The sequence below is a fragment of the Cupressus sempervirens genome, chromosome 5 (genome assembly GCF_028749045.1).
Source record: "Cupressus sempervirens isolate cs-2001-9-10 chromosome 5, ASM2874904v1, whole genome shotgun sequence".
Lineage (NCBI taxonomy): Eukaryota > Viridiplantae > Streptophyta > Pinopsida > Cupressales > Cupressaceae > Cupressus > Cupressus sempervirens.
Window position 1 is genome coordinate 986,236,324 of NC_143122.1, and position 144,179 is coordinate 986,380,502.

Genomic DNA, 144,179 nt, shown 5'->3' on the forward strand with positions numbered 1-144,179 from the left:
GTAGAAGAGCAAGAGTGCATCAGTCTAGTGTAACAAAGCACCATTATTGTCTGGCATGAATGTTGATGCTTCCTATATGGGGGAGTATCTGTGATGAACAGAGTCATCTAGGACTCTTGTTGGATTTCATTTTGAATAGTGTCTTTGGACACTTGAGCTAAGTAAGAATCAGTTGTTGTAGAGTTTAATGTAGTAAAGTTGGTTGTTGAAACATTTGGCATTGATGTCAATGGGGGAGAAGTTTAGCATGAAAAACATGTTAGGAATAAGTACTGCATTATGAGAAGATCATGAGGAAGAACATCACAGGGGAGAAGCAAGCAAGTACAAGTACAACAAGTACAACTTTTTCAAGAAAAGAAAATAGTTGAGGAGAATGATTGATAAAGAGGATTTAGAAAAAAAATGAACAGTCTTTTGTTGGTATTTTTGGAACTAGATATTTTTCATCTATGTTTCCATCAATGCCAAAGGGGGAGATTGTTGCGATATTGTTGGAAGCATCAATGTTGATGATATTCCTATGGGGGAGTATTGTAGATATGTTACTATGATGATATGTTACATTCATGACTAAGTTTGTCATTGATGTCAACATAGCAGTTTTCTATGGTATCTGACAAAAGAATAGCAGAAAGATCAAGTTGGTACGAATGGCTAGTTGAGTATTATAACCATCTGAGGTTATGGGAGATACTTTTGAGTATTTTGTATATTCATTTAATGTTGGAAGAAGAAATGATAAGTCAGGAAGAAGTTATGTAAGTTTTGGTGATATCTGTTATGAGATAGAGTTTACAAAGGTATGTTCTAGTAAACTTGTTATATTTCTTATCTGAGTTGATATTATGAGAATTGACGTTGAGGACATGAAGAAGATATGTTGGAGATGACATGGCTAAGTTTGTTTGTCATAATATCATGTGTACAGAAAGTTATTCAAGTTGTAAGGCAGAAGATTAATGTTACCGCTAAGTGTAACGTGTTCTTAATATGGTCTTATAATAATTAATTAACAAGGTCTAACATCCGACTCAGGGAATTGTTTTATGGACTCAGTATAAAGGAAGGACACTTTCCTTTATCATGATATGGATGTAGATGTTATTTGTAAGTAGCAGTAATAGCGAAATGCAATGTTGATCAAAGTTGTGCGGAAGTCAAGGAAGCTTCATTGCTAAGGTTTTTTGAGTGATATGAGGTTTGATATTTGGATCTAAGGTTCATGACCTAGTTTACAAGGTCTAATAGTGATTGGTTTGGTTGACAAAATAAAGGAAAGAAGAATATAATAGTAAATTACTTGTTTGAGCAGTGAGCTCTTCTTGTAGTTAAAATTGCATGTTTGGGTAGTGGGCTCATCTTGCATACATTATACTACAACTCCTAATAGGGTTGGAATCTCCTAACAGGGATTCAAAGTCTCCTAACAGGGACTCTATGTACTAAATGTTGTAATAGACTCCTAATAGGGTCCATCCTCTAACAAGGAATATTTATATTAGTACATCAGCTTGTGGGCATCATTCCCATCGGGGTTTTTCCCTCTAATCAAGGGTTTCCCTAGTCAACATATATGGTTTAATTGTCTATGTGCATCTTGTTATGGTTTTTGTTTACTTTAGTTGAATGGTTAAGTTTATTTAGAAAAGATAAATGTTTTAATTATTAGATAACTAATTCAGCCTCCCCCCCCCCCTCTCTCAGTTACCTTGGTGGACTATTGTTTCTAACAAATAGAAATGACCTTTTTAATATATATAAATCTTGGCCCCTTTTGCTTTTGTACTCCTGCATCATATTTTTGACCTCTAACTACTCATCATTGACAATTTCAACCATAACCATGATATTTAAATGTTTTTCATCTTCCTAGGATAGTTAAACTAACCTATACCATTCAACTTTGTATTTGCAACATTTGCAACTTTTGTAAAGTTGCAAAGTTGCATTTTTGTAACTTTTGACAATATTTCACCTTTTCATACAAAATGGCCTCAACCTTTTCTTGAACCCTTCAAATACATCTAAATGGAAATTTTATGACATTATAGATCATGGTTACCCTTCTATGACTCATTTACACAATTTTGACTTCTTTGACCATGTCAAGACCTTGTGTACAACTTTGGACAACTTTTTGCAAATACATTATATATGGATCCCATAGGAATTACTAACATCATAAATGATCTCAAGAACATCAATAATGACTAAATAAAATTAAATTGGTCATTTTGTGGCTTTTGACCTCATGGTGTTTATCTTCTCCTACACCATACTCCCCTCTTTGAAAAAAATCAAGTCCTGTGGAAATGGGGTACAATAACTTGCAACCATAAAACTACTAGAAAGAACACAACAAAATCTTCCTAAGCTGCGTCTTGGTGTAAATTATCACTAACCATGTATTTAGGATAAAATAAAAGCCTTTTATTGATGTATTTAGGCTAAAATAAAAGCCTTTTAGTTTGTAGGAAGGTCTCAAGAGCCATAAATTGAAAATTTGCAATTTTGAATTTAAAATGTAACATCTAGTTAAGCTTAGGTGGTTAGTTTGGAAGTTTTAACAATTTTTGTTGGTTAAGAGTGGGTTTTTAAATTGGAATAAGTTTGGATAATACTCAATTGACCATATAAGGTCATAGAAGATGTGACTATGAGCAAGAGGAAGTTGTATTACATCATGTCCAAATAATAAACTTCATATTTTCCTACAATTTTTATTTTTAATAGTTTTTTTTTTTATCATTGATTATGTTTTCTTTCTTTCATTCTTTGGTATGAAGTGTATATTATTCTGAAAGGAGTTTAAAATATTTTTCTAACTATCTAAAAAAAATTACACTTCATTATTTTGTTCGTACACAAATCTAATCTGAAAAAATGTGGTGTAAATATAGCAATTTTGAGGCTCAAATATGTGAAAATTATCCATTCCATGAAGTGTATTATAATGTTTTCTAACCTAAATAATGTAGGATTGTAGGTCCTAGATAATGGTTATCACCATTTGAGGGTATTTTTTTCTTATGAAAGGTACATGGATTGATTGTGCAAGTATTGGATTGGGAGATATATCCACATTACGACATGTTTTTATGTTAAAATAAGTTTGAAAAAGCTTAATGCATGTTTAATCAACTTGGGTTGAGATTTGAAAGTGCTTAGAGATGAAATTTTGAGAAGGCCCTGGTTTTTTAAGCTATTTGCTAAGGATTTGTGAGTTAACCCCTTAAATTTGTATGATGACCAAAATAGTGGAAGATTTTTTTTATTGGAGTAAAAATAGGATACTACTAAAAAATTCAATCTTGTCTGAAATTTGCTTTTGTACTTGCTTTGTAAAAGTGGCCTAATTAGGGCTAGTTTTGAGGAAAAAGTCATTGTTCTACACAATTATTCTGAAGGCATGGTATGAAACTTTTGGATATGTTGTGTAACTCTTAAAGGGATATCTTAATGTGTGATTTTTTCCCAAGTGTTTTGGGAAGTTTGGGAGTTGAGTCAAAAAATCAGGTTTTTGAGGCCTAATTGGAAAAATAGTCATTGTTGGTGCCTAGTTTGGGAATTTTTTTGCATAAGCAAGTCATTTGAGAGTTTAAAGTGTGTTTAGTCACATTTATTAAGATATACAAAGACCCTAGGAAGCAACATACCAAGTTGGGAAGGTTGAAACCAAGTTGTGGTATTTTGGAAGTGTCTTGTGTTGAAGGGTAAGTTGGTAATCTCATGGGTTGATGACAAGATTGTTGAAGACCATGACACTCTACATCAATTTCTTAGTTATATTCCAAATTTTATTTGTATACCTCATAAATAAAATCAATTTATACAATAATCAATATGTTATTCTTATTGGAAAAACATTTTTAAAAATATTATTTTAAAACAATTTCAAATTCAAATATCTCAGGCCATACTTGATGAAATAAAGCACCACAAAAACCAAAAGATTTTTAATTCAATGCCCTAACACAAATAAAATGGTTTATCAAAATATCAATGCCTAATACAAATGATAATGTTGATCACATTCAAAATGATTATAAAAAACTCATGAAATATTCATAAAATACAACTTTTTGTCAATCTCACTGTTATCACAACAACCACATTGTCTCCTTTATGGGATTTCAAGCCTTTATAACATTACTACAACCATCTAAAATTGACAAAGACCTTCCTAAACCAACTATAAATTTCCTTGAGCTGACAAAACACAAAATGACACATGTATCATCATTTCATAACAATGGGTTTAAGCAACTTGCAAAATAGAGAAGCTTTCACTATTTCACAAGGCTACCAAATTGCAACTTCTAAAACAATGAATCTTTCATTATTTCACAAGTCTACCAAATTACAAATTTTGAAAAATTGAAGCATTCATCGATTTGCAATTCTACCAAATTATAGCTTCTGAAACAATGAAAAGTTGAAATATATTTTAAAAAATCTATAGTTATCATCAGAATTTTGACAAACCTTCATCAACATTTCAATGAACCCCTTCATAGTACCGATGAGAGTGTTGAACCTAAAAAAAATGCCATAGGCACAATACTCTCATTGGTGCCTATGGTAGGGGTGTTCATCATAATTCTATGAAACACCACCAAGGTTTTGTTGTTTGTTTGATGAAATAAAACCCCCATTGCAACGATCATTTCTGACATGGGTTTCATTAGAATTTTGATGAATAAATGTTTTCTGGTCCATCCAACAAAAAAATAGTGACAAATATATTTTTTGAAGTTTTTAAGAATTTTGATATATTCCTATTGTAATTTTAATGAATACTCATCGAAAAACTATGACAAATGTGTTAATGGCTTAGTGAACCTTGGGAATATTTAGGTCTAACATGCATCAGAACATTCTCGATGCTACACAAGTGAAACAATGTCTTCAGTATCATTTACCCAACCTACCAAAGCTAAAGAAGCTAATGGTTTGTTCATAGAATGAATGGTTTGAAAGATGCACCATTCAACAACTTTCAATTGAGAAACATTGCAAATTTTTGGTAGAAATGGAGAATACTGAGAGGAGGAGTGAATCATTATTCTAAGACTCTTTTTCCAATTATGGGTTTCAGCAATAAGCCATAAACATGCACAAATAAATAAAATGAATAGCGCTAAAGAACATCACATAAAGAAACTCATAACATTATATTTTGTTAACTAAGGAAACCAACCTATCTTCATTATCATACAAGGTTCTTTGTTAGTCTATGTTGAATGAATAACTTCCTGAATTATGATGATACCATCTAGAATTGATCTCTTCAGAACAAAACTTGTTTGTTCTTCTAAAATAAGTTTGGGTAAAAGATTCGTAAGTCTATTTGCTATAGATTTTTATAAGATCTTATATATTGTATTGCAGAGTGCTACAGGTCTAAAGTCTCTTGGCTTGGTAATATTTTATATACTATATTACAAAGTGTTATCAATCTAAAGTCTCTTGGCTCCTCATGGTTGATTTTCTTTGGAATAAGTGCCAAGAAAGTGCTATTGATTTCAGCTAATAATGATCCAAAGTTTCTAGATGCCTTAATAGCTTTCCACAGTTCATGTCCTAACATGTCCCAAATTTTTTAGAAGAAAAAGGTTTGGTAGTCATCTGAACCTAGTGACTTGTCTGTGTTTAATTGAAAGAGAGCCTTTTTAATCTCTTTTTTAGAGATTTTTTTGTTTAGTATTTTATTCTCTTTCTCTGTTATGATTCTTGGTATGTTACCTAACATCTTATTTTGAGCTATTAAGTTTGAAGATTCATAATTATTATAAATGTCATCGAAAAAGTTAACCAACACTTCTACACTTTTATTAGGGTCTTCTATTAAAATCCCATTGGTATCCTTATTTTTTGATATTCTATTAATGTTTCTATTATTTAATGTGTTGTGAAATAATTTAGTATTTATATCTCCTTCCATTAGCCAAGTTTCCCAGGATTTTTGCCTACAAAAAACTTCTTCTTTAGTAAGTATGTCTTCTTGGATTGCTAACAATTCTTTTTCTTTTTGGTATTTGTCATTGTCCATTCTTGCTCAGATTACTTCCTCATTAAGAGAGTTAAGTTCTTGTTTATTTTCTATCTTAGCTTTGAATATATTATTAAAGTGTTATCCATTTCACTGCAAAATATTATCTTATAGTGCTTTTAGTTTTGACATAAAACAAAACATTTTTGAACCTTTCACTTCTTCTTCTAGCAATCATTTCTCTATGTTTTTCAGGAAATCTTCATCTAAGAGCCATATTTTTTCACACTTAAATGGATTCCTAGAAGGTTTTGTTGCTTCTACCATGTCTAATCTTACTAGAAATTAATTGTTAGGATTAAACCTAAGACAAAAATAACAATTACATGCAAATATAAACAATGTCAGAAAATAATAGATCACACAGAAAAGAACACAAGACACTGAGATTTAATGTGCTTCACCCAAACCCTAGGCTACGTCCACCAAACAACAAGTCCGATATTATTATGATCCATGTAGCTCAATACCACCGCAAGAACCAATTTTTGCATCACTCACCTTGAAACAATCCCTAACCCTAAGCCCTTTTATACAAGTATTTTTTTCCACTTTAGGGTTACAACATGTCGGCCATAAATTGGCGAATACTAGCCCAAACTTTAGTGGTGAATCAGCGAATAGTACAAAAAATATTTAAAGAATTTATGAAGTATGTACAATACTTCCCTGATTAGTCACCACAAATTAACAATCTCCTAGTTGGGGATTGATTAGACTCTACACGAGTCAACAATAATTTGGTCCTGAATGGGGTAGAATAGATGTGCTAAAAGTAAAGTTGAAAGAGGTTAGATCTCCTTTGAATATAAATTTGGCCTATCTTTCAGCTATGTTGTAAAAACCTTTTCTCCTATTGTTCCATTTAAATATCTCATTGCTTGTTGGGATATCTGTTAAGCTTCTTTCTCTAAACCAGTCATTGAAGTCTATCATAGCTTGTGAAATTATTGTTATCGCTCTTGTTTTTTCTTATAGATTTAATAAAGCATTAAAATCTCCTCCTAGAAAGAATTTCTGATTCGGATTTGCTTCCAAAAAATTACTGATCTCCTATCATAATAATTTCTTATCTAAATTTGGTATAGGACCATATACATTGATTAGGCTAAAACTGAATTCACTTTTGAAATTACTTATGTTTCCTCCCATCCAATTATTATAGGATTTTTGTAGTTCAAAGTTGACTTTTCTAGGGTCCCATTAAATTCCTAGGCCTCCCGAGGCACCATCAGATTCGTGTAGTTCTATTTTCCATAATCCTACCAACCTTCTAAATTTATCTCCTTTCTATTTCTTTAATTTAGTTTCTTGAATAAAATTATCTCTTATTCAAAAAATTTCATATTACGCTTTAGCAAGCATTTTTTGTTTGGAGCATTCAAGTTGCTAACATTCCATGTAATTATCCTCATGGCTCCTTGTGAAGGAACTTCCCCTTCCCCACATTAAGTAAATCATCGATCTTCTTTTTGTTTCCTGCCTCACCAATTTTGATTATTAGTTTAGCTAATGATTTCCTACTTCTTTTTTCGTTTACCACATCTAGTATTATTAATACCTTCAATATCTGCTATTATACCTAGTTTTTTAATGTTTTTTGCTTGCACTTTGAGTGCATCCTAAGATAGTTTCATCTTCTTGACCTCTTTTGTTAATTCTTGCATTATTCTATCACTAAGATCATCCTCTAAGTTTTCAATCTCCTCTTCCAATCCTTGTTGTACTATATTTTCTTCAAACTCATTAAGGTATGTTTCTTCATTTTTTGTTTCCTCCTACACTCCAAATTCCTCCTAGAATTTTTTAATGTTTGTTTTATTTCCCTTTATTTTTTCTAGCATTGAATTCAGAGTTGTACTATCCTTCCCATTTATTCCTCATGTATTAATAAACGTTTATACCTCCAAAGGGATTTGATTGTTTATAAAGCTTTATTTTTTGTCTATGGCTTGTTGAGCTTGTAATATTATATCTTCCTCAAGTGGATTTTTCCCATTTAATGGGGTTTGCCAAAATTTAGAAAGCTTTTTCATCTTTTTCCTAATATGTTGATTGTTCCCTTTGGTGTCACTGTCCACATACTATCTCTTTCTAAGCTTGGGTTTCAAGCTAGCTAATATGTTACTATTGAGCCTTCTATGATATTTCTGTCATTTTTATGAGTGAGGGTAGATGGTTGAACTACCATTATATTTTCATTTTGATAAGTATTATCTTCCATTGTTTGATTCAACTTGTTCTCAAGTGAAAGATCTTTATTGCTATTTCTAGTTGTCTCTATTTCTTTATCTATTTCATTTTCTTCATTTTCTATTATAGTATTATTGTTCTTCATCTACTCTTATGTTGATCTTCTATCTCCTCTTTTTGTTCTTTGTCTACTTCCAAGGGAATTGTATTGGGATTACTAATATTGACCACATATTGTCCCTTATTTTCCAGATGTGTCTGAGGGGGCTTTTCATGTGCTTTCAAATCTTCTAATGCCATTCGTTTACTTAATATATTGTCCAGGTGTTCTTTGTGAGTTTCCTCCCATAGAGTGAGTTGATCTCTAGTACCATTGTGAATTAGTAGGAATTCATTCTATGAGCTAATAATATATCTTCAAATTTCCTCTCATGTCTTCTATGAAAATGTTTTTCTTTATATATTGCTCCAAATTTCTAATTTCTCCTCATTATTTTTTCTACTTTCCATTATACCTTCTTCCAAATTTTGTGTCAAAGTTCTAGTCTAAGTTTCTTCCTTATTACATTCTCCCCCTTTGTTTTTTAAAGATTTCTCATCAATGTTATTTTTGTTGTCTGGCTGCACTCTTATCTTCTCTTCAATAAATTTTTCCTCCTCTATTTCATTTCTATCATCTATTATATTATGTTGACTGAAATTTTGATTCTCTAATAAAGTTGGGTTATCTTGTTTTTCCTCTCCATGCTTGTCTAAGCCCCTCTTCATCATGCTAGGAAGCATTTTATTAAGGTTGAAGTATCTATGTGCTTTCTTGAAACTTAAGTTATTTAGTCCCAAGTTGTTTTCCTTATCTAATAAATAAATATTCTTAAGATATCCTACAAATTTTGAGAATTTTAGTACATAATATGATTTTTTTGTTATATTTTTTATCTTATTATTAGCCATGATTTTTGGTTTCAATTTTATTAATAGTTTGATTTTCTTTTTATTTCTATGTTCAATGTCCAGTCCTAAGAATTCACCTAGAGTTGACCCAATCCTTTCTAAAATGTGAGAGACAAGAACTTCTATGGGGATGGATTTTATTACTATTCATGTTGGAGATCTTTGTATGCTAGTTCTTTTCTCATCCATGTTTGGTCTCCATTTGAAATAATTAACAAGGCAACCTTTGTAAAAATATGAAGAAATTGATCCAAGGGAAACCCAGGGCTGGTTGGGTGTGGGGGAGTGATAAGAAACCATTATGGTGGAAACCCTAAGGTTACCAATATTTTTCCAGAAGAAACAGAATGATGGGTCCTTGAGCCTGGATGGTAGAAATTACATCATCAATGATGAGCTCATCTCTATTGTCACTGGTATACTGATGGATGGGAGGAAGTTCTACAAAGACCATAAGTTTTCTAACGTGGCTATTGACAATTTCCCAAGGAACTTGGTGAAAGAGAGGATCTTGTGAAAGAAGAAGGCAAGACCTACTTTCAGCCAAAATGTATCAAGAAACTTTTAGGTTTGTCCTGTAAGCTATTATATATTATGTTACTTTGGGTACCAAATTTTCTAAAATTTACTCACATCACTTTGTCTTGTTGAATCATTCCAGACATAATATCAAGGTGTCTATTTCTTTTTATTTGTTATCTTCTTTAAATGCTAGTATAAAGGGCATTAGGGAGAAAATTTTCACAAATCCTCCCTTATATGAGGGCCTTATGTTGCTCATTTATGAGCATATTAAAGCCCACTCAATAGGGAAATTTCTTGACTTGAAGGGAAAGGAGGAAATTTTGGATAGTGATACTGAGGATTCTCGAGGTTTTTCTAATACCAAAAGATAGTGAAGGGCTACATTCTGATGATGGGGATTTAGAGTTGAATTCCAAAGGCAAGGGTAAGCATTCCACTTGGAATACTCTTGGTAAATTACCAAGGAAAAGTGGACAAGCCTCCAAGAAATATAAGAAAAAGGCAGAGTCAAAAGAGGAGCTATATGAGGAAGACTCAACAAAGTAGGAGGAAGATGTAGAGATGATACAATGAAAGGAGACTCCCAAGAAGAGAAAGCCTTCCCAGAATGTCAAACCCCATAAGCCAAAAAAACATGCTAAGGTAGTCATTTCCTCTGATGATTATGAGGAGGATGGGGATGATATGGATACTGATGACCAGGAGGATGTGTCTTGTAAGGTAGTGCTAAGGAAGAAAACTACTAGGAATGAAGACATAAAAGATGACAAGGGTGGTAACTCCCCCTAGATCTCATTAGGAACTAGTATGGTGGCTCTCTATTTCTAGAGGATAAATATAACTCCCCCCAATCTGTTGAAAAAATCAGCAAAGATAAGCCTCAATCATAAGGAAAATGAAGAAAAATTACCTAGAAAAGCATGTCCTTAGATTTTGTAAAGTTGGGGATTGCAAGATAAATAATAAACTTAAAGGTTAGATAAAAAAATATGAGTAAGGTGGACCTTCGAACTCTAATTGACCCTTCACTAGTCATTCTTAGTGACAACAGTAAAGTGAAAGACATGGACCTCTTGAATAGAGGAAAAAAATGAATGAATAGGATGTGATATGAGGGGGGAATATAGGACCTATCCTTAACCCAAATTCCCAAAAGTAAAGATTCAAATTGATCAATCACAAAGAACATACACAAATGAATTAATCAATGGAGAATGTGAAGAAATGAGGAAATCCTATAATCTACTATAGAAAGTATGTGCTTGAAATCTTGAATGAATAGAAGACAAATACTAACCTCAAAGTAGGGAAAATATGGAAAATGCCGATTTTTGATGTCTGTGTTCAGTTTCGAGGAAATCTGCAACTTTACCCGGACTGGAAATGTCGAGACAGAGAAAACCCAAAAAAAAATTGTCCTTTTGAAGGAAGGTCTACCTTGACCTAGATAGTGGGGCACAATCTTATCCTGGGGCACAATTGTACCCCAAAAATTTGACCTTGACCTATATTGCTTTGACAAAATTTCTATTCATGAATCCTGCAAGTTCGATTAAAATGATATCCAAATCTGTGCTTCAATTCGTTGTTACACACCTATACCTACAAGAAAAATGGTTTTGTTGTTTGGATGGGGATTTTGCCTTGGTCAAACCCCAATTTGGAATCAACCTTGAAATGTAATTGAAATTGTAATATGTATAAACAAAGTAAATGGAACTATTCACCTTGCTTATATTGAAATCCTTGTAGAGGATTCAAATCCTTGAATCCACAAGTACAGATGCTCCAAATGTATGTAGGATGTCTCAAATCAATGGCATTAGATCTTCAACACCAATCTTGAATGGATCTTTTCATAGGAGGAGGCTTGGATGAATATGGATGGAGAAATCTTCAACAAGAGGGCTCCATAGAGATTGAATCCTTTAATAGCTAACAATGAATCTCCTTGATGAATTTGATCTTGACTGCTTGAATGCTTGAATGCTTGATAATAGATTGTCTGATATCTTCTTATGAAAAATAGGTAGTTGCTCCTAATAAGTGGATGTCAAAATGAGGGAAGAAGGCTTCCTAATATAGAGATCTAGGGCACAAACTTCTAAAGAAGGCTGACATGGGAGAATTAAATCCCAATTAACCTTAACCCCTAGAAATGAACCTAGATTGAATGCAATTTAAGAGTCTGCCATTCTGAAACTTGAAACAACTGACCCAAAAGCAGGAAAATGAAACTTTTTGAAGCTTGGTATCCTGAAACTCCTAGAACTTGAAAATTGGACCTGGGGTCAAGGACAAGGTTGACCCTATCCTAAGTGAGGGTTGAGGTCATCCTTGACCTAGGTCAGGGTCGAGGTCATCCTTAACCTAGGTCAGGGTCAAGGTTGACCTTGACTTAAAAAGTCAAAGTCCTTAGTTTCATAGAGAAAATTGTCAGAAAGAGGCTGTAAATAAAGAGAGAGAGAGAGAGAGAGAGAGAGAGAGAGAGAGAGAGAGAGAGAGAGAGAGAGAGAGAGAGAGAGAGAGAGAGAGAGAGAGAGAAGCAAAATAGGGGAAAAAAACCAAATCCATGCAAAGAACTATTCAAGGTGCTTGACATGACCCCAAACCACTTACTTAGAGGGCTAAACACTCTTAACATAGAAGTGTTTCTATTTTAAGATGATACACCTCCTAAACAATGCTAGGAAAAACCTGCTTGATAACTTTAGATCAATAAAATATTTGTTTCATCGGATTTTGGGTTTGAAGATTGGATGTCCATGGTTGAGGAGAAGGTTTGTGACAACAAGGTGCAAGATGGAAACAACAATGAAAATCCCCCCACTAGGTCCCTGATTGACTTGGCCACATGCTACAAGCTGGAAGCCTAGGTGATGGAGCTGGAAAACAAAGGCAATGGCATTGATAGATAGTACCCTTCAGAGTATAGCTGAATAGAGCTATAATATTCTTAAAGCCTCAAATGAACACATCAAGATTATGATTAATAAGATGGAGGGAAGCCTAGGGGAGAAAGCCATTATTGTTGTGACTGAAGATATTGGATCGACTACTGACAACAAGGAATGAATGAGTTGAAGGACTAGGGCTACTACTAAGAAGATGATGATTGTGGCTTCCTTTGAGATCAAACAAATAAATGTCATTGTTGAGAAGATGGATCTGTTGTAGGAACAAGCAATGGAAATGATGAAAATAATGGGTTAATGTCGTACTGTCCCCTGTCTCTTTCTGCGACTTTTTGGTTTGTTGGTTTTTTTGTGTCATTTTTTGTTTGTTGACCTTTCATTGCGAGCTCTATTGTTTGTGGGTCGTAATTTTTTGGGTTGTAATGTTTAATCTCTAGACCTTTTTCATATAGGGTTTCAAGACCCCTTCAAATGTTGTTTTCTTAATAAAAAACATGAAGAAATTGATAAAATTTCATTTCTAACATTTTCATTTTTGCAATGTAAATAAACTAAACAATTAGATAGTGAGAGAATACTTACTCATTCCATCTTAAATGCTTCCATCCATTCCCCTAGTTTGGGATTTCTAGATTTGGGCTTGTTCCAATATGCATAGATGCTGTAGATTTGATATTCATGTCATCGTTCTTCACTAATTTCATTACTTATAATGATAACATTCCCATGTTCGGTCTTTGTGTCTTGTCCATGATTCATATTCTTCTTTTTATCGCCCCCTTTGGATTCTTTTTCCTCAACTTCATTTTTTTTTTGATGTCCTTCTTTTCAAGTGTCTCCATAAGAGGTGATTTGATAATTCAATTTAGCTTTCCAATTCATAGAATGGGAATGGGGAGTTTGTTCTGAGATGGGTTTTTTGTGCTTCACTATTTTGTGTGGTGGAATACATGGCCTTACCATTTTAACGCTTTTCCTTTTACTATCTTTTAAATGTTTTTATAGTGATCCAATCCTTTATGTTTCCCTTTTTCGGATCTTTTGATGCTAAGGGTTGAATTCCTAGATCTTTACCCTTCCATGCGTATTTAGGCAGAGCAAATAAATTTTCTTATTGTGATAGCAATTTGTTTTTGAGAATGTTGCCAAAGGTATTATTGTGTCCTACAGCCTGAGATCTTTCCTGCATCTCCTTGTTGGTTTCCAGGAGATTTGTTAGGGCTTCGAATTTGTTTGTTGTCTAAAGGTTGAAGGTGTTTGCGTATTTTGTTTTAGAAAAAAAGTTGTTTGCCTGTTTTTTCGTGGACAAGTTTGTAAATTGTAGAGCCATTTTAAAAAGAATATACAAATAATAATAACCTTCTTGAAATGTTAAACACTTTCCAAAATTACAAATGAATTATGGCTATTCACCACGAAAAAACTTGGCGTTGTTGTGTCAAGTTTGTAGTAAATATAAATAGCTCGATGCATATGACAAGTGTTTGATAAGAAGACCAATGTTTGATTTGATAGGGTTCGGATCAAAAAAATTAATCTTTAGGGTTTTAATTTGAAGATCAACAATGGCAACGAGGTCAAGCTCTAGATTGGCGTATCCCCAATTATTTCAAGTTTTATGAGTTGTTCCTTGACCAAATTGTTATTGTCGTATCTAGTTATTTTTAGTTCCTGCCTACAGCATGAATACTTATGCTTTCATTCAAGTGCATAAAATCAATTATTCTAGTCTACAGTTAGGAATGACGTTATTTTAATGACGCATTTATGGAACTTGACATAATTTTGCAAAATTGTTGGATACTTTTAAAAAAAATCGATTAGTTTTCTCGTTGAAACCCTAAGATGATGACATATGCAGATGAATAAAAACATCAAAGATTGTCTTTTCAAAATCATGTTAATAGGCGACTTTGTCGTTGGAAAGTCGAATCCACTAGCAAGATATACACGGAATGAGTTTTATCCCAAGTCAAAATCGACAATCAACGTGGAGTTTCCGATGCAGACCATGGAAATCGACGACAAAGAGATCAAAGGCAGATCTAGGAAAATTTTGGTCTGGTAAATTATAATCTCCCTTCCTGAGTATTTATATTCATATATTAGCATTATAGATTCTTGTTATAATGATAAATCATATTTTAATATTAAATTTTATTTTTTGATTTTGGAAAGGGTATATCACATATTATGACTTTATGTTTTTTATTTTACTAAATATAAATATTTCACCATATATCAACTTTATTGTTTAATGATTGTGGAAAAATAGTAATGTAAGTGAATTTTTTTGAAAATATCTATGCATAAGGCATTGATGTTCTCTTTCTAACAAAAATAAAATAAAATAATTTTTTTTGATACATATAGAGCAAGTTATAGATTACAAATGATTCTATGTCCAAATTATAGCTAGCTTCATAATGAAATGAGACCAATTAAAATCACTAGATATTGGTAGTGCACATCTAAATTAAAATAAAATAAAATTTGCCTCTTTGAAAAAAAGAGTTACGAAGTACAAAGTGAATGTTATTTGTTAAAAATAATGATTTCTATTAAAAATTAGCTCTTCAAGGATATACAAAACTAGATGCAAATCAATTTCATAAATAAATTTTATATATATATATATATATATATATATATATATATATATATATATATATATATATATATATATATATATATATATATATATATATATATATATATATATATATATAATTTGAACACAAAATGCTACAATTCACTTTTTTACATCACTTTAATGGTTTTGTAGCAATAGATGTATGAATGCAATTTTTTTAGAATATCATTTGAGTGTCAAAGTTTGCAAAAAGGTGCAACCCACTATTGTGGAACCACTCACTACTTAGGAGGTCATCTATCCTAGTACTACCCTGCCTCAAACACACTGAACCATGAAGTCTCCACCATGATCAAATCCACTTAGCTTGCTTCTTTGTTTACAAAATCTTTAGCAAGTGTCATGCCTTGTGAATTATTCTTTAAAGAGTCATTTAGATTAATTTACATTAACAACTTTGAGATATTTTTAACACTATGACAATTTTACGTTTTTTTTTTTTTTTCAAATTAATCATACCATTTTTAGTTTGACTAAATGATTTAGTTGACTAATAGCTTTGAGCTTATCTCATATAGGTTATAAAGTTGATTACTTCCTTGGAATCTACTTGGTTGTAGGCTTATTTAGACCTAATCTACAACTTAAAAAATTTACAAGAAAAAAAGATATATCATTGTTAAATTGAATTTATTTATCTACTTTATAAAAGATCTCTACACCCTCATTTTTCATATAGCATAATTCATATTTATTGTAGTTTGTGGTGAACAACTTATACTCTGAAGCATTGATTGTCCATGGACTAACACCCTCTCACTGTTACTTTTATCAAAAACTTATACTCCTAAACAAAAAGTCAAAAAATACAAATCTTAAAAAATAAATTGCTTCATTTATAAGACCCAAATATATATACACACATTAAACTTTAAAAAGTTCCTTTCCTCTTAAATTTTTTTTATTTAGATGACACCCATCTAAAATATTATGTCCAAGGTCTCCTACTACAAAGCTTACCATAGATCATAGATCAATCTTATTTTACTCTCTAATGAAATGAAATGAAAGGTTTTAATAACATCCATGAAATCATCGATCTAAGGGACCAAAAGGAAAGCTAAGCAATGTGCCGATCTTTCTCCAAGTTGTTCCTTTTGTTGTGGATTTGTATTAGATAATTAGTTGTCTTATGTAACCTTGCCTTCTCAAAAAGTTCCTTCATGCTACTCACCTTTAAGCCGTCCTTGTACTTGCTACAAATATCTTCGTAAGAAACACACTCCTTGACAAAGTGTCTTTCCGTTTCCACCACTCTCTTGCTGCAAAAGGTATAGATTCTTTCTTCTCAACCCTCTTCAGGCACCTTCCATCTACCAGTTTCACATCGTAAATGATGAGAGTTGGTCCTTAAGTGAGCAATTAAAATTTTGGCCTTGCCTTTAATTATGGATCCTAGATAGTCCGTGTCTCCATGTTCCCACGTGTGATTATATTCTTTTGTGTAATAGGCTTTTTTCCTACCTAACATATTAGTCCAAATTTCTCTAACACCTATTTCTTTATCTTTGTATTGGTGTTTGGATGCTCCTAAGGGTTAATGTTCCATTTGTTCAAACACTTGTTTTGTTTCCTCCACATTTTTCTATATGTTCTAGCTCCTCCTCAACCACCAATTTAGGCCAGCGATGATTATCCATATTTCCCACTTTGTTCAAATAGCTAAGCAATCAGATAATTGTTGAGGCCTCAACCGGGAACATGTCTGCCTCCACCAAAAAGGATCTTATAAGGCACAGTTGACTTGACGTTGAGATTAAAAGTAATGAGACATTTTTGGATTCTTTCTATTTGCCGTTATTTATGATTTGATGCATTGCTCCCCCAAACTTCACACCCATAAAGAATAACCAAAACCACCAAAAGACCAAAGAGGGTCTTCCTAGTTTTCCAATCCCATAGTTCCGCTTTTCGACATCTAATTTGAAGGAGGGAAGAGGCCTTTCACCCCCCTATATTCTTTTAGTTATGCATGTCTCCCAACTTAGTCTATAATGGAAGTCAATTCCCAAATATTTGTACTCCTCCACAATTTCTAATGTGCTTCCCTTGAATATGAATGTGTGTTGCTATTTTTTCTTTTTCAAAGAAAAGATCATGACTTTAGTCTTAGCATTATTGACTTCCATTCTAACCTCTAAGGAAAAGGTATCCAGATTTTTCATATGCTCTCTAAAATCTTGTGCAAATTTTGCTATAAGGATAAGGTCATCAACATAAAAGAGCAATTTTATCATATAACTTCCCAGTTGCATGCCTTCTCCATTAGTCTTGTTAGTCACTCTTCCAACTTATCAATGTATAGGCTAAATAATGTAAGGGACAAATGACACCCTTGCTTGACCCCAATGTTGCTCCCAAAACATTCAGCGATACTCTCTTTAGTTCTGATTTTTGCTAGATCTCATTCATGCAAGTTATAAACTAATTCTTCCAATCTATGCCAAATCTTATCCCTAAGAACAATGCCAATTTTTTTATAAAATCCACAAAGGAACAAAAAGCCTCCACCCCTTCTTTTTCCCACACTCTCAATGAAACCTTAGAATGATGTAATATTTAATGGTGGAGTATTTCGAGCTAAAACCAACCCGACCCTTTGCTCTTTTCTCCTCTTGTGTCCAATCATGATTCTACGCTCCAACGTACTCCTAAAAGTTTGCCTAAAAGAAGGTTCATCATTATAATACCGTTATTAAAGGAGCTGTTGATGAAGGTTCACCATTATAATACCGTTATTAGTGGAGCTGTTGATGTGCCCGCTCTTGCGTAGTGGAGTAACCACACTAGTGACCCACTCAATAGGGAAGCAGCCCTGAGTAGCCCTGAAGGTTTATTTATTCGTAGTTTGGAGTTTCTAGCTCGTTCGACTTCTTTCCCGCCTGGTGCTTATGATTTGCTGGTTAAGGTTTGCGTGAAGGGGGCTTCGAGTTGCTTGTCAGGTATGGTTCCCTCTTGCATTGCGCCTTGTCTTTCAATTTTGTGTTTTTTCTGTACAAACGCACTGCTGGGCTTGAAATAAACTCAACATATTTTATATTATATATGTGATTACGATTCAAGCTGGTGCAGTGGATTGTTGAGGACGAGTATTGAAGATGGCGGGGCTACTGTCGGGATTAGCAAGAGGCATGCGAAAGAAGCGTAGTTCAGCTTTACAAATTCTCACTTCCAAGAAAGGCCCCATTGGCTACTACAAAGGAAAGAATTGTAAATCAACAGGCTTCCATACGAGGAAAGGTGAATATTATCTAATCTTATAAGCCCAGTTTTCTTTGTTTCAAACGGAGTTTGTGTATGTTTCACGACTTTTCCTTTCTTAAGCCTCCTAACATTAGAGACATTCTACATCAATGTCTTTTGAACGGGAAATCTTGGGTAATCTCTTGTAAAGGTAGGGATGGGTATATGCATATTCCCCAATATTATCGAGGTTTACTGACATGCATATATGTAGCATATGGTCTTTGGTTGTATACTTAATACAAGTTTTAAATGTCTAGGTTCTGGGGACAAAAATGGTATTTTTTGGTAACCATGTCGTAGGTGGATTGAGGCCTGGTTTGTCTACAAGTTCGGTCATGAATTCGAACTCCGAGGGGGATAAGAATTCATTTTGTAGATTGGTAGGAGTGCGTTAATCCCCCCGCTGTGGTAAGATAAAAACTTAATATTTTTTGGGGTATAAATTCCAATAATTAAAAAGGTGAAGTGAGAGGCTGCCTGGTTACCAACTTTTTATAATGATGTTCATACTGCGGAGGTGTGCTAGCCAGACTGGAGCCTAAATTCATGATCCAAAATTAGATTCGGCTTCTTTGAGATTCCATGGCAAAATGACTACAGCTGGCGCTTGTGTTGTATGCCCTAAAACATGTCTTTGTGGCACCATAGTCTGAATGTTATTTTAAGTTTGAATTTATTACAATAATAGATAATTGTCTATTATTGGTTAATGGTAATCTATTGTAAATATCTAGTTAGCTTTAGTTAGCGTTCACTTTTTTAGCGTTATCTATTAGAATAGAATATTTTTATTCTTTTTGATAGTTACCTAAGGAAACATCGCTTTATTTTTTTGTATATATAGACCTTTCGGCCTCTGTTAATAACAAGCAAGTATTTACCAATTACTTCAGTAATATGGTATCAGAGCAAGGGTTTTAAATTTTTTTCGAAAATAATAATTTCCTTTCTGAAATTATCATAAGCTATTTTCGAAATTATTTGTCTGGAATATTAGCTTCGAACTAGGGTTTGTTTGGTTTTGTTTTCGAAGAACAAATCACACCTATACAAAGCAAAGGCTGCCGTTTTTCTATGTCGTGCTCTGAAGCAAACTCCTGCTTTTTTTAAGATGTTTTTAACAGCCACGTTTTTCTAAAAAAAAGTGCCTGAAACACCATTTTTTGGTGTCTATTTCTTCATAATCTGTGACGTTTTGGCAGGAAACCAATCTTTATAGAAGAAATCAACCATTTTTTGCTTGCAAACATTTTTTCCTGCCATTTTTTTGCCTCGATTGCTGTTGATTAGGGTTTTTTTGAAACCCTAATTTTTGAGCTCGTAAAAATATTTTGGTTTCAAATTCTTGGTGGGTTTTTTGAGAGCCCAACTAGGTTGTCGTCCGTTTTTTTGGGTACCTTGATTTTCGTGCCAGTGGATTCAAAAAATGGTAGCATATTCTTTTTGGATTTTTTGAGTTCTCTTTTGGGTCACTCTGTTTTTTTGGGTCTTACATTTTTTTCTCGAAGAATGTGCCTTCGTAGATTTTCATTGAAAAACGTGCCATGGCATCTCTGACAAACATTCTGCTCAAGCACAACTCCAAATTCAATGGTTGAAATTATGACACTTGGAAGCAGTGGATCATCGCAATTTTTGAATATCGAAACACTAATCAACTTGTTTTGTGTCTTACAAAACGTCCGACTACTCCTGGTTCTAATTAAGATACATGGGATCTGAATAATCGAGAGGCGGTGATGCTTCTCAAATTATTCGTGGCTGATGATCAGCTTTCTCAAATTCCATTCGATAAGATAGCTGTCGAGATCCAGACACATCTTAAAGGTTTTTATGAGACTTTTGACAAAAGCAGAGCCTACTTTTTGAAAAACACTCTGTTTTCTATTGTCATGGATGAGCGCACCTCGCTCTAGGCACACCTGAATCGAATTTAGGAAATTCGTGATCAATTACTTGCCATTGATCGCAAGATGGAGGAAGAGGATATTGTGGTTAGCACTCTTTGGAGTTTACCAAAGTCCTATAAGCATTTTATCGAGACTCTCAACATCACATCTTTTGGTGTTGATTTGAAGTTCACTGATTTCTGCACACTGCTGCTTCAACAAGATCGGTGGAAATAATAGTTGGGTAGTAGCTCCAGTTCCACCTCCACAGAGCAAGTCTTTGCTGTGAAATCCTTTCAGAAGGATAAAGGCAAGTTTCAAACAACCATCTCAGCAGAAGTCTTCTGCTCCAGCATCAGATGGTTTCCTAAAGAAGAACATTCAATGCAACTACTGCCACAAGTTTGGACACATGAAGGTTGAATGTCGGAAACGCTTAGTTACACAGTCTAAGCAATTAGGTTCGTAGCCCAAAGCAAACAGTGCAGAGCACATTGAGCAGGCATAACTTGCCTTTTACGCCTTCATGGCTAAAAGACCTGCAGATCATGTCAAGTCATTTGCTTGGTACATTGATTCGGGTGCCTCTCATTATTTCACTCATCGCAGAGATTGGTTTACTGACTACCAACCTTATTCAGACTTTGTTATTTTTGGTGGCAGAGAAGAGTACGCGGTTGTTGGCCAAGGCAACATTCAGATTGAGTTTGTTGGGAAGAATCTCATATTCCTTGATGTGTACTACGTTCGAGGGATGAAACCAAATTTACTCTTAGTCAGTCAGTTGTTGCGACATTCTCCAGTCACCTTCAATTTACATTAGTGCATCATCACTGATCGGACGACTAAGTCTACTGTTGCAGTGGGTCTTGAGGATCATGGTCTTTTCAGACTTATTGATTCTGGTGATTCTCAGGACTTAGCTATGGTTGCTCGGCGGTCTTCTGTCAACACACTTTAGCATTAGCGATATGGGCACTTAAATGTGCATTCTCTCATAGCTTGCTTGGGATGAGCTTGGTCTTGGATTGCTAGAGATTCAAACTCAACAGATTGGAGTTTGTGATGCATGCCAAGTTGGGAAGCAACATCGCACACCTTTCACCAATGGCAACTCATGGCGAGCTTCTCAGGTACTTCAACTTGTACATGTCGATATTTGCGACCCTATGGCCGCTCCTGTTCTTGAGTCCAGGTATTTTCTATTGTTTGTTGATGATTTTAGTAGAAAAATGTGGGTGTATTTCCTTAACAAGAAATCAGATGCATTTCCTGTATTTCAGAAGTTTAAACCTTTAGTTGAAAAAGAGTCTGGGAAATTTATTATTACTCTTAGATCAGACAATGGGGGGGAATTTTGTTCTAATGTTTTCTCCAACTTCTTGGATACACATGGCATCAAACGCCAGTCAACCACACCCCACACGCCACAATAGAACAATGTAGTTGAACGTTGGAACAGGACAATCATCGAGATGGCTCGATCTATGCTCGAACACAGACATGTTTCGAAGCAGTTTTGAGCAAAAGCAGTTAATAGTGCAGTTTATTTCTTGAACTAGTCACCCACAGTGGCGATCAAAGGTAAAACTTTGGAAGAGGCTTGGTCAGGTCGCAAGCCTAGAATTAGTCACCTGAAGGTTTTTGGCTCCCTTGCTTTTGTTTGGATCCTTGATGCTTCACACACCAAGTTGGATGCCAAGAGTTAGAAACTCATGCTTGTTGGATATAGCAGTCTTCCCAAAGCCTACCGCCTGATCGATGTTGAGACATCTCGTCTCATCTACAGTCGTGATGTAGTCTTTGATGAGCAGCGAGGACCTTTCATGCTTGTTTCTCCTGTTCCTGATCCAATAGACCAACCTATGCAATCTCATGATTTGGGAGTTTTGCTTCCATTAGGTCCACCTAATGAGAGGGCTCTAGTAGCTCTTGCAGCTCCAGTTATACCAGTGATACTTGTACAGACACCTCTGACTTCTCCTGTAGGATCACCTCGCTTTGTAGATGCTTCACCTGAGTTTGATCCTGATTCTTTTGATGAGGAACCTGATCATCATGCATCTCTTGATAATCATGTTGGTCATTCTCCTATCCGGCCTAAGTGGTGGGCTAAGACACTTGCTGATCTTCGTGATGATGAGCTCATTAATGGAAGAACTGCTCGGAAAAAGAATAAAACTACAGATTTTGTTAACTTCGCTCTCATGGCCAACATTCATAGTGTGTTTGAACCTCAAACATATTCCGAGGCTAAAGGAATTCCAGAGTGGGAACAGGCCATGCAATCTAAACACCAAAGCTTGCTGAAGAACAACACTTGGGTCCTTTTTAATCTTCCACCAAGGAAGAAACCCATTAGCTGCAAATGGGTTTACAAAATCAAATACAAATCGGATGGTACTTTGGACAAGTACAAAGTTCGCTTAGTGGCGAAGGGCTTTTCTCAGCGTCAGGGCATTGATTATGAGGAGACCTTTGTTCCTATTGCAAAGATGAGCACATTAGATTAGTCCTAGCCATGGCAGCACAATTTGGCTAGAAGGTTCATTAGATGGACGTAAAGAGTGCTTTCCTGAATGGTGATTTCCATGAAGAGGTCTATATGATGCTGCCTCCTGGTTTCAAGGTTGCTGGTAAAGACCATCAAGTTCTCAGATTGGTAAATGCTCTCTATGGCTTGAAGCAGGCCCTTTGGGCATGGTACATAAAAATTGATAAGTACCTCTGTGATCAAGGCTTCAAGAGCTCTTTAGACTCAAATCTATACATCAAGATTATTGATAGTGACATCATTCTTCTGGTTATTTATGTGGATGATTTGATCATCTCTAGTAGTTCGACATCTTTGATTCAGGGAATCAAACATAATTTATGCCAGTCTTTTGATATGACTGACTTTTGGGCTCATGCATTATTGCCTAGGTGTTGAAGTTTGGCAACAGTCTTCTGGTATATTCATCTCTCAGTCCAAATATGCCAGGGCCCTGTTAGACAAATTTTGTATGCAGGATTGAAAGCCTGCATCTACACCTATGGAGAAAGGTCTCAAGTTATCAGCAAAGTTTGATTCTCCTTTCGTTGATGATACTACATACAGGCAACTAGTAGGCAACCTCATCTACCTCTCTGCTACTAGGCCTGATATTAGCTTCGCAGTCAACTATATTTCACGCTTTATGACAACTCCTAAGGTTGATCATTGGATGGTAGCAAAGCGTGTGCTTCGTTATGTAAAGGGCACTTCAGATTATGGACTTCTATACTCTCAAAGTTCTAATCCTAAAGTCAGTGGGTTCACAAATTTAGATTGGGTAGGCTCTGTTGATGATAAAAAGTCAACTTCTGGATATGTGTTCAGTTTGGGATCCCGTGTAGTCACATGGACTAGTAAGAAGCAGCAGGCAATTTCTCTCTCCTCTATAGAGGCCGGATATAGAGGGACTGTTACGGTAGGATGTGAAGCTGTTTGGCTTCGTCAGATGCTTGGGGATATGCAGATGTTACCAGTAGAACCGACTATTCTATTTGTTGATAATGAAGGCGTTATCAAGTTAGCACGAAATCCAGTCTTCTATGAATGAACCAAGCATGTATGTTCACTGTCATTACATACGACAATTGGTTGAAGACAGGACTATAGATTTGGAATATGTTCCTACCATAGATCAGACTTCAGACATTCTCACCAAGCCTCTTGGTCCTGATAAGTTTGTCAAATTTAGAGGACAGCTTGGTTGTCTAGATAGATTAATCATTAAGGGAGGGTATTACAATAATAGATAATTGTCTATTATTAGTTAATGGTAATCTATTGTAAACATCTAGTTAGCTTTAGTTAGCTTTCGCTTTTTTAGCTTCATTGGTTAGAATAGAATATTTCTATTCTTTTTGATAGTTTCCTAAGGAAACATCGGTTTATTCTTTTGTATATATAGACCTCTCAGTCTTTGTTAACAACAAGCAAGTATTTACTGATTACTTCCTTAATAGAATTCCTTTCGAACATTTATGCACTTTCAACATAAACAATACCTCATTTCATGTTCGTATGCAGAAATAATGGCTTTGACATATTGTTATTTAATTCTCAAGATTAGATACAGTTTAGGAAACTTTTCATGGAAATTTATTTCAACTGAAGGAATAGAATTTTTTAATCATAACTGGAATGCCAACATACTCATGATCCAATAATGTCATTGCATTAATCACATATTGGCAATCCAATGTTTTGGTACAGAAACCTTATAAATCAGATTATCTGAGAATAGCAGTTTATATGTAATCTGATTATAAATGATCAAGACTTCGAAAACAACACTGCATATACACACCAACTCGCACTGTGTGGACAACACTAAGTAATGAGCCATTGTCTGGTGTTGCTTTGCTCTACCTCATTCGCTATAAATAACCTGTTTCACTGTGTTGATAGACAACATCAATGTAGGATCCTAGGCTCTGATCAGATTGTGGGTGATCAATCCTCTGTCCATGCACAAGCTAACTCCAGTTTGGATGCTGGCTATTTCCAGCAGATATGATTGTCCAGCGAATGAATTTAACCATGTGCGCAGACTGCACAGTGTATCTTATGAGGAATGCAATCTCATTATGCACTCTTTGATCTTCTACTTAATGTGAACTCCCTGAAGCCTTCTTTAAATGGTAAATGCCATGGACCTGTACAATAGGGAGGAATCAGGAACATCAAAAGGCACATGTACAAGTATAAACAATATAGTGCTTAGCTGGATGACCGGCAAGAGCTATGTCCTACCGAGTCTGAGCCCCTTGGGATTGCATCCAAGCAGGACTGCATTTTTAAATGCATACACAGCAGAAGCCCTTGGATACCTCAGCCATGCCTCAGTCCTCTTACAAATATTTAACTTACACAAGTTAGTCTCAAGTGCAAACTGACCCAGGGGTTGTTAGAGAAGGTCAGCCCATGAACAAGACAAAAATTATTTAATAATTTCATTTATGCATAACTTATATTATTAATTAATTAATAATCTATATAATTAATTTATTTTGAAAGTATAGCAAAAAGGACAGGCTGGTTGGCCAGCCTTAGATTTGGTTCACCACAGTCCTTCTGTCCAACAGTTACTTGTCCTCAAATAATTTCAGACTTGGGTTTTCAAAAATCTCAACCCCTTCCCGTGTTGTATCTTGGAGGGGAGGTCCCTTTCATGTCACCAAATACTCTTCAGTAACCTTGACGGGTACAATTGTTTGTAGCACCTACCAAACTATGTTCTTCTCTGACTCTGATCATAATGACTTACAATTCCTGCATCACTTTTTGTACCAATACTCTGGCTTCTCAGAGTCATTCCCTCTTCATACGAGGGTTGAGTTCACCCTCTTCTTCATTAGTGCTCTTGTGATTGCCAAAATTGCCTCCTTTTGTTCTTTCATGTCCAACATATTAATGCCCTTTTTTACTTGGCTGTTGTTGTCCTCATGGTCGCTTGGTCCAACCATTTGCAAAACAGTCGTACGTTGTCTTTATTATTTTGGTTGTCTCTTGCAATGTGTCCCAATTCGCTACATCGTTGATACTATATGATAGGACATTTTTTGAGTCATACTATATTTGATTTCGCCCTCCTTGTTGATGTCCATAATCGCTTGGCTATACATTTTTTCACTTCGATGCAGTGGACTCTTCCTGTGTAAAGAGTACTTGTATACTTCTAATCTTCCAAGTTATTTGGAGACTCCTTTATTGAATGACCCATCACATGGAAAATCTCGCAAAACATCTGTCTAGGATAATTCCCTTTTGTGTGCCCCTCAATTTTGCACTCAATACTCTATAACTTATTAGTTTCTTATTGGTTCCTTTCTTTGCCTTCAATTCTTTAATCATTCTCATCATGTCCCACCATAGGGCTTGGACTCTTTAGTGCTCTCATCATCATCAATCCCTCTCTTCCCTCAAGAGGATGTTTTATTTTCATTCTTGATGTCCATCTCCCGATTGTAAGTGCCAGGTATGAGGACATAGGCACCACTCCCATCTTGTTCCACGACGAGGGGATCAACCCTTCAATGGACCATCGTTATTTCAACCTATTGGTTGTTCAATTCTCCAACTTGATCAACAATTCCTTCAGCCTATGATTGCAAGTTCGTACATTTCTCATATTTCACTTATTTGGTGTTGTAAATTTTGGTGATAATCTCATTGCCTTCCCATAGCAACTTCAAGTCAGTCTCTAACACCTTTGTCAAATTGCCCCAAGCGACTATGGATGAAGCATCTAGTTTTGTGAGCCAATCAAAAGCTACACCTTGTTGTGTTGTTGAGAACATTCTTAGCCACTAGTCCTTGTCCTCCTGATCGCTTGGTATCTTGATTGTCTCGAATGTCTTCTAGTGTCTTATAGGATCTTCTAACTCTTTTGTTGTGAACTTCAACAATTTCAATCAATCAACATTTGGACTTGCTGGAGGAGTCACTATTATTCTCACTTGCTTGCTCCCTTGTGTGTTGGACCTAGGTGGACTATTCCGACCACTACTATCTGGTGCTTTTCTTGCACTCTTGTCCATGTGTGCGTTCTGTAATGTCCCCTTTTTCTAGGATATTATAATTCTATGTTGCTGGCTCACTTCGCCTAGGTTTCGGGGGCAAAAAGGTTCTTTATGGGGTTCAGTTCGAGGTTTGACCTAGAAATTTCCAGTTTCAGACCCATCAGAGCAGTTTTGGCAGATTGTCCAGATGCTTACTATTTTTAGTAAGTAATTAGAACACAATATTCTTGGTACCTTAGTGTTGGTTTGAAAGCGTCTTGCCAAGAGCTTTCCAACGAGCAATTGCACGTGCTTGTATGAGTTCATTTGGTCAGCTATTTTAATGCCTGATGATTATATGGTTTACTGACTAAGTGACTATTGAAGTTCATTTAACTTGTCACTTTATTTTAAAAAAGGTACTATGCTCACTTAAGTGACTAAAGGACAAAAAATGTGCTTTATCCCACATTGCTTAAAAGAGCATGCATCACATTGGGAAAAGTGATAAAGGTACAGCAGGCTCCGCATGGGAGGATATGAAGAGGATGATATTTATCAACAAATATTAATCTGGGAGCTGAAAATAGTGATTGGTTATCTCTTCGAGGATGCAAACCCTTGAAGAAGGTTTTGGAGGTTGAACGCAAACCTAGCCTTCTTACAAGTTTAATTTATATTTCCAATCTAACTGTTATTTAATTTTATAAGATTGGATTTTCTGGATTGTTGCATGTTATTGTATTGCTGTTGTATAATACAGTAACATTACTTGGCAACTATTTGTGTTAATTGCTGGTTTAAATATGTACTTCTGAATATTGGAGGAAATAAATACAGTTTTCTGGGTTTTCTCGTATGCATATCTGCTGGTTATAAACAATTAATGTTCTGGAATTTAGATCAAATATTGGTTTACTGTTTGGATTTAAATCTGCACTTAAATATTACGGGTTTTTGGGAAAATATCCGTAAAGGGATATTACAGTGGTATCAGAGCCAAGAATCCTGCCATCTTGTGGAATCATGCAATACACAAGAAGTTATGAAAATAATGCACTTCATTTTCTAGTTGCTTTAATGTGATTGTTTGAAAAACTCTGAGGACGAAACCCCTCAAGTTTAGTTTCTGAGAGATTTGGACGTCACCCCAAGTTTCTCTCTTTAAGATCTATAGCATTGGTAGAAATCGACAAGAATGGGTAATAAGTGCAGTTGGAGGTAAAAAGTCGAAATTCCTAGCAACATTAATAGGAGTTCATTATCTTATTTAATTCTGAGTAATAGACGTCTAGGCAGATGATAGTGGTGTGAATGGTAAAACCAAGAAGGTTGGGCTGTAAGTTCCATATTTGTAGATTGAAGACGTTGGAAAAGTGGATGGCATTCCAAACACTATTGTCCATGTAGTGACTCCCTCAGCATTCAATGTTTGGTCGACGTTATTGAGAAAATCGAAGGAACCATACTTCTTGGCTAACAACAGTTTATAAGTTTGAACGTTGCGGGTTACAAGAGGTCGTGGAAGGAAAATACCCTCCAGTTGGAATGTCTGAAACATTCACCAAGCAGGAAGATACGCAAGTGGAACACGAGTTTACTAGTAGGAAGACACCGTTTCAGCTCACTGACAGAGCCTTCTACGTTGACCACATCTACGCACAGCACATACCTCATCGGCATTGGAAGGTAGCAGGAGAGTTTCTTCATGGGCCGGGTGTTAGTGCAAACACTCACCAATTGTGGAAGGGTGCAGGTTCACACAAGCAACAGTGAGTGCCTTGGGTGTGCTGCAGCAGCCTTAGTAAGCTTGGGTTCCTTGTCCATTAGCAGGGGTCGACACCATTTTGAAGGGTATTCGACAGTCTCAGAAGACACGGGTTCTACCTACAACAGCAATACGTGATCTCAGACACATTCAGAATAGGATTATGGCAAAGTGATCTCCACCCACATCCAATAAGGAGCTTACATTGTGGAAGTTGGAGGAGCCGATAACAGTCTTGCCGCCCTCCCCATACCAGTTCACGGGCCGACCATTCTAGGCAATACGTCATTACTCAAATAGCTGGTAGGAGTTCCCCACATCAAGTCAGTTTCATATAGGGTCTTCACATAATTTCCAACCTACATGTTCGAGTGACAGATTGGCAGCAAGGTAACGTCGGTATTGTAAGTTCTACAACAGGAAGTTTGGAGTTCAATTTGGGCTGAACAAAATGTCAACGCTTTGAAGTTGTCCACGGGAAAGAGTAACTAGTAACAACTGCCGACAATATCCAAGGTCACAACAGGCGTCAGACTCATTTAGCATTGGAAGTTCGTCACTGTTGGTAGTTGGATTGAGCATTGGAATTACTAGGAATTGAGGAGTTGCAGATAGAGTAAACAGATTTTGAGCGTTGTCCATCTGAGACGGAACTCAGTCGGTTTTGGTAATCAGCGTGGGTCATTAGGGTATCTTCAAGATGAAATCACAGTAGATATGGGCAGTTTATAGCAGTTGGGTTTGGCATTAGATTTAACGCCCTATGTGAGTAAGCACACAGACATTGTAAGGCGGGATACTAACAGGGCTATTCCATAAAGGAAGTCGGGTCTGCAAACAAAGGTGTGATGCTGGTGGTAATACTGGTAGTAGTGGTGTTGAGGTGCAGTCGTTCTTGGAATCAGGACAGGAGTATTGGAAGAAGTGAGGAGGAACCAGTCTGCCTTTAAGACACACTTCAGCCTTGACTTTACAGTTTCAGAATGCAGTGGTCCCTTCACTACAACAGTATGCGTGCTAATTGTTTGATATAATACCCTGGAAGAATCTTAGCAGTAAATAGTCAGATTCAGCTTTTAAAATGGTTGCAGACGGCATTTGGGAGAAGATGTGAATGTTGGAAGTGCTGTTGAGACGAGGACAAAACTCTAGTTGCTTGAAAACTTTACAGCGAATGCTAATTTCAGGTTTCCAAAGTGATGCAAGAAGGTTCAAGAAGTTTTGCCTGTTAAAGAAGTCTGTCCTTCATTGTTGCAGGCAATTCAATCATTATTTCAGTATCATTCTGCTTTTTAGCATGGTCATGAGACTTTATGTGCCTCTGCAGATAGGTCATGCTTGAAATTGGTGAAGGTTTTGGTTTCAGTGCAGTGTGTACATTCATATCTCAGTGCAAGTTATCCACAGGTGACAGTTCAGTAGTGATTTCATACAAGCAGTAGTATAATGCAGATCTTGATTAGTCTTTCAATACAAATATAGAAAGATAGGAAGTTGTTGAAGTTACAAAATATGGCTACAACAGACCTCCAAAGAAATAAGAATTCAAGGTACACTTGTGATGGGCAAGTCAAAGATCCTTATGAATATAAAACCAAAGTAAGGAGACTGTACGATGATTATAACAAATTCCCATCAAAGCTTCAAAAAGAATTTCCTTTCATTAATTATGTGGACTTTTAGCTAGAGCTGCAAAACAAGACGGTTATGATAAGAAACAAATGCTTTGATTTGGCTTGAGATCTCCTTGTAGAGGACAGATTCAGAAATTTGCATAGGGAAGATATCAATCAACTGGATAGTAGTACTAAAAAAGAAGAACAACCTTTGCATGATAATATGCAAAATACTAATAATGGCACAAGTTTACCAATAGGTAATTGGGAGGCAGAAGTATGTTATGGAGCTATGTACACTAGTTTTTTTGATGAATATATTGATGGCCCAAGTAGAAGAGTTGACCAAACCGCCAACGTTGGCAACTCTCCATCTTATTTAGACATGGAAAACACCGACATCTTATTTAGTGACATGGAAATTAACTTGGATGAATTTTATGGTGATACCAGGCTAGAAATTATGTCAAATATTGAGGAGAAGCAAATGGATCGCAATGTTGGCAGGATAGATGATCTAGCACACGTTGAGTTAGAGGACATATCTGAAAATGTTGTTCCCCTAGGTGATCAAAAATCAGAAAATTCTATGGAGAACAGCCCACTTGTGTTCGAAGGAGATGATTAAAAACCATTATCACTCCTTGATTTATACGATATGCTTATGGTCAAAGAGGACAAGATTGTCGAAGTGTTGACGAGGATGGATGATTCTTCCAATTTGATTGAGGATCTTATACGAAAGATTGTGATAGAAGAGAGGTATGAGAATGTATGTGTTGATGCGAGTTTTGTATCACTTACATAACATATTAGTAATTGAATATTCGATATGGAGTATCAAACATACAATTCCTCTCTTGAAAAGTTATTGCTCATGGGATATGAGAATAACTCCAATGTTCCTTACACTTGTGGATACTCGCTCAGTTTTATCGATGTGATTTGTTGGTAATCATGTAGGCGGCCTTACGCAAATTGTTGAGGATGACTTGGACTTTGGTGGGATGATGGAGATGGTGGTTCGGTGTGAATGCTAGATGATGTTGATGGGAAAGTGATGGTGGTGGAGGGTAAATGGTTCTTACGACTGATTTTTTCTAACTCTCTTCTCCTAAGTTCTAAGTCCTAAATTACTTGCCATCCTACTCCTACTTCTATGGATGGAAGACTGGCAAATGGATTGGGATTGAACCTAATGAAAGTTAACCAACGGCCTCACTTCCACAGGTGCAATGATTTGAAGGAAAAGTAAACTAGTTTTCCACACAAGGCTTTCCAACAAGCCGCTAGGATGCTAGTGGTCTAGTATTGATCCCAATCAAACATCTACCACTGCTACCATACAACTATCTATCTACTTTACTCTTACTTAGCAACTTGAAATGAAATTTGCTTCAACAACTTGAAAAGAAATTTACTCTAACTTTTTGGAAGTAGAAACCATGCAATAATACCAAAGGCCCTTAATCACCATGCAAGTCACAACAATGAGAAAGAATAGTGAATTTTGGTATTATCTTATGCAACAATTTTCTCCGACCCTTACAAATGAGAGCAAATGGTCTTTTATAGATGCCAAAATTACAACCGACGATAGAGATCAAAGGCAAAACCGATGATCCAGATTGAATCCTAGAAACTCTAATTAGGGTTGCCACCCCATCGGCCAATGAGAAGATGCCACCTCGTCAATGGACCAATGAAAAAAGTGTAAAAGTGGCAACCAATGAGAAGGCACCAAAATGGTGGCCAATCAGAAATAGACACTTGTCCTATCCTAGAAGAAAGAGAAATTGCCACTTGGGCTTACATTAAATGATCTTCTAATATAACTCTCCATTTTTCTTTCATTCTTTTAGCTAAGGCAATGAACTTAGCTAGCCTTTCGTTAACTTTTTCCATAGGAGGACAAGGTGTGTGCTTCGTCTTGAGTTCCGCTGATTTCACCACACTGTTTGCTGCTTGTAGTATCTTTTCATGATCCTTCTCATACTCTTTTGCAAATCCAATGAAAGCGCTTAGGGAGGAAAGGGTGTTCAAATGTTTCTTCTTGATGACAACCCTTCCTAACTCATCCAATCTCGATCTGAGTCTTGGCTCATTGATATCTTCTTCTCTGATGCCTTCAAAATCAAGTGCCATCCCAATGTCGCTCATCATGGTTGAAATGGAGGTGTTGACGCTTGGGTTGTGCTGTGCAACCGCCTTCTATATCACTTCGAGTATTCCCAATCTGGTAGTTAAGGCGACAAACCAAGATTCGACTGTACCCAATCCTCTCTCATCAACCAACTTGGCCCTTTGCAAATATGCCTCCGGTAGCCCAATGAATGCCCGTAGCCTAGGAATAGCTAAATCTTTGATGGGAAGGAAATCCTTCCACTCTTCTTCAAATAATCTAAACTTGTCTCTAACAGTCACTAATGACCAAAATGTCGAGATGAAGGTAAGAAATTTTGCCCATCTTGGATTGTATCATGGATCCAATCCCTAACTTCATGTAGTTGAGCTGATATCTCTTCCAGGTTGCTCCTGCTATCTTGAGGAAGGGCTGCCTGGTGCAACTGTTAGATAGGCTGGCAATCTCTCCAATATTTGTTCTCGGCCTCCAACTTCATAATCCTTTCATTGGCCTTCCTCAACCTTTCTTTGATTGAAGCTATACCCTCCTGAATCTCCTCACATTCCATATCATCCATGTTTCTTCCCAAGTTGTGCTCCACTATTTCATATTCCTGGGCCGCAATTTCATCCATTGCCTTATCGACTGTTGGTATAGCAAATTTGAACCTTTCGATGATCGTCATTGTCGCTCCTAATTACCTTTGCCACCGTCTTTGCCATTTGTTTCTGGTTCTCGCTATCACCCTTTTCTATTAATCCGCGGATGTCTTCCACCGTTCGGACAGTTACTAGCTTGCCTCTTGGCATAAGTATTTGCCTTAACCATAGTGGTGCGGTGCATCTCCCCAAGTCTGGATTTGGTTCGACTAACAAAGAACCACCAACGGCCTCGAGTGCCTGACTTATTGCCTCAATGTCAATTGGCCCATCTTCTTCTCCACTAGTTACTGCCATATCATCTCCTTGTTGGTTTTCTCTGAGAGGGGAATACTCAGTACTCTCATTGTAACCACTTGATCCCGAATTAGAGCTTACTTCCATCGCGACCTCTTTATCACTTGAATTGACCTCTTGGATTCTAGCCTCAACTATGCTTTCTCTTGATGGAACTGTATGTTGTTTCTTTGCTGGAGGTTCTGAATGTTCTTTGCTTTTCTCAACCTCCAAAGCTCTCTTCTTGTCTTTGGCTGCCTCCTATTGCCCGCTACTTCCTTCATTCCTTTGTCTGACTGATTCTGTTTGTCTCTCTTTTGGCTTCATCATCTCATAGGTAAGGGGAATCCTTTGTCTTTGTAGCTTCCTTAGTTTCTCATTATACTACGACTCAGTATGTAAATCTATTGCCCTTGTGATTGCCTCCAAGGAAGGATCCTGATGGTCATCCCAATCCACTGGATTCAGTTCTATTCCTTCTATTGTATCATAATGTTCTCTCAACATATTTCCAACATCCTCCAGTTGATTGGGAATATCAAGGCCTCTCCATTTGATATCTCTCATCATGTTCACCGACAATCTTGAGAAAGCTAGCTTTCTCATGTGAAAGTCATCTTTGGCGTTGGCCCAAAAGTCCTCTATAGTGGGAACATGCTTAAATTCATTTCCATGAGAAACCTTGATAAGACCATTAGGATCAAACTCTTGCCTTGCTCTATACCATCCTAGATGATACCATTCCAATTCCTTCTCCGCAGCTGCAAAGGTGGCTTGATTGGGGCAACTATCATTGCCAATTGCGAGTGAGAAGGTAATGCCTATTTTACCTTCATTCCTCATTATTCTATCATAGTGCTCAAGTTGCCTAGCGAATTCCATCAAAACTACCTTGTCGGGTGGGTATCTTGGAAGCCTTTTGGGACAAACTGTACTCCTTGCTACTCTAATGTAGGTGAATTGTGGAAATTGGATGAACCAACTTCCAAACTTCTTTATCTTTGCCTCTGCTTTTGACGAAAGTCTCTTAGCAGGTATCCCTTGTAGTACCCTTACTGTCTTCATTGCAAAGGCATCACAGAATATCTTGTAATCCTTGTTGTTGTGCAAATGGAGCTGTGGATAGCATTCATGCACCAAATATTGCCCTGGCCCCTTGCCAATTTCTCCTTAAGCCTTAAGTCTTGGACTGTGGTACAATCTAGCAATTAGGTAAAATAGATAGGATCTCATGTAGATTTGCCTTTGGTTTTGGACAGTTCTAAGTTGCAACTCTAGGTTCTCGCTTATGATCCTAGCCCAATCAAATCTTCTTTTTCCCTTTTCAATTTCATCAATGAAGAAATACATCCAGTTTTCAAATTGCATACCTTGAGCTAGGCCCATGATCCGGCTGGGAAGAACAATGAGATCTCTGTATTCTGATTTGAAGTCTGACACTGTAAGCTTTGATGATCTGTTGACTCCCTTCTTTCCCTCGTGTAGCCAACTCTGCTTTAGATGTGTGAAATAGGCCTTCTGGGTATCCTGAAATGATGTAGCTGCTTGATCCATCATCACTACTATCATGCTCTTGTATTGGGGAATGTCAAATGCTTCTTCAATTGCTTGTCTGCCAATGGTTGCCAACACTCTCTTCCCTTCATAAAAAAATGGATCGACTGGTTAGATCAAACCTGGATGCGCATTCCAAAACCAATTCCGGACAAGGCAATGTAGGAGGAAAAGCCATTGCGTGCACAATTCCACTTCTGTATATCTTCGTTGTCAAGGGGGATTGTCCTTCTTTTAGTCTGTCCTTTACTCGTATCATGTCTACGGAACCGATATTGGTGTCGATTATTTGCTTCATTTTCGAGAAAAAAGGTGTTTTGGGCATCATGTCCTCTTTGTCTTTCTTAGTGTTTGTCCCCTTAGGATTCTTGCTTGTACTAACATCCTCCATCTCGTCGCCCTATTGTGGGATGGTAAAGTGGTGGACAATTAGACTAGTAGAACCAAGGTAGGCAATCCTTAGACTAGAACGAAAAAAGGAAGTCAGCTTAAGGACCCCTTTCAACTCTAAATGATTAAAAGTCACCTCTACCAATAGCCAGACCTTGACTCTCTTGGAATTTAGGATTAGATTTTGAGAATTTCAAATCCCTTGAAAATTAGAATTTTACTCCTTTGGAATTGTCCATCTTTGGCTTCAAAAATCAGACTTTCACCATGTATCTCCTCTCCAAACCAAAATTGCCTAGGTCTGATATAAAAAAGTACAGTCCCAAATGGAGAAAATCAGACTTCCATCCAAATTGCCTATGGCACAAAAAATCAGGTCTGCTCTCAAAAATTGCTAAGAGTGGAAAGTTCTACCTTCAAACAAATCTGCCCAAGCATGGAAAGTCTCCAATTTGCCCTCAAAATCACCTAGGGCATAGATCACAGCTCTAATAGAAGGAGAAAAAAATCACCAAATAATGCAAAAATCTGCCTCCAAGAGAAATCGCCGAGGTCTGAAATGGTTGATTGCAAACAAAATTGCCCCAAAATGCAAGAAAATCTGCCTCCCAAGAGAAATTGCCTAGGAGGAGAAAAGCTGCTCCAAGCCCAAATTCGCCCAAAATGGAGAGAGGACTGCTCTTGCTAAAATCGCCAACCTTGAGGAGGAAAAATGAGAAGTGAGGAGAAAATGGGAGAGAGGCCTCCTCTTATACCCATCTTTCCAATTTCCTCCTAGCTAGCCGACTTGGATCCTGGGAGCAAGAAAAACAATAATTAATGCCAAATTATGGCTCACAATTAAATACTTAGCTAAATATTAATTTTGCCAAAATGAAAATTGTTTTTAAAATTGCCAATTAGTTCCAAATTGCAAAAGAAAATAAATGATGCCTTGAAGATGTTAAATATTTTCATTTAATGAGGATTTAGTAATTAATACGTCATTAAAATTGGATTTTGGCTAACCAAAAGCCATTTTTCAATATTAAATTACCAATTTCATTAAAAGCAAAAAGTTTTCAAGGCAATTTTAATCTATTAAAGACAATTCTTTGCAATTTCTATCCAAATCGATTTTGTTATGCCAAATTTTTTTTTGACAAAAATAAAATTACTTCTAGAGTCTAAAATCCATTTTGCAATTTAGCTTCATCTCCACAAAATTAATTTTTTCACCAAAGAAAAACTTAAGATTTTCCAAAACTCAAGTCTAACAAAATTTTCCTTTTGAAAATTATTCAAATTTACACATTTACATCCAGATTTTCAAAAGAAAACGTCTAAGTACAAATTGACAATTTTAAAATCAAGCGAAAATGGGTGAAAATAAGCTAAATCTCTCCCACTGGCCTGAAGGTGTCCAAGGCTCAAAATTCTCGAAAAATCAAAAAATTGTTGGACAATCCAAAAAATTTGCCAAGGTGATTAAAAAAAGGAGGGTCCCCAAAAATTTTGGGGCGATGGTGTGAGAACCTCACAACAATATGTAGTGTCACAAGTCCTCTTTTACATACTATTTTTGAAACTTTGAAAATGATAAAGTATGAGTACTTGCAACTATTAATGGATAGAGATCTAGCAATAAAATTTGGAAAGGACAAGGAGAGTGAGGTAGATGAGCAATGTCTGCAATTGAGCTTAACACATTACTCCATCCACAAAGCTGAAAATCAAACGAGTGTGGCAGCCACTTATGAAGAAGATAACCGTGGTTCAAAGGCACAAAAAATCACGCAAACCATTGAAGAAATTCATAAAGTGGGTAAATGTGAAGGCAAACAATATAATTCAATCATGTGTTCCCCATCTGAGACTTTCTATGATGAGAAAAATTCTATAGATCAGCAAGTTGATGAGTCTGGAAATTCTGATTTTTATGACAGCAGCTGTACATCATCACATAAGCACGTGGTTAGTGATACAACAAGTGAGGATAATTCAAAGATTTCAATCAATGGTGAACCATCCTTTTATGAAGATTTTGACATAAGCGAGAGTACTTATGGTAGAGTAGGAAGTTCAGATTTACCCTTAGCATGCTCTGAGGGATTGTTCAGCTTACTCAAAGATTTATCACCCAACTCTTACGAGATGGCCACAACCTACTTGCTGATTGGTGATTTTACTTGTAGTGAGTTATTTGGAGATGAGTAGGGAGAACACACATTATTCTATGTTCCACATAAGGTGTGTACATTTTTATTTCAGCGGTATCTTGAGGACAGTGTTAGCTTTCATGATGTTGGTAATTCACCAACCACTCTTTCCTTTATCCAGGATCATGTTGATTGGGTGATCAAGAATCCATATGTTAATAGTATCTTACATCTGGTGGATTATGCGGTGTTGTTACACAGTCATAGGATTATGATCTGTGTGTTTCAGCCTTATGACACATCAGAGTTCCAAAGATTAGGATTACTTCGTCTTCACCAGGGAGATATAGTGGTAGAGTCAGATTGGTTGGATCTGTCATCATCATCGGTACAGATATTGCAAGAGTGGTACAATGGCATAGTGGAACAAGTATTATAGGAGCTGGTCAGTGGTACCTCAGACAGCGCACGAGTCCTCACTGGGATCCAAGGGGAGCATCCCTGTGTATTGCCTTTTATCAGGGAGCTAGGAGGAGAGTTTGGTTGTTATCATCTTGGGGTGGATATTGGTATATTGCCGAGCTCCCATCATCACTTGACAGTAGAGACTCGCAAGGTCACTCATGGAGTGGGGCATTCATTCTGATTGAGGGTATTGGTACATAGGGCAACAACACATGGCAATTGGTGTCCCTTAATGGTGAGCCTTGAGATATTGGCATTTAGTTATTTGGCACATTGATTCCTATTGTACTGTTTCACCATTCCGGATTTGGGAAAATGCATGCCAAGTTACATCGGTTGAGGAGTAGAATCTCATTCTCAAGGCAAGTATGAGATATTGGCATTTGGTTTTTGCAGGTATGAGCGGATTGCTTAAGGGCAAGCAATCTTTGAGAAGGGAGGCTTTGTAATGTCCCCTTTTTCTAGGACATTATAATTTTGTGTTGCCGACTCACTTCGCCTAGGTTTTGGGGGCGAAAAAGTTCTTTACGGAGTTTAGTTCGAGGTTTGACCTAGATATTTCCAGTTTCAAACCCATCAGAGTAGTTTTGGCAGATTGTTCGGATGCTTACTATTTTTAGTAAGTAAATAGAACATAGTATTCTTGGTACCTCAGTGTTGGTTTAGAAGCATCTCGCCAAGAGCTTTCCAACGAGCTATTGCGCATGTTTATCTAAGTTCATTTGGTTAGCTATTTTAAGGCTTGATGATTATATGGTTTACTGACTAAGTGACTATTGAAGTTCATTTAACTTGTCACTTTATTTTAAAAAAGGTACTATGCTCACTTAAGTGACTAAAGGACAAAAAAGGTGCTTTATCCCACATTGCTTAAAAGAGCATGCATCACATTGGGAAAAGTGATAAAGGTACAACAGGCTCCACATGGGAGGATATGAAGAGGATAATATTTATAAACAAATATTAATTTGGGAGCTGGAAACAGTGATTGGTTATCTCTTCGAGGACGCAAACCCTTGAAGAAGTTTTTGGAGGTTGGATGCAAACCTTACCTTCTTACAAGTTTAATTTATATTTCCAATCTGACTTTTATTTATGTTTATAAGATTGGATTTTCTGGATTGTTGCATGTTAGTGTATTGCTGTTGTATAATATAGTAACATTACTTGGCAACTATTTGTATTAATTGCTGGTTTAAATATGTACTTCTGAATATTGGAGGAAATAAATACACTTTTTTGGGTTTTCTCATATGCATATCTGCTGGTTATAAACGATTAATGTTCTGAAATTTAGATCAAATATTGGTTTATTGTTCGGATTTAAATCTGCACTTAAATATCAAGGGTTTTTGGGAAAATATCCGTAAGGGATATTACATGTTCTTTTCTATGCTCACTTCTAATATTTCAAACACTCAAGGTAGTTTCAGGCTCTTACTTGTGCTTGTACTTGTTCTGTTCAGGTATCTTTAGTTTGGATCCTCCACTTCTGGGTGATGAATAAATTCTCAATCCAGTTCAATATGTGTACCAGTTAGGATTTCCTTCTTTGTAGTCCTTGTCAGATGTTGACTATACAAACAGGTTGTTTGCTTGGTCAGCAAGGTTGGGATATGTTTCGTCTGGGAGTGGTAAGTGTTTGCAATCTCCTACCACTCACTTCATGTCCACTTCGGCTTTTACTCGCTCTTGGGAAGGGCTCCAACTTGGGAATCGTTTGATTGTATTTTCCTCAAACGTTTCTTGTAATCTTCTTCTCTGTTCTCTTTGTTCTACAATCCTTAAAGGTCACTTGATTGCTTGGTCTTGGCCACCTTGTGGCCTCTTCTTGGCTTTATTGGGATCTAAGGACATGAGTCATGCAATCCTCACCTGATTTCTTCTAAGGCAACGATGCCAAAAGTTAACTGCTATATCTGATAAATTAAATACACAAGTAATAATAAAGATGACAGTGGGTACCAGATACAAGAGTAAAACATGTGTTTATTTGCTCATGAATTAGTACAGAGAAGAAGGCCAGAGATGGTCATCTAGGGGTTACAGTTTGTCTGACTATACCATTACTACCTTTCTTGACGATAAACAACATATTTAAAGGATCTGATAGTTAACAAAAGAAACACAACCTTCAACTGACACTTACAACAACCTGAGAGTGACAAATTTTTTAATTTGGATAATTGATACATTGCTGGATAACCAATATTATCAAACATAAAAATAGACATAATATGCTGACTACAGGTATGCAATTTTTGCCAATACAAATGCCATTGATATCATCTTTGAAGCCTGAAAATGTAAATGCTCAGAATATCATAATTTCTTATAGCTGAATCACAACAATTGCAGGAAGAATTGACATAGAGCTGAAGAGCTTTGTGAGTATTTGGATGAGGTTTTTCAGTTCTGGAAACTGCATATTACCAGTAATTACTTCCATAACACATTTCGTAAACAAAATTACAAACACAGATTCTCTGTTTAAACCTGTGCTAGTTCTGTATATTCCAAATCACGTGGAATTTTACTTTTCGTGACAGTCACAATGCTGCATCTGAATGATAACAAGAAATTTTTGTACTTTTTGTTATTTTTTTCTTTGTTTTGACTGTTTCTATTGCTTGTGTGCTAATATTATATAAAGATCAGTCCCACCTTGATCATTAACTTGTTTTCTGGATTCTGGATTCCATCATTAAGTAGTTTCATTAAAATCCTTTCTGGGTTCAAATATTGAACCTATGGTGAATGCTAGATATATAATTATATTTTATGATATAATCTCAATTAGACTATGAATTCAGAGGTAACCAATGGAAAACAGAACTTTACGTGGCATGCCATAAAGGATTGAAACTTAAACTTCATTGTTAGTCTAACTTAAAACTATAGAGCTCTTAAAATGTATGGCATATTGAGCATGAACTATTTTCTAAGAAACTTCAACTTTTTATTTCAGAATGATAGTGTAGACCTTTGTAAATATTGCATTGAATTGTTTCAGTATGGTTTGGATTACATTCATTTCCTAGGAGCATTCGTTGATATTGATTGTATCTTTGGCCACAGGTGGTTATGTGTTGATGGAAGAAAAATTACCCCATTATATTGTTCCTGATTTAACAGGATTCAAGGTATGTGTGCTATTGATTTCTTCCTTATTTTGTTGTGATAATAACATCTTCTATTGGTTTCTTCCTTTAATTATTGAGTTAATTGCCAAGGTGTTGATGGAGTTTGTTAAATAATTCTATTAGTTTCAATTGTAGTTGCGAAGTTGGAATGGTTGGTTCTTGGAAGTAAATGGTTGGAAGTTGATGGGGAGAGATTGCTATCAAGTGCTTAAGTTCAAATGCTTCTTTTTCAAACCAGGTTCACCTATCACCTTCCTACCCTTGATCAAGTCTTTAACAGATCCAAAATCCCTTTTGTGGATCACTAAGGGTCCCTTGAACAACTAGCGATCCCTTCCCAAGAAGATTCACACCCTTACTCCTTAGGATTAGTGCACCAGAACATGGAAAACTGTTGTTTAGAGGGTGGAGTGGATGTTCATAGCTTCCTCCTACTCCTTACAATCTTTCTGATTCACTTTCACCTTTTGTTTTAGGCTAGCCGCTAGAACACCATAACCCTTAAGAGACCTAGTTGGTAGACCTAATTCGAATTAGGTCAACCTAATAAATAGGTTTTTCTGCCTTTACTCCAAAACTTACAAACAATCTCCTGAAAAAGTTAGGGTTTCAATAACCTTTTGGGCCAATTTTGAGATTCCAGAGTTTCAAACCCTAACTCCCTTTGCAAGTGCCCTAACCCTCTTTTAGGTCTATAAGGTTAAATAGGCCTAATTAGACCAGGTTACAAAGCAAGTCTTTCAAATTTAATATGCCCAAATTTCTCAGGCATTAGATCATTGTCATACCACCCTATATATTCTAAATCCACACTTGGATCTTAAGAGTCCACTCCACCATACCCTTATACTGTAAGTTTATGTACTGAGATAAGGTGGCCAACTAGTTATTCTTGGCCAGGGCTTGACTTTTCTCTCTAATGCTACTAATTCCCTGCAAAATACCTACAACATTTTGAAGTACATACCCTCTCCTTCCTTTTCTCCAAGGACTGTGAAATTCCCACTGTGGAAAATCAAAGGAGAGGCATTTTTGTCTTTAAAACCTAGTAGACAACAGTTGCAAAAACATTGAGTGAAATTAATTTGTTGAATGCAACAAACTTCACACCAACTACCCCAATCGATTGCATAAGATTGTTAAAACATATCACCAAGTGATCCAACCAATTTGAGTGTCTTCCCAAGTAATCAACACATGGAACAACACAAAAAATACGAAAATAACAGGAAAATTTCTGCAAATAGGTATTACTGCAAACCTCCAAATACACCATACACCATTCTGTCATCCTCTTTGTGCCAAGAGGTATAAATAGGCATCAAACAACTGTTCCAACCGATCCCAATGATAATTTGAATTGGGTAATCGTTGGATTACAAAATTAGACTTTTTACCCAAAAGTTGCGGAAGTTGCATTGACAACTTTTAGCAATTTTGAGCAACTTTTAACAACTTAACCTCGAAACCTCTCTACCACTTGGAATGTGTCACATTTGGTCATAATAGTAACAGATGATCATAATGTGTTATTACTACTCAAAACAAACCTTTTAAAATAGTTATTTTGTTTTAGGCATATTGGTCCCAAATGGCCCCAAAGGACATTTTGGTCCCAAATTGGACCTTGTCTTATTGCAAGCCATTACAACTAGTCAAATTTGACCCATAGGGTCCTACAACTCTTTGCCTACCTCTTTCTAATTTGCCTCTGTGTGAAATGGTGGTGCTCTTGCACCATACTCTCAGGCCAAAAAAAACTTAAGTCCCTTGAGAAATCAACTGATGCCGATCAAATCCTTGCTTCTTGATGTCTTCTTCCAGCATCCAAATGGCTTCTGAATTGGGTAGCCCCTTCAACTTGACCAAGTGTTCAAATATGTCTTGTTTCTAATCATGTTGGCTTCTCTAGTGCCTAGGATGCACTCCATGGTGGGTGGTTGTTGCACTGGCTTCTGAATTGGGTAGCCCCTTCAACTTGACCAAGTGTTTAAAAATGTCTTGTTTCTGATCATGTTGGCTTCTCTAGTGCCTAGGATGCACTCCATGGTGGGTGGTTGTTGCACTGGCATATTAGCGACCCAATCTCCTTGTTCATAACCCATTCCATTGCCATCACCTTTTTTGTCAGGAGGGCCTTTGTAAGGAATCAAATCTGCTACATTGAACATTGGAGGCAGTGCAACATCTCAGGGTAGCTTCATCTTGTAGGCATTCGCCCCATACTTCTCCAAAATCTGATAGGGCCTATTCTCTTCATCATTAGTTTAGTATAACTCCCTTTGGGTAATTTGTCTTTGTTGAGTTGTATCATCATATCTCCAACTTGGAATTGCACATCCCTTTCCCTCTGATCCACTTTTTCCTTGGTCTTTTGGGCACTCTGCTATAGATTTTCTTTGACCAGTTCATGCACTTTCTTCATAGCCTCTGCAAATTCTTCAGCCTGACCACTACTATTCTCTGTCTGTGTCAAATATCTTAGCTCAAAAACACCCTTGGATGTTTGCCATAGACAATTTCAAAAGAACTTTGCCTAGTGTTCCTATTTGTAGAATCATTGTAAGCAAATTCAGCTTGAGGGAGCACCATATCCCAACTCTTTCCTCGTTCCTTTGTTAGGCATCTTAATAGGTTGCCAAGAGACCTATTAACCACCTCAGTTTGGCCATCTGTCCGAGGGTGGTAAGCCGAGCTGAATGAAAGGTTTGTTCCTAACTTTCTCCATAAAGTTCTCCAGAAGTGCCCAATGAATTTTGAGTCTTTGTACACTTAAAGGTAGACGATGAATTTTGACTATCTCCTCAAAGAACATCCCTGCAATCTTGGATGCATCGTGTGTAGTCTTACATGGGATGAAATGGGCCATTTTGGTAAGCCTATCTACAACTACAAACACACTATCATGTCTTCCTTTGGTTCTAGGCAAGCCCAACACAAAATCCATGCTGATGCTTTCCCATGGTTTGTTAGGGATGGGCAGAGGTTGATATAATCCTACATTTGTTCCTTAAGTAGTGTAAGATTCTATATATTTCCTTACATCCTTCTGCATTTTAGGCCAGTAGTAGAATCTCTTCAACAGGTCTAATGTCTTGTTCAATCCCAAATGTTCTCCATGGTTCCCACTGTGTTTTTCTTGTATCAGGTTCTCCCTCATGGATCCCTTAGGCACACATAGCTGCCCACCTTTGAACAACAATCCATTCTGCACAGCATAGTCAGAATATTCACTGTGAAAAGAATTTTTAAATTCCTTACATACCTTTTTGTAGGCTTCTTGAAAGTCTCCATCTTCTTTATATAGATCTTTGAAGGCTTAAATCCCAATGCTCTGCAATTGTATCTTTTGCGCTGTCAACACCCTTTTACTAAGTGCATTTGCTACCTTGTTTGCTTGGCCCTTTCAATGCTTGATGGTGAAGGTATAGGCCTACAATTGCTCTATCCACTTCATGTGCCTATGACTGAGTTTGTCTAGTGAATTCAAGAAACTTAAAGCATGATTGTCAGTAAACACAATAAACTCTTTAGGGAGAAGATAGTGCCTCCACTTCTTTAGCGCTTGTACCATGGCATATAGTTCCAAACCATAGGAGGAGCATTCTCTTTTTGCTTTATTCAGTTGTTCACTAAAGAAAGCCACCGGCCTTCCTTCTTGGCTTAAGACAACACCAATTGCAACATTACTAGCATCACACTGAATGGTGAGCAGCTTGTTAAAATCAAGAAATGTCGTTGGTAGATTTTGTATTCTACAGCTGACTGGGTTATGCTGTCGGAGATTTTGTATTTGGTAGCCGACGGGTAGACTAGGATTGTTTTGTAGCCGACGGACCCCTTCGGGAAGATTCGGCAGAAAGTAGGATTTTGTATTTGGTAGATCATTGTAAATCATCTTATGCTCTGTATGTAATCTGTTGTCATATGCGAATAAAGGAGTACTGTTGTTGCTGTTCGTATTCATTGTTTGTGTGCATTACTTAATTAATCTATGCGTTAAACGTTTGGTGCCGTTGCCCTATGAACTTGGAAGGACGGAAGAATGAAGCTTAATGCCAAATCAGCCTAACAAAGATTGAAATAAGATAAAGGGGAAAGATGGCATACGTACTGCACAAGAAAATTTAATTTTGGCATAGCAAGCCGAATGTAGAAGGGGTTCCAGAAGATTGCCGACAGACATAGAAGCGTGAAAGAATTGTTGGAGGAGACTCGACAGTGGGTGGAATTGGAGGAAGCATTTTTAAATTTGTATTCGCCAAGTGAAGAGAGTCCAGATGGAAGAGAATCGACTCGCACGGCTCGGAGTGCCGAGGGAGCCAGAGCGTGGAGTGAACTCTTCGTTCGGGATACACTTCCGGAAGGGACAATTTCAGAAGATCCTTCTTCACCACCATTCGTAGTTGTTGAGACCGTCGGTGTGGGAGAATAGTTCACTGGTGAGGGAGTGCAGACTGCCGGTGTGGGAGAACAGTTCACTGGTGTGGGAGTACAGTCTGCCGGTGTGGGAGAGCAGTCTGCTGGTGCGAGTAGATCGCCGATGTGGGAGTGAATAGCGCTAGTGTTGCAAGATCGAGCAACGCCCATTCACAAAATCCAGTAGTGATGGCAGGACCAAAAGAAAAAACTGCTGAAGTTTGATGGCGATGGTACGGTCGACTCCATTCGACATTGCAAGACATGTAAAACAATTTGGAGGGCAAATGTCATAACCGATACAAACGAATGGGTTCGGTAGTTTTCGGCCACCCTACGGGGTGTTGCAATCGACTGGTTTGCCGATGCAGATCCCCAGAACTTAACCACTTGTGATAACTTTAAGGAGTTTACGGCGGAATTTCAACTACATCATGACGACAACGAAATTGTAGCAGAAATATACAATACAAGACAAGGAAAAAATGAAACAGTCCGAGTCTATGCTAGGATGTTGAAGGATTTGATCAACAAAATGGAGAATAAGCCAGCTGATGGATTACAGAAAAGGTGGTTCATTGAAGGCCTACACTCGAAATTGCGAAAGAAAATGAAGAGTGTGCCGCCGTCGTCATACACTGAAGCATGCAACTGGGCACTGAACTTGGAGAGTGAGCAAAAGATGAAAAAGAAGAAGGGTAGCTCGTCTAAGTTAGACGACGATGCATCCTCGGAAGAAGAAAGTAGCGATGAGGAAAATAGCAGCAAGAAGTTTCGAGCCCTCCAAAAAGACATGATCCGGATGATGAAAGAATTCAAGAATATTCATAAAGAAACAAAGGGAAGCGAATTATGGTGCACGGAATGTAAGGCAGAAGGTCACACAAAGGGCTCCTGTCCAAAAAACCAGCTCTGCGATATTTGTCAGATCATGGGACATTCCACAAAAGAATGCCCCTTCAACATGAAAACCAGAGGCCCTCAATAGGTGTTCTTGGCATAGGAGGCTTCCGTGTCTGGAGGGAGCGGGAATACAACCGCGGAGGGTGCCACGTCTGGAGGATACAGGAATAATAGACGCGGGCAAAACAACAACAATAACAATAATAATGGCGGGAGGAGTCGAATTCAATGATGCAAAGAACGACCGATTGTTCAATGTAGAGCCTATAATTTGTGGGGTCACTTTGCCTAGGAGTGCACAACAACCACACCAAAATTGTTATGCAGATGGTGCGGACCCGGTGACCATGAAGATGCCAAGTGCCCAAACTCCAGAGTAAACTTGATCACTGTTAGGACAGATGAAGAAGAGCTTCTGGCAATTACGTGGAGGCAAGCAAAAGAGTACCCAGACCCCCGGTAGAAGAAAAGAGGAAATTTGGGGATGCACGGGCAGAGATTGAAAAGGCATCGCAGGCGGAGACCTCGTAGCTGAAAGACACCACCGACACCTTGGCAAGGAACGCCGCAGAACAAAACATTGTACGACAGATTGTACAAACGGAGGTACTGGTCAGGATAAATGATTTGCTTCTTACAATGCCTCAGCTCAGATCGACAGTCACAAATATTGCGCCAGCGATAGGAAAACCAGGAAGAGCGAAGGAAATTACCGCAGGTAGAGAAGATCCAATGTTGTTGGCACTTGCATCCGTACGACATCTAGCGGTCGTCGAGATGGGGATTCTTGGAAGTGTGCTGATGGACACAATTGTCGACAGCGGGTCTGGCGTGAACGTCTTACCCGAGGATACCTGGAGGAAGTTGGGACAAACGACGCTGTGGCCACCTACATTTCAGTTGCTGACAGCAGACCACATGGCATAAAACCTCTCGGCATTCTGATAGCGCAACTGGTAACAATTGGCACACAGCCTTTCCTGCTTGACTTTGTAGTCATCCCGTTGAAGAGAAAAGGATACAATGCCATTTTGGGCCGTGGATGGCTTATTCAGGCCAGAGTTAAACACGACTAGAAGAGAAACACTTTATCACTGGAAAGCAAAGGGAGAAAGTTCGTCATTGATTTGCACACTCATATGGTGGGAGAAGAAGCTTTGTCATCGGATTCCGAAGAGGAAGATGAAGGGAGGCAGCGTATGGAACCGGATCAGGAGGGAGTCCTGCAGTTGGAAGGTGGATCAATAGATGATGATTTGGATTTGGTCAACGGTCTCTACCACTGGCAAATAGAAGACTACGAACTGTTCCAGAGCTGCAATGTACTGACAATTGAGGAAGGATCGAGGGAAGATGAATTTCCAAGAGAATTCACTGAGATAAAGGAGGGGGATGCCCCATTGGATGTCACACCTGCCCATACATTCAGTGAGTGGGAAACAATCAAGTATAATGAAGCCACACTACAAACTATGAATTTGGGAGACGAAGTTGAACCAAGAAACATATTGGTGGGAGATAACTAGGATCCAGTATTGAAAGCAGCAGCATTCAAGATATTCCTGGAATATAAGGATGTGTTTGCATGGACATACAAGGATCTGAAAGGAATACCTCCGGAGTTGTGTGTGCATCGCATCCCACTGGTTGAAGGAGCAATGCCGATATGGAAGCAACCCTACCGAATGAATAAGAACTGTGGCACGAGCTACGGAGGAAATCAACTAGATGCTGGAAGTCAGAATTATTTTCAAGGTGCAGACAAGTGAAGGGTGTCCCTTATAGTTATCTCACTGAAGAAGGACACCTCCCAGATCCGAATTTGTGTCAATTTTAGATGTCTTAATGCAATTACGATCAAGGACCCCTTTCCGATTCCATTTACAGACAGCATCCTGGAGGAGGTCGCCAGACATGAAATTTACTCCTTTATGGACAGGTTCTTCGGATACAACCAGATCTCTATAGCGGACGAAGACAAGTTGAAGACAATGTTTGTCGTCGAAGATGGGGTGTATGCATACAATCGGATGCCATTCGACTTGTGCAACGCACCTGCCACCTTTCAACGGATCATACTGCACATCTTTGACAAGATGTCCGTCGGCAACTTCAAAGTGTTCCTTGACGATTGGTTTGTATTCAAGGCGGAGGACAGGCATCTGGCAACACTCGGAAAATGTATGGAGAGATGTCGAAGGGCGCGGCTAGCTTTGAACCCCAAGAAGTGCAAATTCATGGTTCCGTAGGGAAGACTGCTCGGACACATCGTCTGTAAAGAAGGATTGAAGACCGACCCGGACAAAGTGAGTCATCTTGGAAATGCAGCCATCCACTAATGTGACGGAGGTAAAGTCTTTCCTCGGACATATAGGCTATTACAGAAGGTTTATCAATTTTTTTGCCAAGGTGTCATATCCGCTCAATAGGTTAACTTGCAAAGGAGAATCATTCAGATGGGAGAAGGAACATGATGAGGCATTTGAAGTGTTGAAGGTACGATTGGCTACGACACCCATCTTGGCGTATCCAGATTGGGATAAGGAATTCCATGTTCATGTCGATGCATCCAACTATGCGATTGGAGCAAGCATGGTGCAGATAGGCAACCACGGCTTGGATCATCCGATATACTTTGCTCGCTGGCTATTGTCTAAGGCAGAACAGAACTATAGCACCACGAAATGGGAAGCATTGGGCATGGTGTACAAAGTACAAAAGTTCCAACACTACTTGTTGGCGACACCATTTGTGTTCTATGTGGACCATCAAGCTTTGTTATACCTCGTCAATAAACCTGTCATTCAACAAAGAATCAGTAGATGGTTGCTTCTGTTGCAAGAGTTTACCTTCAAAATCATTGTACGGCCGGGGAAGAAGCATGTTAGCGCCGACCAATTGTCGAGAATCAAAACAGGGGAACCTGCGAACGGGGTGCATGACGACTTTCTTGATGCACAGTTGTTTCAAATTGCAGTACTGTCGGAATGGTACAGGAGCATTGGAGAATACTTGTCGACAAGACAGTTTCCCAGTGAAGTGCTAGCAAATGAAAGGTGCAAGTTGATAATTAGGAGTTGTACCTTCCAGTTGATCAACGGATTGCTCTACAAGATGGGGCCGAATCATATTCTTAGACGGTGTGTATTAGAGGAAGAAATACCGAAAGTACTGAAGGAAGCACATTAGGGACCAGCAAGTGGACATATGGGACCTGACACCATGGCGAGGAAGATACTACTGGTAGGATTGTGGTGGTCGACGGTGTACAACGACGCGCGGGAATGGGTCGTCAGTTGTGACACTTGCCAACGGGTCGGGAAGCTGCTGAAGCAAGACTTTATGTTGCTCAATCCCTCACATGCGCAGGAACTCTCTAAGCGGTGGGGATTGGATTTCATTGGACCCTTGAAGGTGAGCAGGACTAGATGGTGCCGGTACATTATTGTCGCAATGGAGTACCTGAACAAGTGGGCGGAGGCATGCGCACTACTAGATAACTCGGTCGTCAGCACAACAAAGTTTATTTATGAGTAGAACGTTACTAGGCATGGAATTCCATTACAGTTAACAAGTGATAGGGGTGGACATTTTGTTAATCATGTCATCCGACTGCTCACCACCGAATTCAAGATTTGTCATTCATTGTCATGTTTGTACTACCCGCGAGCAAACGGACAGGCCGAGGCTACAAATAAAATTCTGGTATCGATTATTTACAAATCTTGCTCGGTTGAAGGAGAAGATTGGGAGGACAACCTACCCTCCGCTCTTTGGGCTTATCGCACAGCCTACAAGGTGACGACAGGGCACACACCATTCCAATTAATGTTCGGACAGGAGGCAGTGGTACTAGCGAAATTCATGATTCCGAGCCTGCGAATAGCACTAGAAAATAAGCTAGGTGACATGGAAAGCTTAAGGGAGTGGTTGCATAAATTGAATAAGCTCGAGGAGAAGCAATTGCTGGCGCAGTGGGCAACGGAGGTGACACAACAAATGTAAGGCGTGGCATGACAAGCATCAAAAACTCAATAGGTTTCAAGCGGGGCAGTTGGTACTGAAGTATGACGGGTGGAATGAGATTAAGCCAAGAAAGTTTAACGTTAGATGGGTCGGACCATACCAGATTTGGGAGGTCGGCGACAAGGGAGCAATAAAACTATGGACCTTGGATAGGCAAGAGGTACCTCACGCAGTGAACGGGTCAAAATTAAAGATATATCATGCCAGAAACATGCCTCCGGTGTCATAGAATAGCGAAGGCGAAATTCCCTTGTTGTCGCAGGTTGGCAAAGTTGGGGCGAAAAGCTAAGTTGTAATCTTTCTCAGTCGTAGTTGAGTTGTATTTTTTTCGAAGTTTGAGTTGTATTTTTGTTATTAAAAAAAAAAAGAAAAAAAAGTTGTATTTTTGTTCCAAAAAAAATAAAAATAAAAATAAAATAAGAATGTTCCCGCAGGCAATCTCGCGGACTGATGCTCTGCGGGCAGGTTGTCCTACAGACACTTGTCTCGCGGGCGTTGTTTCGCATGTGGTCTTGCGGGTGGTTGATGTTACCCACAGACTCTATCCCCGCGGTCTTCCCTTGTTTTTCCAAGGACGGAGTTCTTTCATTATCTGCGAACTCTTTTCTTTCCACAGATTGTTTGTTCCCCGTGTCAAAACTTCTCTTTCGTTAGTTGCATTCCGTGATGCTCCCCTCTCCCGCGGGTATATTCTTCCGCCAAGCGCGTTCCGTGTTCCGTGGATAAATTTCTTTTCCAAAGCCGTGGACTCCTGTTCATGACTTTCCGTGGGTGCCTTCTCAATCCTTCCACGGCCTAGTATTTCTTCTCACCGGCGGTCGTGATTGAGTTCTGCTTTCTCCACGACTTGGTACCCCTCCTCTCCCTCGGGCTCCCTCTATTCCATGGTCGCTTTCTCACGCAAGTTACTGATTGTGCCTTGTTCATTAGCGGATTGCACATACCGGCGAATGCATTCTTCAACCATGGCTTTCTTTTCCAGCACTCATATAGCCTCCGAGACATGAAGAAGTAATCACCTAGCAGTAGGTAGAATCTGTGGCAGATAGGTGGTGTTGCCTGCGGACTCCATTTCTTGCACAGATGTTATTGTTCTGCGTCTAAATGTGTTATCCGAGGGATGCTGTAAACGTATAGCTATGGCTGGTTGGTTGAAGGAGAACCGACAGGAAAGGGAAGTGGCATTGGAAGGGGAAAGTTTTGAGGCATATTCTCTGCGGGAAGGAACCCTATATTATATAAGGAGGAAAGAAGTCGTTATTGCATGGAATCAGCAAGAAAACGGAAGCAGTGGAAGAACTAGCTGAAGACAACTATGGAGAAGAATGCAAGGGTTTTAGCTTTGGGAATCCGGGTTGCAGGGCCATGCGCTTCCAGCAGCAAGAAACAAAAAGTTAGGGAGGAACTCACTCATCTCACCGTCCAGTTTGAGGGTCTCAATGGTAGCGAATGCTGGAAGTGGTGGCAAGAAACTCTGGACACCGACCTCGTTAAGCAAATTTTGATACGGGCACAGGTGCATTAGGCCATTTAGCTTCCAGTTTTTTCTATCCGATTATTTGAATCAGTTTTGCATACCATGATAGAAGCATATAATCGGCACAACAGAACAAGCACATTTTTGTGCAAAAAGCATTGGATGACAGTTTCTTTTAAACCTAGGGATTTCATGAGGGTTTTTGGCATTCCTGGTCCTGGAGGTAGAAAGGTGGAAATCGAGAATCACAAGCTCTCTCAATAACAGAAGGAACATTGGATTCGATTAGTGGGCCGCAATCTTACACCCGACGAGATGGAGTCAGTTATCAAGGGGTCAAAATGTAGAGGACTTCGGCGGCATCTCATTCGGGAAGGCCATTAGAGGTGTATTATGGACGTTATCAAAAGCAAGCTGACAGGAGCAACTCGAGCTTCAGATATAGCATTGCCGCAGAGAGTATTCATGAATGGCATCATGAACGACATGGTGTATGATTGGGCTACAATTCTTGCTGATAGGATGGAGGAGTTCATGACACTCCAGCATCGCACATTCTTTACGCCACATCATGCAATTGGCCTATTTCTAGAGGCAGCCGTTAATCAGATACCCATTGATGATTTTGAGGCGCCACCTCGAGGGAAGTTGGCACAGGGAGAGCCTCCGATATTTTATTGGAGACATTTGGACACGGGTGGGACAGCAGCGGGACAGAAGAAGGTATTTCGAGGATTGTAGGTTGCTCACGGGGACACTGATAGCTGACGAGAGGAGACTTCGGAGAGCAGCAGGGCGGAGTATGAGGAAGAGGGTACTTTTGCGGAGGTTGGCAGTGAACCAACAGATAGTGAGCCCACATTTTTCACCTCGTCGTAGTTGTCAACTTAGGCGCACTTGTCCGCTCCCCCGTCACACATTCCTCCTTTTGGTTAGCATCATGCACCGGTCGTGATGACCCCACCGGCAGTAGTAGATGTCCCACGGGCAGTGGCAGAGGGTGTCCCACCAATGACAGCTGTTGTTACACCGACAACCACTCCAGGTGTTTCTCCACGGCCGTGGCAAATGTTGTTCTAGTTGCACTAGTGGAGCCAGTCTCGCAGAGGGTAGAGTTGCCAGCGTCGAAACTTGAGCCCTAGGTTCGCTTGGATGTGATTGACTGTGATGCAGTCGTCACTATTCCGTCTTCCTTGTTAACAACCACCGAGCTAGTACAGACAGTCTAGCCAGCTCAACCAGCACACCAAGAGGAGAGCATGGAGCTCGTACAGTCAGAGCAGTCGGAGGTGATGGATAGAGCCAGTGCTTTCTTGAGACAGCAGTTTTGACTCATCCTTGCCGAGGTTGGTCCTGTCCATCCAGTCCCTCGGGCACCTAGGAGTATTAGCTATAGTACCAGAGCCTCAAGAGGTGCGGGTGCCACAGGCCGAGGTTGCATCGAGAGCAGAGGAGGCTGCACCGGATGTGGGCATGGTCCTCGCAGATGAGGAAGAGAATAGTGATGTCGAGTGGACGATGGAGGGTTTTGCAAAGGAGGATTATGGGTCGGATGAGAACAGGTGCATGGACTACCTCAGGGCTATGAAGGTTGCACCAAAGAAGGGACACGATGTGGCATTGTAGGCTATGACTTGGTAGAGGGAGTGGCATTTTGTTCGAGCTTACATTAGGGGGATTTGTCTGCAGCGGTTTTGTTCATGTTTTGAGGAGAGAGGTTGGCCAACAGGTTGAGACATCGAAGATGTTGGCAGATTGGGCCAGTGAGCTAGAGTTGGGGTCGCACAACACTCCACTGGAGAAGCTGGTGCATGAGATTGTGGGACTGTATAAGGAGGTTTATTATGCTCACATGCACGTGGAGGCAGATAGGGTAGCGGACAAGATTGTAGCCGAGAGATCTCTGGCGGTTGAGAGGGAGGCTAGAGAGAAGTTAGCAGCGAACTTGGCTAGTCAGCAGGCAGCATGGGCAGCTGAGAGGGCAGCTTTGTTGAGGGATAAGGAAGCGACTATGCGGGATAAGGATGCAGCAGAACAGGAGTTGTAGTTAGCCAGGACACAGGCTGTGGATGCGGCGCTTCTCCTGAAGGAGGCTATCGAGGTTAATTCACGGATACAGAAGGATTTGAGCATTCAGACGGAGCAGGTCTATGAGTTGCGTCGGCAGCAGCATTCCTCAGGGGCACCACCTTCTCTCTAGTATTTTTGTTTTGTTGTATGTGGGTTGTCTCCTATTTTGTTAGTCGTCAGGAGACGACTTTTCTTTTTTGGGGGGGGATGATGTTGTCGGTAGATTTTGTATTCTGTAGCCGATTGGGTTATGCCGTCAGAGATTTTGTATTTGGTAGCCGACGGGTAGATTAGGATTGTTTTGTAGCCGACGGACCCCTTCAGGAAGGTTCAGCGGAAAGTATTTATACCCCATCTGGGATCATTGTAAATCATCTTATGCTCTGTATGTAATTTGTTGGCATATGCGAATAAAGGAGAACTGTTGTTGCTGTTCGTATTCATTGTCTGTGTGCATTACTTAATTAATCTATGCGGTAAACAAGAAACACTAGGATAGGTTGATTGGCCACTATTTTCAAATGTTGGAATCCCCTATTAGCATCCTTAGTCCAATGAAATTTTGTCTTACCTCCACCTTCAATGGTCTCTAAAACTAGAGTACAAATGCCACTGAAGTTTTTTATGACTTTCTTGTAGAATGTTGCCAATCCATGAAAACTCTTTACCTCACCAATAGTCATAGTTGTGAGCCAGTTTAGAATAGCCTCTACCTTGGAGGGATCCATCCTCAAATTTCCCTGTGAAATCACAAAGCCAAGATAGACAAGTTCTTGTTTCATAAAATCACATTTTCCAAGATTAATTTGTAACTTTTCTTCATGAAGCTTTCCAAGGACAATTTATAGATGCTTGAGATGCTCCGCTTTAGTCTTACTGAATATTAGCATATCATCAAGATACACTACTACAAACTTGCCAATATAATCTTTCAACACCTCATTCATTAGTCTCATAAAAGTGATAGGGGCATTAGATAGTCCAAAAGGCATTACAAGCCACTCATAAAGTCTCTCATTCGTTTTGAAAGCTGTTTTCCACTCATCCCCCTCTCTAATCTTGATCTGGTTGTATCCACTCTTGAGATTTTTTTTTGTTGCCCCTCCTAGACAATCCATCAGATCCTCCATCCTAGGTATGGGAAACCTATGCCTTATCGTGGTTCTGTTAATTGCCCTAAAATCTATAAATAACTTTCATTTTCCTCCTTTCTTGGGTGCCAAATTGTGGGTACTGCACAAGGGTTAAGGCTCTCCCTAACCAATCCACCATCCAATAATTCCTGCACTTGTCTGGCTATTTCCTCATTCTGTTGTGGGGTCATCTTATAAGCTGCCTTGTTAGGGAGGGAGGCTCTTGGTACCAAATCAATTTGATGGCTTATGCTCCTTTTGGGGGGGTAATGAACTTGGTGTCCCATCACTAACTATGTCACTTCATTTGTTCAATAATTCTTGTGCTTCCATAGGGATTTCCTTCTCTTTGCTACCCTCTTCCTCAACCTTGGGTTTTAGTAGTAAGGCATACCCCATGGCCCCTTATTCCTTTATATGATTTAAAAATTCCGTCTCCCCAACCATCACTACATTAGGGCCTATTGGTTTGTATCCTCTGTAAGTGATTGGATTCTATATACTTTTCCATCCTTTTGAAATGAGTATGAGCTCTTTTCTCCATCATGATGAGCTTTCCTATCAAATTGCCATGGTTTGCCTAGGAGAATGTGGCAAGCATTCATCAGGAGGATATTATGCAATATTCTGTCCTTATACTTTGCTCATTGACTAGCATATGTTGCCCCTTCTTTAACCAACTAGCCTTATAGGGACTAGTATGGGGGATTCTATCTAATTTCAATTTGTTTGTAGCCTTTAAGGAAATTATGTTATCAATGAAACCTTAATCACTTTTAACTTACACAACTTACCTTGCACCTTGCAATTTATTCGTAAAAGGGCTCTTCTTTGGGATGGTTACTTCTTGACTGGTTCCTTCAACAAAGTTCTTTTGATCATTAGGCACTCCCCTCTTACCTCTGAAGCCAATCTCACCTTTGGTGAATTCACACTTACAATGTCTTCTTGGGCATAATTGACTCTTAATTCATTGCTTTGAGAAGTGGAGCCCTTCTTTGGACAACTGTAGGTTGGATGTCCCATTTGATTGTAGTAGCAACATCTCATGTTGGAGAAGTTGGATCCTCTACTTGATCCACCCAACCTTCCCATTCCAATTAATTTCCTTCCTTTGTAGCCACCTCTGCTACTTGAGTTCCCTACTTGCTTTGACTGGCAAGAATCTCCTTGAGATCTTTGGCCTATGCTTCATCCTCCATAGCTTCCTCTGCCTTTGAAATTTCTTCCACCTCTTCCTTTGCTATTCTGCTCACTTTCCTCTTCAACTTTTCCTCCACTCCAATGGCCAAGTGAAAACATTTGCCCACTGTCTCAAGTGCCAAAATATTGACTTCTTCCTGGATATTTATTCTTAGGCCATTGAGATACTTGGTCACTTTCTCTGGTTCCTCCTCTTTCCTTTTTGCCCTAAAGCTCAACTTGTGAAACTCTTTTGTGTATGCACTGACATCCAAGTCTCTTTGTTTGAGACTTCACAATCTTTTGTACATCTGCACTTCATATCTTATTGGTAGGAATTGTGCCTCAATTCTAGAGTTCATCGTCCCAAGAATTAATCATGTTCCTCCCTTAGTTCACTCTCTTTCCTTATACATAATTCTACCAAGAGAGGGCATATCCTCTCAATTTTTCCTTTATCAACTTGACTCTTTTGTCCTCAAGGACCTCCTTGAGTTCTAATTGTTTTTTTAGGGCTTCAATCCACTTTATTATTTCTTTCGCATCCATTCTTCCACCTTACATGGGTAATCTATCAGTGGCTTTTCCATTCATTGATCTAAAGGCATCTACAAATGCATTCTAGTCTGCAACCAATTCTACTGGTTGAGCAGGGGCTTCTTCTTCTTCTTTAGATCTTGCTCCTCTTCGCTATCTTTATCCTTTCCCATGAACTTCTCGAATTCCCCAAGTTTCTCCTTAAGCAACTCCTCAACCATCATCTTGATAAGTTCATGAGACATCCTAGGAGGCCTTGTGTTAGCCTCTATTCCATCCCCTTTTGACATAAATTGGGGTCACACCACCTATTGGATCTCAAACTCTTGCTCTGATACCAATATGATGGAGAGAGATTGCTATCCAGTGCTTAAGTTCAAATGCTTCCTTTCAAGCCAAGTTCACCTATCACCTTCCTACCCTTGGTCGAGTCTTCAACAGATCGAAAACCCCTTTTGTGGATCACTAAGGGTCCCTCGAACAACTAGAAATCCATTTCCAAGAAGATTCATGCCCATACTCCTTGCACATCTCTCCTAAATCACCCTTCTTAGGATTACTGCACCAAAACGTGGAAGACAATTGTTTAGAGGGTGGACTAGGTGTTCATAGCTTCTTCCTACTCCTTACAATCCTTTTATTCAGTTTCACCTTCTTTTTTGCACTAGACCACCAAAACCCTTAAGAGACCTAATAGGTTTTTTTGCCTGCACTCCAAAAACTTACAAACAATCTCCTGAACAATTTAGGGATTCAAATACTCTTTCGGCTAATTTTGAGATTCCAGAGATTCAAACCCTAACTCCCTTTGCAAGTGCCCTAACCCTCTTATAGGTCTATAAGGTCAAATAGGCCTAATTAGACTAGGTTATAAAGCAATTCTTTCAAATTGAATATGGCCAACTTTCTTAGACATCAAATCATCATCATACCACCCTATACATTCTAAATCCACCCTTGGATCTCAAGAATCCACTCCACCATATTACAATAATGGATAAGACGTCTATTATTAGTTAATGGTTATCTATTGTAAATATTTAGTTAGCTTTCGTTTTTTTAGTTTTATTTGTTAGAATAGAATATTTCTATTCTTTTCGCTTTATTCTTTTGTATAAATTGACCTCTTGGTCTCTGTTAATATCAAGCAAGTATTTACCAATTACCTCGTAATATGGTATCAGAGCTATTACTTAAATTTTTTCGAAAAAAATTTATAATTTCTTCGTGAAATTATTTGTTTAAATTTTTTAAAAATTTTTTCTGTTGAATTTCTCTAAAACCCGCTTAGGGTTTTCGGCCTAGAGAAATTCTCGAACTCGGGTCTGCCTGTGTTTGTTCAGCACACTCTAGCCCTATTCGTCCATGCACATCGATTCTTGAAGAAAAATCTGCCATTTTTTATCAAGAAATCTGAAGTTTTTTCAAGCTTTTTTCAGCTAGGGCCTTTTTTTTGAAACCCTAATTTTTGGGGTCGAAAAAATATTTTGTTTGCAGATTTTTGGTGGGTTTTTCGAGAACTCATCTGGGTTGTCGTCTGTTTTTTTGGGTACCTCGATTTTCGAGCCAGCGGATCCAAAAAACGATAGTAGATTCCTTTTGGGTTTTTCGAGCTCTCTTCTGGGTCATTCTCTGATTCTTTTGGGTCTTTCGTATTTTTTCCTTGAAGAACGTGCCTTCACAAATTTTCACAGTTTTTCATTGAAAAACGTGCCATGGCATCTCTGACAAATATTTTACTTGAGCATAATTCCAAATTCAATTGTTGCAATTATGGAACCTGGAAGCAACGCATCATCTCAATCTTCGAATATCGAAACACTGATCAACATGTTCTGGATGTTACGCAGCGTCCGACTTCTCCGAGTTTTGATTAAGATACATGGGATCTGAATAATCGAGAGGTAGTAATGCTTCTCAAACTATCCGTAGTTGATGACCAGCTTTCTCAAATTCCATCCGGCAAGACAGCTGCCGAAATCTAGACACATCTAAAAGGTCTTCATGAGACTTCTGACAAGAGCAAAGCCTTCTTTCTAAAAAACACTCTGTTTTCTATTGTCATGGATGAGCGCACCTCGCTCCAGGCACACCTGAATCGGATTCAGGAAATCCGTGATCAATTGCTTGCCATCGGTCGCAAGATGGAGGAAGAGGATATTGTGGTAATCACTCTTCGGAGTTTACCAAAATACTATGAGCATTTTATTGAGACTCTCAACATCACATCTATTGGTGTTGATCTAAAGTTCACTGATCTCTGCACCCTGCTGCTTCAGCAAGATCGGTGGAAGCAACAGTTTGGTAGCAGCTTCAGTTCCACCTCCACTGAGCAAGCTTTTGCTGCGAAATCCTTTCAGAAGGATAAGGGCAAGTTTCAGCAACCATCTCAGCAGAAGTCTTCTGCTCCAGCATCTGATGGTACCAAAAAGAAGAACATTCAATGCAACTACTGTCACAAGTTTGGTCATATGAAGGTTGAATGTCGGAAACGCTTAGCTGCCCAGTCTAAGCAATCAGGTTCGCAACTCAAAGCGAACAGTGTAGAGCACACTAAGTAGGTAGAATTTGCCTTTTACGCCTTCATGGCTAAAAGATCCGCAGATCATGTGAAGTCATTTGCCTGGTACATTGATTCAGGTGCCTCTCGACATTTCACTAACCGCAGAGACTGGTTTACTAACTACCAGCCTTATTCAGATTCTGTTATTTTTGGTGGTGGAGAAGAGTACATGGTTGTTGGTAAAGGCAACATTCAAATTCAGTCTATTGGGAGGAATCTCATATTCCTTGATGTGTACTACATTCCAAGGATGGAACTAAATCTACTCTCGGTCAGTCAGTTGCTGCGACATTCTCCACACTTGGCAGTCACCTTCAGTTCACATCAGTGCACCATCACTGATCGGGCGACTAAGTCTACTGTTGCAGTTGTTCTTGAGGATCATGGTCTTTTCAGACTTACTGATTCTGGTGATTCTCAGGACTTAGCTATGGCTGCTCGGCGATCTTCCATCAGCACACTTTGGCATCAGCGATATGGGTACTTAAATGTGCATTATCTCTCACAACTTGCTCGGAATGAGCTTGTTCTTGGTTTGCCAGAGATTCAAACTCAACACCTTGGAGTTTGTGACGCATGTCAGGCTGGGAAGCAACATTGCACACCTTTCCCCAGTGGCGATTCTTGGCGAGCTTCTCAAGTACTTCAGCTTGTTCATGCTGATATCTGCGGCCCTATGGCCACTCCTCGTGTTCTTGGGTATAGGTATTTTCTGTTGTTTGTAGATGATTTCAGTAGAAAAATGTGGGTGTATTTCCTTAAAAAGAAATCCAATGCATTTACTGTATTTCAGAAGTTTAAACCCTTAGTTGAAAAAGAGTCTGGGAAATCTATTATTACTCTTAGATCAAACAATGGGGGGGAATTTTGTTCTAATGTTTTCTCCAGCTTCTTGGATACACATGGCATCCAACGCCAGTTCACCACACCCCACACGCCACAACAGAACAGTGTAGTTGAACGTCGGAACAGGACAATCACCGAGATGGCTTGTTCCATGCTCGAACACAGACATGTTCCGAAGCAGTTTTGGGCAGAAGCAGTTAACACTGCAGTTTATCTGTTGAACTGGTCACCCACAGTGGCGGTCAAAGGTAAAACTCCGGAAGAGGCCTGGTCAGGTTGCAAGCCCAGAATCAGTCACCTGAAGGTTTTTGGCTCTCTTGCTTTTGTTTGAATCCCTGATGCTTCACGCACCAAGTTGGATGCCAAGAGTCAGAAACTGATGCTTGCTGGATATAGCAGTCTTCACAAAGCCTACCGCCTTATTGATGTTGAGACATCTTGTCTCATTAACAGCCGCTATGTAGTCTTTGATGAGCAGCGAGGACCATTCATGCCTGTTTCTCCTGTTCCTGATCCAGCAGACCAGCCTATGCAGGTTATGATTTGGGAGTTAGGCTTCCATTAGGTTCACCTGATGGGAGGGCTCCAGTAGCTCCAACAGCTCCAGTCATGCCAGTGATACCTGTAAAGACACCTCCGGCTTCTCCTGCAGGATCACCTCGTTTTGAAGATGCTTCACCTGAGTTTGATCCAGATTCTTCTGATGAGGATCCTGCTGATCAAGCATCTCCTAGTACTACTGTTGGTCATTCTCCTCTTCGGCCTAAGTGGTGGGCTAAGACACTTGCTGATCTTCATGATGATGAGCTCATTGATGGGAGAACTGCTCGAAAAAAGAGCAAAACTACAGATTCTGTTAACTTTGCTCTTATGGCCAACATTCATAGTGTGTTTGAACCTCAAACATATTCCGAGGCTAAAAGAATTCCAGAGTGGGAACAGGCCATGACATTTGAACACCAGAGCCTGTTGAAGAACAACACTTGGGTCCTTTTTGATCTTCCCCCAGGGAAGAAACCCATTGGCTGCAAATGGGTCTACAAAATCAAATACAAATCAGATGGTACTTTGGATAATTACAAAGCTCGTTTAGTGGCAAAGGGCTTTTCTCAGCGTCAGGGCATTGATTATGAGGAAACCTTTGCTCCTACTGCAAAGATGAGCACCATCAGATTAGTCCTAGCCATGGCAGCACAGTTTGGCTGGAAGGTCCATCAGATGGACGTAAAGAGTGCTTTCCTGAATGGTGATCTCCATGAAGAGGTCTACATGACGTAGCCTCCTGGTTTCAAGGTTGCTGGTAAAGACCATCAGGTTTTCAGATTGGTAAAAGCTCTCTATGGTTTGAAGCAGGCCCATCGAGCATGGTACATCAAGATTGATACGTACCTCTGTGATCAAGGCTTCAAGAGAGTTCTTCAGACTCAAATCTGTACATCAAGACTACTGACAGTGACATCATCCTTCTGGTTATCTATGTGGATGATCTGATCATCATTGGCAGTTTGGCATCTTTGATTCAGGGAATCAAACAACACTTATGCCAGTCTTTTGATATGACTGACCTTGGGCTCATGCATTATTGCTTAGGTGTTGAAGTTTGGCAACAGTCTTCTGGTATATTCATCTCTCAGTCCAAATATGCCAGGGCCCTGTTAGACAAATTTCGAATGCAGGATTGCAAACCTGCATCTACACCTATGGAGAAAGGTCTCAAGTTATCAGCCAAGTCTGATTCTCCTTCCGTTGATGATACTACGTATAGGCAACTAGTAGGCAGCCTCATCTACCTATCTGCTACTAGGCCTGATATCAGCTTCGCAGTCAGCTATATTTCATGCTTTATGACAGCTCCTAAGTCTGATCATTGGATGGCAGCAAAGCATGTGCTTCGTTATGTGAAGGACACTTCTGATTATGGACTTCTGTATTCTCGGAGTTCTAATCTTAAACTCAGTGGGTTCACAGATTTAGATTGGGCAGGCTCTATTGATGATAAAAAGTCAACATTTGGATATGTGTTCAGTTTGGGATCCGGTGCAATCACATGGACCAGCAAGAAGCAGCAGACAGTTTCTCTCTCTTCTACAGAGGGACTGTTAAGGCAGGATGTGAAGCTGTCTGGATTTGTCGGATGCTCGGGGATATGTAGATGTAACAGGACCGACTACTCTGTTTGTTGATAACGAAGGCATTATCAAGTTAGCATGGAATCCAGTCTTCCATGAACGAACCAAGCATGTGGATGTTCATTGTCATTACATACGACAGCTGGTTGAAGAAGGGACTATAGATCTGTAGTATGTTCCTACCACAGATCAGACTGCAGACATTCTCACCAAGCCTCTTGGTCCTGATAAGTTTGTCAAATTCAGAGGACAGCTTGGTGTGTTAGATAGATTAACCATTAATGGAGGTTATTACAATAATAGATAAGACGTCTATTATTAGTTAATGGTTATCTACTGTAAATATTTAGTTAGCTTTCGTTTTTTTAGTTTTATTTGTTAGAATAGAATATCTCTATTCTTTCCGCTTTATTCTTTTGTATAAATTGACCGCTTGGTCTCTGTTAATATCAAGCAAGTATTTACCAATTACCTCGTAATACACCATACCCTTATGTTGCAAGTTTATCTACTAATATAAGTCAACCAGTGTTGTCGGTAAATTATATATTGTAGCCGATGGGTAGAAGTGTATCCAGAAGGGTGCGTGACAGTTGAATCACCCATTCGGGAAAGTTTATGTACACTGTATTGGTTCCCAAAACCGCAGATTGGAAGCCTGCCACTTCTCCGATAGGACTTCTCAATCAGTTTTGGCCAACGAACGGAAATCACTTAGATTCCCTTGCACTTCGGTCTCCGCTACACCCAGGCGGGTAAACCTTCACCTTGAACACTGACTACCTAATTCAAGGGTTTTCTATAGCGAATTTAAACTTTAGGAGTTCCTCGGCTGGCAAGGTCCTTGAACTCGATCAAAATGAAACTGAAATGCTGAATAATGGTTAAATGTTTTGAATAATTGATCAATAATAAATTTGATGCTTGCAGGAGGAATATATTGATTTTCTGACTTCAACAAAAAGACCAGTGCCTTTGCTCATCCGGGCAATAGAGTCAACTTCAGAGAATTTTTACATACAACTTCATAATGTTCAATGCACTTGAACTGCCAACAATTTTGATAATCTAGATGCGACAGACCGATTATGATGCAATCTTAAATTAGTCCAGATTGAATTTTAACTCTACTGAGACAAACTGGACATAGCTGTGGAAATAATTAAATATTTCACAACAACTATGATGATCAAATTTAAAATGCTAATTGACCATGTCCACTTATCTGATAACAAAATCATATACAAAACTCTAAAATATAATTATGAAAGACGATTCACCTGTGGTTTTAAATCTCCGTGCCATTAATGATAAACAAAGAACATTTTTATTTTATTATTAAAATAAAATAATTTTATAATAATAAAATAATGGAATTTTATTATAAAATCATATTGAACCCTTATTCCTCCTTACAATATAAAATGCTTCCTCTCAATATGAATGTTCGGATATTACAATGGTGAATATTTTTCAATGTCTTCTTACTCCTTATATATCTTTATATACAAAAAGACATTACGTTTCATAATGAAAAGTCATATCCCTTTATTAAATAATTAGCATTACTTTGAATGAGATTTCTTCTAATTATTATTTCTTCAATATTAATCGATGATAATTCTGTCCGCATAATCTCCCTTAGTCTTTAATAGTTTGAAACTTTAATAAATGTTGATTATTGAAGATGAACACTGTTGACCCGTGCCATATAGATGGAATTTCTGCAATATATACAACTCAAGTGATATGCACATCTTCTCTCCGCAGCGGTAGTGGCATTAATCCTTCTCTTCTAATGGAGTCTCATTGTGCAGATTGTATTGCCATCTCAAACAAGCCATCTCTCCTCCATTGCTGTTTGTGTATGAACATTTTAAATGTTGCCATGGATTGCTACTGTGCAAATTTTTGGCATGTCGGGTTCTGTAAGTGATCATTTATTGTATTGCAAGACCAGGCTGGGCATCATGCCTGTGGATAGTATGCTTTTCCCTAGACTTGTGGCTTCTTTACTTCGCTTTCTTGCCTTTATTTGGTGCGTAATCCTTCTCATCATCAAAACACGACCATTGAATCACAGTGGAGGAACGTATAACTATCGTCTTTGTCTTTGATGCCTTTGACTACGCCTTAAGTAATGATGATTCGCTCTCCTGTTAAAGATAAATCATATGCCCGACATGCTTGTATCCTTTCTAGCAAACGCACATAGATATCATGAAACTAGCACTGTGTAATATCATAATCGAATTGCTCGTACAAAACGATGAGATAATATCTGATGCTGCTATTCTTGATATTGATTCAACGCTGGACACTGATCACTGCCTTCCTTGATGTCCACGTTCTTCCTCCTGGCATTATTTTCCTGGCATCATGTCTGGTTGTTGCGCTTGTCTTCAATATTGTTTATGTACAACCTTACGCTGCTTATTTTCAATATTTTGGACTGTATCTGAAGATTCTCAGCACCTGTACATCTACAGCAGTTTGATTTGCCCTGTATATGGTGTGATGACAGGCAGAGTTGATAGTTAGGGAAAATAAGACTGGGCACGCACACCTCCAGATTTCATTTGTGAATTCCTGAATTGCGGTGACCTCAATTCATGTTATGAACTTAATTTAACATTATCATCTGGAATTATTCATTCTTTCATTTATATTTTATCGGGTTGTAATGATACTACATAATCCTGATGACTTCTCCTTCCAGTTGTGACAGGTTTAAACTATCTTTCTTTTGTGACAGGTTTAAACTATCTTTCTTTTGGTCTGTTGAATGAGAACTTTAGATACTTGCAGATATTACTCATTTACAGGTGAGGGTGAATTCTAAGAGTGAAGTCATTGAATAGCTATAAGATGGATTAATTTGAGGGCAGTGAATTTTTCATGTTGACTCACTTAGTCTGGCCTGTTGACAACACTATTTGAATCTACTATCAACATGTTTCTTGTTTGCACAGATTTAGTCGCTTGTGATACTTTTGGACCTCTAAAACTATAGAAAAGTAAATGATCAATAAACACGACATAAATGGTGTAAAGGATGGAAAAATGTCAAAAAATGGAGACTAGAGATTTTAGGTTCCATCACACCGTTCGGAAGGGACTTTGGAGGGGGATTGTAATCATTGTAATCAGCAGAATCATATTGTAAGCATTAGAGTGCATATTGCATATATGAATAAAGTATCTATTCTGTGTTATATCTTACTGTACTACATGTGATAAGTATCCGTTTACCCTGTACGGTAAACATTTGGCGCCGTTGCCAGTTGAACTTGGAACGAAGGAAGTGTTATGAAGATTAATGCCAAATTTGCTTAACAAGGATAGGAATAAGATAAAAGATAAGGATGAAATACACACAACACAAAAAATTCTAATTTTAGCACAACAGGGGGAGCAAAGACAGAAGCTTCAGCAGATTACCGACGGACACCGAGGGGGTGAAGTAGCACAGATGGAGGAGTGCATTCACCTAGCAGACCGAGGAGTGCCGAGGAATTGCTAGAAGAGACTCGACAGTGATTGAATTTGGTGGAAGAGACAAGGGAGGAGTTCCTTAACTTGTATACGTTGATGGTAGAGAATCCAAACGGAAGGGAAGTAACTCACATGGCTCGAAGTGTCGAAGGAGCATGAGCGTGGAGTGAACTCTTTGTTCCTGATACACCCGATGAACGGATAAAGGCAGAGAATCGAACAACTTCGCTTCAGGAAGATCTTTTCTCACCAGGTAACGCGATTGTTGGAAGTAGGGTGGTTGTCCGAAGCAACGCGGTTGTGCAGAACAACACGGGTACTCAGAATAACGTGGGTGCGCAGTAAACACCACCACTTCAGAAGAAAGTAGCAATGGTAGGACCAAGGGAAAAATTGCCGAAGTTCAATGGTGACGGGACGACAGATCCGATCAGACACTGCAAGGCATGTGAAACAATATGGATGACAAACGGTGTAATGGACCAGGATAATTGGGTCCGACAGTTTCCAGTGACCCTACGGGGTGTAGCAATTGATTAGTTTGCTGATGTCGATTCTTAGAAATTAACTACATGGGCAGACGTTAGGAAGGAGTTCATAGCAGATTCCTGATTGCTAAGGGACGATAATGAAATTGTAGCAGAAATATATAGTACAAAGTAGGGAAAGAATGAAATGATCTGTGTATATGCAAGAAGGCTAAAAGAATTGGTGGGAAAGATGGAGAGCCCACCAGTTGACGGATTAAAGAAACGATGGCTTGTTGAAGGGCTACGGTCGACACTAAAGAAGAAAACGAAGACTGTACCTCCAGCATCGTACGCAAATGCATATAATCGGGCAATGGATCTGGAGAGTGAGCAGAAGACGAGCAAAAAGAAGAAGCACAAATCATTGGACTCAGACGATTCATCTTCCGAAAGTAGCAACAACAACAAAGAATCAAGTAAGAAAGTTCGAGTGTTGCAGAAGGGTATGCTACGGATGGTGAAGGAATTTAAAAATCTAAAAAAGAATCTTGACTCGATGAAGGGGGAATTGTGGTGTATGGACTGTAAGGAGGGCCACACAAAGGGCTCCTGCCCAAAAAAAACAATTTTGTGATATTTGCCAGATTGTAGGACATTCTACAAAGGAATGCCCGTTCAATATGAAGACAAAGGGACATCAACAAGGGCTACTGACGCAGGAAGTATCTGTTGGAGCAAGAACGAGCACAAACAGTAATGACGCAACCTCAGGAGGGTACTGGAATAATAATAGGCGCGAACGAGGTGGTAATAATAATAACAATAATAACAATGGAGGCCGAAGTCGGATACAGTACGACTCAAGTGCACGACCGATGATACAATACTGTGTGTGCAACCTTTGGGGGGACTTCGCCAGAGATTGTACCACAAAGGAGATGCTGTAGCTGTTATGCAGATGGTGTGGTCTGGGAGACCACAAGGATTCAAAATGCTCGAAGTAGGGGGTGAACTTGTTAAGCATCAAAACATGTGATGAGGAAACACTAGCCATTACACGTGAGCAAGCAAAGAAAGGAAAGTACCTTGATGCAGAGGAAGAAAAGAAGAGGTTGCAGCAAGCACGAACGAATTTGGAAAAACAAATGGAAACATAAAAGTTACAAACAAAAGACACTATCGACACCTCAAAGAGGAACCTGGCAGAACAAAACATGATAAGGCAGGTAATGCAAATAGAATTTCCTATAAAATTAAATGACCTTACAATGCCTCAATTGCGGACGGCGATACTGAACATGACACCACTCCCGAAAGCAACGGAGGAAACAGGAAAGGATGGCAGTGTAACGATTGTAGCAAACCCAATGCTACTGGCACTCACGACGGGAAGATATTCGGTAGTAGTAGAGATGGGTATCCTGGGAACAATACTCTCAGACTCAATTGTCGGCAGAGGGTCAGGAGTAAATGAACTACTAGAGGATATATGGAAAAGGTTGGGACAACCTACGTTGTGGCCACCTACATTTCAGTTATTGTGGATCAACATGAAATCAAGCCGTTGGGAACCCTGATGGCGCAACCTGTAACTATGGAACACAACCATTTCTATTAGATTTTGTGGTCATTCCGCTAAAAAGAAAAGGGTATGACGCTATCCTTGGATGGGGTTGGTTGCTGCAAGCAAAAGTGAAACATGATTGGAAATGAAATACCCTATCCATGGAACGTGGAGGCCGAAGATTTATAATTGACCTGCACACAAAGATGGTAGGTGAGGAGGCATCGTCATCAGATTACGAAGGTGAAGGCGAAGGTGACGATGAGGGGAAGAAGAGAATGGAACCCGATGAAGGGGGAGTATTGAGATTGAAAGGAGAGTCTAACGATAACGACCTGGACTCGATGAATGGCCTACTTCATTGGTAGATGGAGGACTACGAGCTCTTTCCGAGCTGTAATATGTTAAGGGTCGACGAAGGTAATAAAGGAGAGAAAAATGAATGTCCGAAGGAATACGGAGAAGTAAAAGAAAAAAAGGCGGTTACAGCTGAAGTTGAAGGAAAGAACATATCGTATGACCAGTATAAGAGGAAGAACATACTGTACGAACCAAGCAAAAGGAAAGAGTCCATTGTACGGTACATGGTGAATGGATCGCACGAAAAGAAAAGGTTACACCGCACCACGGATATAGTAGAAAGGTGCCAGCAGCAAGGAAAACACATTGTATGGTTTGCACAAGAAACAAAAAGGAAGGGCTTAATAATAACTTCAGTAGTATGGAGTGAAGGTTCTAGAATCAAGAATACAGTTATTGACGGCAGGGAGTGGCAGTCGACAAAATTCATCGTATCAAGTTTTAGGATCGTGATTGAGAACAAACAGAGAGATATGGGAAGTTTGAGGGAGAGATTGTATAACTTAAATAAACTTGATGAGCGGCAATTGTAGGCACAATGGGCCACGAAGGTTACATTGAATAGGTCAAAAGTATGGCTTGACAAACATTTGGAATTGAATAAATTTCAACCAGGTTAGTTAAAGTATAATGGGCGTAATGAGATCAGACCAGGCAAATTTAAAGTTAAATGGGTCGGACCATACAAGATCCGCGAAGTTGGCAATAATGGGGCAATCAAATAATGGGCACTCGACGGGAAGGGAGTAGCGGAGGCAGTGAATGGGTCGAAATTGAAAATCTACCATGAAAGAAGTAACGTGCCTCCGTAGATGAACTCAAAGAGAATATAAAAATAATAGATAAATAAGGTATAGATATAAAGTAAATGTAAATAATGTAAAATTGCCATAGGTTAATAGAGCAATGTTAAAGGAATAAACTGAAGGCCATCAAGTGAAAAGCAGATTATATCGTACGGTCAGTACTAGGAAGGAAAGAACGTCGTACGGATGTAGAGCACATAGGAAAAAGTAGATATTTGGCATCAAAAACATAGAAAGTGTACCATACAGAGTTAGAAAAGAGCAGCTAGTGACCTAAATGATACCGTACGACCACTAGGATAGAGAGAAGGTCGGACAAACCACCGTATGGATGTTCATAACATAGGGAAGGCACCGTACGGTCGCCACATATAGAAGGAACCGTGAGGCTGGCACCGTATGGCTACAGGAGCACATTAAAAGGCTTTAAAAAAAGGACCATACGACAGCAACAGGAGGACATAAGAGAGCACTTGGAAAGACAAAAATAGTTGAGGTGGTGTACGGTAAGAAGCAACACCATATGGACAATTGTAGAAGTCGTACAACCACTAGTCAGGAATGATACCATACGGTTGTACGAGCATTAGATAAAGATTAACAACGTGCAAGACAAACCCATTGTACGATGCACACAGGAGTTATAGATGGTTGTATGACCACCGTACGACTATACGACCTTTAGATAGAAGGGAACATGAGGCTTGGTATGACTTGAGAGGATTGTGGAAAGAAGAAGCGACCATACGACCGTACTTACAAGGATCTCAGAGGCAGTAAATGGCCTTGTTTGCACAAACAGCACGCTTGGGGCAGAGCCCCAGGACCCCGCGGGGGTGCTGTACCTCAACCCCACTGGGGGCATTGCCCCCTAGACCCCCAATCAGTTCAGTTATCAGTCGTGGGAAGTGTGACTAGTTGATGAGACCTAGAGCAATTGCGGGCATGGAGTGTCTGTCTACCAGAGGTGGAGAGAGCACTGGAGCAAGCTTTTTGAGAGGGCTACTATGCTTTGAGGCACTTGGAGTAGGTGTTGGATGTGAGGATGTCTTGGTGGATGCATAGAGAGCTCGAGAGGAGCTATCCAGTTGGAGGCAGTAGAGCGACACTTGGCTTAGTGTACCCAGGAGTTGGAAGTAGAGAAGGCGGCACAAGTGGTTATCGAGGTCATATTGGCTAAGGAGATAGTATTGTGTTAGCAGAGGCTACAGATGCAACGTGTTTTTGGAGACTAGTTTGGTGCAGGCACGGGAGGGATGTGAATGTGATGTGACGAAAAAAGATCTATCCTGTTATAGTTAGTCACAATTAATGTATTCCATTTTGTTAATCTGTCTCGACATTTTGTAATTGTTGGAGAAAACTTTACTTTTTTGAGGGGATGATGTTGTTGGTAAATTCTATATCGTAGCCGACGGGTAGAAGTGTATCCGGAAGGGTGCGTGACTATTGAGTCATCCCTTCGAGAAAGTATATGTACACTGTTCGGAAGGGACTTTGGAGGGGGATTGTAATCATTGTAATCAGTAGAATCATATTGTAAGCATTGGAGTGCATATTGCGTATATGAATAAAGTATTTGTTCTATGTTATATCTTACTGTACTACATGCGACAAGTATCTGTTTAACTTGTACGGTAAACAACCAACTGGTTATGCCAAGCTAGGGCTTGAGTTTTCTCTTTGATGCCACTGTTACCCTACAAAATACTAATTGCATTTAAAATACATACCCTCTCCTTCCTTTTCCCCAATGGCTTTGAATTCCCACCATACAAAATCAAAGGAGAGGCATTTTTAGTTATAGGAATAGTGAGTGAAATTAAATTTTTAAATGCTACAAACTTCACCCCAACTACCCAAAATGTCCCCTAAGGACATTTTGGTGCCAAATTGGACATTATCTTTTTTCAAACCATTAGATACTATTCAAATTTGACCCATACGGTCCTACAACTCTTTGGCTACTCTAATTGGATGCCTCTCTGAAATAAGGATTAATATTTGTATCTTAACACTGTATCTTACTAATGTTTGTATAGTGATGGTTTACTAATTTTTTATTGTGTGTTTTCTATCTCGTTTCTCCTTTCTTTATTCAGTTCATTCTCCATGTATGCTCTTTTATATAGAAAAAGTGGATGTAATTTACTATGTTTATTTATTTGTACATTTAAATTTTATTATTATTTATCATAAATCCTTTTTTCAGAAAGGGGACATCACATTGATACATGAAGAAACCTGCTGATTCACCCACTTAGGATGAATATTTCAAGAGTATTGACAAAATTACCATCTAGATTACCAAGCCAGATAGAGGACCTCTTGGGGGCCATTTGTTAAAGATTGTAGCTACGATAGAGATCTTTATCTCTGATTTTGCTAAATCTTGAAATTGAGATATTACCTATGTATTGTGTTTACAGCTGGAGAAGACATTTATGATAATATTATATGAAAAGACACGTGTCATGCGAAGAGGCATGCGTTTGGAAATATGAAGGGACCGTCAGTTGTTATATGAAGAGTCTCTCAATCCTATACATACACAAGTTGCTTTGTATGTAGATGCAACCGTATTAAAGTGAAAGCATTGTACTTGAATATTTATTATCAATAAAAGAGATATTTTTCTGATCTGGCTGGGTTTTTCCCATCAAGCTAAAGGATTTTACCACGATAGGTGTCTTGTGTCTTATTGTGTCTATCTTTTGTTTCTATTTGTCTTTATTGCTGTTTATCTTTGTTCTGGGCAAATATTAACACCATTTAGTGGTATGAACAGGATCTGAAACCAATGGCTATTGTAATGTAGGAAGTGGGCTGATATTGCCAAACAATTAGAATGCACTCAGTCCCCTCTGGTCTTGGAAGAAGTCCGACCCATCTTGAAGTTCATGAAGGATGTCAAGAGGATTACAACAGAATCTTCTTCTCCAAAGGATGACCAATGAACCATACTCCAGAAATGAAAATGGAATTGCAACCAAATAGGATTTCATCTTCAGTTGGTGAAAGAGATGAAAAAGTGGCAACAGCTCCTCATAGCATAGAGTCCATATTTCAGGATGTGTACTACTCTATCGACTATAACACGATTCGGTTTCCCATCATATGCTTATGGAGCATGTGAACGAATCAGAAGAGATTTCACATCAGCTATGTGCTAAAGCAGATGAGCTCATCTAGAGATTTGAGTACCAATCAGGTCAGCAATCATGTCTCTTTGAAATTTAGAAGGCTAAGGTGGCAATGAAGGAAAACAAATTGACTGAAAGGGTAACCAACTCGTGGACAAGGATAAGCAGCTTGGAAAGTTTCAGTTAGAAAAAAAAAATGACTTGAGTGCTAGTTGATTGAGGTTGTTCAATTGGTGAAGACCACCTAGGAACGAGACCTCTTAGCAGCTTATGATCTGAAGCTTCAAATAGGAGAAGTATATAGGTTGTACTAGAGCATCTGTCAACAGTCCACTCCATCATCATTAGTTTATAAACCCCCAAGGACATCTACTCAACTGCCTCTTTAGTAAATGTATTGGTTCATTTTGTTCATCATTCCAATCTTGTTTTCAAGCCCAAGATATTGATGGGCTGCAATTTGAAAATTGTAAAATGAGGCATTGATATCCTTGCGCCTCATATCAATCTTATCTTCAACAATGTTAGTGAATCAGGTTTTCCCACTAATTGGACAACTAGTGCAGTGATTCCCCTTCACAAGAGTGGTGACAAATAATAATCCATCAAATTATCAAACTATCATGGTTAATCCCTTCCATGGTAAGCTATTTGATAGCATGGTAGAGCGAAAATTCAGCAGATGGGCAGAAATAGAAGGCAAAAGAGCTAAGGGATAGGCTAGTTTTAGACCAAAATATTTCACTATTGATTACGGTGTCACTCCTAGATTCCTAGTTGAACAAACATGGAACACCCAAGGTGTTGAGGTTTTTTGTTGTTTTGTGGACTTAAAAAAGGCATTTGACTCAATACCATGTGACAAATTTTGGAATGGAATGGAAGTACTAGAAATTTCTAAGTAGCTTAGGGCTGTAGTACATGAACTTTATGAGCAGGTAAAGGATAAAATCAGAACTGTACATGGGATGTCAGAATGCTTTGGCAGTGACATTGGGGTCAAATAGGGTTGTCCGCTCTCCCCAACTTTGTTTGGGCTTTATGTTGATAAGTCAGAAGATTGGCTAAACAAGAGAAATGGAGAGGGAGTTCAGTTAGCTAGCTATTTGATGAAACTACTTTTGTATGCTGACGATCTCATTTTGATAGCCAAAATAGCCAGTGGGCTGAATAGAACATTTGAAGCCATTGGAAACCTTTTGTCATGAAGTGACAATGCAAGTGAACACTCGTAAAACCAAAGTAATGATCGTCTCTTTGAAAAGAAATAGGAAGACTCCAAACACGTTCCTTCTTGAAGAAAATCCTTTAGGGATTGTGAATGAGCACAAATATCTGTTGATTGATTTTCAAAACAAACTCAACTAGGAAATGTGTAGAGCAAAAAGAATTCAAGGGGGCTGGAAAGCGCTCTTTACAAAATAAATGTAAGAATGCAGAGCTTGTGGGACTGGAAGACCAATACAATGCTGTTTGGTCTGTCAATTACATAGGTGATCCTTTATGGGTGTGAAATTTGGGGCAACAACATGTTGGATTAAAAAATGGAGACAAGTAGAAAGAATTCAGAAACATCTTATCATGAACAACCTCAAAATTAAAACAGCACTACCCTATAAGATCTTATTGGCAAAAACAAGTACCTTCCAATCAGAAGCTTTGATAATGATCCAATTGTTGTCAGTAAAAATTATACTACAGCCGATGGGATTAGTTAGTGTCTGAAAGGTTGCATGACGGTTGAGACACCCCTTCGGGAGATATATGTACATGTTGTAACCCTAAAGCGGCATAAAATACTTGTATAAAAGGGCTTAGGGTTAGGTATTTTTCATTATATTGTGATGCAAAATTAGTTCTTGCGGCGGTATTGAGCTGTAAGGGATTACGGATTGTAATCAGGTTGTATTCACTGGATCGTAATAATATCGGACTAGCTGTTTGGTGGACGTAGCCCAGGGATTGGGTGAACCACGTTAAATCTTGGTGCCTTGTGTTCTTTTCTGTGTGATCTATTATTTTCTGTTATTAGTTATATTTGCATGTAATTGTTATTTTTGTTCGTGGTTTAATCCTAACACGAAGTATGATTGTACTTGTGATTATATACTCTGCTTATATGAATAAAGTGCCATCTCATTCTGTGTTATATTCTAGTCTCTGAATGCAATAACTATCCATTTACCCTCTCGCCTATGAGAGAAGTATCTCTCGAGATGGATCCTATAGCTCCACAAGAGGAGAGTCATCCTATTGTGGGAAGTACTGCTGAGAGGATGTTAGAAGCAGTAGAGACAATGATGGCCATAGAGCAACCCACATCATCAAGTCCCTTAACAGCCATAGGGGAGGATGTAGAGGTGTACTTGGCAGACATGGTGACTTGAGGTCGCCAAGTAGTGATTTCAGCATAGACATGCACATTGGAGACAATGGTGCAGGAGTTGGAGCAGGTTTTGTCCTTCATGCGAGTTGGTTGCTCAGCGGCCTTTTTAGTATGCTTCGAGGCATGGGGATGGACGAACACAGAGACTCCAGTGATGCAGTAGGAGTGGACTACTAAGGAGCCTGTAGTCGAGAGCCGAGTTGAAAACCTGACACGGGAGATAGTATAGGTGTATTAGGAGGCATACTATGCTCTACGGAGGAGTGAGGTGGATTAGGTAGTAGTAGAGAGGGCTCGGGAGGAGATAGCTACTAGATTAGTGACAGTGGAAGCTAGTTTAGCCCCGCAACAGTCAGTTTGGGAGATAGAGCAAGCAACACTCATTGCTGAGAGGGTGTCAGAGAAGGTAACATTCGTATCTCAGTTGGAGGATGCCAAGCAAGCCAATAGTCGACTATAAATGGAGTCAGATGCATAAGGGGTGGAGCTCCGAAACATAGCTGAGATGATGGATAGAGCCTTAGAGATTCAAATGCAAGCTAAGGTGGATTTGAACACCCGGACGCAGGAGCTGCACGAGTTGCAGGCACAACTGAATGAGTTATGGACACAGACGACAACTACTATAGCTGCTCCACCAGGGACACACCCTTCTTCTTAGTCTTGTCTTGATGTACTTAGTTGTTTAGTTGTGTCTATTTTGTCATCCGAAGGTGACTTTTCTTTTGGGGGAATGATGTTGTCGGTAAAAACTATACTACAACTGACAGGATTAGCTAGTGTCTGAAAGGTTGCGTGATAGTTGAGTCACCCCTTCAGGAGATATATGTACATTGTCCGAATTGAACTATGAAGTATGATTGTACTTCTAATTATATACTCTGGTTATATGAATAAAGTGTTATCTCATTCTATGTTATATTCTGGTCTCTGAATGCAAGAACTCTTCATTTACCCTGTACAGTAAACACCAACTATTGAGTTACCTAAAGAAAACTCAACTAATGGAAAATCACCGTTGGCCTAGGTTAGTTTTAGAGGAAAGTGTAGATAGGAGAAAGAGCACGTGGATGAAAAAATGAGATATCAACACTCAAAGAGTGTCCAGTTACCAATGAAGAAATAAGAAGTTTGTGTGCAAAACATTTAGAAGCATCATATGGTCAAAGCAAAATGGACCCAAAAAAATGCTATCTCAATGAATTCAGCCCCACACTAAAAGAAAAAGAGCACATAAAGGAGCAAATATTAAATGGAAAGCAAAAATTCTTATATCCCAACTTAGAACTAGCTCTCACCATTTGAGGTGCGAAATGGGTAGATGGCTGATACCAAAAGAAGAGTCGGAAAATAGGACTTGCCTATTCTGCACTATGGATGTGGTTGAGACAGAGCACCATTTTATTAATGCAATGCCTAGCTTACAACAACATCAAATCTGGCTTTGTAGATATTTTAGAGGCCGACAACTTAAACTACCTATTTGAAGATAAGCAGTTAGTCAGAACTGCAAACCCGATGATCAAAAATGCACCATCAGAGAGGAAATTAAGTGAGAGGTTACAGCTGGTTTAATATTCTTGACATCCTGCCTAGTGAGTTGTGCTAGTTTGCAGGCCCCATAGGCTGCTTTGGCCTTGTGGATGTTATTAAAATCTTTCAATCATTCATTCATCCCTCTAGAAGATGACTTTCGTTTGGGGGCATTCATGTATTCAGTAAAATAATTCTGTTAGTTTCCATTGTAGTTCGGTGGTCAGGATGTTAAGTGGTTGAAAGCAACTGATAATCAGTAGTTCTTTAACTTCTTAGCAACTGTTGATCGCTTTATATAGCCATATTGTACACCAGAAAAAGGGAATACATGCATGGAATTTCCCCAAATCTAATTTGTATAAGCTCATGAATGAATATATTGAGAAATCTGTGTAATTGCTGTTACGAGATCTTTATAGTTTCTGCATTCATTAAATTGTTCACTTTGGTGATATTCCATCAAGTTGAATTAGGCAGTAAACACTTTTTTCAGAAAAAAATTTGTGAAATGTGTTAAATCTTAGATCTATAAACTCTCAAAATTTGTAGAATTTTAAGTTTTATAAAATAATTGCTACATTACTACTTGCTTTAGCAATTGAAAAGTATGAATTTTGCCAATAAAATCAGAAATCTAACTTGCAAAAACAGAAATATACAAGCTATAATAAAACAAAAGATTTTATCTTTTAAATGCAATCCCACGAGGGTAAATACCAACTTTATGGTGGCAATCACACTACTACTCTTTGTTGCAAATAACAATTAATGGAAATAAGATAGCAATAGCACAAGAAGTGGGTAATAATGTTTGTCCTTTACAACTTGGTCTATCCTTTACAAACTAATGAACAACTGATTTTCTTTGATTCCCTTGAATTCAATACTTATATCCATTATCTCATGAAAAATTATGTACTCTCCATCTCTAGTTCTCTTTGGTGATGCTGGAGCTGTCTCCTGTGCCTAGGGATTAACCTCTAATAAGTCAAAAGGATGGCAATTGATTTCATTTCTGAGTTTTCAACAGTGGGGTTTACTTCTGCACTTGCAGGTTCAATTCTGAAATCTGCAGTTTTGATCCTGCATGGATTCACCTCCACAGTCACAGGTTTGTCCCTGCAGCTGCAGGTCTTAATGTTAAACATAGAAATGTATTACAGAAGTTACTGAATGATTTATTAACTAAGAAAGGAACGTTTTTATTGAGTTTACAAGAGAGATGTTTCTAAAAAGAAATGTAGAAATAATAGAAAGAATCTATTATACAAGATATTTACAATATCTAGAAGTGACCATTGAATATATACACAATCCAACTTAGGAGATATTATTTTAATACCCTCCCTTAATGGTCAACATATCAACGACACCAAGCTGCCCCTTGAATTTGACAAACTTCTTTGGAAATAGGGACTTTGTGAAAATATCAGCAGTTTGATCTGCTATAGGAACAAACTGCAAATTCAACCAGCTGATGGACAAAATGATAATGAATATCAATATGCTTAGTGCGCTCATGGATATTTAGAGTTTATGCCGAGTTTGAGGACACTTTGATTGTCACAAAAGAGGGGTGAAGGGCTTGCTTGAGACATATGGATGTCATAAAGCATCCTATGAAGCCAAACTATATTGCAACCGGCTTTGAGTGTTCCTTGATATTCAACTTCCATTTAGGAAAGAGATACAACTTGCTGCTTCTTACTGGCCAAAGTGATAGCACTTCTAATATCCTGTTTGGGACCTTACTCAATTTATTGTATATTTCTTGATTAGGTCTGGATTATAATGTTCCCTGATAGGATTAGTTGTTCATCGTATTATATTTATCTTTAACACTCATATCCAACCTTATTACTAATTCATCTCAAAGACAGTAGGAGTAGATGTTATCTAAGTTGCCTAGACACCAACTTGCAATGGATTCCCTCAAAGTTTACAGATCCAAGCCCTTGGGCTTTCTTGGGTAGATGTCCGCAAGGCGCTCAGGGTCGTTGATCCCCACCCTATCTTGGGACAAAGGTCCATCCCTCCTTGATAACATTATAGCTTCTCTTCTAGCTCTATTCGATCTAATGGGCTTTCCAGATGTGTCAAATCCCGTTCTGGCTATTTGCACCAGCGACACTCCTCTGTGAGTGGCCAGAGACAGTATAGTGCCTCTACACATTGGCATGTGTATCATTCAGTGACTGATTTCTTCTCGCCCAAGAAAGACTCCTAGCGCTTTCTTTGTCTCTGTTCTTTGTTGTTATTACTTTGGTTGTATTCGTTTATTTTCGGACACCTTTGTGTGCTCCTGCTGGTGTCAGCCTCACTATTGTAATCTTTTAGTCCCATAGACCTCTTTTTGGTCTTTTGTTGGACATTAATATCATTATCTTATCTTATCTATAAGTCAAATAGTAATAGGTTATGTATATAAATATATTGGATTTTGCTAAAGAAAAAGAGAGGTCTGAAAGAAAAAAACAGCAAGGCGGGAGTGCTAAGGAGAGCACTAAACTGTTTTAACAAGATATTGCCTTTGCCTTATACATTTCAGTGAAGCAATGTAGTAGACAACATGGATGAGTTTGATACTCACTTTCATTCTTTTGAGCAAGTAGTTGAGGCCAAGGCAAGCAAGGAATACAAAAAAAGAGGTTTAATAAGGTATGTGCCTCCATAGCTAGTGATACTAAGCTAGTTGATGTGCATAGTAAAGAAGTGAAAGCTTGTATGTCTGAAGGTAGACAAATATATATCCATTGCTAGATCAGCTAAGTAGGTAGCTGATGTTGGGAAAATGATTAAGGAAGAAGAAGAATGTTTAGATAAGTTGGCTATTGTGTATGAGAAATCTAGACAAGTAGTGATTGATTTTAATAAAGAAGTGGATAAAACAATGGATAAGATTAGTACACTTTAGTATGAAAAGGATGAAGTTTTGAGAAGATTTGCAAAGCTGAGGATTCTCATTACTCCTGCGATTGAGAATTATGCAGGAGCTGTAATTGTTTAAGACAACCCAAAAGTCTTATGCAATTTTCATACCTACTTTCCTAGAGACAATTGAGATAGAAGCTTATGCTTTGTGTGGAGAGATTCAAGTTGTAGAGAGCTTGAAGATGACTTGGAACATTGACTTTCAGGCATTGAAAGTAAATTTTGCAGATATTTTGAGGTTTGTGTAGATACAATTTGCCTACATGCAAAATACATAAGTTTTGGTATCTTCCCTTTGCCATTGATGTCAAAGGGGGAGTGATAGCATGAAAGATGATACATGTACAATATATTGTACAGAGTATTCTAAGGTCGATATCAAAGGAGGAATGCATTGATAGAGCAAGCTACTAAGAGCATTTTTGCTTTTTGGCATTGACACTTAGACATTTTTCACTAAGTGTTGCCATCAATGCCAAAAGGGGAGATTGTTGGCAAGTGTGAAGTGAGTATTCAGATGTTGTCATTGATGGCAACGTACCCCATTTGCATAGTCACTCGGATTAACAATCAGTTTTGTTAAGGTTTGTATATGAAAATGTGTATGTCTAGAGGAGATATACATGACAATTGGACAGATTTGGTCAGCGATGACAACAAAATTATCAGATATGGCTATAACTCTGGGAAAATGGCATATACAATGTATATGAGCTTCTGGTATGATCGCTTGTATTTATATGGCGAATAGCATGTGTTTTGGTGATGCAAAGTGTAACAAGTTCAGTATATTAAAGTTACATGACAAATTATGAGATGAGGCAATTTAGCCTAGCTAATTGAATTGTTTTACAATTTAATTGCTTGGCAATGGAGAGACAACATCCAAGGACTTAATTCTTAGATAGCATCGTCCTATTTTGCATAAACCTATTTGAGTGGACACATTTGGTGAAGAAGCCGACAAAATTAATTGTTCTCAAGGATATACAAGGACTTATTTGGTATGCAAACATGTTAGATATGATATATGATGTATGTAATATATAAAGTGCAAGCTTTGATGCTGGACCAAAGCAGATGTGAGCTTCATTGGGACTAATCAAACATTGTGATGTCATGTACATGTCTCTATTGTTGTAATGCTTTCTTTGTAATTGGACAGCGAGTCTAGATTTAACCTTCATGCTCGAGCAAGTGTGCTCACTTTTGTTTTTAACTCCTAACAGGGTTGCAGACCCCTAACAAGGTCTTGTTCTTTAACAGGGACCAATTTACTAAATGCTATGTAACGACTCCTAAGTCCTAATAGGGTCAGATCTCCTAACAAAGATATTTTCAGATCAGTACATCATCTTGTGGGTTCAATCCCCACTGAGGTTTTCCCTAGGGTAAGTTTTCTTCGAGAACAAAATCATGGTGTTCTGAGTTCTCTTTTCATGTATGCTTTACTTTCAAATATTTTTTTGAAGAAAAATACTATAAAGTAGAGAATTAAGTTAAATGCACTTGGAGACCATAGATGCTATTTGGAAAATGATGTTATTTTTGTTTTTAACAAAGAGGAAGTTTTGAAAAAGAATGCGACTTTGTACTGCTATGGTGGTCTGTTAAAGATATAGCTTCTTTCGGATTGAAGCATTTGGTATATTACAATTAAATTGACATATATGTATATATCTGAGAGTGAATCAGACACACCTATATATATATATATATATATATATTATTGATAGACAAAACTTATATATATCATGTCATTATCGATATTGTTAATGACATACTATCGATATAATTATTGATAGTCTGAACTTACATATACTATGATATTAACAATGGCTTGATCTGTTATCATGATTGACTACATTAAGTTGTTGTCCCAGAATGTGTTGGATATCATGATAATGAACGTATCATGATTGACTACATTAACTTGTTGTCTCGGAATGTGTCGGAGATCATGATACTGTATTTTTGTTCTTGCGTTCTTAACTTGTTATCATGATAGACTAAATTAAGTTGTTGTCTTGGAATGTGCTGATAACAAATGTATCATGATTGACTACACTAAGTTGCTGTCTCAGAATGTGCCGGAAATCATGATACTGAAATTGTTGTACTTGAGTTCTTATCTTGTTATCATGTTAGACTACATTAAGTTGTTCTGAAATGTGTCGGAGATCATGATAACAAATGTATCATGATTGATCACATTAAGTTGCTGTCCTAGAATGTGCCGGAAATCATGATACTAAGATTGTTGCTCCTGGGTTCTTGATCTATTATCATGATAGACTACATTAAATTTTTGTCCCAAAGTGTGTCGGAGGTCATGATAACTAATGTATCAAGATGAACTATATATGTTGGAGATTGTTACACATGTCCGAATTTTCTTAAATAATATGTCAATTCTTCTTAAATCATAATCACAAAACATACCGGCTGTAACATAATTGCAAAGTCCAAGGACTTCTCTAGAACTTGGATCAAATTCTCAGTCAAATTGCAGCTCTTCTATTCCGAAAGTGCTGATTGAAACTCTAGATAGTACCCATGGGCTCCAATCCTTAAAAAGTATCCAGGCTAAATTTGATTGCACCAGTGGTCCTTTTCAAATAAAGTTTGTCAAATGCATTCCCATCTTTCAACAACATATTAGTTTTTACCAAATTCTATACTATTGGTTGAAGGATAAAGATTAGGTAGGGTGCAAAAAAGGAGGCCCAAATTTGTGAAAATTGGAGCTTCATCAGTGGCTCTTGCTAGGGACATATGCTCCTTGTGGGCATAATGTGATTCCAGCTATCTTTGAAGGAGCAGATCGAGCATCCATGATTAATGATGGAACCCAAAAAATTTTCAAATCAATTTAAACAATAATAGTCTTGAAGAGAGTTTTTTTTTTTTATAGAGCGGAAAATGATAAGCAAGGCTATATATGAGAACTGTCATTACCAATGTTCAGAGCTTGATAGAAATGTATTGAATTGGCTGCCATCAGAGACCCGTGTTTTCACACAGTTTTCTGGAAGATGTCATGGTGCTTAGCATGTTTTATAATAGTGAAAAGATGAATCCTACAGTTATAGGAGAAATTATCATCACGGTATGCCAACAGCTAAAGGATAGGTCGAGGATCATGTTTGATATAGCTTGTACACTTTCTTGCATTGCTGATGATGTACTATGAAAGCAAGAACTTTTAATCCTTGGAATCAGAAGATACATATAACCACCTCTGGTTGTAGATTGGGTAATACTGTAATCAGAATGTTCATCAAATTTTGTAGGTATTTCAGTGATTCTCTGTGAGGTTGATAATTGAGAGTTTGTATTCAGAAATACATATGAAGGGGTTTTTCACCAGATAGCAAGCGTATATGTGAGATATACAGCATGAATGCAATAAATGATGCATAGTTGCAATATTTGCCAAAATAGTGCAGTGAAGTCATGATCCTGATAATAAATTTATCTTTTGAAGTATTGGATTCCATTAGCAGCGAACTTTATGAACAGTTTGTATTGATTCAGAAACCAAAAGAGTATAAAATGTCTGCACATAGTTCAGAAATGCAGATAATAATCATGCCAGTCTCTTGTCAAAGCTTCTATCTAGATAATGCTCCAAACAAAGTTGCAGGAAGTCAAATCTTGCCCACAATTGTGTCTCTGCTATATATATGGTGCAGCGATCCCAGTCAGAGAACATAAGTGCAAACGGTAATATTATTATCATGCAGGCTTGATGAGAACAAGATTTCGAGTCCACCGATGAAATGAAGTTCCCGTCTCACATTACATTGAAGTGTGCAGTATCCTCATATCAAATTGGTTAAGATCTGGAAGTCGTGTTTTCACAATCCGCCAAGTAGTTATCATCGTATTACTGTATATGCGTGAAGCTACGGGAGTTATTTGAAGGCCTAATGATTATGTTTCAGAGAACCGTTGAATCATGGTTTTTTGTGTTAAATATTGCTAATCATTGATAAACTTATTTTGATTTTGTGTTCTTGCGCAGGTCTGGAGAATATATGCTGAGGAAAAGGAGGTATCGAATTAAGCGTATCTGGGCGACGAGCGTATGAAACGAGAAAGACTATTTGCAACCCAAGCACAAGGAGGAGTTCCGCACAATTCACCCCATCTGTGTATTCTCCCATTCAAATGTCCGCGGGATTGAAGGAATCACGTCATCACCGTTGGAATCACGCAATAAGAAATCGCAGGAGAGCCGCCAGAATTCCATAATAATGTTTTCCAACTATAGCAAATACCGGTCACGGGAGTGCACATCGTCTATGGAAAATTAATCGCTGTGCAAAGGCGTGAATAATAGATTATTATCGCATGAATGAGTGCATGGAGAGGGGTCCTGAAGCGGTTTTTGTAAACATATAATCTATAATATGATGCTAGGATGCACCACCAGCCAAAAGACGCACCGGCAGTACTTCCGATAATGACGAATAAGTGATAGAAAAGATGGTATCTCAGATCCAGCGGGAGGAGCATTGAGAGCGTCTAAAGTCATTGTATAATGGGGTTGATTCACGCAAAGTTATGTTGGAGGGGTTATTTTATTTGATCGGATGCAAAAGACTCTGCATTAACGCCAGTGGGAGATATAAAGCAAAGGCGTTTAATTATATTTTGATAAATTTAAAACACATAAGTTTTCAGTATCCGTTAGTTTTATTTATGAAGAGACGCAAGGCTTCGAACGCAATTGATGCCCTTTGGACATTTATAAATATATGTAAAGTAGAACCAAGGAAGAGACAACAACATTCAATTTTCATATTTGAAACTTTTTCTTAGCCTGTTTTATGATATGTTATATCTTCTCATCGGCAACGGAGTGACTTGTTGAACCAAGCTTGTGGATGGTGGATTTTTGAGTCAATCTCATTCGGTCCTGATATATTTGTTGTAGATAGATCATCATTAGGGAGTGTCTCTACTTTTAATTTTTCAGGCATAATCTATAAGCACATTTATTTTATCTGCATTAGAGTTTAACTCATTATTAAATTGTGTCCTTTATAAATGTCTTTTATTTATATTTTATAAGTATTTTAATATTCAAAATAGTGGACGGGATCATTATTGCATTTTAAATTTGATAATCATAAATATTGTGAAATAATTTATTGTTTCCGTATTTATGTCTAACTTGTCTCAGTAAGAGTTAAAGTGCATTTTAGACTTATTTAAAATTGCATTTAAATAATCGATCCATCGCGTCTGATTATTAAAATTGTTTATAATTCAAATATATTAGATTTTATAAAGTTGTACGTTTCAATTGATAATTTTGACTCTATTGCCCATTTAATTAGGCACTGGTCTTTTACTCCTGATTCATAATCCATATGCTGGCAATTGTTTAATTTCTTGCCTTTGCGAAAGTAATATATTCATATGATGCATTAATCTATATTCATACTTTATTTAAAACATTATTTCAATCATTTATTTTTGTTCTCAATTCATATATCACAAGTTTAAAGTTTTTCTATATTTCTTGCCATTTGGAAATATTTATTGTGTTTGTGCTTTGATTGATCTGTTTTAAGTGTCTTGGATCTAAGTGTTTCATCCAAGATTAGGTGCACCCGCCTCGGTCTTGCAGAGCCGGAAGCGCAGGGGATTTAGATCACAATTGATTGATCCCGTCAAGTTGGCCTTAACCAGTTGGATATCCCAGAATCGAGCAGGCAAGGCTCGTAGGATTCCAATCTGCGATTTTGGGAACCAACAATTAACATGATGCAAGGTGAAATTGGGTGGCCCCAGGCCCCCCAAATATGAACATTGATTCTTTCATCTATGAAGCGCATAATTCTGATCATGTAACAACTTCCTTTTGGTCATGGTATGCTTTTCTATTTCTGCTTCATCAATGTCATTGTTGGTGTCTAACTTTTGTTTAGCCTCATAGAGGGCATTAGGTGCATTGTAGTCTTTGCTAAATGGAGGATCTCTATGCATTTTATCAGTCATACCAGCATCTAGATCAATTTTCTCTACTTAGATGTTGTCTTGTACATCTATGTCTCCATATTCAAAATGCAGATCCTTTCCTTTATGAGCTTTCGAAGATGATCCATATTTAGAAGATGTCACTCTACATGTATCAAGAGTTTGATTAGATGGGACAATTGAAAAAATATCAGAACTATTCTTCAACACATTCTCGTCATTATACTTGTCTGAATCCATTTCATCCTCACAAATCTGATGCAACTTCTGCTCATAGGATGGACTAATGCATGTTTCACTTCGTGGATGCATATCATGAGTTTCATCAACTTCAAAATTAGGCCGGCTGTCTTGATCATGATATTGATGGACTTGATTGCATAAAAAATCCTCTTCAAACAACAGATTCAAAAACATGGAGAACTCAGACATATCTTCATCTACTTCCTCTTCAAACAATGGATTCAGGAACATAGAGAATTCAGGAATATTTTCATGAGAGCTTTCATCCGGATCATCAGATATTTTATCAACAAGACTAATATCTTCATTATCTCCTAAAACTTCCTCCTATTCATACACTGTATGCAGTTCTATTTCATCTTCACTATATGATTCCTATGAATTATCATCTCCTTCATCCAATACCCCTTGAGAATACATTGATCCATCAACTTTCTCACCATGGTGAATTGAGAAAAATTTGGACCATTTCTTTCAACATGTTTATGATATTCCAGATCTAACAAGGCTGAAATTTCTTCAACACTGAGAGAATCATCCACTTCATTTCTACATTTGCTATCATTTGTTCTCACACAAATATCATCATGGTCAGATTCTTCTTCAACTTGGTCCAAAATTTCTTCTATGTTTGAATCTGAAGCATCATCATGCTTTTGTTTCATTTTGGTATTTTTTTTGCTTGTATTCATCATCTTCTTCTAATATCTGACAAAGAAGTTTCACTCAGGGTCCTTTGGCAAGATTTCCAACTTGTAAATTTTCTTTAGGAATTCCTCATATGGAGGCATGAGATTTGATGGTATCTCATGATAAATGTTCATCATCCTTATGAATAAATATGTCGATGTCTTGCCTTCATATCTTTCTAGATTGAAAAAGGCATCAAGCGGAGACATGTTAAGATTCTCTTCCATTTTGCAGCTTTGGTCTTCATACCGTTCATCCTTGCTTGCATCATGAAATTCATATAGGAACCATTGTTCAAAATCCTTCCTAGATGAGATACATTGTGTAGGTAATGATTCATATGCTTGTCTCACATTGTCTTTTAATGTTTTGACAAAAAGCTTCATCACTTAAATCTTCCGTACAAATCTTATAATCTTCTATGAATGTATAAAACATATCCAAATGTCAAAGTGTTCATTCATCCCATTCTCCACGGAACTTTGGTACAAGTTGTGAAAGTTTTGGGCATAACTTGCTAGGTCCATAATCAAAATTGCTGAAATCCAATGCCTTGATGCCATCTAGAATAAAAGACTTCTTTGAAATGATCGATACATTTGAAAAACTGTCTACCATTTTCTTATGAGTCTTCTCCCTCAACAAAGCTGCGAACTGAAAACTTAATAGAGTCGCCACCTCTTTCAAGAAATGTGTTGATCTTTTGGGTTCTCGCTTCCAACAGTGTACGTATCCAAACAAATTAATATAACTTTTTTCTGATTCTGGTCTACAAAATCTGATACTCTATGTAACTTCACAATACTTATTGTGAGCAACTCTCCCCAACGAAGTCACCAATCATATTGGAAATTTAGGAGCTTTGCCAATTCTCCAATAGGATTGCCCAATTAGTTCTGGCCAACGAATGTGAATGATTTCAATTCCCTTACACTTTAGGCTTCGCCACACCTAGTTGGGTAAACCTTCACTTCAAATCTTGATCCCTTGGTTCAAAATTTTTCTATGGTGAATTTGATGAATATGAATTCTTAAGTTAGCAAAATATTTAAAACATGTTCAAAATGAAATTTGTATAAATGCTTTGATATTTGTTTGTGAAATGAATGTTATTTGAATGGAAGGTATAATGTTTATGAATTATGGATATGAGGGAGTATTCAACTTCAAGACTTCAGATGTTAACTCATTTTTTTTTTTAATATAAAATGCAAACAAGTCCCTTATTCCACCTTGGGCAAATAAAGTCAGAACCATGAGAACTAGTATTATACCATTGGCTACTTTATAAGCTGAAACTTCAACTGGCAACACAAATCCTAGTCTAATTGAATTTAATTTCTTCGTGAAAGAGAGTATTATACCATCGGCTACTTTATAGGCTAAAACTTCAATTGGCAACACAAATCTTAGTTTAATTGAATTTAATTTCTTTGGAAAACCAATTAGACAAAATTCCCGTAGACAACATTTCGTATGCAAATTTTAATAATTGAGGATATATATTAAAATCAAACTTCTTCATGGTTAGCAGCAATTGATTTAAAATCAATAATCACAAAGGACAAATCTGAACAAAATACCTGAACCTCAATTTTCAAGACGAATAAGCAAAACAGGGCTCTTGCATTAAATTTATAAAATGAGTACAAATGATCTTTACTTATTTATAATATTTTACATATCCAAATTGCAAATTATATATTATTCCCCCTTATTTATCCTTTTAGCGCTCATTCACCTTCTAATATTTCTCGTTTGCTTCTTCTTGAATATGTTTTCCTGTTTTTGTCAATCTGTCTTCTTCCCAATATATGTCTCATCTCATATCTCAATAGTAAGGAGGTGCAACTTTTCAGTTTTGAAAAGTTATATCCTTTCATTTACATATTGTTTTATTTAATCATATTTGTTTATTTAAATCTCAATAGCATCGATAATTATTTGCTAATAATACTTCTGATCGATGACCTTTATTTCTTTGAAAACCTTACAGAAATACGCCGTCATTGAGGCTTTCGTAGCTGTGCGGTGTGGGAAGATTCTTCTTCTGCATACGAATAATATTATTGAAGTTTATAACGCTACTGAATCCTTCCAAAATCTGGGCTTCGTATTTCTTCTCAGTTGAATATCCATGCCGTCAAATCTTCATGGCTTGATTCCAGCAAACATACAGACGTTCAAAGTGTCGTCCTCCTGTATCCTTTGTCGTGGGTGAAGAGAGAGATTTAACACAACATATAACTTCTCCGTGGTTTTATTGGAAATAGATGTATTGTATCCATTGCCGTTGATTTTCCCTGTATTTGGATTTGGATTTTGACTACTCCCAATGGCACCGCTGACATGGACTCATCATGATCCCTGCATTATAGTGGCTTCGAATCATATCGAGCCATAGGTGACAATAAATCATACGCAACCATATACGTGGAACTCAGAAAAATATTCTCGTATGTTTTTCCGATAGTATAGAGAGAGTTCCTATTAAAAATGCCATATTTTTCATCGAGTGATGCTGCTATATTGACATGATTATCATTGTGGTTCCATTCGACGTGATGCCTGAGTTATTCATTTCAAGTAACAGATGCGATCATGGATACCCCGTAATACATCTTTGCCGCTATAGTAATGTTTGTGTTGCTGTCTTTGTATCCACGATAGCTTTTGAGTCAACTCCTGATGGCATATGGACTCTTCATCACTGACTTGGAACTCCACAGGCGACCTCTTATATATTTCTGTTGCCTCATACGCTAACTCAGGTCCTGTTTGTGAACAGATACACAGATGATTCCTCCCAGATTTGGATTGAATAAAATGAATATAGTAAAGCGCTCATGGAATGTATTGTTTCATTTATTGTTGAAGTTGAGTTAACACAAGCATCGTGATAGGAATTCTTATATCATCTTCTAAGTTAGGAACGCCAAGATAGTCACTTGAAGTTGCATGGAATACCACACACATTTGTAATAGTAAACACTTAACGGAAGACTCTTCAATTTTATCAGAATGTTTTGAATTCTGGTCTATTTCTCTCTGTTTGAATATGTCATCACTCGTGTATGGAACAGAACAATTATGTTTTTCTGCAAACAGAAAAAATGTGTTGACCGGAGCATAAATATATATCTTCAAAGATACTAGATGGTTGTATATTTTATAGTAAATATTCTTTAGGAGGCAGAGATATATAATTTGCACCAAATCGTGTGCTCTCTGAACATGCTTCAATCTCATCTATATTATCAGGCACGCTTGGATCCTTCACACTTATTGCTGGAGAAATTGGGCTTCGTGAGTGTTCCTTTTATTTATTGTGCCACTTTATCAATTTGAAGAAATAAGTTTGATTCAGAGCAATCTTTGAAGATCTGGCTGAGACCTTCTCAAAAGTCTTATCTATTATTTTTCCTTCCTATGGGAATGCACTGTGCAGATGAAAACACTTTTATAACCATGTGCATCATTTTATAGTAGATGAGGTGTATTGTTGTGTCTTGCCTCCAAACTGGTACACAGGAGTAAAGGAGGAGTTATGTATTGCTACAAGTTGTTCTTGAACAATAAATCGTGACTACAGTGACTAGTATGCATTCATGGCCGCAGCCCTGTCCAAATTCACCTCAATGATCGCCATGAATTGCAGTCTCAACTTCTGATGATACAACACGAGTCTGAACCTTCAAAGCCTTATGTGCCATTTTACTTGCAATGCACGATGAGTCAACCACAGATCATCTCCAACACTTCTACCATCCATGGTAGTGACAGTGATAATAGAGACTGCATAAATTCCTCCTTTATTATTTAGCCCTTCTTTGTATTGTGATTCAAACATTGCCATAGCAGAAATATATCCAGAACCCATTGTGGTAAAAGGTAAATGATTTGTATAAGGATATACAGTATGTAAGTATGGAAATGCCCTGTCCTTCTCCAGCCTATACCAAGGAGTTCTTCAGAAGCCACAATACCATCTGTGATTCTTCAGAATTCAATGTTTTGATACCAGTAGCATGTTAATTGCCTTTTTAAGTCCAACCAAGAGAGGCAATCAAACTTTCTCAAATGACCTGATATAATTTATTTTTGTCATGAAATCCTTAGCATAAAAGGCATCTTCAGCCTGAAATGAGTGTGCTTAATCTTTTTGAAATGCGTCTCTGCAGTGTTCTAAAGCAGCAGCATATTTCTTCATGTCGAAAAAGTACTTGCCACTTACCTTGGCCTCCATCATGTATGCATATCTCAAGAATAGAGATTTCATCATAAGCACAAAACATACCAGCTCTAACATTATTGCGAAGTGCAAGGATTTCTCTAGAACTTGAATCAATTTTTCAGTCAAATTGCAGCTCTCCTATTCCAAAAGTGCTGATTGAAACTCCAGAAAGTATCCAGGCTAACTTTGATTGCACCAGTGATCGTTTTCAAATAAAGTTTGTTAAATGCATTCCCATCTTTCAGCAACATATTAGCTTTTACCAAATTCTATATTACTGGTTGAAGGATAAAGATCAAGTAGGGTGCAAAAATGGAGGCCTGAATTTGTGAAAATTGGAGCTCCATCAGGGTCCTTGGTATTATCACTATTGAGTAAGAGACGGGGTCTTTTAGCTTTGTAGATATGCAGGATATTTATGGAGAATTCATGATTTGATCAACTTTCGTATTGTGCTATGATTTATTGACTTGTATATATTCATATAGATTGCAATCCTTGGTAAAAATATTATCTCTTGACTGGACTCTATTATTTTAAAGAATATCTTAAAAAGGGGACATTGCACAGTAAAAGTTAAAAAAATTTCAACTTTTTTTAGCACGTAGGGACTGGCCCTCTAGGTACCCATTTGACTAGACCTCTACTACAGAGAAAAAAGCCAGCCATCCAGCCACCGGTAGAGCAACATGCAGGTGGCAGGAGTGGTGGGCACAAAGAGCAAGGTGGAGTGTTTGGAGGATGGGAAAAGGTAGTACGAAGTGCTAAGTTGATGGTGTGGTTTAAGAGTGCTTTGTCCCTTAACGAAACCATGGCATGCATGAAGGGTGATAGGTACTATTGCTCGAGTGCCTACCAGACAAAGGTGTCATCAAAATGTAAATTCACCAACTTAAAACCAACACTGATAGTAAAAGGTGTGCTGACTTTGCAATTTGACTCACCTACCATGTGAGCCCCATAAGATAAAGCTGCTGCAAATTAAAAAAGTCTCAATCACAATGTTTAAAGCGCAAAAGGCATATCGAACGCAACCCCAAAAGAAAACCCATGCCACCAATTGCAAACCCACACAACGAGTTTTCCCTCCAAAGGCAAATGCGTGCAGTCCCATAAGCACCAATCAAATGAAATGCGCCAGCCCAAGGAAGTGTATGGCTTGCCAAAGAAATTTTTAGGACATTGACGATTATGAAGTAATTGGTAAAATACTTGCTTGTTATTAATAGAGACTGAGAGGTCTATATATACAAAAGAATAAAGCGATGTTTTCTTAGGAAACGATCGTAAAGAATAGAAATATTCTATTCTAGCTAAAAGAAAGCTAAAGAAAGCTAACAGATAACTACAACTAACTAAATATTAGAAACATTCTAATATTTACAATAGATTACAAATAGATAACTATTAACTAATAATAGAAGTTTATCTATTATCGTAATACCCTCCCTTAATTGTTAATCTATCCACAACACCAAGTTGTCCTCTGAATTTGACAAACTTATCAGGACCAAGAGGCTTGGTGAGAATGTTTGCAGTCTGATCTGTGGTAGGAACATACTACAAGTCTATTGTCCCATCTTCAACCAGTTGTTGTATGTAGTGATAGTGAACATCCACATGCTTTATTACAAAGTAATTGGTAAAATACTTGCTTGTTATTATCAGAGACCAAGAGGTCTATATATTCAAAAGAATAAAACGATGTTTTACTAAGGAAACAATTGTAAAGAATAGAAATATTCCATTTTAGCTAAAAGAAAGCTAACAGATAACTACAACTAACTAAATATTAGAAACATTCTAATATTTGCAATAGATTACAAATAGATAACCATTAACTAATAATATAAGCTTATCTATTATCGTAATAATGACAAAGGAGTAACACGAGTTGATGAGACAGGTCTACAGAGGTATGAAAGGATTGACCATATTCATAAAAGCTGACAAAAAGATTTGATATTTCTATGCTTGAGAAAAATGATTGTATTTATACCTAGTAGTTGAGGAAGTTCCAATAGTTGTGATAGCACTTGTTGATTTCATGCCCATTATTGGTCTCCCTTTTTATTCGATCTTTTTGGATAGCTTGGCGAAAAGCGTGCTGATGTGGCATTATATTCGGTGATGTGGCCTTGAAAGCTTAGTTATAAGTAGGAGACTGGCCGAGTAAGCTGCTGTAAAAAAATTGACAATTATTTGAAATTTCTGCTAGGATTTTGAGAAGCGCAAAGTTAGGTTGCTCAACTACTAGGTCCTCTCCCAAACATATACATATACATATACATGTACACGCACATGTACATGTACATATACATATACACATACGTATACGCATACACCACACATGCACATACATATACACATACATATACACACTCACACCCACACACACACACGACAAAAAAGTATTCACCAAACAATACACTACAAAATATTTTAATTTTCTGACGAATTTTTTTGACATCATACTTGTGCTTGGGGGGGTCATATGACTTGCTTGGATAAATGTTTTTGTTGTCTCAAACAACTTTTCTAAAAAGTGGCAATTTTTAGTCAAAGTTTATCAATCTACTTCTTGGACACAATGGTGAGGTTGATTTGAGCCAGAAAAGCCTTGGAAAGATGCTGTTCACAAAATTTGAGCTTCAAACCCTTGTTTGCCAAAGTTGTAGATGGTGGGAAAATTGAGTGAAACAAAGGCCAAATTGACTTTCTTGAGCCTCCTCAATGCAACTGGTCTACCAAAAATACTGCCACTATAGCCAAAATTGCTGCGATAACCAAATCCCACTGAAACACGTCATGTAATATAGGATGATGGATAGAAACTTAAATCACAATGTAAATTTGATTGACAAAAAACTCTCTAAAGGGAAGGGTTTGTAAGATTCAAACTCTAATACCATATTGAAGTAAACACCCAAGATCTATAATCTGCAACACTAAATAACCTCCTCATAACAATAGAGAAGCAACAATAGAAGATGCTCTTTTGTCAAATCAAAGAATGCAATATGATATGATGACTACATGATTGATACATGAGTTATGAAATATATACAATGCTATGAGTACCTTCCTTATATTGGCAAGGTGAGGTCATAAGATTAGACAAGATCATGACATGTGTCTTGATCATATGCGCTCGAGACAACTAACATGAACATAACATTAAATGCATGATGCAAATATTAAATGCCTAGATAACTAAAAGTAAATGAGGTGAAGATGGCCCCATTATAACTCACTTCAAGAGTACCACTTAGGGCTAAGTAAACGTAAGTCATCTGAATAGTTTCCCATTTATGACTAGTTAGGAAATAACCTTATTCACACTAATAGAAAATACCTAAGTTATCGGTTTGAGTTCGGTTCCAAGTTCGAAGTTCGAGAATTGGTTCACAGTTTCTCAAAATTTTTGGAAAATGGTTTGGTTTTGTTAGTACAAAAACATGTAAAAATTATATATATACATATTTATGAAGCATGAGCTAGAATTAGAATGTGGCATAGTAGCACAAACACATTTAAACAACAAAAACACCATAAAGTTGTAATCATATTGATCATACCATCGTATAGTTCAAGTAACAAGTTCAACGTCAAAGATTCAAAACATTAAAAATAAATCATAGCATCAAGTTCAACTTAGCTAAGTCACAAGGTTTGGAGCATTTGAAGGAAGAGATTCAATTTTTTTCAAATATAATTTTTTTTCTAAAAAGATTGCCCAAATTTGCCGTTATTTGACCACAAAAGTTGGGGGATTTTTTGTGCTGCCCTGAATATTTAGAAATTGCTAATTTTTTCTTTTGAGGTTCATTTTAGGGTTTCTGAATCGATTTTACTCTATATAATAGAGTTATTGGGTCCTTAAATGCACATAATCATATGTACGCGTAGCAAAGGCAAAGAATAATTTCATGTATTACAGAGCAACGGGAGATTCTTCATCTGTTTGTTGTTTGTGTGTGGAGCCCCGTTTGCTATCTGCATGGGAGGAGGAGGAGCATTGTTTCCTGCATCGTCTGTTTGCAGTGCTGTTTGCTATGTGCGTAAGGGAGGACATCATTTCCTGCATCATCTATCTGCATTGTTGTGTGCTGGGCTGCGTTCAACATTGAAATTGTTTGAAACCTTCGATAAATTCCAATTTAAAATGCAATTTTTATTTTCCATGGTTTTCATTATAAGGTGTTCCCTATTTGGAATTTGGTATATGTTTTTTTGCATAATATTTATTAATGTAATATGGCTCTTTAAAATGTAAATTTTATTTTGACTGGTTTTCATTTTATAAGCTGTTTCCCTATTTGGAATTTGGTATATGGTTTTTGGCATAATGTTTTTATTAATGTAATATGGCTCTAAGACGTAATTGGTAATTGTTTTAATCACAATGTCTCTTACAATAGTTTGTAATGATAATTATTTTTTCATATAATAGTTTGTAATGGATATTATCAAAGTTCTTTAAATTATAAAATCTTAAGAGTTTATATTTAATTAGATATATCTCAATTTTTTAATTTTGTTTTGCTTTATAACATTTTATAAAAATTTAGTAAATAAATAAAAATTATATTTTATAATGTTTTATAAATGATGTATATTTCAAATAATGTAATTATAAAGTGTGAAATGTTGAACTTTAACAATTAAGTATTAATTTAATATTAATATGTAATATGACATTGGTTTATTTTACATTAATATATTTAAATTAAGTTTTAATTTATTGAATTATTTTGTTTTAAACTTTAAAATAATTAATATTTTTCATTTAAACAATGTTAAGTTAATGTTTTAGATATAATATATTATCCTGTTTTTAATTCTATAGGTTGTAATATGGCTCCCAACATGGAAACACGTGACTCATAATAGTCTTAAAGTTCACAGTAACTTGTGTCAAAACGTTCTTACTAGAAATTTAACAAGGGTCATGGATCACTTGCTTGGTATTGTAAGTTGTAAAGGTGGAGGTGTTACTGCATGTCCAGGTTTTACCAAGAGCTCAGAGCTATTTTAGAGAAAGAGCATTCATTTCTATTCTTGAAAAGATGAAGAAGGCACAAAAGAAACAAAGAATTGAAGATGATGTCTCTAGATTCACATCTACTATACCTTCATTTTCATGTCTACCTCTAGTTGTAAAGGCATCAAAAGAGAATGGAACATTGAATAGCTTTTGGAAACCATGTGAGAAACAACAAGTGGATGATTTACTAGCTGATTTCTTCTATACAAGTGCGATTCCATTTAATTTAGCTAGAAATCCACTTTTTTGTGCTGCATTTCAAAAGGTTGCAAAGTTTGACAAAGGGTACATACCTTCCTCTTTTGAGGCTTTGAGAACAATTCTCTTGGAGAGGTCAAAGATAGAGTGATTAAGAAATTAGTTGTAGTCAAAGCCTCTTGGAAGGCAACAAGTTGCACTATATTGAGTGATGGATGGTCGGATATATGTCAAAGGCCTTTGATCAATGTTTTAGTGGCTTGTCCCGAAGGGGTTGTACTCTTGAAGGTTATTGACACTATGAATTAAAAAAAATACTTTTGAATATATATTTCAGTTATTAGAGGACGCAATTCTTGAAGTGGGGGTTGCAAATGTGGTTCAAGTGGTTATTGGTAGTACACCAAATTGTGAGAGAGCTGGTAAGCTGATTGTAGAGAAGTACCCGCAAATTTATTGGAGTTCATGTGCAACTCATTGTTTGGATTTGTTGTTTCATGACTTGGCAAAATTCATTTGGATACATGAAACAATTCATAGAGGAAGAGAAATTGCGAATTCTATACAAAATCATCGTCTCACATTTAGTCTTTACAAGCAACATGCATCAAGGGAGTTGTTGAAGCCTTGTGATACAAGATTTGCTTCATTTTATATCACTTTGATAAGAGTGGTTGAAGAGAGAGTGGCTTTGAGATTTGTAATTTGTTCCAATGAGTGGGAAAATTCTACACTCTCTAAAAGTGCTAAGGGGAAGATCATAGAGAAAATTGTTTAAAATAGCAGCTTTTGGGAAATTGGGGCAAAGGTCTTAAATATATACGAGCTAATTGTTGATGTGCTCTATATGGTTGATGGTGACACTCCTTGCCTTGGAATGTTTTAGTGCTATTTAGAAAGCACTAAATAATTTGAAGCAGAGTACATAGAGATATGAGGGACTGTTGATTCCAGATGGAGAATGATGCAGACTCCTTTACATCCAACAACTTGCTATTTGGAGCCTAAACTATTTCACATTAATAGAGAAGGTGATGCTGAAATTATGACAGCGTGGGAAAATTCTACACTCTCTAAAAGTGCTAAGGGGAAGATCATAGAGAAAATTGTTTAAAATAGCAGCTTTTTGGAAATTGGGGCAAAGGTCTTAAATATATACGAGCTAATTGTTGATGTGCTCTATATGGTTGATGGTGACACTCCTTGCCTTGGAATGTTTTAGTGCTATTTAGAAAGCACTAAATAGTTTGGAAGCAGAGTACATAGAGATGTGAGGGACTGTTGATTCGAGATGGAGAATGATGCAGACTCCTTTACATCCAACAACTTGCTATTTGGAGCCTAAACTATTTCACATTAATAGAGAAGGTGATGCTGAAATTATGACAGCGTTTTATGATGCCATTAGTAGGTTTGAACCAGATCCAACAATTGCATCTCTAATTAGAGAACAATGTTGGAAATACAAGAAAGTGGAAGGGATGCTTGGAATAGGAGCAACCAAATATAATATGACATGAGATGATGTCCCTGGTTATAGATGGTTGATGAGCTATGGGTAGAAACTCCTGAACTTCAGCAATTTGCCATTCGAATATTGAGTCAAGGAGCAAGTTCATCAGCTTGTGCGAGAAATTGGAGTGCTTTGACCACATCCATTCCAAAAAGAAGAACAAGTTGTTGTTTGGAAAGTTGAGAGATCTTGTCTTGTTCGCAGCAATGTAAAATTGCTCATGAACAAATCAGTAAATGAGTCATCTTGACAAAAATGAAATTTAGAAGACATAGTAGTACCAGGTGTAGATGACCTTGACTTTGCTGATGAGGAATTGGGTGGTGATATTGATGATGATGCTACACCATCTGATCCAGGGGCTCTTGATGACTTAGAGATTTTTTGAAGTTACGAAGTCTTGACTTTTGATTGTAACTTTGCAAATAAAACACATCTTTGCTATTGTTTCTTATGTTTTATACTTTATAAATGTGTCACATGCTTATAAAGTTGTCAAATCTATTTAGCAATTTTAACTGTTTTGATAATTTATGGGATATATTGCATATATTTAAAAATAATTAAAATTATATAAGGCGAATTTAATTCGATTTCTGACTTTTTACTCTTCTTGAACTTCATTCGAATTTTCTACTTGCCGGACTTGAATTCAAATTCAAACCTTGTCACTTAGAGTTCAAGTATCATTGTTTCATGTTCATTGTTCAACTAATGGAATAAAAATCTATTAATATTCTAAGTTCTTCAATCTGCATCTTCTTCTTCATATTCATCTTCTTCGTCATCTTCTTCTTCTTCGACATTAGTTGACTCAGCAATAGAGCTATAAGACCAATGGGATCAGCAGCAGCAGCATCAATGGTATTGGCATCGAATTCTTCAAAATCATTAGTGTAAGCATCTGAAAAATGACAATGAGAGACCACCAAAAGCATTTCATAACAACTTTTTAGGGTTGTGGATGCCAACAAGTTATTTATATTTTGCAAAAACAACACTTTGTTGCCATCCGTGGGGCCCAAAATTCACGCGGTTCAAACTTGGTTGCCGGTTTTTGGCATGGACTGCCCAGGTTTGAACGAGGTTTCAAGCAGTTCGAACCACCAGGGAAAAAATTGAACCCTGCCCAGACCACCCAGCGAGCTGGACCCAAACCATGGACCAGTTCGAACCTGGGCTGGTCCGGGGGGTCCAGGGGCGAATCCTGGTAACTTAAGAAAATAGTCTACAAGAGGGAGCTGCAGCTGTATTTGTATGCCAGAAATAAAATGACATGAAGAATATGGACGATTACTGCATGGATAGGAATACAGATATGACAGACCCAATGGTCGATGGTGACATGGATATAATACTAAGAATTAGAAAAAGTAAACAAATTTTAGCGAAAAGGGAAAATTGAGTTTTCAAGCTGACTGTATGAGATTTTAATCCAAACTTGGTTAAACTAGCAGCAAAGGAGGCCAATTAATGTGTTTGGAGTCTGATGCATTGGGATACAGGTACACACACACACTTGGCTTTGGAATGCCCAAAACTGCCTCTCTTGCTGCAAAAGTTGCCATGATAAGATAATATTGATATGTTTGAAACAAACTGTCAGAACTATCTGCTGCAAATAGTTATAGTTGAAGATCAGGAGTCTTGCTGTATACAAGGAAGGAGTTCTCGTGGCTTATAGAAATAGCAGCCAGATGCATATGGCCAACCTCAACCATTGGACACTAGAAGTCTTTTATTCTACCCTGTTGCAACTGCATGCAAGCAGCAAAACATTAAACAAGATGTAAAGTTTAAAATATGTGACACTGAGGTGGAATATCCCAAGATATGTACCCTATGGCCTCACATTAGTTATAATAGGTTTGTTTGAAAAGTAAGCTCGTGCACCCAAATTGAAATCAGGATCTCCTGTGTCATGATGGCCAGCAGAGCCGCAGCTAATACAACACTGTCAGACAATGTGTCATTTAAAATCATCTTATTGTAGTCTGCAGGTTAACAGAGACATATATTGCCTGATCAAAACCAAAGGAAAACAGTAAACATGTCACTCATAAAAAGTATCTGAAGTAATGGAATAATTAGGAAGTACTTATATTTGAACCCTTTATTGGTGCACTAGATCTTCTCAGCTGCATGCCATATGATCCATTCTCAAAGTAAGTACGTGATCACTCCTCAAAGATTCATACTTGAGTACTTCCAAGTGTTGGATTCCCACTGAAGATCATAGTTAAAATTGAAAGAAAACCCATTGAGTTGTTGACTATTGGCAAGGCCAAACTGGTTGTGAACTCACTGAATAACTCATTGGCAAAATGCAGGTGACTAACTTGCTGTGGTTCAGCTAATTTTGTGCAGTAAACTCTCCGTCAGTAAAAACCATTGATTTATTCACTACTTGCAAGGCAAAACTGGTTGTTGAGTCAACTCACTGAATAACTCACACTGACAAAATGCAGGTAACTTGCTGTGGTTCAGCCAATTTTGTGCAGTAAACTCGCTGTCAGGGGCATTAAACACAATCTTGTGTTTGTTTTCTTTTTTGTGCAATTTGTGTCATTGATAACATTACATAGATATGGTTGAGAAAACTATGAAAAATGGTATTTGCCATGATTGTCAATGTGGTTTAGGACGATTCCATGAATGACATTGCTGATTTTGAGAGGGAAGTAGCAGAATGGGCAGCATATGTAACAGCACAGGCAGACATAGAAGGTGAATACTCAGTAGGGCTTCCATTTGGTCCTCAATAGAAATCATTAACATCCAGTACAAAATCATGCTCACCACTTTGAAGCTTTAATTGGAGAAGAAATTTGCAAACTATTAATAAAAAATTGTAATTTATAATCGTGACACTATAGTGTGCATTGGGCTTGCTTTTTGATCAGTAAGTGTAACACACTGTTTGGGTTATCTAAATTCAATCTTATGTATGTTTTTAAAGATAATTGTAAAAAATTATGCGATTGAGCTCAGGACCTTACATATGGATGTAGGGGTGCTCTACTACTTAGCAACCGACCTTCTTTGTAGAGACTTTTTGATAGGTTGCCTATTGCAGTATAGGTGTGGCTGATTTCTCCAACACCATAGTTCAGCCATATTTTGGTGCATGGGGGATCCTAGTCTAGCTTTGGTGCAAGGTATTCCATGGACCAGCTAGGACTTCAACCTCAGACTTCCTTCTCACGTGCATGCTGAGGGATCTACCACCAAACCACTAACCCTATTTGTAGTCAGGCTTATCATTATGGTTCAGGATTAGCTCATTTCTCCAACACCACTCCTTGCGCAACACTTTGGCAGTTGAGGCCCTTGGTTTGGTTCTAATATCCTGTTATTTTGCATGGTTCTAATATCATGTAAGCTGTATAACCTTCTGTATGTAATGCTTGACACTATTTATATTTATAATGTATTATTTAGTTGAACTTATTTCCTTCAGAAATATGCATTTATACTTATGTGATCAAGGCAAACTTGTGGATGTGTGCAAAGAAGCTTCTATTTATCTCAATTATTGTGTCTGATGTTAATTTATTAAATGATGCATGGAAAAAGTTTTAAATCCTTAAAAATCTGTGAATTTCTTGGGTTTTTCAATTTGCCTAGTCTCGATGCCAAGTTTGAGTCAGAGTCCAAGTCAAAAATCGGCTTGCCAAGTCCAAGGCTTGTAAATATGGTTTCAAGCACGAATTAGAGTCGGCAGAATTGTAATGCTATATGCTTATCTGATCATTTGAGGATGAGATGTTTTTGAACATTGAATATTTGTTACTATTTAATTTTCAGAAAAGGGCATGAGTTATATCCCATGTATCTGTTTATCAGCAATACCATCTGAATTTGATAAGACCTTGAAGGCACATGGTGCAGAGATATTTAATTTTCCAAAGAAATCGATGAGGTCTGGTGAGGAATTTCAAACCTGCTTTTACTTTTGAACTGCTAATTAGAATTTTGCACTGGATAACTAATTTTTGTAGGTCAATTTAAAGCTTCCTCATAACAGAATTTTTAAAATCAAATCTTACCTAATATTGATTAAACTACTAGAAAGTAAAACTCTGAATCAGTCAATGTGTTATAAAACTGCCTTATCAAGCATTTCATATCAGATATAAGGGAACAAAGCATTAGTAAAGCAAACAATTAGAAGATTACTAAAGAAGCAATTGTTAAATTTTGTGGTTCAACATTCATTGCATACATTTCTAATATTTTGGCAATAATGATCGTTAACTTGTTGATTTTAATCTTTGCCTATGTATTGTATAAACTGTTTCTGTGTGACTGGAAATTAACTACTTATTTCAATTGTGCAGTTGAAACCTTATGTGGCACATACTGTTCATGCCAAAGCTGCAACTGAGGCTGCGAATTCCAAGGACTCTGTATCTACAATATCTGGTGCATAGGTTAATTTCCATCCTATTTTTAAAGTATGCTAAGGTGTCAGTCACTGTTTAGTTTAACCGAAAATCCATAAAGGGTTTGGAACAGTGATTATTGTCACATGATGTTTGCACAATGTTCAACAAATGGGATCCTTGATTAGTAGCCTCGCTTGCATTTTACCATCATCAGACATGAGGTTTTCACAGTTAATTAAAAGGCACTTGCTTTTTGGAAAATAATGCTATAAAATTATTGAGCACCATTTATTATTTAATTGATTGTTTCTTGAATCACCTTTGTATGTCTTTTTCTTTATTGACTTTTTAGATCACAGTCAGTGATCTATTATAAAGAAGAGTAGATTGAAGAGTGTGATTGCAGACATAGACTTGGAAAGAGGCAGGGGGAGGGGACAAGAGGGTCAGAGAATGAGGGACCAATGTGAAGAAGAGAAGGAAATTAAATAAAAAAGAGTGAAAAATGCAATGAATGAAAAAAAAGGAAGGCATCAACTTAATAAAACATAAATAATGAATAAAATTTTGCAACAATATTTGAGTAAGTATATAAAAGATCAACAATTATGAGTGCAAAAAGGTATTTATATATCAAACAGGAGTGCATATATGTATGCATGTGATATAGATGTATGCATGTGATATAAATGTGTGACGATGTGATGTGTGACGTCACATGCTTATATGTATATGTCTGACAATGTGATGTGTGACTTCACTTGCTTATATGTATATGGGTGTCTATAAAATAATGAAAAATGAAAAATGACTAATATATACATTAAATGAAAATTAAAGAATAGTTATGAATAGAGGAAGCATGTGTAATTGTTATAGCTACCTTTGTACGCACAAATCCTCGACGGTAAGTTGGATTTCAATATTTTTTTGGGGTTGTCTTTGTATGTAACTTAATTGCTTATAAGATTGTTTTGTGTTTTAGTAGTATACTTAGTGAGATCTAGGATGTGCACAAGAGTCAAAGGTGGTCATTTAAAAGTGTCTCCCAATGCTTACTTAAAGATGACCTAATAATTGTGCATGACAACCATCTCAGGAATCACCAGTACTTATGCACCAACGAATTAGAAATTCAAAACACCATAATTAAAGAAGATAGAACAGAGCAACCATATGCTACATTTTGTTGACCAAATATTATTTATGCAATCATGGAGACAACTTTCCTATAAATATGCTAAACCGATTGACAACTAACTACAAATAAATGCCAATGAACTAAAAAGGAATGACAATTAACTATGAGGAGAAATCTATATTAGTCATTGTTTACAACTCAAACCCTTTGCTACATATTTGCCACATATTGTAATTTAGCTTTGACTTATTCCAATGCTTCCTTTAAGAAATAATCAAATTTAAATGGACTGCTTACATGTCTACGTGCTACAAAATAGGAATTAGATTGACTAGTAACATAAAACAAAGCGATGCATTGTATAGAAGCTATTCTTTGAAAATAGTTCATAGATCAATATGACTACTTCAAATTGCTCCCAAATACTAGTATAGTCACATAACTATTATCCAAACATTCAACTCCATTGGACACCATTTGCGCATGAAATGTCTCATAACCCTCATAAAGATATGGTGCTAAGCTTCTAGATTTTTTAGATCTCCTTGAACTGTTGGACACCAATCTTCACGAGTGACAACCTCAGTAAGGTATAGTTTCTTCAATCCATTAGCACCTCAGACTATTGGATACCTATCTAGCCTAATCAACACCTCTAACTATTGAACATTTATTTAGTCTCTATTGCATTATTTCCTATTTTCAAAGCATTGAATTCTTCAAAATATGACAAGGTGTTTTTTTATATCTTCAATCAAGTTCTCATCACTATCATTTGATGTTTCCTCAAGTATGATCGTCATCTTTTGAGCTTTCACACCAAATTAGAAATTCAAAAAAAAAGAAAGAAGATAAAATAGAGAAACCATACACTACATTTTGTTGATAAAATGTTTTTGGGTCTATGTATGGTTACATTAAATTGGGAATATCTCCTATTCCTTAGGAGGCACCTGAGTGTGTGACAAATGAAGTGTACATACCCACTTGGGATTGAACTTTTGACCTCTTTCAAGTGCACACGTTCTCCACAACTATGCCAACTTAGGCTATACACAAAAGAATGAAAATAATAGTAGATATAAGAATAATTGAGCAAAGAACATATACAAATACCAACTTATTTCAAACCAAGGAAAATGAGCAATAATTATGTGTGTGGATCCCCATACACATGTTTGTATGCATTGTTATGCATATAATAATCATATGCACATACAAGCATGTACAAGTGAAGATATATGAGAATGTGTGCGTGTTAATGCAACTATATATGTAGATGTATAAGCATAAATATGTATACATATACAAATGTTGCACATGTACACAAAAAGGTACATGAAAAATAAATGACAGGTAACTATCATATTTAATTCTATATAAAATATAAGTAAAATATTAAGTTAGTAATTTTGGTACATATTCTAGTTCAAGGTCACTAGTTCACTTAGGACTCCCAATTACTATCAGAGAAGTGTTCACACCTTCTAGTCTTCTACCTTGAAGCAACTGCAAAATAAATTAGCTAGTTGGAAAGACAAAGCCCTAAGTAATCTAGGAAATTACAGTTGCTTGTCGCCTCTTTTAAAGATATTATGGTGTATTTCCTTTCTTTGTTTAAAGTCCCTTAAAGCATGACTGATGTTTTTACAAATGATTAGGGGAAATATTAGCTTGGGTCAACCAAGATCAAGTATACTTTCTAGAAATATAGGTTGGGATGGATATAAGGAAACTTCATCACCTTAAAAAATCTCTTATGTCCAAGATTGGGTAGGATCTAATGCTAAACAATTAAGATTGTTGTACAATAATGAGTGCTAAATACCTTATAGCCATGCTAAGTTTCATATGGTTCTTTCAAAGTATGGCTTCTTGACAAGATCATGGGTGTGAAATAACATTCTCAAAGCCTATCGATTGATACCTTTGAACCTTAAGTGGCAGGTTGGGAGCAATCGTCTTGATAAATTTTGGGATGACGGTTTACTTCTTATAATGATTGCTTTTAACTTAGTAAACAAAAATATAACAATGTCAATATTCAATATAACAATTTAGAACACAACAATATGGTAGCAAGATACAACTTTATTAGCACATGTAATGTGTACAACGATGATGTTCAGTTCCCAATAAAAGGCATAAATATAGAGCACTTTGCGGTTGGTTAAGAGTGCCAAATGCTAAGAAGTGACTGCTACTTAAGAACTACAACCCATTCCATTATTGTTTATTAAATAAAAATTATTTATTCTTATCAGCAAAATTGCCACTAACATGAGCTCTCCCATAAATGAAAGCATCTTCCATAAGACAAAATAAAATTGGAGTTGATGCACTGCAACATCTATTGCGAAGTAGGGTGGGAGGACATCCCTAGAGTGATTGATGATTGAAAAAATGATGACAAAAGAGCTATAGATTTCACTTTGTTATCGTTCGCTTCACATTTGCTACTTAGTGATCTCGAAGATCTCACATCTAAATAAGAGAAGTTAGGAAGTTCTATGTATTGGGGATCTAGTGAACCACACAAAATGACCTCATGGATTTTAGAACCCGACTCTTTGTTTCTTTACCTAAGCAAAGAGAAAAGGAACACGAAAAAAGTAAGTCTAAGCTACAAGGCAATGCACCAAGGTTTTCTCAACATTGTGAAGGCTCACATTGAAATCTCAACAAAACCTTGGAATATGTGATTCTAAGGTTCTTGCTTTGAGGTGTTGAGACGATACAAAAGCAAGGGTTTGAGTAGAGGTAGGGATTTTGTAGGTATTAAACTTGTGCAAATGAGACAAAATGTGGGAAGTGAATCAATGTCGAATAGAGCCACTCTTTCTAGAGGCCAAATATGAGTACTCATGCCTGATCACTTGACTGTCCACAGATACAAAGCCAAAGGGCGCGATCTAATAACCACTTCAAAAGCTAATAGAAGATTCATACAGGTACATGATCCATTGACCTTCAAGGATAATGGAAAGAGAAGAGGCTAACATACGTAAACTAGGCTAAGTGTAAATTAAATCAACAAAGGACACTTATTTTAACAAAAGTGGAAATGCAACAAAGGCATAGTCTCCCTACTTATTAAGAACAACCATGAGAAGGCTAGAAGCCAAGCCATAAATGCCATAACATAAATTCAAGGACATCAAGTAATGAAAAGTTTCCTCTATAACACAAAACATTACAACTTGAGAGCTTGCTCAATACCTGCAGATACACATATACATGTGTTGTCTCCTTTATTTTGTATTGGGGCTTATATAGATTTTCTTTCCCACTGGGTTGAAGTGTGCCTTTAAAGATTCATCACGATCTAATGACGACAACATTGATGTGAGTTTTATTCCACCACAACTTGTAGAATCAAATGCTCAATTTTAAAGTGAAACATCAAAATTCAATCCTCTCGTGATATTATGTCATCTCTCATGCTAAGATTGCAAAGCAGTGTTACCTCGACGCGGGGGTGTGGTGGTGCGGGGGGACGTCGGGACGAGTTTCGGGTGTGGGAAAAAAATAGCCTCAATTTGGGGACGACAGGGGTGTGGCGGTGGGGTAGCGGAGCGGGGTTGGGGGGTAGGGGAGGAGGGGGAGTGGAGGGAGGGGGTTGCATAGTATATATATAATATATATGAGTGAAAATGCTAATTATGAAATGATACTTCAATATATTATATAACATTAACATACCAAATATAGTTGAATACAATGAATAGAGAAAATTGAAATGTGATTCACAAACCATAAGTTCAAACTTGAAACTTGAAACCTCATAACTATTACTAATGACCATTTAACAAATTAACTTAGTTCAAGTTGCAAGATTCAAAATTCATTCTTCAAATATGATTTTATGAATATCATATATCATAAAGATGCTCATGATGACAATGAGCCGAATAGCATGAAACAGTGAAATAATAATAATATATCATAGCCATATCAAAGTGAATACCTAGGAAGCACCCGCAAGCACCCAGGAAGCACCCCATGAGCACACAGGAAGCACCCTGCGAGCACCCAGGAAGCACTCGTGCACCCAAGCACCGCATCCCCCTCAGGTGCTTGACTGGTGCGATGGGGGTGCGACGGTGGAAAAACTCTCGGTGGGGGTACTCGGGTGTGTGATGCACCTGCACCGGGTGCTTACGCGCACCAGGTGCGCGCACCTGGGTTACACTGTTGCAAAGTAAGATCATGAAATGACTTCAAGGTTCCTTCCTTTTGTGAATACTCACTTAGTGAAATACAATGATTTTCTAGAAATCACTTAGGGTACTTATGCTATTCATTCAATGGATATCAACTCTTGCATTCCTAAAAATTTGGCTTCCCAACATGCAATACAAGTATATTTTGGTTTTCTAATTTCCACTTCAACTTAAAATTGCTAACTTTAACTACTACTCATACTATAAATGCAAGGAATCATGGATTGGACTTGGATTCTAATAGATGTAGCTTGATTATTAGTTCCACACAACTAGTGGAAGCTTCAAAGGAATCCCCTCTTCAATCCCACCCAAAGGATGCAAACTAAAAATTGAATATCAATTGACGTTAAGTGCTTTCAATCATCAACTTACTGCACAAGGCACCTTACAATCAACAAGATGCCAGTGGTCAGGAATCATTGAGTCATGCAACCAAACATCCCCAATTACTTTCATTCAACTAACTACTTGAACATGAAATCAAAGCATAAATTAAGTGAGAGATGCAAAGAACCATGCAATACTCCAAAATGATCATATATATCCACCATGCAAACACAACAATGAATAAAGACGAATTCTGGTGGCACTTTGGCAACAATTCTCCAACATTACTCTCTTAAAAATGATGTGAGACAACCTTTATATAGAGGCTCAATTACAATGAATGGCCAAGGTTACTTTGAAAAGGGCCAAGGTTATTTTGAAAAGGGCCAAGATTAATCTACATAAGCCTTAATTAAGGTTTCTAAAACCTCAACTACAGATATCAAATGTCCACCCAATTATAATTAAGCCCCACCATGTGGTCCAATGAGTTAGGCAGAATCTTCTAGAAGAAGAAAACTTGGAGACAAAACCACCTTTTAATAAACTAACAAGATGATACCACTTGTATTTACACCAAGCCACCAAGCCATCTTTGAGAATATTCCTTTATCCATTTCTCTCTTTTGACAAATTCAATGATTCTAGAACCAATATGATAAAGCTTTTCCACTAGGAAACTAGGCACATTTTCATTGATTTAGGATGTGGTTGCCACCTCATCAAAATTTTAACCTACAAGAAAAACGACTACTTTTAAATAATTGCGAAATTTTAAATGATAATTTTAACATATCAAGTTAGCAAGACTTCAAAATTATCACAAGCTTGCTATTTCAATTTCCAATAGCAAGATGTTATTGGATAATGCAAATTTAGATATAATCTCTTGTCTTCCAATTGACTTGCAACTAATAATAATCAACAACATTCAAAACGCTGTTATTTTCCTTATTTGAAATCAATGCTACTCATTTAAATGTGACTCATTGAATAAATCAATTTGAGTCGACTTCCTATTGGTTGAAATAAATTTATATTTTTGCAAAATTCAGGGCCTTAGAATTTTATGCTGTGAATTAAATGTGCAAGGAATTCTATGAGAACTTAAAGAGTATTCACAAATTAAACTATAACAACATATAATGATAAGATAAAATAGAGCAATAAGAGAGTGTGAACCAAGTATAAACACCCAAAACGCTTCCTTGATATGTAGATGTGAAGAAGTGATGAAATGTGTGCTCATAGTGGTGCTTAAGGTTTAATGGATGAAGGATTTGATTCAACAAAGGATGAATGGATGATTCAAGATTATGGAAGCATGGAGGAAATTTGGCATTATGGTGATTCTTTAGCTATTTCTTGGAGACAAATTGACATGATAACAATGCAATGGATTGTTGATGAATTTGTGAAGGGGAGAGGGTTCAATTTATAAGAAAAATGAGGATGAAATAGATGGTCAAGATGAAAACTTAGAACTTCAGAGTGGCTGAGATGCAAGGAGAGGGGAGCACATGGATTGCCCTTTCTCAGATCCCTCTTATTGTGAAAAGTGTCACAAGGAGAAAGGGTTGAGATTTTGGAAGGAATCTGACCATTTTAGGGAGTGAGAAGGGGAAAAAGATGTAAGAGATGGATGGAGTGTGTAAGGCTTGTGTAAGAGAATTTAAGAAAAAGTTTAATGCATTTTGGTTGGGGAGTCAGAGAAATTGACAACAGTTGACTTGGGCTTGGGTTAAGATTTCTTAATCCTCATACTTAAAGTTGTGCAAATGATTAAGGCGTGATTAGGTTTGGATTAGAGAGTGATTAAGATGCAAGTGGGATTGTTAGAAGAATGCAAGTGGGTCACTTAACTAATCGAGATTAATTAATTAAGTGGGCTTAGTATGGGTGAATGGGTTGGGTTGAATCTGGACATGGAGGTTAATATTGGGTTAGGGCTAGGGTTAGTATTGATTAAAGGAGATTTCTTTAATGAAAAGGGATTTTGGGAACTAAATTGAATCTAGGCTCTGTGTAATTATTTAACTTAATAGAGGAAGAGGGATTTAACTAATAATTAGACTATGGGTTGTCATATTGATTTATTAATAAGATTGCAATTAAGTAATTAAATTAATTAACTATGGGAATGACATAAGTTAATTAAAGATCATATATTTAATTAATAATGACCTAGAAGGGAACTAATAATATTACTTAATTGTGTAATTAGATTTAGGCATCTAGAATAATAATTCATTCAATGCATGACTTTTCTTAGTATACAAAATGACGCTCACCATGGGGCTAGATGCCTCTACACACAAATTGAATTAACCTTTGAAGAATTAGAGTTTTTTGTGTTGCAGATTTTAAGTTTGTAGGTACAATAGTACGTACATGACAAATTTTGATGCCTATGCACAAAATAATCACATGTACACACATTCTTATGATGCCTACAACTCAAATTTTGGCACATACAAGTAGTCTTATGATGTGTACAATGATTCTTATGTCTTTTGTCTAATTTTCTTTGAACACATAACAAGGAGTCTTCTAATGCCTTTATTTCTACTTTATAGCACATTTAATCTGTAAAATTTCTTTCGATGCTAGGAATAAGCTAAACGAAATGAGTTTTTGGGAATAAGCTAAACGAAAATAGTGAAGTGATAAGAAATAAGGCAAGGCTAGTTTGAAAAGTTTATAAACAAGGAGTAGATTATGGAGAAAATCTTGCACTTGTTGCAAGATTGGAAGGATTAAGAATACTGGTAGCTTATTCTCCATATAAAGGATTTAAGTATCAAATGGATGTAAAATATGCTCTTCTAAATGGAATACTTGAAGAAGAAGTCTACATTGAACAACCTAAAGGATTTGTTTCTTAAAAAGGTAAAAATTTGGTTTGTAGGTTACACAAATCACTGTATGGATTGAAGCAAGCACCAAGAGTATGGTATGAAAGATTACACTCTTATCTTATCAAGATTGGATTCAAAAGAACAAGTGATAGCAACAATGTTTACTTGAAGGTTGAAAGCAAGGATAGAGTAGTGATTGCTAAAATATTTGTTGATGATATTATCTATGGATGAAATGAGTTAATTAGAAGATAATTTGTTGATGAAATGAGAAAATAATTTGAGATGAGTATGATAGGAGAGATAAATTTTTGCATAGGATTGCAAGTACAAGTGAAGAAATGAATATATATCACCCAGTCCAAGTATCAATGAAATATTGAAACAAATTGGCATGGAAGATTCAAAACCTATAGGAACACCGATGATTACTGGTTGTAAGTTATCAAAGGAAGATGATTCTAAGGAGGTAAATAAAAAATCATATAGATAAATGATAGGAAAGTTACAACATGTTGTTTATAATAGACTAGACATTGCACACGTTATTGGAATAGTTGCAAGATTTTCATCAAATCCTAAGGATTCACACGTGAATTTTGTTTAAAGAATACTTAAGTATCTAGAAGGAACTAAAGATTATGGAGTAATGTATGAAAAACATGGTGATTTCTATTTTAAGGTATACACAAATACTGATTGGGATGGAAATGTTGATGACAAAAAAAGTACAAGTGGCAGGACATTCTATCTTCATAACAAATTAGTTTCATGGACAAATACAAAACAAAATTCTATTTCACAATCTACCGCTGAAATTCAATATGTTGCTACTGCAATTAATTGTTAACAAGTACTATGGATTGTAGTGCCCACCCTAGTGACTTGATTTATTATGTATTGGATTTATGTTTTGTACTACAAATAGAAGATGTGATGTTACCTTACATTAGATACTAGAGATACATTACTTATATTGATGCACATATATAGATATGATTTACCTTATGTGTTATTGGTTTTTATCAATTTTAACACTACTAACCCATTTGATACTTGTACTCTATGATGCTTATCATGAGATTTTGCAGATATGTTGGCACTTTGGTTGTGATTTAGGTGTGTGCAAGTACTAGTAAAAAAACCTCAATAATAATTATTGATCTGAAGATGGAACCACGATCCATATAGGCACCCTGAGCCTAGGGATTTCCTTATAGGGAGTCAATTACCCTGATTTTGTGAGCTTGGGGGGAATTTAAGTCTATGATGATTAATATTATGTTTTTGTCCTTCCATTTTGGTTTCCTATGTATATAGTTATTCAAGAATATATGGGTACACACATATATGTCCGAATAAATATGCATATATATTATGTGTGTGCATATGTGATTTCTTGGATAAAGAAATATTTATAGTAATATTAAACAAAATAAAATATAAGAAGAGATTTGAACCTTGGACCTACCACTTATTCAATCCCACCCTCAACCAACTCTCCTACATAAATCTTCAAGAAGCTCCTTTAGGACGAGGTGTTGAACCCACAATAGATTACACAAGAGGTAAAAATTGGATGACAAAAGATTTGAACTCAACTAGACCTTGGAGGGAGAACTTCACAACTCAACCACTACATCACATGACCTTCTCTCTCTCTCTCTCTCTCACACACACACACACACACACACACACACACACACACACACACACACACACACACACACACAGACACACACACACACACACACACACACACACAGACACACACACACACACACACACACACACACACACACACACACACACACACACACACACACACACACATGCATTCATGCACGCACGCACACACACATGCGTGCGCATGCGAGTTTAGTGACTAGGAACCTATAGGAAACATTGATTAATTTACAACAATTTAAACAAATAAAATAAAGTTATTTAATCGAACCATGGACAAGTTGTTTTCGACAGGCACGACCATTCATGAATGAATTCAACCTCCTATAAAATAGACACTTTCTTGAGAACCAAAACATAGGAAATATTGGCAAAAAATATAGTCAAATTTATCTTGGAGACAAATACCTATGAAAACTCAGAAGCAAACCTGTACAAGAAGACACTCAAGATCGAGGAAAAAGTAAGGACATAGACACTAGGATTAGAGTTGGAGGCTCAAATCTCTCAACCCTCGCACACTCAATGCCTCATTTCATCCCCATACAGGAAACCAAGTAGGTCATATTGCCTCATTTTATTTTGGAAACCTTTCTACTTCATGAACAAGAAGGATCAAATCAATAAACTATTGTTGAATATGCAATTATATCTCTGTATGTTGTGTTGAATTTTTGTATTTCATCGTTGTCTATGGTGGAGCCATTTTGTGGAAGTCATGTTTTATGATAATGCTAGGAATTGAATTCCTTGAATAGGAATGGCTGTGGGGGTTTTAGCGTGGGATCTCAGCCCAAGAGGTAATGGTAAACCCTCCTCCATCGAAATAGGTCTCAAAATTCAATTCATAGCCTTTGTTATATTTTTTGAGTCCATTGGAATAAATGCATAGGTATACTGCACATATGCATAGTTATACTATCTATATGCGCAGTAATCCTACTTTCTATAAACCTCTTCGTCATCCTACTTAAACAAATGTGCAACCCTAGGTATATATGCACAACAATGCTGAACCAATGCACATATATAATGAAAATACAGTTAAGCGTTACATATGCACTATTTTGTTAAATGCAAGAGTAGGACCAGTGAAATAAAACATGTGCACAAGTATATGATAACAATGCACATTTTTGCTACATCTATGCATAGCTATAATGAAAGCACAAATCAATGAAATAAATGCACATATATAGTTGTTACAAGCTAGAGTTGTCGTTGCACCAAAAGATTGACCTATTAATGCCTGATACAACCATTGGACTTATAAAACACAGGAGGCGGTTAACCCATGTCATGAATCTTGAAGGGGAAGGTTGGCAGTTAGTCCAACGATAGTTAACAGATGTACAATTTTACAGTTGCCTTGTCATTTTGGAATATTTTGAAGTGGATATTTTGGTTGATTTTTGGTTCATACTTGTTATTATCTTATGAGATCAGTACATGTTTCTTTTTGTGCTGACACTTTTTGTATGGATATGCTATGAGTGTAAATGTTGAGTAGGGTAGAAACCCTAAGTGAGTGGCTCACCATAGGTGTTGGGGCCCGCAAGTGGTAGCCAAGATATCCTACACTAGGAGACCAAAGCCTTGCGTAGGCTGGCTCCAATGTGAGTAAGTAAACAAGTGATAATATATTGTTAAATTAAATATGAGTTGGGCATGTTAGATTGTGGTGACTGATTAGGGAAGTACTATACATACTCCATAATTCCTCAATGGGGTTTGGGGCTGGGTTGAGCCCCAAGTGGGGGTCTGGGGCCGTTAGGTCACGACTATTGGGGGTTTGGGGTTGGAGCCCCTAAAAATTTTTTTTGGGGGTACTACATCGGCATTTTATGGCTGACACGTTGTAACTAATTTTAACCCTAAAGCAACAAAAATACTTGTATAAAAGGACTTAGGGTTAGGGATTGTTTCATTGTGGGTGATGCAAAAATTGCTTCTTGCGGTGGTATTGAGTTGTAAGAGATTACAAATTGTAATTAGGTTGTAATTATTGAATCGTATTAATATTGGACTTGCTATTTGGTGGATGTAGCCTAGGTTTTGGGTGAGCCACGTTAAATCTTGGTGTCTTGTGTTCTCTTCTATGTGATCTATTATTTTCTGATTTTGTTTATATTTGCATGTAATTATTATTTCTGTTTGAGGTTTAATCCTAACAAGTGGTATCAGAGTGAGGTAGGTTTTTCAGTTATCCTCTATAGGAAAGTCTTACAGTTGAGTGGAAGCGATGGCAAACAAGGGTAAGCTAAGGGTTGACAAGTTTAATGGGCATAACTTTCAGTTATGGAAAATGCAAATGGAGGACTATCTCTAGCAGAAGAATTTATGGAAGCCATTGGAAGGAAAAACTAAGAACCAAGGAGCTATAACAAGTGAGGACTAAGAGATTTTAGATAGAAAGGTAGTTGGAAGCATTCGATTATGCTTGGCACCATCAATGACATTTAACATTACAAAAGCGAAGACGATGGAAGAGTTGATGGAAGTCCTAGCAAAATTGTATGAAAAGCCCTCTGCTTCAAATAAGGTATTTCTCATGAAACATTTATTTAATATGAAAATAATAGAAGGTGGATCTATTGCAGATCATTTAAATGAGTTTAATACTATTACTAGTTAGTTATCTAATGTGGGTATTAATTTTGATAAAGAAATTAGGGCTCTCTTGATTTTGTGTTCTTTGCTTGAAAGATGGAATGGCTGTGAGTAATTCTATTTCTAGATCTAATACCCTAAAAAATGATGATGTGATCGGTGTTATTATGAGTGGAGAATCTCGTAGGAAAATCTCAGGTGGATCTACATTAGGAAGTTCTTTGAACGCATAAAGCAGAGGCAAAACAATTGAGAGAGAAAATAATTTTGGAAATCGTGAGAAATCAAGAGGAAAGTCAAAAGGAAAGAGGTCTCAATCTAGAGGACTGAGAGATCACTGGTATTGTGGGAAACCAGGGTATAAGAAGAAAGATTGCTAAACTCAAAAGAACAATGAAGGAGGTAAACCAGAAGGGAACAAGGAGGCAAATGTGGTAAGTAACAAATTCGAAGAGGATGCTTTGCTTCTATCTTTAGAAAGTGTTGATGATTCATGGGTTTTAGATTCAGGTGCTTCATTTCATGCTACACCTCATAGAGGTTTCATTGATTATGTCTAAGGGGATTTTGGGCTTGTTTATTTAGGGGATAATGAACCCTATCAGATTGTTGGAAAAGGTAAAGTTAACATTAAGTTGCAAAATGAGAATCATTGGCTACTACATGAGGTAAGATATGCTCCAAGGCTGAGTAAGAATTTAATTTTAGTAGAGTAACTTGGTGATGAGGGTTGTGTAGTTTCTTTTAATGATAAAAATTAGAAGGTGTCAAAAGGTTCTCTTGTAGTAGCAAAAGGTGTGAAAGTAGGCACCTTATATCTTTGTATAGGTCATACTATTCCTTCTACTTTGATTGTTTCAGAGAAAAATGAATGTTCAGGAATAGTTGCTGTAATTGAGCAGGGAGAACAAATAGCTATTGTAGATTCTAATACAATGTTGTGGAACAACAGACTTGGGCACATGAGTGAGAGGGGTATTAAAGTACTTCATTCAAAGCAAGTGTTACTAGATTTGAAATGTGTTAATATGGATTTCTGTGAAAGTTGTGTGTATGGAAAACAAAAGAGAATGAGTTTTGTGAATACTGGGAAGGAAAAGAAAAATGAGAGATTAGAGCTTGTGCATACAGATGTATGGGGACCAGCTCAGGTATCTTCCCCTGGTGGCTCTCATTATTATGTTACATTTATTGATGATGCAATTAGAAAAGTATGGGTTTATTTTTTTAGACATAAATATGATGTATTTCAAACTTTTAAGAAATGGAAATGCTTGGTTGAAAATGAGACTAGTAAGAAATTAAAATGTCTCAGATCTGATAATGGTGGTGAGTATTGCAGCTATGAATTTGAAAATTATTGCTCCACTAATGCTATTCATAGATAGAAAACTATTTCAAGGACTCCACAGGAAAATGGAGTGGCTGAACGCATGAATAGGACAATAATGGAACACGCAAGGAGCATGAGGCTACATGTTGGGTTGCCCTTAAACATGTGGATGAAGGTTGTCAATACTGTTGTATATTTGATTAATAAAGGTCCCTCTACTCCTTTAGGTTGTGGTATTTCAGAGGAAGCATGGACTAGTAAGAAGGTGAGTTATTCTTTTCTCAAAACCTTCAGTTGTAAAGCATTTGCTCATATAGATTCTAAAAATAGAACCAAGCTGAAAGCTAAGTCAAAGAAATGTATATTTGTTGGATATGACATTGATGAATTTGGTTATAGGTTTTGGGATTTTGAAAATTGTAAAATTGTGATACAAGAGCATCTTGGGTGTAAGAGCAATCTTGCATCACCCAAAAAAATATTTGTATTTCAATCTTTTTTATTTTAATAAAGACTAGTAAACAGGGTGGTTATGGGAACTTGCTATTTTTAGTAAGTTTTTCATACGAGCTTAGAATGTTCTCTATTTATACTAGGAGGTTCATTTTAGAGTTATAAGCCTACCATAAAAATCTCATTGATCAAGCATAAGTATCAGAGAAGTTATTGCAAATTTTCGGTGGAAAAATTTATAGGAAAATCTTCAGGCTCACAGTTGGAGGCCGTAGAGTGCCTAGATGAGGTCCGAAAACTCGAAGGAAGGGTGTTGGTGCCATTTTGAGCCTATATATCAAGAGTTGGCATTTTTGAAAAGTGGTTATAATAGCCAATTGGAGCAACAGTTCGTGAGTTATGGCCTTTCAAAGTTGGGCTACCCGAAATATCTAAAATAATTGTCAAAGATGTATTTGTCTGACTCTATATGTATTGCTAGGGTCTTTTGGCCCTACGTATTAAGTTTCAATGTCTAGAACCTTCCCAAGCGACATAAAATTGCCTATTTAAGAAAGGCTTGAACATTGTCTAGGACAACTTTGGGTGATAGTTCACAGCTTGTCTTCTAGATTATTGTAATGAAGGCACCCATGTGGGTTAGCATATTGTACTTGAGAATTCAGTAATTCTGCATTTGTGGTGCAAATATGAAGTCCATATTTTGTTCTTGCATTGGATGTTGTTTCTTTGTTTCTGTTATGAGTTTATGGTTTTAAGGGAGCACCCTTTATCAAATTGTAAGAAGCAGGGATGTCATATTCAATGAGAAAGTATTGTACAAAGATCTATTGCAACAACATGAGAAGAAAGAAGATGATTATGTAGTGTTGGATGATACTCCAAAAGATGATGTTCTGACAATTCCTCATGATGTGCAACAAACGCAACAAAAAATGCCACACACACTAGTGAATGTTAGATGGTCCACAAGGCTAAGTAGACCTCCAGAAAGATTTTCTCCCTCTTTGCATTCTATTTTACTTACCGATGCTAGTGAACCTAAATGTTATGATGAAGTTGTGCAAGTGGATACTAAGATTTAGTGGGAGTCTGCAATGAAAGACGAAATAGACTCTTTGCTGAAAAATAAGACTTAGGATTTATGCAAGTTGCCTACAGGTAAACAAACTTTATAGAATAAATGGGTTTATAGGTTGAAATAAGAGGATGGAGGTAAGAAAATATTTAAAGCCAGGTTAGTTGTAAAAGGATTTTCACAGAAAAAAGACATTGATTTTGATGAGATATTCTCTCCTGTTGTAAAAATGGCTTCTGTCCATACTATTTAAAGTATTGTGGCTACTGAAGATTTGCATTTGGAGTAGCTTGATGTTAAAACAACCTTCCTTCATGGTGACTTGGATGAAGAGATATATATGGCACAACCACATGGATTTGAGGTCAAGGGTAAGGAGAACTTAATGTGCAGATTGAAGAAAAGTTTATATGGCTTGAAGCAAGCACCTTAGCAATGATATCTGAAATTTGATAGTTTTATGCATGAGCATGGGTATAGTAGGTGTCGTTTAGATCATTGTGTTAATTTTAAGAGGTTGGATGATGAAAGCTACATTATTTTATGTTTATATGTTGGTGATATGCTTGTAGCTAAGTCTAACATGGATCACATTAAGGGGTTGAAACACCAGTTAGCACTTGCATTTGCTATAAAGGATTTGTGAGCAATAAAACAAATCCTTGGTATGAAGATTTGCAAAGATAGGAAGAATAGGAAATTGAAATTATCTCAGGCTAATTATATTGCGAAGGTGTTACAACATTTCTCTATGAAGAATGCTAAAGCTGTTAGCACACCTTTACCTAGTCATTTGAAGTTGACTAAGAAGATGTGTCCCAAGAGACAAGTAGAGGAGGACACGATGTCCAACGCACCTTATTCTTCAGCTGTAGGAAGCTTGATGTATGCTATGGTATGTACAAGGCCAGATATTGCACATGTAGTGGGAGTCATTAGTAAGTATATGAGTCATCTAAGAATTGAGCATTGGAATGTAGTCAAATGGATTCTCATATATTTGAGAGGAACATCCAGTAAGTGTCTACATTTTGGGGGCTCTACTACTGATTTAAAGGGATATGTTGACTCATATTTGGTAGGGGATATTGATACCAGGTAGAGTACTATAGGTTATGTATTTATTATTGGTGAGGCATTAATAAGATACGTTTCTAGGTTACAGAAGGTGAATGCTTTATCCACTACAAAGGCAGAGTATGTTGCTACTATAGAGGCAGCCAAGGAGATGATATGGATTTAGTTCTTCTTAGAAGATTTGGGACACCCTTAGAGGGATAATTATTTGTTTACATATAGTCAGAGTGCCATTCATCTTGTGAAGAATTCTACTTTGCATTTAAAGACAAAACACATCCAGTTGCAGTACCATTTCATTCAGTCAGTTTTGGATGATGGACAATTAAATATGGACAAGATACATATAGATGACAATCCAGTGGATATGTTTACAAAGGTAGTGACAAGGGAGAAGCTAAAATCCTCTTTAGCTTCGGTTGGTCTTGTAGACTAAACAAGAATAAAAGAACAACATAGTCTAGGGTGGTTTGATCCAGTGGGAGCCTCATGGAGTAGCAACATAGCTACAAGATTAGTCTCCAAGTGGGAGATTGTTGTTTAGTGTAGAGCCTGATCAGTCCCAAGTGGGAGATTGTTAGATTGTGTTGACTGATTAGAGAAATACTGTACGTACTCCATAATTCCTTGGTCGGGTACATACTACATACTATACACATAGTGTGTGCAATTTTTTTTTGGGGCTCCTATATTAGAATTTTATGGCCGACATGTTGTAATTAATTTTAACCCTAAAGCAACAAAAATACTTGTATAGAATGGCTTAGGGTTAGGGATTGTTTCATTGTGGGTGATGTGAAAATTTCTTTTTGCAATGGTATTGAGCTGTAAGGGATTACAGATTGTAATCAGGTTGTAATTATTGGATAGTAATAATATTGGACTTGTTATTTGGTGGACATAGCCCAGAGTTTGGGTGAACCATGTTAAATCTCGGTGTCTTGTGTTCTCTTCTGTGTGATCTATTATTTTTTGATATTGTTTATATTTGCATATAATTTTTATTTCTATCCGAGGTTTAATCCTAACAAGGCATGGGTATTCACACTTAATAAGATAATTGTTGAAGTCTTGTTGGAGTACTTAGATTAGGGATTCCCTACACATTCTATAGGTCCCTAAGCTCAGGGGGTTGATCCCAACATTAGTTGGTCGTGCCTATCCCCATTGGAGTACTCAAGGAAAATATGTTCTAAGCGGTAGGATAGTCTTAAGCCTAGGGGGAGGATTCCAACATATAGAAAGGTATGATGACACTCACCTAGTGGCTGATACACCCTTCACTCTTGTCCTTATTTTTGGGGTCTCTTGTGAACCTTTATGCTTTATGCTTTATCATTGCTTTCTTGGATTTAGACCCTAGAATTTCCTTAGGCCATTTGGATCATGGTTTGTCTCCTAGATCAGGGGGTGGCTCGTTAGGGTCCACATGGTTGGGTGAAAAAAATGAGGCTTTCTCTTCGCTTAGCATTGAAGTCCTTTCAAGAGAGATGCTGAGATAGAGTTGAAGAAGATCAATGATATATTTTATGCTTGCTCTAGATGGGGATGGATGTAATGAAATTCAATGTAAAGTTGATGTAATGTAGCTTGATGTAAATTAATGCAACATAATTTGGTGTATAATGTAAAGGGGAAAATATTTGTGTATTTACAATGAAAAGCCATGTATAAGGGTTGTGTAGTTAGAGATGAGATTTTGTATATATCCTCAAAGGAAAAAGTTGTTATCTATCTTTTGTAAAGGAAATTTTGGTATATGTATCTTTATGACTCTTGTGAACATGAAGTAATAATATGTTTCATTGTAAGTTCTATGCTTTCTTATTTCTATGATCTTATGCTCTTAAGTTTATCAATGCTATGATTAATATACACCTCTTAAGTTTAAATTTTTCATTTAGAATAAGTTGCAATAATAATAAGGGAACCTATGTATTTTAAAATAATAATATGTGAACACTTAGGAATATTACCTTAATTTCATTTGGTTCCTTGATGGGGGCATTGCATGGATTAAGCAAAGATTGGCCGAAATACATGAGAAGGTAAAAAAACCTTTTGTTATTCATTATGACAATACTAGTTCTATGAACATATCAAAGAACCCAATAATGCATTCAAAGACTAAGCACATACAAATAAAATATCATTTTTTGAGGGAGAAGGTATAGGAAAAAGAAGTGAGGTTGGAGTACTTTCCTACTCAAGAATAAGTTGTAGATATATTCACTAAATCTATACCTAAATAAAGTTTTGAATATCTAAGAGGTAGATTAGGGGTCCAAATCCTATTGGCTATTAACTAGATGAAGATGCAAGTTGGATCAGTTCGTGGTACAAAATAAATAAATCATAAACATGAATTGATATATAAGTGGACTACTCCACATAGGGAGATGTCATGGAAAGTTGAAGAAAAGAAGAGAAAACAAGAATCAAATAAAAAAAGAGAAATGCTTGATAACAAAGAAATTAGACACAAGACAAAATAAGAAGGTTGATCAGCTTTGGCATTGCTGTCAAAGGGGGAGAAAATGGGAGAGAATTAGAAAATATACGTATAGAAATAATTGATAATTACTAAATAGTCAAGGGAGAGAATTAGAATGAAAGATGTAGGTATATGTAGATTTGGAGAGAGAGGAAAACATAACTACAAAACATGGACAGAGACCAAATGATCAATAAAAAATGAGATGAATATATAAGGGAGAGAAATGTAGACACACACGAAGTGATTAATCAATGTGATGGATGGAAGAAGATGAAATTGATGCTTAGGAAGAATGGAGAGGAATATATTTATACTTCTATCTCAAGTATCACAAGCATTTTCTGTCAATGCCAAAGGGGGAGATTGTTGGAATATTTGATTAAAAAGTGAAAGAAGTTGATTGGACAAGTATAGTTGTTAGCATGAATGATATGATTATTGGTATAAGGTTGACCCAATCAAGATAACCAATTATAAATTATTGTTATTAATGTCAAACTATTTGGCATATTTTTTTTAAACTTTTTATCACATATTCATTCATAAGGATGAAAAAGTAAGTTACACAATGAGTTATAATACAAAGATGTTATGTAAATATTTGTGAAGAGTTATAAAGACATGAATCAAAAAGGGTAACAATTGGAGAAATACAATGAGAACAAATTAATAATTTGAATGGTTTATCAAATCTGTGAAAGAATTATTGATTTGATTGTTGGATATGACTTATGAAGATGTTGAGATGATTTGTCAAGATGCGAGCCTATAATGAGACCATATGATGATGATTTAACCATTTTGAAGTGATAAAAGATTATAGGTAAACTAGATAGGATAATAATCAAGAGAAGTCTCTTATTGGTGAACTAAGTTCTTATCAGAGCAAAGGATGAGTGATCTTGTTAGAGAAAAGAAGCTTATCCGAATAACAGATAAAGTAATAAAAAAATAGGAAATTCATATCAACAAACAAAGAGCGAGAAATAAAGATTCAAGACATGATCATGAAATTTGAATTATTGTTGAAGAATGTGAAATGTATTGGACAATTGGAAGGCTAAAGTATAATTTAAGGCATAAGATGATGACATAAATATCAGGGTAATGTGTTTAAGGATGGATTCATTGAAAAGTTTCTACAAGGTCAGAATGACTTATGAAAAAGATTAAAAGTGAGGCTACTAAATGAATCGGATTTGCAAAAGTTAATTTGGATCATTGGATTTAGGTTTAGGGTTGCAATCAAAGTTTTTTTTACTTAAGGAAGAAGAATAAATGAGTCATATTGTAGATCAGAGAGTACTTTTAGTATGGATGAATATCAGAGTGAAGAAGGAAAGAGGAAGTTGCAACCATAAGGAAAAGTTACAAAATTAGAAAAAAGGATCAAAGAATGACATGCTAATGTTTGAGGAACTTTATTAGATTTGATTTAGCAGTGCTAGGGAAAATTAAATATCACTTTGTTAGATGTTACTCTCTAAAAATTGTGACTATAAAATCCCTTAATTGGGTGGCCCTAATAGGTCATTTGTAAAATCCTCTAAACAGGTGGCATTCTCAAAAGAGTGTCTCAAATCCTCTAAAAAGGTCACTCCTAATAGGGTAAAGAATTTAATAGATATCTAGGTAAATCTATTAATTAGGTAGCATTTAAGAGGGATTTTGTATTCCTTAATTGGGAAGCATTTAATAGTTCTTTTGCAACCCTTAATTGAGCAAGCTTTGAATCAAACGTATTCAAGAAGAGTACAAATATTTGTGGGCATCATTCTTACACCATGATTTTCACCCTAATCGAGTTTCCATGAGATAAGTTTAAATGTTCATAAAACTGATAATGTTGTTATAGGTTAAAGAAGTTCTAAACAATGAATCTATTTATTTAATTTTAATTGGGCATTTAAGTTTGATTGTGCTAATGATAACCGATTCACCCCCCCTCTTAGTAATCATTCCTATACCTACAATCCATAATTAGATTTCTTCTGTAGATGCTAAAAAATGGTTCACGCCTACTCTTTCATTACTAACATGTACCAATGCATCCCATTTTCTCAATTTACTAATATCGATCTTTTGACCAACTTGATCATCATTTAGACCCTATTTCACATCATTCTTTGAACATCTTTGAGATGTTTTTTTCATCATTTATAGTCCCCATGAACAAAATATAGATAATTTCAATACTAATTTAAAGCCATTTGAATATCATCAAAATCACTTGCAATCAACCCTAATCAATCCTATCATCATTGATCAACATTGTCAGTCTCTTGGTTGTAGACACTTACAATCGTCCCAAACACTATATTAATTTATTTAATATTTCCCTTGACATTATAATTGATTATTAATTAATTAATTATATCTCTCATATTCTTCTACTTATTTAATTAAATAGGTTCACATCCCTAATGTATTTAAATTTAATTTGAATACTTTCCCCTTGATGTGTTAAATTTATTTAATGCATAGTGCTCCATAAATCCCCTTTTAAATAGATTTAAACTTATTTAATTTCCCTCCACTTTATTAAATTCTATAATCCTCTGATTAAATTACATCCTATTTAATTTAATCCCAATCCCACCTAAAACCTAGTCTATCGCCCATCACTCTCATCCTTCTAAGTGTATCCACTAGTTAATCCCACTTAATTATCCTAAATACCCTCTTAAACACCTTTTAGTCCCTAAGTGTTTGCTCACACATGTGTGAGCAACTCAAAATCCAAGAAAGCCACCCTTTTATTAATTCCTCCAAAAAGCCTCTTACACTCTTACACATTTGTCCCTCTTTCCTTTCTCTAAGGTTGCTCACACATGTATGAGGATGCTTTGAGCCATCTTAATCACAAAAAGACTTATGTTGACCTTTGCATGACTTGTTGCCTTAGCTCATGTGTCTCCCTTGTGGCACCTATGTGGATGCCACCTCCTCAAGGTCTCTCTCAAGCCTATAAATAGAGCCCTTGTCTCAAGCATTCTTCATCTCCTCCATTGCATTGCTATCATGTTAGTTTAAGTTTAGAGTTTTTAGAGATTTTTATGCTCAGAGCTAACCTTTGGTAGTTGTTTGTATTCTTTCAATTCCTAGTTCTAGCATAGTTTCATGGTAGCATAATATTGTTAGCTTTCTTCATTGCATCTCATTTCTACATTCACATCCTTGGAATCCTTTTGAGGTTTTCTTATTCATAGCCATTCCTTGAATGTATTCCACATAAATTTTAGTATAGTTTCATATATGCATTCTTGCATTCATTCGATTAGTTTTGAATGGATTCATCCATAGTTGTGTTTGAGGAGAGCACATCCACATCCCTCATCATTGAGCACACCAACAAGGCCTCTTATGGACACCCTTGTTGAGTTGCTCTGAGGTTGCATGAGGAATCTTATCTTTTGGTTGCATTAAGTTTTAAAACTCAAGTAGAATTAGTTATATTTTGATTTATTTGAATCCTTGATATACATGTACAACTAACATTTTCTTATTTATGCGTGCTCCCGATAGGTTAAGATTTCACATATACATTAGTGTCCTTGTTCTATTAGTAACATTAAAATTATTTTCTGATGCTATTCCAATCAATTTTATCATTCAATTTCAATTAATCCTATGGCATTACAATGTCCATTAAATGTCATATTTCATCAATCCATGTTATATATCCTTGACATGTCATTAGTTTATGCTAGTCAACATAGCATCATTTTTTTAGTCAATTTAAACATTACTTTACCTATTCAATATCATCACATTTGATTTACATTTTGTATCATAATCCTTTAATAGGTCCATTCTTACATTTATTTTATCATTTGGCCAATTTGAATTAGTTTTTCCTATATGGAAAATAACCCATGCTTTATTCCTATATCCTAATAATTTACTTCATCTCATCTTAATAACCACCACCCCCCCCCCCCCCTCATTTATAAATTATTCCCAGTTAATTAATATTTCTACTTCTAATGAATTTGGAGCTAAATTTAATTTCCTTATTCCAATTTCCATTTTTGAGGGATTTATGAGTTCTTAAATTCAAAAACTCATAAATTCAAAAATCTGAACTCTTGCATATTCCTCCTAATTTTTGTCACACTCACCTATTTTCTAGCTTCCACTTTTTATTTCTAATATCTACTTACTATTTTCCTTTTTCACTTAACTTTTCCACCTTCCACTTGAAAATGGAAACTTTTGATTAAAATGAATATTTCTAATATTAAACTCAGTTTTCTTATTTTTGTATTTTTCCCTCCAACTAGAAAGGAAGTTTCTAATTTATCGTCACTTGTTCTCTCATTCAATTTAATCCATTGGTTTCTTAGAAACAAATTCAATCTTGGCCATCCAATCTATTCCAAATTTTCTATAAATTGAGATCATTTTTTTTTTTTGGCTAACCACACTCCAAGTATGGTCATTATCCTCTTCTCATTTTTCTATCATAACATTTGTCATCTTGCTATCAATTGTAGGTACACTTTGTCAAGGAAAAGAACTTCATCAACACACATATTGTGGAGAAGGAAGGAGAGCATAGAAGCTACATTTGAAAGGGGGTTTCTTGTGTTTAAATCTCTTTTTCTTTAAAATGGCTTTTTATGTTAGGATACAATTGTTTGCATAGTTTATGAGATTTGTGGTTCTCTCGTATTATGCATCCTCCCCTACTTTCTAGTCCCACATTTGGTGAACCTAACGTGAACATGAATTTCTAATTCACTTGTTTTTATTTTGGAGATATAAAGAAGGAGCTAAGAAAAATTTGGAGTTTCATTCTTTTACTTGTAGGATTTATGGCTTTTGGGCATAAAAATCAACAAAAAACTTTCACATAGCTTAAGTAGGGGCTTAATGAACTACAAATCTCACATAGTCTAAGTAGGAGGTTCAAAAACTATCAATTCTCACTTAGATTTAATTACGATGGAAAATAACAATTTTTTTTTCATATTTTGTCAAATTTTCTTTCTTAATGGGTTAATGAACAAATTTTTTACATAGTCTAATTAGGTAGATCAAAGAACCCAACAATTTTCACTTAGATCTAATCAAGAAGGAAAACAAATTTTTTTTTTTATATGTTTTTAAATTTAATTTCTTATTGGCTTAATGCAAACAAATATCATGCAATATTAATTAGGGAGGTGACACAGGGAGGATATGGGAACTAGGGCCAAAGGCACACCCAACTACCAAAGCCACTTGCAAGAGTAAATACAATGGAAACACAACACATATAATGATAACCAAAGGAGATAAAAGAGAAAAATACTTTATTGATTCATGAAATCATCAACATACATGCCCAATTGTAAGGCCTTCGGGTTATGACCAACATTACAATTCAAACTTTGATCTTCAATGATGAACTTCACATTCTCACTTTACTTCTACTGTTCCTAATTGAACTGTCATAATACCTATGAATCTACCCAAGACCCCTTTAAATACTTGCATGACCACAAACCATCTTGTTACAAATTACCAAGTAAGTAAATGCTTACATTAAATGCATAACCAAGCCAAAAGTTGTTTGTCAACAAATATTAAATACAAATTACAAAATTAATGTGCAAGGTTGGCTCAAACTAGAACCAAATACAAACAACTCGGCCAAAGAAGGACCAGGGAAAATACTGGCACTCGACAATGCTCGACACCAACAGGCACTTGACATCAACTACAAACTCAACATCAACCAAAAACTCAACATTCACCAAGAACTTGATAACAAAAGATAACTTGACAAAAACTAAGAGCTCAACAATAACAAGGAACTTGACAAAAGCTAAGAAACAAGAAAACATGTAGGATAACAATGCAACCCGGGATACTCCTGCATCAAACAACCAAAGTTGAAAGAAATAATTCTCCTGAATCATGCAAGTGTCACAAGCTGAGCTGAATCCAACTTAGATTGAGAAATCCATGTAGCATCTTCAACTGGTATGTTCTTCCACTTCACCAAATACTCATGGTAATATTTTCCTCTTGTTCTTTTACCAACTCTTTGATTCATTATCCGTTCATTCTCTTCAATTTGATTCTTAGGATAATCATATGATATAATAACTTTATCATTAGACTCATGGTACTTATACAAATTAGAAACCTTAAATATAGGAGACATATCCATGTCATCAGGTAACTCAAATTCATAAGCATTACCACTATCAAACTTCCTCAAGATCCTACAAGGTCCAAACTTCTTCATCTTCAACTTACTATATGTTCCACTAGGAAATCTGCCTTTCTTCAAATGAACCATCACCTCATCACTAACTTCAAAATCATGATGTCTTCTAGACTAATCAAAATTCTCCTTATATTTCTAATTACTTTGTTCCAACCTCAAATTTACTTCCTTATGCAAACAACCCATCCCCTACAACACTTCTCTTTTCTTCACTAGAAACATCCCTCAAATATGATATTCCTCTAGGCTACATTCCAGTAACAATCTCAAAAGGTGTTTTCCTTGTACTCCTATTCACATAATTATTATATGAAAATCCAGCTTGTGCCAACACCAAATCCCAATTACGTGGTTTATCTCCAACTAAACATCTCAACAAATTACCCAAGCTTCTATTCACAACCTCTATTTGTCCATCTCTATGTGGATGGAATGTAGAACTAAAATTCAACTCAGTACCCATCTTCTTCCACAAACTCTTCCAAAAAAAAAAAAAAAAACTTACTGTCTCTGTCATAAATAATACTTGGTAATCTATACAATCTCACAATCTCTTTGAAGAAAATTTCAGCAACATGCTCAACATCTGATGTCTTCTTACAAGGTATGAAATGAGCCATCTTAGAAAATCTACCCACAACAACAAATACAAAATCACACCCCTTTGCTATCTTAGGCAATCCAAGGACAAAATCCATACTAATGTCACTCCAAGGTTTCTCAGGAACAAAAATAAGTATATACAAACCAATATGTTGACTTACTCCTTTTGCAACTTGACAAACTTAACAACTCTTTACAAATTTCTAAACATCCTTATACATTTGTGACCAATAATACTTATCCTTCGACAAACTCAATGTCTTATCAATTCCAAAATGTCCAGCCAATCCACCACTATGTTTTTCCTTAATCAGATTAATTCTTATATCACTTCTAGGAATACACAACTAAATTCCTTTGAGAAACATACCTTCTTGAATAAAATACTCATCATACTTACTCATTGATCTGATATATTTGGTGCTCTGCACTCTCGCCATGCCTCAAAAAAATTAGGGTCAATATCATACACCTCTTTTATTTCATCAAAACTAAGAACTTCAACCTTCATCCTAACCAACAAAGAACTTCTTCTCCTCAATGCATCAACAACCCAAATAGTGACCCCACTCTTATGCTTAATCACAAATGTGAAACTCGGCAAGTACTCAACCCACTTCATATGTCTCTGATTCAATTTATGTTGACTTCCCAAGTACTGTAAAGCTTTATGATCAGTATACAACACAAACTCCTTAAGAATCAAATAATGTCTTAACTTCTTCAAGGCTTGAACAATGGCATTAAAATCTTGTTCACACACATAATACTTCCTTCTAGTATCGTTCCATTTCTTAGTAAAGAAAGAAACATGTTTACCTTCTTGACTCAATACAACTCCTATTGCACTACCATGTGCATCACATTCAACTTGAAATACCTTATTGAAATCAGAAAAAGCCAATGCAAGTAACTCAACAAATTTTTGTTTCAAAGTCTCAAAACTATTATCAGCTCCATGTGTCCATTTGAAATCATTTTTATCTCCTCTCATTGTCTCAGTCATAGCATTACAAACAGAACTGAAATTCTTTATAACCTTCCTATAAAAACTAGCCAAACCATGAAATGATCTTACCTCACCCACATTCTCAGGTGTAGGCCATTCTAGAATTTCTTTAACCTTCTTAGGATCCATTCTCAAACCATCAACTAAAATCAAATATCCCAAATACACAATCCCCTCTTGCATAAAAGAACACTTTTTTAAGCTAATCATCAACTCCTCCTCTTTCAATCTTTGTAATGTTTGTCTAACATGCTCAAGATGTTCTTCCTTAGTCTTACTGAATATCAAAATATCATCCAAATAAACAATCACAAACTTACCCAAAGAATCTTTTGAGAACTTCATTCATCAACCTCATGAAAATACTGGGTGCATTAGTCAAACCAAAAGGTATTACCAACCATTCATACAAACTATCTTTTTTCTTGAAAGTAGTCTTCCACTTATCACCTTCTTTGATTTTGATATGATTATAGCCACACTTCAAATCAATCTTGGTAAAATAATTTTCTCCACTCAAACAATGCATCATGTCATCCATCCTCAACATAGGAAACCTATATTTCACAGTGATCTTGTTAATAGCTCTGGAATCAGTATACATTCTCCTTTCCTTTTAGGTGCTAATACAATAGGTACAACACATTTAACCAAACTTTCTTTGATCAAACCTTTCTGCAACAACTCATGCACTTGTCTGTTAAGTTCTTCATTATCTGTAGGTGTCACTCTATATGGTTCTTATTCAAAAAAATAGCTAAGGGAATTAGATCCATACAATGAATTATACTTCTTATTGGTGGTAAACCATCAAGAATATCTTCTACAACAATTTCTTTATACTCATTTAGTAAATTTTCAATTTCTACTAGTACTCGACTTCTACCAATTTCTACTACTCGACTATCACTAGTTGTTACTTGGTCATCAATTTTTTCTATCACTCAACTACTACTAGGACAACTCAGCCTCGTAGAAAACATAGAAAAAAAATACTTAATTCTTCTTCATTTCTTTTTCAAATTGCTTTCCATTATCCATGAAAAATTCTCACAATAGTACAATTAACCTCATCTAGACTTTCAATCAAAGGCAACAATATTTGCTTTCTCCCATTCACTCGAAGAGTACATTAATTCAATCTTCCATCATGTATAGCATATCTATCATATTTCCAAGGTCTACCCAACAAACTATGACAACAATTCATTGGCATAACATCACACAAAACTTCATCAAAATAATGTCCAATCTTGAACTTCACAATACATTGCTCACTTACCAATATCTTATGCTCATCTTTGATCCATGAAACATGATAGGGTTTAGGATGCTTCAACCTCTGCAACTGAAACTTTGTAACCAACTCCTCAGATGCCAAATTTGTAGAACGTCTACTGTTAATGTTCACTTTGCAACATTTTCTAGCCATGTTATATTTGGTTTTTAAAAGACTTCTCTTAAGGATAGGTTTTTCATCACTTCCTTTATTACATAAGATTCTTCTCACCATCAGATTTTCTCCAGCCTTAGGTCCACTCGGTGAACCCTCAGCGTCTCCTTGAACCACAACATTTCTGTTACCTTGCCCATTTTTAGAAGATCTACACTCAAAGGATCTATGCCCTTCTTTACCACATCTGAAAAAATTACCACAAAAACTACCTCTAGAATAAGAATTATCTCTTCCTCGATAAGAACTAGTACCTCCTTAGTAAGAATCACCACCTTTCCACTTGGTCTTGCCTTTGTCATCACTCTTCCATTCAAATTTTCCCTTATCTTGCATAAAATTATTAGATCTGCCACATTCTCCATAAGATCCACCTTTGTCTCTTGAGAATCTACCACCTCTACCACTATGTCTTTGTTCATGCTTCTTTGTCAAGATCTCCTCAAATTTCAAGGCATATTGATATGCTTCATCTGCACTTTACAATTTCATAAAACTTATCTCATCTTGAATCCCAAATCTCAAGCCATTTATGTACCTTGAGTTTTTCTCAACACCATTATCCACATGTCTAGATCTGATGTCCAATCTATAGAATTCCTCAGTATACTCCTTCACACTCATGTCTCTTTGTCTCAAATTTTGCATCTTTCTCAATAAGCTAACTTGGTAATCAGCAAGAAGGAACTTGTTCTTCACCTTGTTCACCATTTTCAGCCAAGTCTTGATCTTCTCCTTTCCTCTCCTTTGTCTATCTATTTGCAAATTCTCCCATCACAGTCTTCAAACTAGTAACTGCAATTTTCACCTTCCTATTATTAGGAGTGTTTTCATACTCAAAGAACTTCTCCATATTAGATATCCAATCCAACACAACATTGGTGTCCAATTTTTCGTCATAAGGAACAACTTCTACAACATGATTTGAATTTGTCCTAGACAATACTCTTAACAATCTTGCCTCATCTTGATCTTCTTTAGGTTTGAGACTAGGGTTTGGTGCTACTACTTCATCATCACTGACATCATCAAGATTCACTCCTCTCCTCTGGGCTATCTCTACAACATCTAATCTAGTTGCAATTTGTCTCAAAGTATCCCATATGACATTGTTAGCATTTCCTCCATATCGAACATCTTTACAATTAGGTTCCTGCAAGATCATAACCCTCTGCAAGTTGTAGGTCAAATCCTTAGATCTACTACCCTACAAAAAAATCAACTTAGGGTCCTACACGATCCAATATCCACAAGAATGAACCTCAAGCTCTGATACCACCTGACATAGAGAGGAGATAAAAATTAGGACCAAAGGCACACCCAGCTACCAAATCCACTTGCAAGAGTAAACACAGTGGAAACACAACACAAAGAATGACACCTAAAGGAGATAGAAGATCAAAACACTTAATTAATTTATCAAATCATCAATATACATTCCCAATTGTAAGGCCTTCTAGGTTACGACCAACATTAAAATTCAAACTTTGATCTCAATGATGATCTTCACATTCTCACTCTACTTCTACTCTTCTTGATTGAACTCTCATGATACCTAAGACTATACTCAAGGCCCTTTTAAATACTTACATGATCAAAAGTCAGCTTGTTACAAATTACCAACTAAATAAACCCTTACATTAAATGCATAACCAAGAAAAAAGTTGGCTCTCAACAAATATTAAATACAAGTTACAAAATTAATGCACAAGGTCGGCTCAAACTGGAATCATACACAAACAACTCGACCAAAGAAGGACCAAGGCAAATATTGGCACTCAACAACACTTGAAACATACACAAACTTGGCACCAAAAGGCACTCGACACCAACTACGAACTTGACATCAACCAAGAACTCAACATTCACTAAGAACTCAACAATAACAAAGATTTTGACAACAAACAAGAGCTTGACAACAACAAAGAACTCAACAACAACTAAGAAACAAGAAAACATGCATGATAGCAGTGCAACCCAAGATGCTCTTGCATTAGGAGGAACAAAAAAAAAAATTGTGTTTTATATCACACTTACTTTTTAATTGGATGAAGAATCATGTGCTTATGTGCTTGTTAAAAAAAACATGTCTCCATTTTGGTAGTTACCAAACACTTGGTTTTGGTTCTTAAAATGAATTTTGTCTTTTGAGTATTTGGTGTGTCTTATCATTTGTAATCTTAAAAGGCTATACAAACATATCCTCTCCCCTTGCCTTTGTGGAACTTTGGTAAAGATAAATCCATGTATTTATTTTAGAGTAGCATTTTGGTTTTACTGATGATCTCTTTGTAGTATGTGGCAATTGTGGGATGAAGAAAAATGCTAGAAAGTACTAATGAATTTGATGTAGGATTTTATTTGAAGACCTTGTGTGTTTTCCTTAAAACCAACATGTCTTTGATTTCTTAGATTAGCAAACACTTCTTTTAGTGCTTAAAATGAACTTTCTATTCTATTTGGCATTTTAGTAGTGTTAGAACCCGGGTTATACAAAAATATCCTCTCCCCTCACCTTCGTGGATCTTGGATGTAAGAGAAATCTATGTGATTCATTTAGAGAAGCTTTCCTTGGACCAAGATATCCAATATTGGGTGCCCCAAGGAACTAATTTAGAATGTTAATAGGCCAAAGCCAAGTCTCCATTCTAATCACTATATAAAATATTGATAGTGATTAATGTCCAATTTTTAGTATGGATGGGTGATAGCTCTCCTCTAAGGTAGAGGTGCATCAAACCTTGTTTCTCAAGGTTAGGATACTTCCTTTAGGTTTTTATCAAACACCTATTGAATACTTGGACTAAAAAATGTGTTTTAGTCACCAAAATCATTCTATCCACTGGCTTAAGGGGTCACCCATGCCTGTGAAGACATCATATGCTCCTGCGGTCCTTAGTAGAGACAACAATTCCTCGGGGAGTGATTCCCCTTGGAAATCAAATTGGTATGCCCAAGAAGTGTGTTCACTATAGGGGGAGTTTGTGCTACCAAGATCCTAGTTTGTCTGCTCTGGATAAGCACAGTTGAACTTTGATTCAAGTGGGGATTCAATGGATACATTTTTTCCAGCCTAGGTTGTGGTGTGTCTTTTCACTTTTAATGACAACCATTCTATTTGATATGTCTTGCATGAGTATTTTCACTAATCAAGATAATTTCCAAATTCATAAACTTTCACAAACACTTGTCAAAAACCTTCAAAAAATTTGCAAACATATACTTGTCCAAAACATTGCAAAACATGGAAACATAAACTTGTTTCTTTAGGATCGTGTGGCATGAATCTTAGAGTTCATCTTGTATTTTTCATTATCATATCCTTACCATGATCCTTGCATAATTTGTTTTTTTCCACTTAGGACCCTTTTTTCATATTTCACAGTCCTCATTTGATCCCAAGATTATCCTCATTGTGCACTTAGGATAACTTGAATTTTGCATGTCATAGTCCTTATTTTAATCCTTCATGATCTTCATTTTTCTCATTTTGATCCTATCATAACATTCCATTATACCTAAGTGCTTGCATAGTCCTCATTTTGATCCTACTATAGCCCCCAATTTCAAGCTAGGACCTTTGAGTTTAGTTGCAGATCCAAACAAAATATGAGTCTTAGAGTATTTCCTTACATGAATGAATGAGATATCTTGACCTTGATCTTTTTGTTATTTCTCCTTTTATCAATTTTCTTTGGGTCAAATTTTTTCTATGTCTTGATGGGTTTGGCTTAGTCCTTTTATCAATTTATCCTTTTGATTTTGTCCTGTTTCTTTCTTGGTCAAGATCCAATATTCATCATGGTAAGGTTAGGCTCTTACCCCATGTCCCTAGGTGACTACTTAAGTGCAATTTGTGCTTAAAATTATGTAGTTGAAGTGTTACCATTCCATTTTTCAACTCTTGGAAAAGGATAATTTATAATCTATCCCTAATTTTTTGGAGTATCCATTGCTTAAAATATAAACTTAAGCATTGAAAAAAAGTGGGTGCTAGAATAAGCAACCACTGTTTATAGAGAAAATGACATGTGGCTCCAAAGATTACTTTCCCTCTCCTTTATTTCCTCCTATTCCTCAAAAATATTTATCTACAATATTTATTATTAAAATTTCAATTCAACATTCTATCTTGAATGACTGCTAAGAAAGAAGCAGCTAAAATCAACAATCATAGAGCCATCGACTCCACAAATTGTTGTTAAAAATGTTGAGTAGTGGCTGCTAGCTAAAATAAGCTTAACAACAATATGGGGACCTATCCTTAGCCTTGTTTTTTCCAAATATTTTTTTCAAATTCAAAACCTGATTCTCGCATGTCCTTAGTTGTCATAATCCTCATCTTGCACAATCTTAGGTTTCATAACCTTGTCCCCATATTTCTTTATCCTAGTTTGCACTAGCTATAGTTCTATAAACTTTGGTTTACATATCATTTACTTGGCCCAAAAATCTAAAAACATAGTTTCCTTTGCATTATCATTTCCAACTCCAAAATAATATCAAGTCCAAAAACATTTTCCAAACATCAAAGGGCTCCAAATTCCAAGAAAAATTTTCAAATATCAACTTTGTCCAAGTCCACCAAAATTTCAAACCTATCATTTCTTTTCATAATCTCATATTCTAAAACCTTATATGTCCTAACATCATTAACCCCTTGCATACTTGCATACATAAACTCTTAGTCTTATTTTCATAATCCAAAATCCAAAATTTCAAAATACATTACATGAATATATCCTTTAGTTTCACTTTCATAATTCAAATTCCAAATTCCAAAAATATTTGAATACATACCCTTACTTTTAAATTTTATACTTCAATATTTGCATAAATCCAATAGAAATATTTTCATTTCATACCTTATTCCAAGTTCAACAAATATTTGCATACATTTAGACCCTTATCATACCTCACTTTGCATTTTGATACCTTAGTTTTCATTTACATACTTTAGTCAAAACTCAAACAACACTTACATTTACATTCTATACCTTTGGAACCTTTGCATTGTTATACCTTATTGACCTTGTTATACCTTAAATCCAAAGATCCAAAAACAAAGTGCATTTTGTATACATCCCTCATACTTAGGTGCATTTGCAGTGAGACATCATGCCAATCCTTTCAAAATCAAAAAATTCCACAAGGAAAAAAGGTCAATACCAAACCATGTACATTTAAAGAAACAAGAACACACAAACATGATTTGACCCAAGACAAAACATCGATTTACAATAATGAGACTTTGACCCAAACATCACAAAGATTTCACAAACACCTTTTGATACAACACAAGGTTTTGACGCCAACGTGGCATAAACTTCACATGTTGTTACCTCTTTTGATCCAATAAAAATGGACCCTAAAAATCTTACATTCAATCACATGAATTCCACACATGTCTTATATTCCAAGCAAAATTGGACAAAGAGGTTTTAAAAGTGGAAAAAAATAGAAAATGTTGAAATAATTTGTAGAGATATGGATAAAACATGTATATGGCTAGTAGAAATATTTTCTGAAGTTAACATACAAGATCTCATGGACAAATGAAAAATAACAAAACTATTGCACAAATCAACAAGGCAAATGAAAACTTTAACCAATTTAATCATGATCAAGATCAAACCCTTTTCAACCAAGTCCTTGAACATGATTAATGTAATCCTATTTCATTATATGCCTTATCTTCTTCAAATGACATGCGTAACATGGTAATTCCACCTAACACTTCTCCAACACATGGGGTGATTCAATGGGGGCCACCCCTTTATTTTGAACCAGTCTTCATCCCATTTGAATTAAGTAATCCTCAAACAAATTTGCAACCTTTTATGAAAATAATTCAATCAATACCAATTTTACAAATAATTTTCCCTTCAAGAAAATTGAATAATAATTAACAACATTTTATGTACTCAAATTCATAAACAAATCCTATAAGAGTTTCTCAAACAAGCACAAAATCAAGCATGTTAACTTTTGGACATCAAAAGCACATGATCATTGAGACTCTTTTTGAGGAACATGATTAACCCAATAAATATGTACAATATGTAAACATCAGTTCTACATCACCAACAAGATCAACCAAGCAACACAAATCCAAATCACATACTCGTAAGAAAATATTTAAAAAGTTATTTGAAAAGGACGAGGACGATATTCACCCATAACTAGCAATTTCCATCCGAAAAGACTCATATGGATGTGACACCACTATTCTCCCAAGAAATTTACCTTCAAGAAACATCTATGTCTTTGTCCAATCCTTCATCTCCCAAGACCCACACAAGAATTTTCCTTAATCACCCTCAAATTGCACTTCCAATGATGAAACCCTCCAAGGGTTATTCATAGAATAATTTCAACCTAGTCCCATTCTTGATACAAGTTCCTTTTATGATTCCTAAGTGCTAGATCAAATTCCATTATGTCTTCCATCTCCACAAAATCATATTTTAGATAATTCAACTCAAAGTCCATCTCCTACATGTCCAAGTATCAATCCCTTTTCAAAAATTTATACCCTCTATTAAGAGGATGATTTAAAGATCACAAAAATGTGTCTTGGAATAAATAAAGATCAAGATACCAATAGTTCCCAAGCCCATCCAATATTTGACCAAGACCTCCTTTCCCTTGAGCCTCTTATTGAACTCATTTCCATTATACATGATGGCCTCCTTCCATCTCATGTTTTTTTTCCCTTCCATGTACCATTAACTTTTCACCTTCTAAGAAAGATCACGATAATTCTTCTATCCTACCTAATGATACAAGTCCAAGTCAAGATTAGAGTATCTAATCACTCCTAGATCCTCCAAAAGGTTGCATCATCTCATCATGTCCAACATATTTGTACAAGATGTTCATGAACCCCTTCCAATTCAAAAGGGTTCCCTTGGTTCTATCAAGTCTAGTCCAATTCATGGTCCTATTAGTTATTCCATATCATATACACCTAAATATGGACTTGTTTCTAGTAGCAAGTATCATACCGGTCAAAATAATTATCGAGTCAAAGGGTCTACCATTAAAGAACATAATATGTCAAAACCATTTCATGTCAAAGATAATTCTAAAGGTCACGATCCAATCCTAAACTCACTCTCATGATATTGGTATCCCTTCCAAAATCTAGATCCAAATGTATAGCTCCTCCTTCACCCCTTCCATTCATTTTAGGTCCATATGTTTGTACATCCATTAGTTCACAATCCACCTATCCTTTTCCATATGCAAGTCATCAGAGACACACATCTTGGAGAAACTTTCACCAATCCAAAAGTCTACCACACTATTCCTATCCATCCCTTAATTCCATCCTATATCCAAGTAATTTGAATGCAAAGCATTGGATCTATAAGGAAAGAGACCCACTTGTAATCAAGGATCAACATGTGAATACAAAGAAACATATGATCCAAAAAGAAAAAATAAAAATAAATATAAAAAGGCCACAAAGGCCCATCAATCACAAATAAAATTGAAAACCAATATGGGTTCCTAATTTTTGTTCAAACAATGCAATCTAAGAACCAACAAAATATGAAAGTCAAATGTGGATTCCCAAGAATCTTCTTGAAGCAAAAAGTCATAAACTGATGAAGGATGCTCCCCTTAATACCATAAACACATAACATAAATAAAGAAACAACAACAAATGTGAGAACAAAATATGGACATCTTATTTGTACCACAAATGCGAAATTGTGAAATTCATAGGTACAATATTCTAACCCACATGGGTGCCTTCATTATAGTAATCTGCAAGACTAAGCTACGAACTACCACCCAGAGCTGTCCTAGACAATGTTTGGGCCTTTCTTAAATAGAAAATTTTATGCCGCTTGGGAAGGTTCTAGATGCTCAAACTTAATACCTAGGGCTGACAGACCCTAACAATAAATATAGAGTCAGCTAAATACATCTTTGACAAATTATTTTAAAAATTTCAGTAGCCCAACTTCGAAAGGCCATAACTCTTGAACAATTGCTCCGATTGGCTATTATAACCACTTTTTGGAAACACCAACTCCTGATCTACAAACTTGAAATTGTGCAGGCACCCTTCCATCGAGTTTTTGGACCTCATCCAAGCACTCTAAGGCCTCCAACGGTGAGCTTGAAGATTTTTCTACAACTTTTCCCTCTGAAAGTCTTCAATAACTTCTCCAATACTTAAGCTAGAGCAATGAGATTTTTATGGTAGGCCTATAATTCTAAAATGAACCTTCATGAGGAAAATAAGAACATTTTGAGCTCGCATGAGAAACTTACTAAAAGTAGAAAGTTCCCATAAATAGTAACCACCCTGTCTACTAGTCCTTATTAAAATAGAAAAGATTGAAAATAAAATATTTTTGGGTGATGCAAGATTACTCTTACACCCAGGATGCTCCTCCATCAGACACCCATGGTAATTTGAGAAGTGACCCCATTACATCTTAGGTGTTTAGAGGAAAACCAAGATGGTTAACCTCCTCCCTTGCTAGCCATGATGAATCCTCTACTGACCTCCCTTTCCATTTGACTAGATATTCTTCATAAGTTCTGTTCCTTGTTATTTTTTCCAATACAATTGTCTAGTATCTCCTCAATCTCCTTTGTAGCCGAACTAGCTACTAAAATATTCCACTTTGCTTTTGCAACTTCATCTCCATCACCTCCTTCATAATACTCTATCAAATTTGAAATGTTAAATACTAGTGAGATATTCAATTCAGCAAGCAACTCCACTTCATAAGCATTGAACCAGAATTATGCCTTTTCACTATCTTGCACAGTCCAAACTTCTTCATCTCTAGCTTATTATATGTACCCAATGGAAAATACTCCTTTCTCAAATGAACAATGACTTCATCTCCAATATAAAATTCCATATACCTCCTTTTCACATCTTCCTTAGCCTTGTACTGTGTATTCATCTTTATGATGTGCTTCCTCACCTCCTCATGGATGTTCTTCAAATGTTTAGCAAATTCTTCTACTTCAACACTACTTATCTCTCCTTTATCCAACTGCCTCAATTCATAAACATTTCTAGGATTGCCGCTATATATAATTTGGAATGATGATTTACTAGTACTCTTGTTGATAGAATTATTATATGCAAATTTTGCCTGTGGTAAAATTAGATCCCATCCTTTTGGCTTTTCTCCAACCAAACATCTTAGTAAATTTCCCAAACTCCTATTCACAACTTCTATCTATCCATCAGTCCATGGATGATGCAATGAACTAAACTTCAACCTCATCTTCAATTTCTTCCATAATGTATGCAGAAATACCCAACAAATTTGGTATCTTGATTTGAAACTATACTCTTTGGTAGACCATGTAGTCTTACCACTTCTCTAAAAAATAACTTTGCTACATGAACAACATCACTTATTTTCTTGAAAGGAATAAAACATGGCATCTTTGAAAACCTATCAACCACCATGAAAATAAAATCATGCTCTCACTGTGTCCTTAGTAATCCAAGAACAAAATCCATGTTGACATCCTCCCATGGCTTCTCTAGTATAGGTAATGATTGATACAACCCTGTATTCTTCTTCACTCCTTTCACCATCTAACATACTCTACAAATTTTTACAAATTTCTTCACATCTTGCTACAACTATAGGCAGTAATAATCCTTAGAAACCAAAGCTATGGTTTTCTCTTTTCCAAAATGTCTAGCCAATCCTCTACTATGCTTCTCCTTGATGTGACTCTCTCTCATTGAACTTATAGGAATGCACAATTGACTTCCTTTGAACAACATATTATCCTAGATCATGAAATCCAACCACTTTGTCCTATCAAGTGTAATAGGTTTTGTACAAGCCTTCCATGCTTCACCAAAATTAGGATCATTTAAATATAAAGTAGTGAGATCTTTGAACCCAACCACCTCTATCTGCATTTCTATCAGAAAAAGTTGTCTTCTACTAAGAGCATCTACAACTTTGGTAGACTTCCCACTCCTATGTTTTAAAACAAATGTATAAATCTACAAAAAATCAACCCACTTCAAATGCCTTTGGTTTAATTTTCCTTGACTATTAAAATATTGCAAAGCTTGATGATCAATATACAAAACAATCTCTTTAGCAAGACGATAGTGTCTCCACTTCTTCAATGCTTGAACTATAACATAAAATTCCTAATCATAAACAAAATATTTTCTTTTTGCATCATTCAACTTCTCACTAAAATAAGCAATAGGTCTACCTGATTGGCTTATAACAACTCCTATTGTAGTACCACTAGCATCACAATCTACTTGAAACACCTTATTAAAATTAGGAAGTGCTAAAACAAGCTACTCAGTAACTTTCTATTTCAACAAATTAAAACTCTTTTTTGCTCCTACAATCCACTTAAATTCTTTTCTATCCCCTCACATCATTTTAGTCAAGGGTCCACAAGTACTGCTTAAACCTCTTATGAAATTTTTGTAAAAACTAGCGAGTCTATGAAAATATCTTACCTCTGTCACACTTCTTGGGGTAGGCCATTCAAGGATAGCCTTCACTTTCTTTGGGTCCATTTTTAGACCTTCTACTGAGACTACAAATCTAGGTACACCAACCAAAACTGTACTTCTTCAAGTTTATCAACAAATTTTCTTCCCTCAAGTTATCAAACACCTTGCAAATATGGATCAAATGCTCATCCAATGTCTTACTAAAGATCAAAATATCATCTAGGTAAACAATGACAAACTTACCTAGAAATTCCTTCAGTACCTCATTCATGAGCCTCATGAAAGTTCTTGATGCATTGGTTAGCCCAAAAGGCATGACTAATCACTTGTACAATCCTTCTTTGGTCTCAAAATTAGTCTTCCACTCATTACCTTCTCTGGTACTAATATGATGGTACCCACTCTTCAGCTCTATCTTTGTGAAATACTCACCTCCACTCAAACAGTCCATAATATCATCCATCCTTAGTAATGAAAATATGTACTTGATTGTGATCTTGTTGATAGCATGAGAATCTATGCACATCCTCCATTCTCCATTCTTCTTTGGTGCTTATACGACTAGTACAACATGTGTAAGGAAACTCAGGTGTGGAAATAACTTCCTACACTAATCCCTTAAGGAAAGTATTGTGCAAATTCTTTTTAAATCCTTACAATTTCAGATTCGATATTATGTAACAACAATATTGCAGTCAACCATGAATACAGAAAATAGATAGAGAAAGAAAACAAAAGCACAAAGATATGTCAGTGGGGAAAAACCTTTTGGTAAAACAACCCCACCCTTCCAAAATCTGCACAATGTATTATCTTCAACACAAAGGTTACAACACACTTGTAATGCAAGTTCTTTTAGGACATGGAAGACAAATCCAATCACAACAAAACACTACCAAAAATACACTTTTTCTCCTCTCTAATTGTAAACCTAAAGTCACTTATATCATGCGCTTTCCATTTTAGGGCAACTTCCAAAGAAGAACCATATTAGGGTTTTTACCATTCTCCAAAAAAGTAGGAACCCAAATTTTTTTCGGGCCAATGCCTCGAACCCCATGCACTAGATGGAGACTCGAGTGTACAATACTCAATGATCAATTGCCATATGTATTCACATCTTCACCCATCATCATATCTTCCAAAGATAGCTCTTACGTGTCATAGGAATCTATCATAGCCATTTTAGTCATGATCTCCTTACACACTATTCAAGATACCGACACATGCAAGAGGAGTGAGACATCAACATGCCAACTAGACATGTACAATCACAATTATTTAGATTATTTGAAAAAAATACATTTACAAAACAAATAATAAGTATAGGAGTTATCCAAGGTTGAGATACCTTATTCCTAACAACATGGACTCAGACTCTCTCGAATCAACCCCTTCTACAACAACTCACAAGCTTGTTTGTTCAACTCTTCACTTTATGTTGGTGTCATTCTATGTGCTACCTTGTTTGGAAAACTAGCTCTAAGAACCAAATCCATCTAGTGATTGATCTTCCTCATTGAGGGCGATCCATCAGGTACATTATCTGATACAATATTAGAAAACTCTCCCAACATATCTGCAACTTCTGTAGTTACCTCCTCTATTTCTTCTTTACTATCTTTTAGAATTATAAAAAAACACATATGCTGACGCTTCATACCTTTGAGAAACTCTTTTCCATCAACAAAACATATTTTGGCAACACTACATACCTTTTCTTCTTTCTCCTTCAATGGCTTCAACTTATGTTTCACTCCATCCTTGGTCAAAGTGTAGGCATTTTCTTGCCCATCGTGTACAATATGCCTATCAAAATACCATGACCTACCCAACAACATATGACATATGTCCATAGGTATGATATCACAAGGTACCTCATCCTGGTAGGTTCCAATCTTGAACTTCACTGAGCACTGCTCATTGATCATGACCTTGTGGTCATCTTGTACCCAAGCAATATGGTATGGATGCGAGTATTTTTGTCTCTTCAACTTCAACCTCATGACCATCATTTCTAACACTATATTGCCATTAATTCCACCATCAACGATCACATCACAACACTTATCTTCACATCTACACCTTATGCAAAACAAGATCCTTCTTTGATCAAGTTCATTCTCACCACTCAACATGACTAATCTATTAACTAGGACTTCTCCTCTTTCAACATCTTTAGAATTTGAGGATCTGGCATCTTCATCAACATGTGCAACTCTGGCCTAGCCTTTTTTTCTTTGATCTATCCTTCCTTAGTGTTGGGAACATTCAAATGATCTATGCCCTTCTTCTTTGCAGTGAAAACATTTCCCATAGAAGCCTCCTCTTCTAAATCATTGTCCTCTACCTCTTCCTCTCTAATCTCTATTATTCTAATCATGGAAACAATTGGAATTGTTTCCTCTCTTGTTCTGATTGCTACTTCTAGCCTCATCCTTGTTCCTTTGATCATCATTACAACCACCATAAGATCGTTCACCAAATCTTCCACCATGACCTCTTCCACTATTCTTGTTGTCAAACTTCTTGCTCAATTTTTCCTCAACTCTTAGGGTAAATTGGTATGTCTCCTTAATAGTATTCATTCAAACCAAATTCAACTCATCCTAAATACTTGGCCTTAACCCATTAAGATAATGGGCCACTTTCTCCATATCATCTTGTCCATGGTTGGTTCTAATGAGAACTCAGTATAACTTTTCGGTATACTATTGAACAAATTTTCCCACTTGCTTCAACCCTTGCATCTTCTTCAATAAATCAAGCTTATAATCTATGGGAATGAATTTTCACTTCAATTTAGCTATCATCTGATCCCATCTGGTGATTTTGTCCTTTCCCTTTCTATTTCACTCCAACTAAACCTCCTACGACTAGATCTTTGGATGTCCCTTCAGTTTCACCTTCATAAACTTGACCCTATCAGGATCCTCAATATCTTCATACTCAAAGTACTCCTCTAGTTCATTGATCCAATCGATCATCTCCTCTAGGTTAAGATTTCCTAAAAATATGAGAAACTCAAACTTAGGTCTTTTTCTAATCTTGGAGATGAACCTAAAAAGCCTCTCTTCCTCTTAGTATATAACTGCCTCTACTTCTACATTTTCTTTTACTTTGTCCTCATCCTCACTTTCATCTCTTACAAGAAGATTTGTTCCTCTAAGCATTTTTTCTTCCAATGCTTGCATTTATCTTTAGAGGGCTCTAAAACCCTTAGGTTTAACACCTACAAATCTTCTGCCAAACTCTCTTCTACTAAAACCCTAGTACAAACTGCCTCACAATTAGCAATCTGTCTACATGCTCAGCCCAAACCATGGTCCTGGTGTGAACTGCTTCACAGTTGGCAATCTGTCCACACACTCAAGAACTCTAGCTCTGATACCACTTGATGAAGGGTGCTCCCTTAATACCATAAACACATAACATAAATAATGAAATAACAACAAATGAAAGAACAAAATATGGACTTCTTATTTGTACCACAAATGCAAAATTATAGAATTCATATGTTCAATATGCTAACCCACATGGGTGCCTTCATTACAGTAATCAGCAAGACTAAGCTGCAAACTACCAACCAAAGTTGTCCTAGACAATGTTTAGGCCTTTCTTAAATATGCAATTTATGCCACCCAAGAAGATTCTAGATGCTCAAACTTAATACATAGGGCCAACATACCGTAACAATATATATAGAGTTGGCTAAATACATCTTTGACAAATTATTTTAGAAATTTTGGT

At 36.8% G+C, this 144,179-nt stretch overlaps 1 protein-coding gene across 4 annotated transcripts; it reads left to right on the plus strand.

The window, feature by feature from the left end:
* Nucleotides 1–17,801: 17,801 nt before the first annotated feature.
* LOC149559234 (uncharacterized) lies at nt 17,802–101,671 on the plus strand. 4 transcript variants are annotated; one of them, XM_089833168.1, is made up of 4 exons: nt 17,802–18,234; nt 18,365–18,532; nt 41,028–41,092; nt 101,325–101,671. In XM_089833168.1, the coding sequence occupies exons 2-4, from the start codon at nt 18,391–18,393 to the stop codon at nt 101,415–101,417; spliced, it is 300 nt and encodes a 99-aa protein (XP_089689294.1). In that variant the 5' UTR covers nt 17,802–18,234; nt 18,365–18,390; the 3' UTR covers nt 101,418–101,671. The 4 variants fall into 4 exon arrangements, with proteins under 4 accessions (XP_089689294.1, XP_089689293.1, XP_089689292.1 ...); XM_089833167.1 differs by lacking the exon at nt 101,325–101,671 and adding an exon at nt 87,989–89,014 and having other exon boundaries at nt 17,994–18,234; nt 18,356–18,532; XM_089833166.1 differs by lacking the exon at nt 101,325–101,671 and adding an exon at nt 87,989–89,014 and having other exon boundaries at nt 18,002–18,234.
* The last annotated feature ends 42,508 nt before the right edge of the window (nt 101,672–144,179 follow it).

Excerpts from the sequence above, each read along its gene's own strand:
- LOC149559234 (XM_089833167.1), top strand. The coding sequence starts at position 18,391 with ATGGCGGGGCTACTGTCGGGATTAGCAAGAGGCATGCGAAAGAAGCGT. Across the intron at positions 18,533-41,027 it reads AGGCTTCCATACGAGGAAAG|GTGGTTATGTGTTGATGGAA; the intron begins GTGAATATTATC and ends CTTTGGCCACAG. Across the intron at positions 41,093-87,988 it reads CTGATTTAACAGGATTCAAG|AAATACGCCGTCATTGAGGC; the intron begins GTATGTGTGCTA and ends AAAACCTTACAG.